The sequence below is a fragment of the Crinia signifera genome, chromosome 6, assembly GCF_055691185.1.
Source record: "Crinia signifera chromosome 6, ASM5569118v1, whole genome shotgun sequence".
In the NCBI taxonomy this organism is placed as follows: domain Eukaryota; kingdom Metazoa; phylum Chordata; class Amphibia; order Anura; family Myobatrachidae; genus Crinia; species Crinia signifera.
In genome coordinates, this window is record NC_139222.1 from 249,537,961 (window position 1) to 249,682,139 (window position 144,179).

The 144,179-nt window shown below is 45.9% G+C and overlaps 1 protein-coding gene across 1 annotated transcript; it reads left to right on the forward strand.

Moving 5' to 3' along the window:
- The first annotated feature begins 9,879 nt into the window (after positions 1 to 9,879).
- Positions 9,880 to 88,715, forward strand: LOC146007263 (gamma-aminobutyric acid receptor subunit pi-like). The gene is made up of 10 exons (XM_083145614.1): positions 9,880 to 10,064; positions 28,481 to 28,572; positions 34,346 to 34,458; positions 58,110 to 58,177; positions 58,500 to 58,717; positions 60,137 to 60,219; positions 62,449 to 62,586; positions 78,703 to 78,855; positions 79,258 to 79,451; positions 88,069 to 88,715. Exons 2-10 carry the CDS (start codon positions 28,523 to 28,525, stop codon positions 88,336 to 88,338), a joined length of 1,287 nt encoding a protein of 428 aa, XP_083001740.1. The 5' UTR covers positions 9,880 to 10,064; positions 28,481 to 28,522; the 3' UTR covers positions 88,339 to 88,715.
- Positions 88,716 to 144,179: the final 55,464 nt, after the last annotated feature.

The following is a 144,179-nucleotide window of genomic DNA, read 5'->3' on the forward strand; positions in this document are numbered from 1 at the left end:
TCACACAGTAGTGCTGATTCTAAGGTTGGTGGCAAGTCTTCTTACTATTCTGGGTACAGTTGCAGCCCCTTATAAGATGATATGTGGGCCTCTGTATGCAAATACTATAGGGGTGATAACAATATAAATTATTACCTTTAAGAGGCGCAGATGTGCAGTGTAATAATCACAACAATTTATACAACTTAATATTTTAATAATAAGACAATAATTCCAATCTCGAAGTGCACTTCATACATACAGTATACTATAAAGACATTACATGACACACAACACATAACATTTTCCATTCGTGTTTTCTGCTTAATGTATGGATGAATTCAGCAGCATGAATGATTGTAAATTTACAGATCAGATAGAACTCTATGGCCATATACAGCTGAGTTCTATTGATGGTGTATTCATTCCTAGAGCTGATTAGAGAAATCTTTGTAACAGGAAGCTATTAACCACACTGCACCAGTATATATCTCTCTACTTATCACAAAATATCTCCCATCTCGGCCGCTCTGCTCTGCACAAGATCTGCGTCTCTCTTCTGCACGGATCACTAGCTCCCATTCACTATTACAAGACTTACATCAGGCTGCTCCCATCCTACGGAATGCCCTTCCACGCACAATAACCCTCTGAGGCACTTATGTATTATATAGCTTCCCTTCTGGACTTGTAACTTGGTGGGACTGCTATGCTATTACTGATGCCTGTCCTTGTGTTTCCCTCCTATATCCCTATAGATTGTAAGCTTGCAGCAGGGCCCTCCTACCTCCAAGTCTGTCTGTTGTTACCCAGTTTGTTTTATCACTGTCTACTATTGTAAAGTGCAACGGAATCTGCTGCGCTTTATAAGAAACTGTAAATAAATAAATAAATAGGTCAAGGAGATGAAGTCTGCATTTTTGACTAAATCTAGATATGAAAGCCCCCACATAAAGTTCCCTAAGTATAGTATATAGTAATTCTTGGCTTGTCTGTGCCCATGCTTTGCCTATTCCCTGTGGTTTCTGAGACCTCACAGCACTGAGATCATGGGTTGGATTCCCACCATGGCCCTAACTGTATATTCTCCCCATACTTTTGTGTATTTCCTTCTGGTACTCCGGTTTCTTCCCACAGTCCACGGATATACTGGTACTATAGATTACTTGATTCCCAATAAAAAAAGGTAACTCTAGTTTGTAAGTTTGTGTATGTACTGTACATGGGCCGACTAGATGGGCCAAGAAGTTCTTATTAGCTGTTAAATCTATGTTTCTATGTCTACGACTAGTCTCTAATTAATCCTCCCTGTGTGTGAACGTTGGGTGCTGGACGCGGTCCCGACAGTTGGGATCCCGACAGTCATTTACCCGAGGTCGGGATCCCAACTGTCAAAACGCTGACAGACGGTGGCCCGACGGCCACCCTCTATTTTCCCTCGTGGGGGTCCACGACCCCCATAGAGGGAAAATAGAGTAGGTGGCGAGTGTAGCGAGCCACCGTGCCCGCAGCGTGGCGTGCGCAGAGAGCCCTCAAGGGGCTTTGTTGCTCTCACCATGCTGCCTGAGTCCGGGCAGTCAGGATCCCGATGTCGGGCTAATGACTGTCGAGATCCCGACTGTCGGAACCCTAAACAAAACCTGTGAATGTTGGCTCTTCCATGACTATTCTCTGCTCTAAGTTATGCTACTATGTTGAACCAAATAAGAATGAAGAAATCTGCTCCCTCAACCTAGAGGTATTGTCTTTGCAAATAAATGGAACAGGAAGCCTATCTACTGCAACAGAAGATCATTCTGATCAAAACCGAATGGATATAGGCAGAAAGATGAACATAGCTAGCACCAGGAGAAGCACAAACAAAACTTTAAGAGCTATGTGTGCAAATGCTAGGAGCTTAGGAAATAAAATCCCAGAACTAATTGCAATAATGACAAGGGATGACCTGGATATTGTGGCTATTACAGAATCATGGTGCAATGAAAATGATGATTGGGACATAGCTATACCAGGATATACTTTATTTAGGAAGGCAGAATGGGAAGAATCGGAGGAGGAGTTGCAATATAGGTGAAAAAAGCATAAACACTACCTTAATACAAATTATTGAAGAAAAAACTAAGGCCCTTAGGGGTCACCATAGAAACAGGGGAGAAGGCGATTCTTCATATAGGGTTGATCTACAGACTACCAGGGTTGATCTACAGACTACCAGGTCAGGAAGAGGAACTTGACAAGAGGTGTCTGTTGCAAGTTCCACCAGAAGTAGAGACATTCTGAATTCCTTGCAAGGAGCATCCCTCCAGCAATTGGTGAGGGAGCCCACTCGAAAGGATGCAATATTAGACTTAATACTTACAAATGGTGACAGAATATCTGACGTAAATGTGGGTGAAAACCTGGGATCCAGTGACCATCAAGCAGTATGGTTCAAAATAAAGACATAGACCGACTCATTGCACACAAAACAAAGGTGTTAGATTTTAGGAAGGCTGATTTTGTAGAGATGAGAAACTCTGTAAGGGATTCTTTGGCAGAGTGGAGGAACTTGGAAGGAGTGCAGAAGAAGTGGGAAAAATTAAAAAGTGCAATACTTAAAGCAACAGAACTTTGTGTCAAAAGAGTTAGGAAAAACACAAGGAAAAGGAAGCCATTGTGGTTTGCAAAAGAAGTAGCAAGTATTGTAAAAGCAAAAAAGTTGGCCTTTAAGAAATTAGAAAGCAGATGCAGAATAATGACAAAGAGGTGTATTTTCTTAGACAGAAAGAGGCTAAGAAGGTAATCAGATGTGCAAAGCATAGGCTGCGGAGAAAATGGCCCAGTCAGTGGGTAAAGGGGGGAATACTTTTTTTTAGGTATATAAGTGAAAGTAGAAAAACAAAAAGTGGAGTAATAATATTAAAGACAGAGAGTCAAAGTCTTCTTGAGGGGGACAATGTAATAGCAGATCATATTAATAATTATTTCTGCTCAGTATTCACTGCGGAAAGGGGAAGGGGCCACAGTTAAGTTGCAAGTATAGTAAGAAAAATGAGGGAGACACAAGTATATTTACAGAGGAGAAAGTCCTTACAGAACTCTCAAAACTGAAAGTGGATAAATCAATGGGGCCAGATGGAATACATCCAAGGATACTAAAAGAGCTTAAAAGGGAGCTGGTTAAACCATTAACAGAATTATTCAACCAGTCATTAGCTACTGGAGTAATCCCAGAGAACTGCAAAACAGCAAATGTAGTTACACTGCACAAAAGTGGAAGCAAAGAAGAGGTAAGCGACTATCGACCAGTGAGCCTTACATCAGTAGTAGGGAAATCTTAAAACAAAGATTTGTAGAATATCTCAAAACCAGCAATTTACAGGATCTGAAACAGCATGGGTTTACTGGGGGAAGATCATGTCAAACAAATGTTAATTGACTTTTTTGACTGGGTGAATAAAGTAATAGATCAAGGTGTGGCTGTAGATGTAGCTTATCTAGACTTTAGTAAGGCTTTTGACACTGTCCCACATCGCAGACTGTTAAATAAACTTGAAAGCTTGGGATTGGATTCTAAGATGGTTGAATGGATAAGATTTTGGTTACAGGACAGAAAACAGAGAGTTGTAGTGAACGGAGTACAGTCAAAGGAGTGAAAGGTTACAAGTGGAGTACCCCAGGGATCTGTACTTGGACCAGTGCTTTTTAATATCTTTATTGGTGGTATTGCAAATGGAATTGAAAGTAAAATGTGCCTTTTTGCAGACACAAAGGTATGCAACAGGGTAGACACACCAGGAGGGGTAAAACCAATGATTGATGATAGGTAGGTAGATTAGAGGAATGGTCAAGAGCATGGCAACTACAGTTTAATGCCAAAAAATGCTAAATCATGCACTTGGGTCTCAAAAATCTATAGACTAAATATAGTATAAATGGCACTATAATGGAAACTACTGAGGAAGAGAGGGATCTAGGTGTCAGTATTTCAGGGGACTTAAAGGCAGTTAGGCAATGTAACAAAGCAATGAAGAAGGCAAGTCAGATGCTTGGTTGCATAGGGAGAGGTATCAGCAGTAGAAAGAAAGAAGTAATAATGCCACTGTATAGGTCATTGGTACGGCCCCATCTGGAATACTGTGTCCAGTTCTGGAGGCCATATCTCCAGGAGGATATAAATACATAAAAAAACTGTACAAAGAAGGGCAACTAAAATGGTGCATGGCCTACATCACAAAATGTACCAGGAAAGACTAAAATATCTTAATATGTATAGTTTAGAGCAGAGAAGGGAAAGGGGGACATGATAGAAACTTTCAAATATATCTATCACTTAGCTCTATCTCTCTGCTCTATCACTGTGTTCTCTCTGCTTTATCACTGAGCTCTATATCTGCTCTAACTCTCTGCTCTTTCTGCTCTATCACTGTGCTCTCTGTGCTCTATCACTATCACTGGGCTCCATCTGTTCTTTCACTGTGCTCTAACTGCTTTATCACTGTGCTCTACCTTATTTATCACTGTACTCTATATGCTGAAACATGATGAAAATATCTCAGTTATCTAAAAAACCATTTTAACTCAAAATCAGCATTAAGACCCTTTGGAGTAAGCATATCTAAATTAAAAATCCATTTAATTCCGCATTTCGCTAGTCTCGTATCAAGATCCCTATTTTTCTAGTTTTATTTGATCTGTTGTATTACAGAAAATCTTTTTAGACCCCTTTCACATTTATCATGTTTTTTGGCAAAGTGTTCTGATAATGGATGTGTTAGTTTGGCCTTTTTTAATGTTGTAAATATGTTCGGCTGTCCTTAATCTAAGATTCAAAGTTGTTTTACCAATATAGAACATACCGCATTTGCACTCCAATAGATAAACCACATTCCTAGATTGGCGAGTCAAAAAAAATCAAAAATGTGTTATTGTTCTTTCATGTGGGATACTGTTTGTTCTTTTGCACATAAGGCATGTCCCGCATCTACTGTATGGAAGCCTTTATTTCTTTCACTTACAACATTTTTCTCGGACGAGGTACTTCTACCTAAAAGATTTTTAAGGTATGGGGCTCTTCTATATATAAATTTAGGTTGTTTTGGCATAGCTTCCCCAAGTTTTGGGTTGTCCCAGGGGATTCTCCAATTCTTTTAAACAATATTTTTTTTTTATGGTAAGCACCATATTGTAAAAAGAAGGCCCACTCTGAAAAATTATTGTTATAATTTTTCTCTTTATTCTTGACTTCTAGACGCTCTGATCAAGTCAAGAATAAAGAGAAAAATGATAACAATAATTTTATCCTAAGCTGTATCCCACTTGAAAGAAAAATAACTAATTTTGAGGTTAATGGGAAATATTTTCATCATGTTTTATCTCTTTTTAATTCTTTTTACTGATTTTTATCTTTTCACATGTAATCCAATGGACCAGAAATCTGCTCAAGAAGAGAATACTCTCCCGGTATATAGGGTATGACAGACTGGTGTTACGAGCCACCTTTGGTGGGTCGGTGTCATTCATTTTCTGTTTGGAGTTATATGTTCTCTCCGGATCAGCACTCCGGGTTTTGCTGATACACCTTGCCTGGTTTTTATGCATACTTTGGTCTTTGGGTGTTACTACCTGCTAGGCCTCTTGGTATATAGGTATCCTGTCTGCACTGAGAACCTGCCGGTTATAGTCTTGTCGGAGTCTTGTTAGAGTCTGGTTAAAGTCCTCAGTATTCCTGTGATACTCATTGTATTCTGCTGGTTCCTGGTTATTTCCATGTTCTTAGACATTCTCAGATTCCTAGCAAACAACTGTCTGTATATACTCCAGAGTTCAGGTTATTCCAGCCTGTGTCTGAGGAGTTATGCAAGCATACCTGCCTTGTGTCTGAAATCCTTCCTGTGTTAGAGAGCCATTATTTTCAGTCCTGTCAGAGTTCAGAGTCTTGGTCCCGGCAGGGCCGGTGCCAGACACTGGAGCACCCCAGGCGGGTGGGGGTGCTCCGGCGCTCACCTGCTCCCCGGGGGTCCTGTTATTGCGGCAGACCAGCCGCTCCACGCGGGGGGGTGCCGGCTCCCTCACCGGCTCCCCCGCTCCCCTGGGGGTTGTGGTGGGGTTCCCCGGGGTCCCGGTGATTTGGTTGCTCCACACAGGGGGGGGGTCCAGGTATTGCGGCAGCAGGCCAGCCGCTCCACACAGGGTGGGTGCCGGGATGCCACTGCGTCCTTCAACGGGGGGTTGTCAGGGGTGGGGGGTGACGGGGGATGCAGAACGCCAGGGGTGGGCAGGGGAACGGGTCCACATAGGGGAAGTTGCGGATGCTGCCGTCACTCATCTCCATCCAGGGGGGGGGACACCTACTTCAAATTGCGCCCTCCAGTGGCCTAAGGCTGCCTAGTGGTGGCGCCGGCCCTGGGTCCCGGCCTAGTAGATCTTCTCGTTCCAGCCATGGAGATAAGTTATCTTTCTGCTATTTCTTGATTCTTCCACGGTCGCATGTGCAGCATCATCTGTGTGGAGTTTTATTGTCTCTTTCATGCAGAATCTTTCCAACAGCACTGTGTGGGTTATTTTTTTATGCTGAATATCTTCATGCATTGCTGCATACATGGGCCTAGCTTAAAGGAATTATTGCTATGCTTACCTGCTTCATGCATTGTTGCATTTACAGTAGTTTGGTAGGAAATTGTATCACTGTTTCCTACTTCACCACCTTTGTAAGTAGACCTGCTTAGGGGTCACCTGTCCAGTGATATTTGTACGTTGGACTACAGAAGGATCTTTTCCCGTGTGGGACAGCTGCACCACATTTTGTTTAGTCTCCCATTTTTATGGGTTTTAGTTAGTCCTCCTCTTGTCTGCTCTGGAGATGTTGGGCACCTTGTCTCCCTGCAAGGCCTGGTGGCACCAGAGTCGGGGCAGACCTAATTTGCCCCTTCAAATGTGGCTATTTTAGGTGAAGTCTTAGCTCTGCAGGTGCCTGTAATCTCTGGAGGGATTAACAGAGTCAGGGTTGGGATTGTGGCCTGTCCTCACCAGTAACCTTTTCTTGGGTTTTATCCAAAAACCATAACAACCGGAATACAAAGTAAGGTACAGGAGGTAATAGAGGAGAGTATTCTTGGAATTGGGCAAAGAAAAGAATGTATTCAGATAATTTTTCCCTTAAACAAAATGGCACCATAAGTATCCGTAAATTAGAAAGGCATAAACATCAGAAAAATCGTGGAGACCGGAACCGGAAGTAGGAGACAGCGGTAATGTCATTTCGCATGTTGGGACGCAACCGGAAGTGGCCCGTGAACTGCACGGCACTTCCGGCATGAGATCAGGAAGCGTCAACATTAGAGAAACCACGGGGACCGGAACCGGAAGTACGGCATGTCGGCACGAAACCGGAAGTCTTCTGTGAACCGCACAGCACTTCCGGCGGAAGTGCCGATGGAAAATGCACTCTTTTTGCTGATCTGCCCCAATTAAGAGGGGTATTTAAATGCCACCATGGGAGATAGAGCCCATCCATACCTTAAGTGATCTATCTGCTCTATCCCTGTGATCTATCTGCTCTATCATTGTGAACTATCTGCTCTATCACTGTTCTTTATCTCTGTGCTTTATCTTCTCTATCACTGTGATCTATCTGCTCTATCACTTTTGTCTGTAACTGTGCTCCACCTGCTCTATCACTGTGCTCCACCTGCTCTATCACTGTGCTCCACCTGCTCTATCACTGTGCTCTATCTTTGTGGCTATAAAAATCTCTCTGTGCCTTACTTTAACTCTCCTCTGCCATTCCCCTGTAACTTCTCTGTGACATCTTGTTTGATATACTTTGACTTGATGACTATTCATTTATCACCACTTCCTGGACTCTATCTGCTGTATCAGTGTGCTCTACCTTCTCTTCCACTCTACCTGCACTAACACTGTTTTCCCTCACTGTGCAACCATCTGCTCTCTCACTGTGCAACCATCTGCTCTCTCACTGTGATCTCTGTGCTACAGTATATCACTGTGCTCTATCTGCTCTATAACTGGTCTACATGATCACTGTTCTCTATCTGTGCTCCATATGCTCTATCACTGTGCTCTACCTGCTCTATCACTGTGCTCTACCTGCTCTATCACTGTGCTCTACCTGCTCTATCACTGTGCTCTATCTGCTTTATCACTGTGCTCTATCTGCTTTATCACTGTTCTTTATCACTGTGATCTATCTGCTCTATCACTGTGTTCTACCTGCTCTATCACTGTTGTCTGTAACTCAGGGTTGCCTACCCTCCCGGAATGGCCGGGAGTCTCCCGAAAATTGGGTCCCCCTCCCGGCCCCCGGAAAGGTGGGCAACCCTCCCGGATTCAGCGGGACCCCCACTGCGCCCCCCCCCTCCGATCGCGGCCATCTTATCCCTACCTTGGCATTTAAATGCAGAAATCCACGGGTCTCAGAGGAGGGGCGGAGCTAAAACGGCACAATCGCGTCATTTTAGCCCCGCCACCTCCACGGAGATCCGTGAATTTGCCTATTTTGCATCATGGGGGCAGGGCTTAATGGTGTCACATCCAAGCCCCGCTCCGTGCTGCTGCTGAATGTCTCCTCTCCGGGCTTCTCCCGGAGAGGAGAATATAAAAGTCGGCAACCCTGCTGTAACTGTGCTCCACCTGCTCTATCACTGTGCTCCACCTGCTCTATCACTGTGCTCTATCTCTGTGGCTATAAAAATCTCTCTGTGCCTTTAACTCTCCTCTGCCATTCCCCTGTGGCTTCTCTGTGACATCTTATTTGATATACTTTGACTTGATGACTACTCATGTATCACCACTTCCTGGACTCTATCTGCTGTATCAGTGTGCTCTACCTTCTCTTCCACTCTACCTATCACTGTTTTCCCTCACTGTGCTCTATCTGCTCTATCACTGTGCAACTATCTGCTCTCTCACTGTGCTCTCTGTGCTTTACCACTGCGCTCTCTCCGCTGTATCACTGTGCTCCTGCTCTCTCACTGTGATCTCTGTGCTATATCACTGTGCTCCCTCTGATCTATCACTTTGCTCCATCTGATCTATCACTGCTCCATCTGATCTATCACTGTGCTCTACGAGCTATATCACTGTGCTCTATCTCTGTGGCTATAAAGATCTCTCTGTGCCTTACTTTAACTCTCCTCTGCCATTCCCCTGTGGCTTCTCTGTGACATCTTGTTTGATATACTTTGACCTGATGACTATTCATTTATCACCACTTTTCTGGACTCAGTGCCTCTGTCTTTGCTTACGCAAACACTAGCTGAAATAGTAAGATTCCTAACTCCTGTGCAGTATGGTGACCCTTTGTAGAAATACTAGATTGTTAGTACCATTGGGGTAAGGGCAGACTGCATGAATAAACATTTTCCATGTATATAGTAAGATTAACAATCATAATCTGACTCATATTTATGAAGATACTGGAATAACAATTTACTGTTGCAGATTTAAAATCTGTGTTTTTTGAACAAAAGAGAAAAAGTGTGTATATATAAATATATATATATGTGTATGTATGTATGTATATATATATATATATATATATATATATATATATATATATATATGTATGTATATCATGACCACTACAGGAAAGTAGGTTAGATCCTGCACTGTACTTCTATGTTTTTATATAAAGTGCGGGTGTGTGTATATAATATATATATATATATATATATATATATATATATATATTATATACACACACCCGCACTTTATATAAAAACATAGAAGTACAGTGCAGGATCTAACCTACTTTCCTGTAGTGGTCATGATACCTATCGGTCACTGTACCACCATAATTGTACAGATCCTCCCCTTCGTTCAACTTCTATTCTCTCAGCTCCTATTGTAGAGCGGACCGTTCTATCTAACATAAGACTTCCCCCTTATCTCGTACAGCTGGAAGCCTCCAGAGCCTGGCTGCTGCACACATCTGACACACTATCAACATGATGTGATCCTGACAATCCCTTACAGACTACAAGAGTGACTATCTCTACAATTTGTTATACCACATAAGCTTCTCAGGATTCTTCATTTCCCTGCGTATCCTCAGAAGAAAAGATATGTGCAAAACCAACTTATAGGTAAGTATATGACTCCAGCTTATTCCCAGCGAGGCATTACTAGCCTTGCTTGAAGTGCAATATAATCCTTAAAGTGCAAACCTGTGTGTCAGATCTTTAAAACGTGTTTTATATGCTGTAAAAAGAAACCAAAATCTTTTTAAAAAAGGGAACTAGGTCAGATTGGGACACTGGGCAGGAGCAGGACAGATTTTAGTAGACTGATTATATACTACTGTTTTTGCTACTGATAAGTATATACATAGTAATCTGTTTAAGAGCTGGCAGATGTTTTCAGAGTGTAATGAAGTACGGAATACAGAGCCTGGCAAGATCATTTTGTCTAATGTAATGTTTGGCAAATCGTCATGAAATGACAGTAGTTTGTAGTAAACAATTTAAATGAAATAAAATTCAACCGACAGAAACTCTCCCAGAAAGTAACGCAGTTGGTTGATTGGATAATTTAAACAAAAACTCGAAAAAATGCCCAAAACCTTCAGATTTCACCGTATGAATCCGTAAAACTGATTTATAACTGTTATGTAACTTAATTTCTGCGTAGACGGCATACATTAATGAATTTATACTTACTTAGGGAATGATTTTAACATCAGATAGTGCTATTCCCAATTATAAATTCTACATTTCCCTCATTGTGAAAATTAGATTGTTAGCTCTTTTGTTCAACATTATAGACATTGCGCAACATTTATGTAGAACGCAGCACTACCTCTGTCTGTAATGGGATCTACTAATACATTAGAATGCAATGGTAAGCGCCAGCCACGTGAAATGCAAAGGGGTGCATGCAAAAAAATGCGAGCCTAAAGAGCGATACGTATCATACTTCATCACAGTCTTTCCCAGTGCGTTTGTGAATGAGCCCTCATATTTAATAATGGACATAGAATAATTCATTTAAAACTGATACGTTAACCTTTACTTGATAACGTTTTATACATATATACATTCCACGCAGTGCACTGTGTCAGAAATGTATGGTGCATTTACTAATACTGTATGCTAACATACTGTACATACCAATGTTCCATTGTCAGTATTAATGGCGAAATTGATGATTATATTTGATGATAAATATAGTTCATTTGATTTCCATATAGTTGTTAATAATTAAATTATTACATTTTTTTACATCATTGTATACTATACAATGTATAGTCAATATAATAACTATATAAATGTATAATAGACCATTACAAATCTCTGTCTCTGGCAGCATCATTTCTTCTGTTTTCTTTCCAACACATCTCATGGACAAATCCATCGAAAAGCGTTTGGGCGAGTGAATGTTTTATGGAAGTTTGTCCCCTACGGTTGACGTTAGTATATGAGCACACCTGCAGTCCCCTGTATCTTTTACTTAGTATATAGCTTTTGCATTTCCTTGTGTGCTTTTCACCTGTGTATGCTTATCATCAGGCAGTGTTGGATAAAGCACCGCTGGGCTACACAGACTGATGGCTGTGTGCCGGTCAGTGGATGTTGCTCTCTTTGAACGCAAGATGCAATATGTTCATTTTGCTTTTCTAGTTTTCTCAGTAAAACTATTAATTTAATTTACTGCATGGAATAAGAAATGTGGCACAAAATAACATTTTATTAGAAAAGAGTCAGCGCAGTGCATGGGTGAGCAGCTGCTGTCTCTGACTGGCTGACTGCCATCCAGATGTGCCCTGTACTCTCGGCATGTTAATTCTCCATCCTAAGTGCTCTTTCATAGACAGTAATGGGAGCAAATTGTACCAAGTAGTCACATATGCTGAATATAAGTAAAATGAATACTAAATGGCACGGAACTCATGTTCTAATGCCATTTAGCATATTACATATTTAGCATATACTATATTAATGTGTTACGCTGTTAAAAAGGCAATGCATCTATAAATGGGCCAGTTTCATCTTCCCTATATGTCATTCCATTTCCAGGAGGATAAATGCCAAAAAAGTATTATAAAATGTAGAAATGTTTTTCAGGGTCAGGGACATGTTTTCCAAACTTAATTACAGATTTAACACTATGTCACTATTTGAGTACTGTGATAACTTTTGCATGTATGTTGATAAAAGTAAACGCATGCACTAAGACATCGGTTTGAGTATCGTCTATGACAGGCATTCCCAAGCTAAGTCCTCAAGTATACTTCCCAACACGACCCAATCCAGGAGGGATAAAATGCTCTGTTCATGGGTTTCCCTCTTCATTTTTGATTACCTTTACCTTTGCTGAAACACCTTTCCCATCAACGAACTACTGTAGTTATACAAAAGTGACTGCAATCATGAATTAAGACGGAAGTCCGTGAACAGAGCATTTTGTCCCTTCTGGGAGGAGTCATGATGGGGGGGGATGGGGGGGTATGCTCAAGTCACACAAACATCTAGGGTTTACATGCTTGAGCACAGGTGACTGAATTAGCACCTAAGGTATTTTGATTTAACTACTTGTGCTTAAGCAAAACCTACACTGCTATTCACCATACAAAATGGCCCGTATTCAGATCTGATCGCGGTACAGATTTGTTCTCTAAATGGGCAAAACCATGTGCACTGCAGGTGGGGCAGATGTAAAATGTGCAGAGAGAGTTAGATTTGTGAGAGTTATTTTGTTTCTGTGCAGGGTAAATACTGACTGCATTACTTTTACCCTGCATTACTTTTACAATGCAATTTAGCCCCAAATCTAACTCTCTCTGCATATGTTACATCTGCCCCACCTGCAGTGCACAAGGTTTTGCCCATTTGAGAACAAATTTGTACTGCGATCAGATCTGAATAAGGGCCAATATCCAATATGTGTAACGTTAACGACAGTGCCGTGAAAACTAGCAACTATCGTTAACAATATAGTTCAGTGACGTCACCTGACCACTGCCTGGCATGCAATCACTGACGATATTGTCAGAATGGGACTGCATGTTCAGTCGATCGGGGTTATCATTAACAATGCGCATCATTATCGATATAGTGGGTACACACTGAACAATATCCCTGATGATATCGTTCATGATATGGTTATCATGCATATCGTTCATTAAAATTAGACAGTGTGTACCCAGCTTAAGTGTGAATTGAGGTCCGAGTTTAGGAATGCATCATATTTGGTCTACGTATTAACCTGTAAGAATAAAAACACCTTGAAAATGAACTCACTTTTATGCTTTTGTGTTAATGAAAGGTTTATAACTGGGTTACAAGTAATCCCAGGGTGCTGATTAGTATAAAAGCACAGAGATTACAGAGTGGCATTGTATGGAATGAACACTGCAAAGATAGATGTAACACAACCAAGGATAAGAGTTTCAACCACAGAACAAGCCAGTGTCAGGAGTTACATACAGTAGCATGTAGTAAAAAATGAAACAGGTAGTTTGCCAGGGAGGGGGTCAAACCGGTCACTAGTTACCAGGAGCTGATGCAAACATAAACACAGCAAAGGATATCACTTAGGGTGTTATTCTGGTTCACTTGCAAAGGCAAATTCCTTCTTAAATGGACAAAACCATGGTCCTTATTCTAGTTGAATCGGACAGATGCGTATTTCGGACAGAAACCGAGTGTTCTTAGCCCTGCCTACCGTACGGATCGCTCACACCATCCGCATGCAGTAAGATGCCAACCGAACGGACCGCAAGTGGATGTTTCATGTGAACACCTCCTCCATCTGTGGGAACCTCTCGCATCCTCCGATGGTCGCCAACCATGGAATGATGGACTGAGTGGTCAGGCAGCACCGAGTGCTCCAGACCACTCGGACATTTTTCTGTATGAAAGCAGGGATATGGGCGGGCAGCTGGCATCTGGCTATGTCAGTTGTGCGCCCCCCAAACGTGCGTCACGGGCGCATAACCATACGTACGCCCAGCTTTTTCATGGGAACGCCCATGAAATAAGGGGCGTATGCATATGGTAATGAGCCCAAACAGCCCTTGACGCCCCTCTCCACCCCCTGCTCGGATGTTCCATACGATCACTTTCTGCACGGAACTCACGCCATGTTCATACGTGTGAGGCGTTCGCACATGCACAGATACGCCTCTGAACATTCGCAAACACCAACCATCGGCCGTCCGTCCGCACTCGGAGCCATCCGACTCAATCAGAATAAGGGCCCATGTGCAGAGAAGGTTAGGCAGATGTAACATGTGCAGAGAGAATTAGATATGGGTGAGTTATTTTGTTTCTGTGCAGGGAAAATACTGACTGCTTTATTTTTACACTGCAATATAGGATCTCACTTTCAAGTAAAACCCCACCCAAATCTAATTCTCTCTGCACATGTTACATCTGCCCCACCTGCAGTGCACATGGTTTTGTCCATTTGAGAAGGAATTTGCCTTTGCGAGTGAACCAGAATAAGGGCCTGAGTTCCCAGTCTCGGTGTGTTCTTGGTTGCCCCTAGTACTTTGATCCCATGAGAAATAGCTTAGCTAATTATAACAAGGGACAGTAGTAACAGTGCATCATAATCAATAGATCATTTTAAGAGGATATACAAAAAGTTAGAATTGACAGGATCAAATAAAACCACTAAGGGCTCTATGCGGAAGACTTGGAGAAAGGTAAAGTAAACAGGGATAAACTACCAGTCAATCATTTCCCAATTGACATTTTTCAAACACAGCCTGTACATGCAGTTAGGAGCTGAGTGGCTGGTATGTTATCTCTGTCCACTTTACATCTCTCCAGGGCTTAGTACATAGACCCCAGAGTGAGACAAGAACAGAATTCAGTACCAGAATGTAGGCTACAACTCCAACTCCAACTTTAACCTACAATGAGAATGCAACAACTTTCACAAAGGAAAAATCCCCTCAGAGATCCACATATGATGTGCATCAACCCATAATGTCCAATAACGGAAAAGGAAATGCTACAGCTGAAGACCACAAATAGCATCACTTTAGCGGTTGGTATATTGTATTACTGGTGGCTATAACATTATAACAGGCCATGTGTTAGATTGTATGGACCAAATTCAAGCCCAGTCCAAAATAATCCATGATCACAGAATTTCAACTCTAGAAAGTGATGTTCATAGCATTGAAACCCAACTGGCTCTAGCTTCTACCCCAAAACTAAGTTTAACTTTCTTGACCAGAACTCTGGTGACATCCAAACATCAAAGAGAGAGGCAGAGGGTCATTGAGCCAAAATTAGTGTTTCAGTTCAAATTTGAATTGCCAGTGTCTTTAATTGGTTCTTTTGTTGAGTCACCACGGAGACTGCCCTATAATGTTTGGCACAGGCTAGAATGTCTGCTGAGGAGTATTTTGCAAAGTTCTTTTGAGCTCAGTTTAATGCTTCTGGATAGTTTCAGGGAACGCCTGAAAGTTTGGAGGCTAGTAGAGTCTTATTATGTACGGATGGGCATTCCATAGGGTAGGAACAGCCCGATGAAAGTCCTGTAATAGTGAATGGGAGCTAGTGATTCGTGCAGAAGAGAGACGCAGATCTTGGGCAGAGCGGAGTGGTCGAGATGGGAGATATTTTGTGATAAGTAAAGAGATATAAGCTGGTGCAGTATGGTTAATAGCTTTATATGCAAGTAGATGTATTTTATATTGAATACAGTAAAATACATTTTGTATGCTGATGAAGACTAGGTATTAAGGAAGACGTGTTTCAGAACTTGGCAAAATATGGGGTGGGGCTAAATTGATGGCAAGGCACTTTAGCATCACTCCCACTATTTTGACCCACAATTCCCAGCTCTATCTGCCTATACTGCCCTCTTCCTTTAGAAGCAGGTGGGATACGGTAGGAGTACCCACGCCTCCAGGGTGCTGGGGAACTACCTGAAAAACCATGAGTCTCCTGCAACTTCTGGGAGGGTAGGTAAAACAGGTATAAAATACCACCCAATCAGCACCTAACTGTCATTTTTCAAACACACCCTATAACATGACATGAGCTTATTGGTTAGTACTTTAATTCTCTTCACTTTAACCCTCTTTATGCTTTCAGAAAACTCCCACTTTATTTAGTTAATGTTTGAGCATACTGTACCTAGACAGTTCCTGCAGGAGCTTCCTACAGTAGGTGACTTTGCCTAAGGCATCGTGATTCTGCCTATTAAATCATACAGTACTTACTTTTGAAAACTCAGGGAGATTATAGTTGGAAATAGAATTTCGCAAAGCCCCCTATTGAGGGGGCGTGTCATGCTCCACCCAAAGGGCGTGTCTACTTCCATATATGGAGAAATTGTGAAAAGAGATTGGGAACGTGGTACCTAGAAGCGTTGGTGTGTACTGCTACATCTGAGAGGAATCTTTTAAAATGACATATCCAAATGTAGATGAGCCCAAAGCAGTTAGTAAGAGATACTATACTTGCATAGGTGAATTTAGGGGGTGGTCCGGGGGTACACATGACCCATTTTGTAGCTGAGGGATGGGGCTTTCCAACGAGCCCAGCCCTGTGTCTCTAGCCCCCTGGGAACCGGAGATACGGCCAGGCAAAGCTGGAACATTTTCCCTATAGGATAACATGGGACCCGCTAATTCCGACCCCCACCCAGTTCAACGGCTGCCAGTTCCCCCTTCGGCATCACTGAAGCTCGAGGTTGATTTCAGTCGAACCCAAATCGCTGGGCCTTCAATCTGATACCAGGCTGGATCCATATGGGTTAATTGGTTCCAGGGATATTGAGGTTAAACCGTTTTTTTTTTCTTAAATGTTATTTCATGAATATTTATGTTCTTTGAGGGCAGATTTCTCCCCCGACATCACGCACAAAAAACAGCGCGCACAATATTTCAAATGTCCATTCGGCTAGAGGGGACACCAGGAGGGGAGTGGGAGCGTGCTCTGCGCTGCGCTCTGCTCCTCTCCCAATAGAAGCAGCTGCACCGCTCTCCATCTCTCCCTGCAGCAGCAGCGAAGGCTCATATAAAAATTTACAGTAAGTGGCACTTTTGGGGGCATTGCTTAAGGGATGCTACAAGTGGCGATATGTGGGGGCATTACGCATAATGTGTGGCTTAATGTGTAAGGGGCATTACGGTGTGCAGCATCATGTGTAAGCGGCATTATGTGTGCAGCATCATGTGTAAGGGACATTATGTGTGCAGCATCATGTGTAATGGGTACTATGGTGCGCGGCATCATGTGTAATGGGTTCTATGGTGTGTGGCATCATGTGTAATGGGTAGAATGGTGTGCCGCATCATGTGTAATGGGTACTATGGTGTGCAGTATCATGTGTAATGGGTTCTATGGTGTGTGGCATCATGTGTAATGGGTACTATGGTGTGCAGCATCATGTGTAATGGGTACTATTGTGCACGGCATCATATGTAATGGGTACTATGGTGTGCGGCATCATGTGTAATGGGTACTATGGTGCCATCAAGCAAGAACCCCCTAGCAATGAGCACATAGGTAAGCAGCACTTATGTGGCAAATATGTAATGGACATTACGGTTTGTTATATAGTATGTAATGGACATCATGATGTGTGGCACAATGTGTAATGGGCATTATGGTGTGTGGCCTTATGTGTAATTGGCATTACGGCGTGTGGCTTTATGTATAATGGGTATTACGGAGTTTGCTAAAATGTGCAATGGGCATTACTGTGTATGGTCTAAAGTGTAATACCACACCCTTTTTGTGATGCCACGCCTCCTTCACACGAGGCCACACCCCCTTTTTGCAGCGCGGCTGGGCCGCGCAAAGGTCCCCCTACTGTTGTGTCTAGATCTGGGACCACCCATTATCATAATTCTAGATTCGCCTATGTATACTTGGTAAAGTGCTGGGAAATGGTGCTGATGATGCAATGTAACTGTATCTATATCTCATTCCTTTTTTCCCCAAATATATACCAGTGTAAAGTGGGCTAGGTGACATGAGGGAGATTGCTCGACTAATGAGGGAGAGAGGGAGATTGCTGCTATTTCAGGGAGTCTCCTGCAGAACGCAGGAGGGTAGGCAACTATGTATTAAAATAATTGCCTTAGATAATAAACCTTTGAAGGACATACAGATTTTGTTGTCAGTCTACTCAAAAAAATAATTCTCATGAATCATTTTCCGACGTGTCATGGTGGCATAAACATAATCTTTTTAATGATTGGCAGTTTCTGAGCTACCCAAATAAGCTTCATATACTATTATATTCAGCATTTTCTAAATTGACATACGTGTGCTGCTTCCCCTATTGCTCAGGGTCTATGATCATGGCATTCAGATGTGCTTTGTATAATAGCCTTTCAGACTGTACTTTAAAATCTTGCTCTCTAATGGAAAGGTTTATGTTTTATCCAAACCTGAAAGTAACAATGTAACGGGAACAATTCTAAAAGGGTTTTATTTGCCTGTGTATTTCTATCACAGTAGGGATTTTTGTGCTGGTTAAAACTGATGGAGTTCTTCACCTTTCTATTGATTGCCAATGTCTGAATAGTCTGTATTTAAGAATAAACATCCCTTCTCCTTTATAACCTTTGTAATATAGTGTAAGGAACTGAATTCTCCACAAATAGCAATTTGTCTTAATATACGTACAGTAGGTATATATTCAATCACTGTCCAAACTGCCGTCTTGTCGAAAAGACAACAGTTATCGACATGAATACATCGGAAGGGGTTCCGATGTATTCAATATTAGCTTTTTTTTCGGCATTTCAAAATCTTTCGACATGCCGAAAAGCAGGTGGATTGACGGAAGAGCCCTCAATTCACCTGCTTTTGACGGAAACCCAGCCAAAACTGCTGTGTTTCAGTCCATTCTCAATCTGGCATAACAAAATGCCAGATTGAGGCAGGGAGGACGGCACTGGGTAAGCAGCAACAGCTTACACAGCGCTGTCCTCCTGTCCACCGCAGACCGCACCCTCACGCCGCTGCCTGCACATACCAGGACCAAAGTTTGGTTTTAATTTAAAAACATTTGACTTAACCGCTTCTAAGATATTGTGCATGCATTAATAAATAAAACAAAACAACATATAAAACTGCACTGAGGACAATCTTTCTCTAAACAGGTTTATTAGCTATATAGGCAGTGGCGTAGCTACAAATTTTTCTCCCCCCTGCCAAATTAAATTCCGCCCCCCACCCCCTCCAAGAAGGGGTGAGGCGATTGACTATGGGCGCCGCTGACTGAGCTGACAGGCAACCCAGGCAGCAGTGAGCACTGAGCTGGTCCTGCTCCGTGCATATCTAATGAGTGGGGACCCAGCGCAGTGTATATTTAATGAGCGGGTCCCCACCCTATGCATATGTAATGAGCGGGACCCGCTCATTCAATATGCACTGCACTGGGTCCACACTCATTAGATATGTACAGGGCGGGACCAGCTCAGCGTACACTCCTACCTCGGTTGTCTGTCAGTTCAGCCAGTGGCGCCCACCAAAGACCCTGCTGGCATCGCTCCCCCAAGCCACCGCAGGGTCTGCCACATATGTAGCTACGCCACTGTATATAGGTATATATCACTGGCCAGTGAACAATTAAAAATTACTATTATTAGTCATACATGGACATACACACAAAAAACAAACAAAATCAATTCATTAATTTGCATCCGTATCAAGGTGCTTTATGTCAGGTGTTAGCAGTCCATTTCTTTTTACTGTACTTCTAGTAAAGAGCATGCATGTTAGTCAGATTAGCATGTTAAGGAAAAAAATATGATAAAAAATAAAAATAGGTTTAAAAGGAATTGAAATGGTATATAACGTTACCAGTTCCGGTGTGTCTGGCCAGACAAAAATAAGGTCCCTCTCTCAGGTTCTGTTAACTGGCCTCCCTTTGCTTGATAGGTTTTAGGTGCAAACTGCATATGACTGCTATTGCAGGATGTGGGTGTAGTGTATATAGCCAGGTGCCAATGTTCCTTTGTATTCCAGAAGGGCATAAGATATAAAAGTTCCACAGTGCAATAATAAATAAAACACAGACAAAATAGCCCTTTAATGCCCCTAGCGGGCCACACTACAGAACGCACTGGGTTGAGAAACTGCAGCTTCCAGGTAATGGGTTCGGGTAATAACTACCCCCTTCCCCACTCTTTTGGTGCAACTGACTGTGATCTTGTTGCTCAGCAAGCATATTTGTAGTTTATGCTGTCATGAGCAGGGGCGCTGGAACGTTTTTAGGTTGGGGGGGGCAAGATATCTCATTTTGGCGCCCCCTAAATTGCTATATGTTACCCCCTGATAGTTAATGAAATATGTTTTCATCAATAGTAATAGAGTAACAGAAAAACACTATAGTTTTATTACCACTCATATGCCCAGAACATCAATTGTTCACACACTCCCCATAACTTAATACATCCCCAATGTACATTAACTCAAATTGTGAGCAAGTTTAGAGATCTCCTCAACTTATTTTTTTTTGTTTTGCTGCCTGGATCCCTCCCATACACAGCAGGGCAGACACGCTGGCCGCAGCAGGATGGGGTTGGAGCACGCTGGGGACCTGGATGCTGGATGCCATGCCCATGCGACGCTCGTCGCTGAAGCAGCAGGGGGCGGGCGGCCGCGGCGTCGGACACTGTACGTGTCAATCAAACACCGCTGGGCAGGGCGGCCGGCAGGGAGGGGACTGAGTCTGACAGGGAGGATGGATGGAGAGACCCGGCGCAGCGGCGCCAGCGCGCATAGCACTGCAGGATATGTGAGTGTAGAAAAGACCTCACACATACATCAAGACACAGACGGGCCCCGGCCGGGCTCTGGGGCCCTTCAGATCGCCGGGGCCCGTCACACATGTCCCCCTTGACCCCCCCTGTTGCCGGCCCTGACAGCGCCCCCAGACAACGGTACTTTAGCGCCTCAGTAATTTTGGGGGGGCAAGCTGCCCCCTCGCCCCCCCCGTTCCGGCGCCTATGGTCATGAGTATGCACAAAGTAATAAAGATTTATGATGTGGATCAGTGAGTGAGGATTTTTAACTTACTAAATTCCTCTGACACCCAAGATCCAATCATCGATATGTAAGCAGCAGATGAGCGACTTTCCCGGCGAAAGTTATCAAGTACTGTGGGCTATACATCAGCCCTTCAATTCTCTTAATATAATCTGCTGGTTGGCAGAGAAAACCACAGAGCAGCGAACATCGATGATTGGATCTTCGGTGTCAGAGGAATTTAGTAGGTTAAAAATCCTCACTCACTGATCCACATCATAAATCGTATGTTGGAATCAGCGAATCAGGAATTCCAATCTGTTGTATTTTTCCCAACGCCAATACTGGCAGAAGAAGAAATTGGGGCAATATATTGCAGATGTATAGACCCCATTCATTTTATGGTATGCAGAAACTTTAATTTCCTGGAGCAGCTTTCTTCGCAGCGATGATTAGCATCATCGCTGTCCATACACACTGGGCATAGTCACCCAGTGTGTATCGACCTTTATTCAGTGAACAACTGCCTAGAGCACAACCTCCAACATTGGATAACAGTAATGTCAGTAGGTTCCACTGTACATATTAGTTATTCGTATACCAGGTGGGTGCCATATATTCATATATCAGAGACAAGACAAGATACAGAGTGTGGTTGGTTGTATGCCAGGTGTGTGCCATATATTCATATATCAGAGACAAGATACAGAGTGTGGTTGGTTGTATGCCAGGTACATCACTCAGAGACAGGATATAGAGAATACTATGCTCATGTTGTGAAAACTAAACTGCTTCTGCTTTTGTCACGTCATGCCACATAGTATAGGACGTGGAATGAGAGACTGGATAGTGCCAACTACAAGCTCAAGGGATAGAGAGTGGAGTTGGGAGTGTATGTCATTTCCCTAACAAGGAGCCCCGTTGCATTGCATTGCAGGGTCTATCCCAGTTAGACCGCAATGCAGGGTCACACCAGGACTTTGAACCAGTTCAGTCCTGGTGCGACCCTGCATGTGCGGTCTGTTAAGATCGCATCAATTGGTAATATTGCCGGTTCGCTGACGTCATGTGGGGGCGTGTCGGAGCATCTTCGGGGGCGGGGGACTAGGCAGCGCTTAGAGCTGGCACTGCTCCAAGTGCTGCCTCTTCCTTAGTGTGAACAGAAACTGGGTTGCTCGACCCAAGTAACCCCTTCACACTGCATAGCAACGAACCGGTAAGAACTAGGGATGTGCACCTTTCGTGTTTTGGGTTCTGATTGCCTTCAGGTTTTGGGTTCTAATGGGTTTTGCCAAAACACCCCCTAAATGTTTTGTGTTTGGATTTTTGGGTTTTGGGTTCTGATTTAAAAAAAAAAAAAGCATAAAAACTGCTAAAATCGCAGAATATTGTTTTTTTTTTTTGCACCTACGCTATTATTAACCTCAATAACATTCATTTCCACTCATTTCCACTCATTTCCAGTCTATTCTGAACACCTTACAATATTGTTTTTAGGGCAAAAGGTTGCACAGAGGTAGCTGGATAACTATGCTAAGCCACACAAGTGTGCTGCACAAACACGTGGCTCATGTAAGAGTGGCACTGCAGCGGCAGACAGGATGGCAGTTTAAAAAACTAGGCCCCAAAAAGACCCCTATCTGGCTTGATCATGCACTGTTTACCATGTTCAGCCAAGGAGCAGTGGGCATTTCGTGCAGCACAGAGTTTGTCTGCAAGTGTGTAACTGTTTTGATCAGTTTAACATCCAACAAGACCCCTATCTGGCTTGATTGTGTGATTATGATTATTATTAATTAATGTAATCTGATTGTTTAATTTTGTGATTATTATTCATTTATTAGCAGTCGTCTCTGCAATCATTGCCTAATGGGTGGAGTGGAGGGGGCTAATCAATTTTAAGGTGGCAGATGGAAGAGTTCCTCCACCTCTCTAGGACCCCTGGGTTGGAGATGTATCGCTTTTCAGCAACCGGTGTCTTACTACCAAACCGTACATGTACGGGTAAGCAGTCAACAAGACCCCTATCTGGTATGTGAGGGCTATCTGGCTGCTACTTCTCTCACTCAAGTGATCGCTAGGGTGGATTCAGCTATCTGGCTCGCTAGGCGGGTGTTTCCTTTCCTCCCTCACCGCTTCACATGCGTCAGGTGCAGTCCCGTTCCTCTGCCTATGTCGTAGGTGGCCATGTAGGCTTCAATGGCCTTTTGCTGCTCCTCCATCCTCTGCAGCATATAGAGGGTGGAGTTCCAGCACGTCACCACCTCTTGTTTAAGCTAATGGCAGGGCAGGTTCAGGAGTTTTTGCTGTTGCTCCAGCCTTCGGCAGGCAGTGACATGCGTCAGTGCACCAGCAGCATGGAATTATTTTTTACAGTTCCACGCAGCACTGCAGGACAGGTATTATTTTTTAATTAAATTATATATAGCAGCCTAGTATGTACTAGGTAAATACACTTTGGCAGTAGCACTGCCAGTGGAAACAGTGGACTGAGTAAATAATACTGGCAGCCTCTATTCAGTGCAGGCAGCACCAGTGGACTATATATAATTAAATTAATTAAATATAAATATAGCAGCATAGTAGGTAGATAAACTACTAGGTAGGTAGGCAGTAGCACTGCCAGTGGCCACCACAAAAGATAGTTACACAGCAGCAGTAGCAGGCTATTATGCACCAGCAGAATTTATAATAATTAATTTTATTATTAGGTACTGCTTGGCAGTGGCACTCAGTGGCACACGTCAGTGCACCAGCAGCATGGAATTATTTTTTACAGTCACACGCAGAACAGGTATTATTTTTTAATTAAGTTATATATAGCAGCCTAGTATGTACTAGGTAAATAATACTGGCAGATTCAGTGCAGGCAGCACCAGTGGACTATATATATATAATATAATTAATTATTAATATAATATATACTAATAATTACAGCACAGCACCAGAGGTAGGCTCCAGCACAGAGGAGACAGTAGTACTACAAGTACACAGTTAGACTGTCCTCCTTGCTAGGGAGATCCCACCCTAAGCAGAGAGGAGAACAGAGTACACAGCAGCACTGAGGGAGACAGCCCCAGCAAATAAAATAATTACAGCACAGCACACCAGAGGTAGACCGCACAGAGGACGGGAGGCAGTAGTACTACAAGTACACAGTTAGACTGTCCTCCTTGCTAGGGTGATCCCACCCTAAGCAGAGAGGAGAACAGAGTACACAGCAGCACTGAGAGAGACAGCCCCAGTGAATAAAATAATTACAGCACAGCACACCAGAGGTAGACCGCACTGAGGAGACAGTAGTACTACAAGTACACAGTTAGACTACACAGCAGCACTGAGAGACAGCCCCAGCGAATAAAATATTGCATTCAAGGTCAAGCTCAAGCTCAAGTTTAAGCCCCAGCACTAGCACCAACACACCCTCTCCCAACCCACTACTAGACTGGAGTGAAGATGGCGGGCGCAGCAGCCGCTATTTTAAAGCCTCGCGAAATCCGGCGCCGGGCCATGACGTTCTGACCACGCGGACGGACCAGAGTCAGGCGGGAATCTCCGAGCGCTGCTCGGAACCAGGCTCGGAATGATGACATCCGTGGGGGCTCGGATCTCCGGAATCCAAGTCTGCACATCTCTAGTAAGAACCCTTCTTTTTACCCGGTTCCTATTGCTGTTTTGCTCCCGGTTAGCTGTAACCGCTAACCCCTTTCACATCGCACCAATTACTGGGTCGAGCCGGGGAGAAACCGCCATGAACCCGGTAATTAGTTGCAATGTGAAAGGGTATTACTTTGAGCAAACAATATACCCCTAAATTTGGAAAGAAGAAAAGCATATGTATTAAAGATCTTATAGTGTCTAATGCACCCAATGTTTCTCTGATGTGCAATCTGAAAACCAGCCTTTAATGATGTTTCCATATCATATAAATAGCATTGCGTTAGGGATACTTCTCCTGTATATTTAGTATTATGTGCTGTAATGCTGAACGATATACAACAGACTGTTTGCTACCTCTTTACAGAAACTCTCATAGTGTATCCACTGAAATACCGTATACTGTATCTAATATTGACACACTGTATTGCAAAGAGGTATATTATCTTTGTTTTGGATACAGTCGTATTGTCGACCCGACTTAGGTCGACAGTCATTAGGTCGATACCGTTAGGTCGACAGGCAACAAGGTCGACAGGGTTCTAGGTCAACATGGATGAAGGTCGACAGGTGTCTAGGTTGACATGGGACAAGGTCGACATGGGTTTAGGTCGGCGAATGTGTTATGTCGACATGGGTTAGGTCGACAGGTCATGAGGTCGACATGGGTTTTTTCACTTTTTTTTGAGCCGACATGTGCCAACAAGCCGTATTTCATGCCCTACCATCCACTAGGCATGGTGGGAGAATAAAATAGTGTGCCCGAAGCATCGGGAGCGAAGGGGCTGTGGTTGACTTCTAACTGTGTCCATGTTGAGTGTGTCGACATTCGGGTCGAACAGTAAAAAAAACCACCATGACGACCTCGCAACCTGTCGCCCTAACCCGTGTCGACCTAACGCATTTGCCAACCTAAACCCATGTCGACCTTGTCCCATGTCGACCTAGACACCTGTCGACCTTCACCCATGTCGACCTAGAACCCTGTCGACCTAGTTGCCTGTCGACCCAACGGTGTCGACCTAATGACTGTCAACCTGTCGGGTCGACAATACAATCCACACCCCCTTTGTTGCTAGTGCCTATACAGTACATACATTGTGGCAAAATATCATGTACAAAGTATCACATTTTTAGCATTTTAGGTTGCCAGCAACAAACAACACACGTGCATCATACTTGCCGACTTTGGCATACTCCTTTCCGGGAGAAGCCCGGAGAGGAGTGAAAGGGGGCAGGTAGAGGCTTCGTTTTGGGGGCGGGGCATGGGTGATGTCATCAAGCCCCGCCCCCATGACGGGCTGAAGCCTCAATTTGCGGGTCCGTGGGTGGGGGGAGGGGCTAAAAATGACGCGAAATGCCGTGAATTGCGTAATTTAGCCCCGGCCCCTCCCCGCGGACCCGCGAAAGTCATAGTTTTTAGACCGCGGGGAGAGGGGGAGCCGGGACTGTAGGGAAATGCGGGAGACTTGCCCCCCTTCCCGGGGGACCGGGAGGGGGACCCGATTTGCAGGACCCTCCCGGCCATTCTGGGAGGGTAGGCAAGTATGACGTGTATCACACACCAACTTTGTTAGTAAGGCTTAATAATTCTGTGTCCCTTTCTTACTAATAAGAACACGTGTGACCGATAAAATAATTAGAAACAAACAGTACACCTATGCTCTTGTAATCCTCTCACTTTGGGCCTTATTCTAATTCATTCTTTCTGACAAAATCCTTCTTAGATGGATAAAATCATGTGCACTACAGGTGGGGCAGATGTAAAATGTGCAGAGAGAATTAGATTTGGGTGGGGTTTTACTTCAAAGTGAGATCTAAATTGCAGTGTAAAAATAAAGCAGCCAGTATTTACCCTGCACAGAAACAAAATAACTCACCCAAATCTAATTCTCTCTGCACATTTTACATCTGCCCCCCTGCAGTGCACATGATTTTGTCCATCTAAGAAGGATTTTGTCAGAAAACGTGAACTAGAATAAGGCCCTGAATCCAGTGTGCGGCTATCGGCCAGGAAGCCAATGTTAGCCGGGAACATGCGTATGGGAGCGATCTTACCGGCTTTGAACATATACCTGCAAGAGTTGGCTTCTGGGAATTTCTTACATTTGCTCCCCAAAATGGGTACAGCCTTGACAGATTTCATGAACTTATCAGCACACTGGTGCAGACATTCTGTACTAGGTAGCAGAGGATACGCTGGTGCTCTATATAACGTTGTTTAAATCCATGTTTCCACACTAATTAAGGAATTTAATGAGAGGAATGTCATAACTAGTATTTTTCTCAGATGGATTTCCCATTTATCTTGACTCTGGAGCTATTTTGAATCAGAATCAGAATCCATGGCCAGTCAGATGTGAAATTAAGTTAATTTGAATAGTTTTTCCTATTTCCATCCACGTGACAGAGTATGGGCTTCTGCCAGCTCATCGAGCCGCACCGAAAGGCCTAAGGCCCAGAATAAATGTTCTTATTTCCTAGTGTGATTTAACAATAATTACTTACAATGGAAGGCACACTGCCACTTTTAATGCATTTGAGAATATTTGACTATGTACACTTGACATGTTCAAGCAATATTTATTTATATGTTCTAAAGATGTGCACTAAATAATGAAAGTACTCAATGGGGGTAAATTTACTAAGATGGGAGTTCTATTGAAGATGGGACGTTGCCCATAGCAACCAATAAGAATCTATTATCTTCTAGAAGGTGCTAAATAAATAAGTAGATTCTGATTGGTTGCCCGTAGCAACATTACATGTGAAACGGAACTCCCATCTTAGAAAATTTCCCACATAATGTGGTTGGTGCTGCTGGAAGTAAGTCCTGCAATTGTGAATGGGATCTAGTAATGAATGTTGATGATAAACTCAGATCTTGTGCAGAGCGGAGAGTATTCATTGTGAAAAAATGCCGGGCAGGTGCCACCGCCGGGCTCCGCATTTACAGGGGGAATGGCCGACAATATGTTGCCAAAAAAAACCAAACACTAATACCCCTTTCACACCGCACAAATAACCGGGGTCCTACCCGGATCACTGTGCATTGTGAAAGGACTTTTTGAAAAATCCCGGGTCCAACAATCCCGAAATCAGACTTGGGTTAAAAGAAGGCTTTTACCTGGGCCGGACCTGGGTTGCTGGGCAGTGTGAAAGGATATCTGGTTGATTCTATAGGGAGGATGCAAGTGCTGCCTCCTCCCCCATCCCCAAGTGACGCGCCACCGCTCCTCCCCGCCCGCCTGATGTCGTCAACAACCAGGTTTATTGCTGGGTCCAAATCCCGAGTGTGACCAGACATTTGTGATGTGAAAGGGGTATACTACGCCTATCACATCGTACTTTGGACCCGGGTTATTGCCAGGTTGGTGATGTTTGGAACCGGGTCGAGGTGCGATGTGAAAGCACCACAGCTTATAACCCGAGTTGACCAACCCGGCAATTTCACCTGAGCTATAAGAAGGGTTAAACCCGGATCACCCTGTGTATAATGGCTGACCCGGGTTTAGTGTGAAAGCATCGGGCCCAGCTTACCGATGTGAAGCTATTAAGCACAGATTCCATGTCTACAGTATATGTCACTGACACAGGCTCCATAATGAACAAATAAGTTATATTTAATTCTTGTTTACATGCTGGCTTTTTGCATGTGCAGGTTAAATCAGTAGGTAACTACTAGCAACATCACAGATATAAAGCTGCGATAAACAACCTTCAATGAAGGTTGCCTGCTAGGAGCAGTTATGGTTACATGTCAGTTATTCCTAGAGGAATTTGTATCTCAGAATAACATTACAGTATAGGAGTTTTGTTTGTTTCACCGAATACAGTACATTGCAATTTTCTAGATACTACATCACTTTGCTGAAGTCTTTCATTTGTCATTGCAGGAACCACTGTTGCTGCTGCTGCTTGAATTTCCATCCCTAAAAATGTATTATTTTCACCTGGGAATCAAAGCACTTCTATCAATCTTGTGCAGGTAAACATGCCCTCTTGAAATTAAGCATTCCTTAACCAAGAAAAGAATAATTCAGATTGTTTTGCAATGTATATATTGTAAGTATGGGGGCGTGGCCTACAACTCTCATCATTCCGTGAGGCCACGTCCCACTTTTGCTGCTATGGGGGCATGGCCAGAGGCTCGGTGAGCTTCTAGCCATGCCCCCAGCCCCTCTGGCTGTGGGAATAGATGCTGTGCGCATGCACACACTACTGCTAAGCGGGCAACAGGGGGGGACTCACAACTGCCCCCCGCCGCAGGACACTGCCGGCCTCGGAGGGAAACGGAAAAATCCCCAGAAAACAGATGTTCCCGAAGAAGACGGTATGCCGTTGTTGCCTATAAATCTGCTGTGATATCTTTGTGCCTGATTCTGATTTGGAAGTAAAGCAAGCATTAAAAAAGTAAGAGTAATTGGGCATCTGGGCAAAACCATGTCGCACTGCAGGGGGGGGGGGGCAGACTTGCCTACTTTTGAGAAAGGGTTTCAGGGAGATTGTGAAGGTGAAACCTAGAAGTGTGGACATCTGAGAGGCGATTCATAAAATGTCTTACATCCAAATGTAGATGAGCCCCAAAGCAGATAGTAAGATGTACTGTACTTAATAAGACACTGATTTATGCTGGGACTTCAAGAATTGTGTTTTACAAGTGGTTCCATATACAGTAATACCCATTTTACACCAAAGCAATAACCTGGGTTAGTTCTCGGTGTAAACGAGGTCCTGTTACCTGGCTATTCAACCCGGGAAATATTCCAGGTTGAAAACTAGTGAGACGCGGGTTAGTGTACACGGGTAAATACAGGTCGTCCGACTCAGGACCCCTTAATACCAATGGGGGAGCCCATACCTCCTGATTGTAGCATCCTGCGGTCAATCTGGAGGTAGAGCAGAGGGCGCATACAGCCTCCGATGCTGTCTGCTGTACTATGCAGACAGCAGCAGAGCCAGGAGGAGATGGATGGATGCCTGTGTGCATGCATGGATAGAGGCTGGGGGCAGCCCAGCAGTGCTTCCGGGTGCTGGGCTTTTCCCCAGCACGTTGGTTGGCATTGCGGGTGTCCTGGCTGGCGGATTTCCAAGCGATTGGAGATGTCATCTCCAAGTAACAGCTCAGGACCCGTCTCCACCGATGTCACCCATCCAGCATTATTTCGGGGTGGGGCCCTGGTGTAAAAGGGGTCAAAGGCCGGGTTGCCACAGAGATGGAGTCAGGGTTCAAAAACCCAGATGTGACCCAGCGTTTTGGTGTAAAAGGCGTATAAGTGGCCACAAGAAATGCACGTAGTCATAGGGATCATTATAGCAAATGCTTATAATATTGCAAATATATTTGATTTCTTTATATTCCCCAAAAATATATAACAGCTGCATAATGTGGGTTAGGTAAAATCAGGGAGGTTGCTAGGCTGTGCAGGAAGTCAGGGAGATTGTTTGTATTTCAGGGAGTCTCCTGCAGATTGGGAGGGGTGTGTACAAACTCACATCTATATTGCAGTATAAAATAAAGATGTCTAACATTTGTTGGCAAACACCAGAAGGGCCGATGGCCTTATGAGCCGGTTTGGCCACATACAGAGGCAGACTTTGGCCCAAATTCATACCTGCTCGCTAGGCTGCGTGTTTTCGGTTACTTACCATCAAATTATTTCTTCTCTGCTCAGCGGTAAATGAGGCAAATTCAGGGATGGTGCCAACGTCATCCGCTTCCCCAGCAGGCAGGGGAATGCCTGTATTCGCTGGGGCATGCCCAGCCTTTTTATGGGTGCGCCCACTATTTTTGTGGGCATGCCTTTGAAATGCTTGGGGTACACTCAGGTACGCCCCCTGCCTGTCACTCAGGCTGTGAGTGCCTTGGTGAAGAAAAACTTAGCCGAAGGCACTCAAAGCCGGGACCTTCACATGCGCATTGGCGACAATAACCCAAACCATCGGCGGAGCGGCCGAATTGCCACTCTGTGTGTCCACCCAGCACAGAGAGTTGGGGGCATTCCTTAGGGCACCACATGAAATTTGTGACATGCCCCCCTGAGACATGTGTAACACGCACCTGGGACAGGGTATGGCAGTATACCCGTGCATTGTCACAGTTGATATACTTTACACTTACTCTGCTCTGATTGGTCGTGTGTTAGGCATAAGTACAAGTGGGTGCCCTGAATGTTTAGAAGTTTATTTACAGAAGCCTTGTGGTAGTGGGTTGCAAATGCCAGTAGTGGCATCAGTCCAGCACTTCTATTCAGTCACATAAACAATAATGATGGGACAGCAGTATATTACATATTTGTGTATACTGGGGACCAGTAGTGTTATAGCCGCAAACTGGGATTCTTTTTTGGTGCATTCGCCTCCTACTCACTGGGTATTCTCTCAGTCTTTCTAAATTAGATTTTCCGTGGACTCCGATGGCAGGGCCTTTGCACTGCGTGTTTTACAACCACTCACCCATATTGTCCTCTCCTGAGACTTACACCTTTGATCATTCTTCTAGGGTACCCCTAAATGTGGTGATCTCTGTATACTTTTGCCCTCACACTGCAAATATAGAGGGCCAGATTCTCTAAGCTTCAAAAGTGATAAAATGGAGAGTGATAAACAGCCAGCCAATCAGCTCCTGTCTGACATTTTTCAGGTAGGAGCTGATTGGCTGGCTGTTTATCACTCTCCATTTTATCACTTTTAAAGCTTAGAGAATCTGGCCCAGAATCTCTCGCTCTTCATGGCGACACACGCACGCTGCTCCCTAATGCCAGGGGACCGTGGAGCCCAATTTTACCTAATCCACGGCCTCAGCATTGGCTCTCTCTCTGGGACACAAGCATGTGCCTCCATTTAGTTCAGCTCACACCCACCAACTGCTTGTTCTTTGTCCTCTGTCCATATACCCCCATACTACTGGTCCTCCTACATGTAGAAGGATCTGGAAGAACTGGTGCAGGCTAGAATCTCCCCCACTCACTGACAAGGCTGAGTGGTTTTTAAAAATTTTCAGTATCAGCTAACCCCTTCCTTTCCAGTATGCAACACATGAACATGCCCCGCACGCATGTCAAAGCAGCCAGTATTCACCCTGCACAGAATAAAGTATAACTGTATTTCCTCCCCTTGCATTGTGACATGGTTTATTCCAAAGTTTCACGCTTTCTTTTACTTTACTTCCAAATCGCAGTCAGGACCTTAGAGAGCGGCTACTGTGCAAAGATATGTAAATTTTGCAGCCGCCTTTTTGTATTGAGACGCCCACAGACTCAGTCACAGCTACATCTATAAATAGACCATTTGAGCAGCCCTGTGGTCACAGTGCATGGCAGAAGTGAGATACAGTAACACAGCCTCTGTCACTGCATACGGGATGACAGATGGAGCCTGGGACCTGCCCTGAAAATAGTCCCTATGCGCCTGCACTTTTTTGGTGCCACTCCCATAACCTCATTCCAATATACCCGTATTGTCAATCACTTAAAATAAATAAATCCTCACCTTGAGCTTCACTGCAAAGGTACCGTGGCACGGGCTCAGTGGAAATCATTCACTCATCTCTGTAGGTATCGGCAGTGCTTTCATCTCTGAATCAGGCCCTGTGCTATGAATAACACCATTGGTTGTTTCATTGCCCAAAATGTTGCTGTTATAACCTTATTTTATACCACAATCGGTCTTTACCGCGTTAATAAGAAAATAATTGACAGAGTATAGGGGGTTTGATTCAATAAGGTGCAAGTGGGGAAACATGCTGAGGCATTGGTGTGCCATGGACAACGGTACTTCATTTTGGTATGCAGCCCCATGGTGGCCACAGACAAAACTCAGCAAACTTGGGAAGCATTTACTCACACTCACTCAAGGAAGGAACCTAATTAATTGGACCTTAACTCATATTAACTGTTTTTTTTTTTTCATACTGGCCCTTTAAGACCAACTGTCAATTAGCTTCACATCGTTTGGCGTTTTTAAAGAATTTGAATTTAGTTCTGCTTGATAAAGTCGTTTTCTACACTTAACACAACAAAGTGTCAAACACTTAACAAAGCATGAAATATTTATCTTCCTTTTTGTCGTCTATACTTTTGTGACTTCTTTCCCATGAGGAATTAAATGGCTTGTTCACTATGATATTCAAGCTACTTCTTTATGCTGACATTAACGAGTGATATCTTAGTTAGACAGTAAAAAGGTTTTATATGATATTAAAGCGAAGTGATGGTCCAGAAATTATGGGCAGAAAGAACGTCTTAGATATGCATTTTTCCTAGAGCTCCCAGAATTTTTAAATGAAAATCTGGGATAGACATGTGATGCGACAGACTCCACTTATCCACTACAGAAAAAGAGACCTTGATCAGCCTGAACCTAAATAACACCCCGTTTTCCTGCACAAGCCATAACTGTTCAGTTGCTCCCCCAATGGCTCCTACATCAGCTGAACACTTTCTGCTTAGTCTTTTTTCAGCTGCAGCGCCTACCTAATTGTAATAGGGAGTTCCCGCTATCCATGAGCCCGGAAAAGAGATAGCTGCATGCCTTGGTCCCATTGCCTGCATATGGATAGGCACCGGCACTGATGTATGTGCAGACTCCATGTGCGACTACGCATGTGCAAAGCCCCAGTTTCTATGGACTGCATCGGCTGCAGCCTATAGAAGCTGGCTGGGGCTGGTGATCAGTTAGGGAGTGGTTTTCTACAGGAAGCCAGCTCTCTGCTAATCGCAGCCCGGTCTGGCAGTCCTAGAGAGAGAAATTGCCTCCCAATGAGAATGCCTGTAGTTTCTGTGAGTGACAAGTAAGATTTCCAATAGGAAGTCACTGCCGGTTACAGTGATGCCAGTGCATCTGACTGCATCTGGTTTCATTAGCACAGAGCTATGGTGGTGGATGTGGATTTTAAAGGGGGGGGGGGGGGATGTAGCTGATCTGTTGTCTGTAGCCTAATTTGTCAATTCTGATGGTTCTAGTACTCCATCCCTATTAGCATCACTTTATTCTTACACAGCAGCCTATAATCGACAGGGTAATCAGGACTGAGAAGATGTGTATGGTATGACTGCTGCTCAATGGGGATCCCAACAGTCAGTATACTGACATCAGAATCTCGACTGCCAGTGCTCCGACTGGGGGGCGAGCACAAAGAAGCCCTTTGCTCACCACAGGTTCTCTTCTCCCTCTAAGGGGGTCATGGACAAGGGAGAATAGCCCCTGTCAGTAGGGATCCCCCCCTGTTGGAGCACTGGCAGTTGGGATTCCGATGTCGGTTGACTGTCTGTCGGGATCCCAATTGTTGGGCAGTTATCCGGCACCCGAGAAGATGCAGTTACAACTGAGTAAAGCACAGGGTGCTGCGCCTCATGCTCCATAACCCCCCATAGCAATGGCACCCTCTTCACACTCTATAGCTACTGTATGTCCATGACTATATTTCCTAAGCTTTTAGGATGTCATTTTAACACAGTACAATACACTTTATTAAAAGTAATTACAACAGCGCCTAGAAAAAGACCAGTCACCACCCCCCTGCAATGCTTGGTCATTCACAATGCGACCGCAGTTTATGACCGTGCGCACACACACTGGCATGCATGCGCAGATCTCCATAAATCGCAATTTGCAATGTTTTCAGAGCTGTAGGCCAAACTGAATACTTTTCTCACATTTATGCACAGATGATACATACTGTACAATGTATTACAAAAAAACATAAAATGTTGCTGGCATATAACAAGTTGTAATCATTCTTTTCACCTTATTTTCACCAGCATCATGTACAGTTCCATTGTTTATGCTGAAGGAAAGGAGGGAGAGATTCTTCCCCCAACAATACAAAAGTTAATGAGAGGATACAACAAATATCTACGGCCCTTCTTTGATAGTGAGTACTGTGATATAATATACAGACATGTAGACAGAGTAACCAGTGAGTACTATGATATAATATACAGATGTGTGACAGTGTAACCAGCGAGTACTGTGATATAATATACAGATGTGTGACAGAGTAACCAGCGAGCACTCTGATATAATATACAGACATGTAGACAGAGTAACCAGTGAGTAGTGTGATATAATATACAGACATGTAGACGAGTAACCAGCGAGTACTGTGATATAATATACAGACGTGTGACAGTGTAACCAGCGAGTAGTGAGATATAATATACAGATGTGTGACAGAGCAACCAGTGAGTACTGTGATATAATATACAGATGTGTGACAGTGTAACCAGCGAGTACTGTGATATAATATACAGATGTGTGACAGAGTAACCAGCGAGTACTGTGATATAATATACAGACATGTAGACAGAGTAACCAGCGAGTACTGTGATATAATATACAGACATGTAGACAGTGTAACCAGTGAGTACTGTGATATAATATACAGATGTGTGACAGTGTAACCAGCGAGTACTGTGATATAATATACAGATGTGTGACAGAGTAACCAGCGAGCACTCTGATATAATATACAGACGTGTGACAGTGTAACCAGCGAGCACTGTGATATAATATACAGATGTATGACAGAGCAACCAGTGAGTACTGTAATATAATCTACAGATGTGTGACAGAGTAACCAGTGAGTATTGTGATATAATATACAGATGTGTGACAGTGTAACCAGCGAGTACTGTGATATAATATACAGATGTGTGACAGTGTAACCAGTGAGTACTGTGATATAATATACAGATGTGTGACAGAGTAACCAGCGAGCACTGTGATATAGGCCCTTATTCTGATCGGTGCGGATATATCCGCGTGCGTTCGGCCCGCCGATGTTTTGTGTCTGCGCATGTGCAGAGGCGTCTCTGCGCATGTGCGAGCGGGGCGTACGGCCAAATTCCGCATGATATGTGAACACTCCGAACAAGGGGTGGAGAGGGGCGTGAAGGGCTATTTGGGCTCATTACCATATGCATATGCCCCGCGTTTCATGGGAGTTCCCATGAAAACGCTGGGCGTACGTATGGTAATGCGGCCGTGACGCACGTGTAGGGGGCGGACATATGACATCGCCGGATGTCAGCTGCCCGCCCAGATCTCTGCTTTTGCACGGAAAAATGTCCGTGTGGTCTGAGGTTGCGGGTGCTGGTGGAGCACTGGGTCCTGCATTCGATGGTCTGCGACCATCGAATGATGGGGAAGGTTCCCTGAGATGGAGGAGGCGTATTCCGTGAAAAATACACCGCATACGGACGGAGTTGGCGATCCGTATGGAAGGCGGGGTTTCGCACGCACGGTCCTGGCCGAAAAATCGGCTCTGGCCGCACCGATCAGAATAAGGGCCATAATGTAACATGTAGACAGAGTAACCAGCGAGTACTGTGATATAATATACAGATGTGTGACAGTGTAACCAGCGAGTACTGTGATATAATATACAGATGTGTGACAGAGTAACCAGCGAGTACTGTGATATAATATACAGATGTGTGACAGTGTAACCAGCGAGTACTGTGATATAATATACAGATGTGTGACAGTGTAACCAGCGAGCACTGTGATATAATATACAGATGTGTAGACAGAGTAACCAGCGAGTACTGTGATATAATATACAGATGTGTGACAGTGTAACCAGCGAGTACTGTAATATAATATACAGACATGTGACAGAGTAACCAGCGAGTACTGTGATATAATATACAGATGTGTAGACAGAGTAACCAGCGAGTACTGTGATATAATATACAGATGTGTGACAGTGTAACCAGCGCGTACTGTGATGTGATACAGATGTGTGACAGAGTAACCAGTGAGTACTGTGATATAATATACAGACATGTGACAGAGTAACCAGCGAGCACTGTGATATAATATACAGACGTGTGACTGTGTAATCAGCGAGTACTGTGATATAATATACAGATGTGTGACAGAGTAACCAGCGTGTACTGTGATATAATATACAGACATGTGACAGAGTAACCAGCGAGTACTGTGATATAATATACAGATGTGTAGACAGAGTAACCAGCGAGTACTGTGATATAATATACAGACGTTTGACAGAGTAACCAGCGAATACTGTGATATGATATACAGATGTGTGACAGAGTAACCAGTGAGTACTGTGATATAATATACAGACATGTGACAGAGTAACCAGCGAGCACTGTGATATAATATACAGACGTGTGACTGTGTAATCAGCGAGTACTGTGATATAATATACAGATGTGTGACAGTGTAACCAGCGAGCACTGTGATATAATATACAGACGTGTGACAGAGTAACCAGCGAGTACTGTGATATAATATACAGATGTGTAGACAGAGTAACCAGCGAGTACTGTGATATAATATACAGATGTGTGATAGTGTAACCAGTGAGTACTGTGATATAATATACAGACATGTGACAGAGTAACCAGTGAGTACTGTGATATAATATACAGACATGTGACAGAGTAACCAGCGAGTACTGTGATATGATATACAGATGTGTGACAGTGTAACCAGCGAATACTGTGATATGATATACAGATGTGTGACAGAGTAACCAGTGAGTACTGTGATATAATATACAGACATGTGACAGAGTAACCAGTGAGTACTGTGATATAGTGTAACATGTAGACAGAGTAACCAGCGAGTACTGTGATATAATATACAGATGTGTGAAAGTGTAACCAGTAAGTACTGTGATATAATATACAGATGTGTGACAGAGTAACCAGCGAGCACTGTGATATAATGTAACATGTAGACAGAGTAACCAGCGAGTACTGTGATATAATATACAGATGTGTGACAGTGTAACCAGCGAGTACTGTGATATAATATGCAGACAGAGTAACCAGCGAGTACTGTGATATAATATACAGATGTGTGACAGAGTAACCAGCGAGTACTGTGATATAATATACAGATGTGTGACAGTGTAACCAGCGAGTACTGTGATATAATATACAGATGTGTGATAGTGTAACCAGCGAGTACTGTGATATAATATAATATACAGATGTGTAGACAGAGTAACCAGCGAGCACTTTGATATACTGTAACATGTAGACAGAGCAACCAGCGAGTACTGTGATATAACAGAAACTTGTCATCTATAGGCTGCAGCCCATAAAACATGGCTGAGACTGGACGGTAATTGAGGGAGCTACTTACTACAGGAAGCCAGTTCTTTGCCTATCGCAGACTGGTCTGGCATTGTTGGAGGAAGTAAATGGAACTTCCAATGGGACTGCTTGTCATGTGGGAGATTGAAAGGCAGGACTTCCAATAGGATGCCAGTCACAGTGATGCCAGTGCATTCTCATAGACTGCATCTGACTTCACAAATGCTGAGCAGGGTGGCAAATTTTACAAAGCTAAAAACTGAGACTGAATATAATACATGTTACTCTCTTCCACATTTGTCACCTAGATTCAACCCTGTACTTACATAGTTAATAAAACCCCCCTTCCAAAATAGTGTGTCCCTCTAGGAATGAAGTAGGACTCTACTAAAATGTAACCTTTCACATTCTCTTTGCAGCATTCTGCAGGATACAAAGTGAATTATTGTTTGACGGTGTTTATGTAATAGAATATAATACACCTAGATATTTTGAGGCCGCAGGGGTTGTTTGTTTTTGCAACCATAAAAGTGGATCTGTCATAACCCCATAAAATCACATAACTATTGTTGTAAGAATTGTCTAGTTAAATGTCTGTTACTAGAAGAACTTGGAATACGGTAGGCTGCTTTTTTACAAACTTTAGGTAATCACGACAGGATGTAGTTGGCTTCCACCAATCAGGATGCCAGAATCACAACACCGCCCAGAATACCAACAGTTGGTATCCCAAACATAAGTAAGCGGGATAGGGTTTAGGGTTAGGCTGTGCAAGAGGAAGGTTAGAGATAGGCTGCGGGAGAGGAAGGTTATGGATAGGCTGCGGGAGGAGAAGGTTATGGATAGGCTGGGGGGGGGGGATTATGGATAGGCTGTGGGAGGGGAAGGTTATGGATAGGCTGGGGGGGGGGATTATGGATAGGCTGTGGGAGGAGAAGGTTATGGATAGGCTGGGGGGGATTATGGATAGGCTGTGGGAGGGGAAGGTTAGGGAAAGGCTATGGGAGGGGAATGTTACGGTTAGGCTGTGTGAAGGGAGGGGTTAGGGTTGGGGTATGGGAGGGGAAGGATAGGGTTAAGCTGTGGGAGGTTAGGGTTAGGCTGTGGGAGAGGGAGGTTAGGGTTAGGCTATGGAAGGGGAATGATAGGGTTAGGCTGTGAGTGGTAAGGTTTAGGCTGTGGGAGGTTTGGGTTAGGCTGTGAAAGAGGGAGGTTAGGGTTAGGTTGTGGGAGGTTAGGGTTAGGCTGTGGGAGTGGGAGGTCAAAGGTTAGGCTGTGGGAGGGGAAGGTTAGGACTAGGCTGTGAGAGGTTAGGGTTAACCTGTGGGAGGGGGAGGTTAGGCAGTTGGATGGATAGGATAGGGTAAGGCTGTGGAAGTGGGAAGTTAGAGCTAGGCTGTGGGAGTGGGAGGTTAAAGGTTAGGCTGTGGGAGGAAAATGTTAGGTTTAGGCTGTGGGAGGGGAAGGTTAGGGTTAAGCTATGGGAGGGGGAGGTTAAAGGTTAGGCTGTGGGAGGGGAGGTTAAAGGTTAGGTGTGGGAGGGGAAGGTTAGGGTTAGGCTGTGGGAGGGGAAGGTTAGGGTTAGGCAGTGGGAGGTTAGGTTTAGGCCGTGTTAAGTGAAGGTTGGGGTTAAACTGGGAGGGGAAGGTTAGGGTTAAGCTATGGGAGGGGGAGGTTAAAGGTTAGGCTGTGGGAGGGGAGGTTAAAGGTTAGGCTGTGGGAGGGGAGGTTAAAGGTTAGGCTGTGGGAGGGGAAGGTTAGGGTTAGGCTGTGGGAGGGGAAGATTAGGGTTAAGCTGTGTGAGGGAAAGGTTAGGGTTAAACTGTGGGAGGGGGAGGTTAGGTTTAAGCTGTGGGAGGGGGAGGTTAGGTATATAGGCTGTTCTCAATGAAATGTACTAGAGACCAATGCTAAACAGAAATAATTCAGTAATAGGCTGAAGTTGTCCAATAGCTCAAAATTTCCATTTGTCTCAAACATCTCTCTAAACTGCACAGTCACTCCATGATTATATAATTATTAGTGACTATTATATTATTTTGCCTTTATTTTTGTAGTATTAACATATTATATCACCCTATCTGTGGAGTCCTGGTGTACTGACATTGGCTTTGGTTGTTTCTCTGCTTGGCATACTCACACATTTTAAAAGATCCACAGGTGGAGCTAATTATTGTAATTGATTCTGTGGGAAGACCTGCAATACATGCACTGTGCGGGGTCCAAGTTTGAGAGCCTGTGCTCTATTGCCTTAATCTGAACAGCCCTTTAGTAGAATACCTGTTGAATCTGACTGTTCCCCTTTTCTTGGAATTTCCCCACCTTCAGCATTGGTGACTTGAGGGGTGATTCTGGTCTGGACGCTCCGTTGTGGATTTGCAACGGGGACCAATGTTGACAGCCTGCGCATATGTGCAGGAGGTGGACGTTCACACGAAAATGCTGGGTACGCCCCAAAAATCCAGGGTGTCCACTTGCGAATGTGGGCGGCCACCTGCCTTTCGGGGGTGGTCAGCTGATGTCATCGAGACTGACTTAGATTTGCGAGCACTACAGAAATCATTCGATAGTCGGTGACCATTGAATGAATTTGGGGCAGCACGCAAGCCTGCGTATGATTGTTTATGCAAAAAATTTGTTGAGTACCGGGGGCGGGGGCGGGGGGGGGGGGGGGGGGGGGCATTCGTACAGGCAGCATGGCATGGCTTGCACAGCAGTGAGTTAATGCCGCTTTCAAAAGACGGATAAAAAAGGAAGATACTGTAACTGCAAAAAGGTTATTGAGTTTTTTCTAAACAAATGTCTAATACAACATGTAGGTAGGGCGTCACGCTCTACTGAGTCGGCGAGCATTTATTTGTGGTGACATTTACACTGTAAACACGTCTGGTTCTTGCACGGAGTTCGTGTACACAAAGTCTGTAAACATTTTCATCCTTTTCATCCTTTATGCTAAATTAAAATGAAATAATTAAATAATAATCGTACTAATTAAAACACATTTTTTTTTTAAATTTTACTAAAATTAAATAATGGAAATGTGTGTTTTTTTTATTTTGTGATGTCATTGCTTATAGGGTCTGATTCAGGGCCCGCTCGCTAAGCAGCCAGTAAACACCAGCTGCCGGGGGAGCGAAGACCCGCCCCCCATTGCCCATCAAACTCCCACACCAGCAATGGATGTTTACGCTGACACTTCCATTGTGGGCGAAATATCATTCGATGATCGCCCACCATCGAATGATTTTTAACATGGGTCGGAGATGGCCTAAAATGGGGCAGGCGCTGATGTCATGTGATGGGCTCAGACACCCACCATTTTTGTGGGCACGCCCAGGAACCACTAGGCATCCCCATGCGACAGCCCCTGCCCGCCAACCAACTGCCATGCTGTGTGCAATGCCTCGGTGACTGTGATAGGCATACGCAAATCGGGTCTGCACATGCATATATTCCAGTAGCGCACGCAGGGGGGGTTCTGAGTACCCAGAAACCCCCAAAGGTGTCTAAGGACCCTAGTCTGAAAGCTGAGGGTCCCCTCTTTCCATGGGTACAATAATTTTAAAAATTGGCCCTTGGGAACCGGAGATATCTGACTTCAAAGTAGTGGACCCCATCCAAGCCTGTTAATTGCAATTCCCAGTCAGATATTTCAGGTTCTGTCTGACTTAGAGTTTTTCTGAGGATTTATTCCAAAAGCTGGGACTTTCCCCCTTTGATGGACACTAGTAGCTTATCTCTACTTTTCCCAGAACCAGAGATATCAGCCTTCAAGCAGCTGGTTAATACGCCAGCTACACACACCTGGTATGTAGTTTTATATACTCGTTGGCAGATTGCTCTGCCTACTGAACTCTGATCCCCTAATCCATAATACCATTTGGTAGGTGGGATTATCTAGTTTTTAATTCCATTAAAATCTAAAAAATCTATTTCCGAGAACTGGAGATATCTGCAGTCAAGCAAGCTGTACTCCCACCAGAAAATTATGAATAATAAGCCCACTCCATTATACACCCCTCCTCTGCGTAATAAACATCCTCTACCACCCTGGAAGTCATGTATCAGGGCCCCTTCATTCAGCCCAATGCCCCCTTCTCCCACCCCATCTCCCACCACCTGTGCAGTAAAGGGGTAATTAGTGGAAATTACTGATCCAGGCCCTACATGCTGAGCGATTGATATAATACCCCTACCACCCACGGGACATCAAAGCTTCCCCCACCCCTACTGCTTGAGGATGGGTAGGGGCCCCAATACATTGCTATGCCCAGGGGTCTACACTGCTGTTGACGCCCCTGTATGTATGTATATATATATATATTTTTTATTATTATTATTATTTTTTATATACATTTGGTCTATCTATAATACTTTAACTGACCCAGCATATACTGGGTCACCTAAGTGTCCATCTCCGTGCTTTGCTCCGCCCCTCTGGAAACCCCCTTCTGAAAATCCTGCGTTTGCCCCTGTATTCGGCGATACACATGCGCAGACCCAAAACATCGCCCCTCCCGCACCAAACTCGCTATTAAGCGAGCAAATTAGAATCAACCCCATTGTATTATGTGTCTTAAATGAAAGTGTTTTTAGTATCCTTCTATCTTCTTGACTGATTGTGACGTGACTCCAACTAGTTTTGTTTGACAAAGTGACATTCAAAACGTTTATCGCCTCCTCTAAGCAATTTTTTTTTATTTTTTTAAATCTTTTGCTTCCTCTTTCTATTGCCACGTGTTACAGTCTGTGTGATATGGTTTATTCCAGCCTCATGGCTGAGTGCACACGATGGAAAATGTAACCGCCGATGGATTTGATAATGTTAAATAATCAGCTATAATAAGGCATTCCAAGATATTGTCCCCTAGAGAGCTCTGCAGAGATAGCACTAAACTACATCAGACAGTTTGCTATTTATTTTATATATTTGTTTATTTACTGTATATTTCCCTCTGGTTATTTGTTCAGATCTCATCAGTCAAAGCAATATATATATAGATTAATGAATTATTAACACACATATTTAAGCAAAAACACAGCAAGAAATTGAGCTTGATATGTATTTTAATATTGGATCTTATTCAGGTTCCATCGCTTCCCCGCACATTCGCTTGGGGGTGAATTGCTTATTTTCCATCCCGTTCGCACCTAGCAGTGTGGACGGGGGGCGGCGGCAACGGGCTGTGCCCATAGGAACGGCTAGTGTTTCATGGGTGTTCCCATGAAAATGATGGGCATTCACACAGAGAACCTGGGTTTTTGCCTCGTGGAAACAAGTCAGCGTCGGTGTAAAAGGGGTAGCTGAAAAAAAAAAAAACATGGGTCCATTTCCCCGTAAATCCTACCCTGGTCCTGACCAGGGTGGAACAGGTGGAGGACCAGGGTGGAACAGGTGGAGGACCCGGGTGTGGGGCATTGTAAACGGGTATGCCGGGTAATCTCCCCCATTTACAGCAATGGGGGAGCCCAACCTCCAGTCCTGCGGTCTGTATGGAGGTTGGTCAGGGGTCACAGACAGCATGCGCTGCTGTCTGCTGCACTGTGCATACTGCAGTGGAGCTTGGGACGAGGTGAATGGATGCCTGTGTGCGGCATCCATTCACCTCATGGATGGGAGGGGGTGCTAGCCATGCACGGCCCTTGGCTGGGTTTGTCCCCAGCATGGCAATCGGCGATCCCAGCAGTGCGATAGGCGATTCCAGTGCTTGAAGATTATGTCATCTCCAAGCGACGCCACTGTTTACACTGCGGGTTGGCAACCGTCTTCCAAATACCGGGTCAGATCAGGGATTTTGGTTTAAAAGGGGTATTACTTGTCAAATCAATGAAAAGGAACACGGTAGTGCAGGCCTATGCAAAGCACAGGAGGAGGGATGGCCAAATAATACCTCTTTTACACCAAAATCCCTGGTCGAACCCTGGTCTTCGAACACAGGAGTTTCCATGGGTGGTCCCAGCTTTATACCCCATTTACGCACCTCTTCGACCTGGGTCGGACCTGGGTCTGGCTGTTTACACTGAACCTGCGTCAGTCCTGCTTTTCCCTATGGATGCCAGGGGTTGCCATTGTTCCATGCTCATTGCCAGGGGGGATTACATGCTCATAGCCAGGGGGCATTACATAGTTTTTGCCAAGGAGATTACATATTCGTTGCCATGGGGGAGTGAAATTGCCCACCTACCCACCACTGTAGTGGGAGGCACATCGCTCATCCTCCTCTAAGCCCCTTGTCCAGTTACTGCCTATCAGCGCTGTATGTGATAGGGATGTGGTGGCAGCTGGGCATCAGAGCAGTGCACACGCGCTGGGGGTAGAGTCTCTGCATCCCATGCTGCTGTCACTCTCTGGTACCCCGGTGCATTGGTGCCGGGGGTTGGGGGCACCACTGCCGCTGCTACCTCTCTCACTGGCAGGATTCAGCCCCATCACCCCCTCTCCCCTCACCGCACTGCCCAGCCACCTCGCTGTGAGTGCGGGGGAGCGGTGGCTGGAGGCTCTGTGCACACTGTCTGCTTGGGTCCCTCCTGGCTGCTGTCTTTTGCCGGAATCCTTCCAGCACTACTTGGATCCTTCCAGCGCTACCCGGGTTAAGATCGTTTACACTGCCCACGACCCAGGTCCTGCCGTGTCCTGGGTAGAATTCCCTTGTAAATGGACCCAGATTGGCCCCTTTACACCACCACTGAACCAGGTCCATGAGGAAAAAACCTGGGTTTTTGCGGCAGTGTAAAATGGGGTATTAGCAATGCTGTCAATATTGCCAGGCACATTAAATACCTATTTGTGCCTTCCAATAATGTGTATGCAGAAATGTGTACTATACTGTATATGTATATACAGTAGTTAGTAGCCAAATGTACATATCTTTATGCAAATGGTGTTAGTCTTTAGCAAAATGGCTAGACAAGATACGGAGCTTTTTCATTAACAATTACTTGCCCTACAGTCCTTCGTGTATGTATCTGTGCTTTATACATATGCTGTCCATGGTGCTGAAACCGTAATATGGAGTGTACTGTATTACGCACTTACTGTCTGTACTGTACACTGTGTGTGTTACCATACCTAAACCCAGGGCCGATGTAAGGCTTCTCAGCACCCTAGGCAAAACTTCAATCTACTCCCCCCCCCTCATACTGCCACCAATACGCACTTTTACCCCTTAACGCATACTTACAAAATTCCAGAATGACAGGGAGGCTTCCAAAACTGAGTGGTCCTCCAAGCCCCCTAGGTAGGTGGGCAAGTCCCTTGCTTTCCCTGGAGGCCTCCCTTTACCTTCCACAGCAGAGTACAAGGAGGGGTACTTATGTAGTATCTGGGCTGCCGATTTTGTGATTGTATGCCTTACCTTAAGGCATACAATCAGATGCGATGCGATGCGATTCGATGCGATTTTGCATAGGATTCAATGTTAAGAAGGTCCTGTTCATTTCCCCACTATCCAAGTGGGCATAGAGTTGATTTTATATAGCGTGGCGAGCGCAGCGAGCCACCAAGCCCGAAGCGTGGCGAGCGAAGCGCGCCCCGCGAGGGGACACATATTTCTTAAAAAGTATTCTGTGTCTCCTCGCGGGGCTCGCTACGCTCGCCACGCTTCGGGCTCGGTGGCTCGCTACGCTCGCCACAGGTTTATATCCAACTCCATGCCCACTTGGATAGTGGGGAAAGGAAAAGGACCCCTTTTTCCCATTGAATTCTATGTTAAAATGGACTCAGACCATTTTAACATTGAATCCTATGGAAAAATCTTGACCATCGCATCGCATACGATTTGGTCGCATGCGATGCAATGCGATCCGATACGATTTCTAAATCGGACGCCCAGATACTACATAAGTACCCAAGGAGGAGATTATGCCTCAAGGGATAGTATGGAGGTGAGTTCCACAGCAGCCACCTGCATTAAGTACAACAAGGATCCTCATAGACATCCTTGATTTTTTCTCCCAAAAAAATTTGACTCCAATTTCAAATACTTTGCTTTAAGTGAAAAATACAAATAATAAATGGAAACAATAATTTGCCAGATAAATTAAAGATACGTAATAGAGTCAGTAGAAAAAGGTGGGTAAAACAAGCCGTAGCAACCAGCAATAGTTAAATAGGAAAATGGATGATCCTTAAAGGAAGATGGATAAATGCGTGGCTAGATTATACTGTACATTTCTGGTTGCAGTATTCTCCAATGGACACACAAGCTGATCACTGTGTAAAAAATTAATAATACCATGTTCTCATTGCCGCCCCTGCAAAAAAAACGTTTTTTTTTTTCTTGCTGGATTTTTAGCGGGGCACACAGCTTCTCAGCACACAGACCCCCTTCATACTGTACCTCAGACCCAGGAATTTCCAGTGTCTGCCCCTTTCACTCTGCTTCCCCTGGTCTGCCTGCCAACAAGTGTGTGGAATGTAATAGCAGCTTTGATTGGCTATTGGAAAATTTGTAAAAATTGCTCTGATTGGCTGGTTTAAAAGCAGCTTTTATTGGCTGACTAAAGAGGATCTCATTAAAGAGGCCTTTTTTCCCCAGCACACTGCATAGATTTTATCATGGCTATTACCCCATTTAATAAAATAATAATAATAATAATAATGACAAGACATTTCTGTTTTTATGTACATATTTTATTCATATGTACAATAAGTGCTTTACACTACAAAACGTACTGTTGTGTGTGAACATATAGATAAACAATTTCTATATAAAAATATCAAAATATATAATATTAAACTTTAGCACTTTTAAATAATGCCTAACATTACATGTGTACCGGCTGGCGGAACAGACATGTAAAGAAAATACTGTAACTAGCTTAAACAGTTTTACAACTCTTGGTAACAGGGGTAGACAAGGCTTTGGGCAATTAAACTAGAATCACCCCCACAGTCCAGCCTGAAAGCTTATGATCCCTTCCCTGCAGTTAGCCCAGGGTTGCCGACTTTTAAAAGCTCCTCTCCGGGAGAAGACCGGAGAGGAGACTTTCAGCAGGAGTTCGGGGTCGGGGATTAAACGTGACGTCATTAAGCCCCACCCCCATGAAGGAACGTTACTCAATTTGCCTATCTCTGTGGAGGGGGCGGGGCTACATTACGTGATTATGACGCTTTAGCCCCGCCCCCTAGATCAGTGCAGATAAGGTTTATTAAACGCCACGGTCAGGGGGGAGGGAAGCCGCAATCAGGGGGAGAGCGGGGGGCCCCAGAATCCGGGAGGGTTGCCCACCTTTCCGGGGGGCCGGGAGGGTGACCCGATTTTCGGGACCCTCCCCGCCATTCCGGGAGGGTTGGCAACACTGAGTTAGCCTAACACCAAAATTTATTGATACCGCCATATATAAATGGTGTTATTTAAAAAATAAATATATCATGATTTAGGCTGTTGTTAAATATCATCAATACTGTACATAAAGTACATTTGCTTAAACTATGCGATAGCCGTAGTTTCCGCATGGTTTAAGTCTTGATAAAAATGGCCCTTAGTATGCAGCGCAGATTTACTATATTAGAATTGTAATGTTGAAAAAAAAATCACATACCCCAGAGCTGTGAATTTGTCCCAGTTTTATTGTCTTCCAGTCATAGTCTGCAAAGTCAGTGGCCTTGGATTGACCTAGGGGGGATTGTAATGGTGTGAGAAGCGGAAAGTGAGAGATTATGTGAGCGTCCTACATTACTTTTTAAAGTGGCAATCATTTACGCTGCAAAACCAGGTTGATTTTTCTGTATAAATGATTGCCGCTTTAAAGAAAATCCAGAGAACTCTCACAAAACCTCTCTCTTTCTGATTCTCACACCCTATTACATTTGCCCCTTGCCTACGTTCATAATTTAGCCATGTCAGCCCCTTTGGTGCTCAGATTGTTAAAGTAATAATACTCATCCAGCCTACAGAAATGATATACACAGTAGGTGTTCTATCCTACTTTGAATGATCTTTTCCGACAGTTATTATTTTAATGCTGTGAACTGCACATCAATGCATGTGCTGCATCTAATCATGTACAGTCATCACAGACAACAGATGTGTCTATCTTGGCATAACATACTCTGACAGTCTAGGTTACAGCGGACGTTACATGGGATAATGAAGAGATTGGACAAATCTACAAAATCTACATTACGGCTAGCAAAACAAAACTTTAGGTATGGAAACAATAGGTCTACAGATTATTCATCTTTCTGTTATGTTACAATAAAATGAAAGTAGATGACATGAATGCATGTGTGGGATACGTGGCACAATATTTTTAAGCTGTTTTGACGATTGAGCAGCCTTTAAAATACGGATCGCAGCAAAGTGGATGTCAGTAAAGACATTTCCTGAACACTTCATATGCCATCACTATAAATGTAATGTACAAAGTTCATGATCCAACAAGAGTGTTATCACGGCTGTAGGGTGGGGGTACAGGTTGAGTATCCCTTATCCAAATTATTCAGAAAACCATACATTCTGGAAAGTTAATTTTTTTTTTTGCTAAAAGCACTACTGGGGACATCTATAACAGCACTACCGGGGAAATCTATAACAGCACTACTGGGGACATGATATGTAACTGGCACTACTGGGGACAGCTATAACAGCACTACTGGGGACATGATATATCACTGGCACTAAATATGTGTAAAAAATGATTGCTTGGCGTTTAAATTCAGTGCCTGAGATTGTACACAAATTTTGTTAAGGTTTTGAAACCTCGTTTTATGCAAAAATAAAATATATTTGTGCGTATTTCATGTGTTTGATGTGTTTGTACAACATAAATTCAAGATACCTCATTCAAATATAAAAATATTCTGAAATACGGAATAATCCATTATCCAAAATTCTTCTGGTCCTGAGCATTTTGGATAAGGGATACTCAACCTGTATTCAGCTGAGGGGGCCCTTGGACTGTGATGACTGGAAGGCTAATAAAACCGCATGGCCATACTGTACTTTTCACATAGACTAGATTTACTGGCTAGCTATCACCACTAATAAGAGATAGAATAAGTAGTGCAATTCTCCACAGATACACGGAACGGGAGTGTTTCGATATGCAATCTGCTGGATCCTTGGAGTAGAAAAGGTTGTAGCAAAACAAAGGTGCTGATTCGCTCCAGGCAGTCTAGATGGAATCCAATATCAGCCTGATTCAGGCCTGTTCACTAGGCTGCGTATACTCGCAGCCCAGCAAACAGATCAACACCGCCCGCCAAACTACACGCTACACTAATTAGGGATCCATGTCAACAGGTGTCGAAATTGACACAAAAACTTAGTGAAAAACTCATTCAAACTTTTCATGTGTCTCTTTTTCCTGTCTACGTTTTGCTTATTATCTTTTGTCAATGTCAGACGCCTTTTCAATGTTGACATAGGCTTCTATGGGATGCCCCCGTCACAGTAACCTGGCATTTTTTTTAGAGAATTCCACAACGCGGTAAAAACCCCGAAAACCAGGTTTTTACCGCATTTTTTCTTAAGAGAATCTCCCCTGGGTTTGAAAAAAGCACACATAAGATCTGATTCGCTGGGTGTTTATCCTTATCCGTTTTATCGCTTTCGAAGCTTAATACATATGGCCTTAAGTCTGCTAAGTGTGTTTAGGTCTATGGTCCAATCATCAGTGTTTCTGAGTGCTCAATCAGGGATAGAAACCGGTATGAGTCTTACCATGACCATTGGGCCTGAATATGCCTGAAGTACTGTATGATATAAACTGCCCTTTGTTTAGGGCAACAATTCCTCTCAAATCAAACATTTGGAAGCCTCCCATTAGTAATCCTGCAGTTGCTTTTTTGCCTTTACTACAATTCTGACTCTCCACTAGCCTCCAAACTTTTAAGCGTTCCCTGAAAACTCACCTCTTCAGGCAAGCCTATCATATTTAAGTTCCATATGCATAACCCTTTGAGGCACTTATGTATTATATAGCTTCCCTTCAGGACTTGTAACTTGGTGGTACTGCTATGCTATTACTGGTGCCTGTCCTTGTGTTTCCCTCCTATGTCCCTATAGATTGTAAGCTTGTAGCAGGGCCCTCCTTCCTCCAAGTCTGTCTGTTGTTACCCAGTTTGTTTTATCACTGTCTACTATTGTAAAGCGCAACGGAATCTGCTGCGCTATATAAGAAACTGTAACGGAATCTGCTGCGCTATATAAGAAACTGTAACTGAATCTGCTGCGCTATATAAGAAACTGTAAATAAATAATAATAAATAAATCTCTGGATTGTAACATCACCAGAAAAGCTTTTGCTTGTGTCGACCTTCAGTTACTGTTGACCTAGATTATGTTGACCTTCATTAGAGGTCAACATCTTGATTGTCGACCTAGACATTTATACCGGAACCATTGGTTGGAGATTGTTTTTTTATTATAATTAAATATGTTATTAGTAAATAAATGTATCCAGCATCAGTTGCTCTGTTAAGTTACAGGCTGGGTTTAAAAAGGGACAGGCAGGAGTTGATTGGCCGATAATAAAGTACCAGGCACTTTATCACTTCTCCTCCCTTATCACTGCTTTATACATCCATCCCAATGAATGGGTACTGTCAGAATAGTTTAGCTTATGCCTGTGAAATTGAATGGGTTGTGTATGGTATATTTTCTCTGTTGCTACGTTCTCAATGACATAGTATACCCCCCCAAACACATTACACAATTCCGTAGTATTGCATTATAAAAGTAATATTATATATAAATAAGATTGACAGGAGGTTCTGGGAGATAAAACAGATTACAGGGGAAGAGAAACAATGACAATTCTAGTGAATGGTGAGCCACATAATAACACCTGTAAGAATATATTATGTTAGACATGTATTTCATTTAGTTTTTTAGGTTAGCGAAAAAGAAGAAAGAAAAATGATAGGATGAGTCATTTTAAACATACTCTGAAAAAAAAAAAATGATTCAAAGCGGTTTATGAGGTGAGACAATGTAAACGATACGATGCAGATAGCTGGGCCGCATCCCTAATGGAGAGTAAATTCTCTGTTCTTATTAAATAAACTTACAATAAACACGCAGGCAATGAAATGTTTACTGCTCTTTATGTAGAGTACACTAAAATACAGACATTAATTTTATTTCAAACTAGTTGTTACTGTTTAGCAATGCAATTACTTTATTGTAGATTGATGCTTTTGTTTTGCTGTAGTGGCTGTAAAATTCATATTAGGCAGCAGCTGCAGTACATTCAGTATTATCTCCTAATGAACAAGAATGTGATACAGTACTTCCATTTCATACAGTACTGTAGCTTTGGAAATAAGGCTTTCACAGGACATTTCCAGTATCAAATATCTGGATTCCATTGCATATACAAATGGAGACGCTCTCGTTCAGCGGGGATCTGGTGGTCGGATCGCCAGCCGCCAGCCCCCACCAGCTGCCGGAAGGGGACGCGCGCACAAGACTCGTGACCCCTTCTGACAGGTGGTTCTGCAATGTCTTTGATACACAGGTAGGAGATGTATACCTGTTCTTCATGGAAACTGGGGGCTTCCTTCCTAATCGTACGTGTTCACTTAAGGAATGTTTGACTCGACATTTCAACATGCCGTCTTCACAAGTTTCATTCCTGACTTACAAGCAAACTTTAATAAAGGATAACCCCAATATATGGCTTGATCGTCCAATGTCTACACATTTGCTGAAAGAATTGGCTCTGGAAGTCTTCCACCACTTGGCTCTGCGCCTAGCAATGTTGGATGCAATGTTAGCTGATTTTACATCATTGGTTGATGGGTATTTAAATACATATAGCCAAGGAGCAGTGGATGATCTGCTCGGAGCTTCCAAAAGAAATTGTTTTCCAGCAAGTTAGGCGAGTGGAAGCAATACACAAATACATTGTTAATGACCAAGGGTTTCTTACATGGGTCGAAAAGAGAAGCCAATGAATGGAATAGCTGCACTGCAGAATTGCAAAGGAGCAAAACCTACTGGCCAAACATACCCCCCCCCTTCCTTATTATATCCCCTTTAGTATATGCACTTGCACTTGAGTCAGGTGCATCCCTGCTCCTTTGCCTATGTCGTTGGTGGCTGTGTAGGCTTGAATGGCCTTTTGCTGTTCCTCCATCCTCTGCAGCATATAGAGGGTGGAGTTCCAGCGCATCACAACCTCTTGTTTGAGGTGATGGCAGGGCAGGTTGAGGAGTTTTTGCTGCCGCTCCAGCATTTGGCAGGCAGTGGCAGAATTCCTCTTCCCGTACAGTGATGGGAAGGTCAGGCTTCGCAACCACCAACACCCTTGGACTCTCCATGAGGATTTGTGATACCGAGGCATTTAGAAGGCTGAGTTGTTTGCTGTCTATTTGTTGACAGCTTAACTCTCTTTACATTTCTAGCGGGAGGGTCGGGGAGGAGGATGATGAGGAGGGCTGTGATCGTCGTGTGAAGCTGGACCACTAGTCATGATACATAGGCCAGGCCCTTAGCCGTTCCTTGCCACTCCGTGTGGTAAATGGCATATTGGCAAGCTTACGTTTCTCCTCCAAGGATTTACATTTTTTTTTTCTTAAACGTACTCAACTTTGCCTTTTTGGATTTCACACGCCCTCGATGATGACATTGGGCATTGGCAGAAGACATTGATGGCATTTCATCATGTTCTATGTCTTGACTAGTGGCAGCAGTTTCAGTTGGAGGAAGTGGTTCTTGTACTATTGGAGCCTCCATATTTTGGTTCTCCATTATCTTTCTGGAGTACAGCCACACAGCAGCAGAGACACAGAAAAATGTAAAATAATTATTATTTACGTCAGTAACCCTTATTGTAAAAAAAAAAATATGATTTATTATTTTGCAGCACCGATGTGCTGTGTGCACACAGGTGAGTTGAGACTTGTACTACCCTGTCCTGTCCCAGATAACAGTCACACAGCAGCAGACACAGAAAAATTTAAAAGGATTTTAAGGAATTTATTTAAGTCAGTAACCCTTATTGTCCAAAAATATTAGAATATTAGAACGCTGGGCGTTCTCATGGTAATCACCCAGTGACGTGGATGCCAGGGGCGGGCAGCGCTGTGTGTGTGACATTACTGCAGCGCTGTGTGTGAACCAGAATAAGGTCCATAATGTATCTATTGCGATTCCAGCAGTTGCTGAGGCTGTATGCAATACCTTGACGTTGTATGAGGGCTTTCAAAGTGGGTTAATGCAGCATTTTACATATGTGGGCAACGCCATGATGGGAAAAGGGAAAATACTGCAGACCAAGAATATGATAGTGGTGGATGACACATAAACACCCCCCCCCCCCCCCCCAACAGCAGAAAGTGATGCGGGAAGGCTCCTGACCAGCTGATGTGGGAAAATGCTACTTATTTTTCTCCATTTGTATACTCTAATTAGTACTTTAACCCTTTCAGTGACAACATCTCTCTGAGAGATGTTCAAAATATCCGCTAAAAATGAAAAGAAAATGAAAGAAAGATGTGTGAAAAAAGATTATATTTCCTATATAATGTAAACATGACAGGTCATTATGATGGGAAAAAAATGGGCAAATGCACTCGGCACTCCAAGGGTTAAGGTTAACCTATTGATGCCAGCATTAAAACCATTCATTACTTGTGCTAAAAAAAAAGGATGATCCAGCTGACAGACGCAGCTGCTCTACTGCTGGCAGGATGGCAAGTGCTAATGTTCTGTGCTGCAGAGGATTCCCTTAGCACACTTGATAAGCACTGTCCGGATAAGAACCTGAAGGGAAGGTCACTCTGATTCTATAGTACTGTATATACAGTAGGATTAGATTTTGTCAGTGGCAGGAGGAGAAGCCACACCCACTGCCACCAACTGCCATTCCAAACTGAAACACAGGCAGTGGGTGTGGCTCTCCTATTTGAATTTTGAACTGTGTTGCAGCCCCAACAGAGCCACATATGGATGACTTTTCCATATCAGCTGCCCCAACCCTGTTGGGGGGGAATTACAGCCACAAAGGATGGTGCACCATGCAGAGCAATCTCAACAGCATTGTAGATTCACAGTAATTCAGCTACCGTATATACTCGAGTATAAGCCGAGTTTTTCAGCCTTCTTTTTAGCTGAAAAAGCCCCCACTCGGCTTATACTCGAGTCAGTGCGTCCAGCCATCTATTTCAATGCCCCGGCTCCACTTTGAACACAGGCGCGGCTACGGCAACATGGCCGCTGGCCTCCTACACTATACATGTCCTCAGTGCAGGAGGCCGGCGGCCATGTTGCCGTAGCCGTGCCTTTGTTCAAAGTGGAGCCGCGCAGCGAAGTGGACGGCAGGGCAATGGCGGCGGCTGTGTACCAGTGGAGCAGTCAGCGGCGCACACCAAACCCCCTGGAATCGGAAGCTGGAGGAGGTAAGGGGCGGTTGCTCCCTCCCCCCTCCGTGTGTGGTGTCCCAGGGGTGAGCAGGGGGATCAGCCTGTGGTGTCCCAGCCTGAGCAGCCTGTGTCGTCCCAGCCTGAGGTGTATTGTGCAGGGGGAGCCACCTGTGGTGTCCTGCTATTAGGCAGGGGGAGCTGCCTGTGGTGTCCCAGCCTGAGCAGCCTGTGTTGTCCCAAGGTGTATTGTGCAGGGGGAGCCACCTGTGGTGTCCTGCTATTAGGCAGGGGGAGCTGCCTGTGGTGTCCTGCTATTAGGCAGGGGGAGCAGCCTGTGGTGTCCTGCTATTAGGCAGGGGGAGCAGCCTGTGGTGTCCTGCTATTAGGCAGGGGGAGCAGCCTGTGGTGTCCTGCTTTTAGGCAGGGGGAGCAGCCTGTGGTGTCCTGCTATTAGGCAGGGGGAGCAGCCTGTGGTGTCCTGCTATTAGGCAGGGGGAGCAGCCTGTGGTGTCCTGCTATTAGGCAGGGGGAGAAGCCTATGGTGTCATGCTATTATTATACAGGGAAATGTACCATTGCTGCATTTCCCACCCTAGGCTTATACTCGGGTCAATAAGTTTTCCCAGCTTTTTGTGGTAAAATTAGGTGCCTCGGCTTATATTCGGGTCGGCTTATACTCGAGTATATACGGTAACTTGGGTCTGTACTGAGCCTTTCACAGCAATAAATAATGAGGTAAAAAGGTAAAGAATGCTGCGTGGCAGCCATTATGAGTGTAATTCAAAAACAGAGCATCCGGGCACCATTCTCTACTTTCACCCAAGAAGCGCAAGCTGAGAGGACAACTGTTTTCCGGCCCAACCTGCACCTTGTCAAACGCCCCTTGTATTATGAGGTCATGGGCAGCTGCCCAGTGGGCCTCTAGGTTAAGACTGCCCTGTCACTATGACATCTTGTGAAATATCACAGAGCAACATGTCAGAGGCCATGAATTGTGGAACAAAATTATTTATCAGAGCTATAAAATAGTTTCTAGTGATTTAAATCCAGTGTGCCAACTGTCCCATCCACTTACTGACAGCTGAGGTCTGACATCCTAAAATGACATTTATAAATGTCAATTTGTGGTGCATTATAAGCAGGTATGACCTTTAGTAGCAACATCTACTTCTGACGGGCTTTAAATTGTGCACCTACAGACTCTACAGTACTGAGAAAGGCTTTTTTGCTACTATCATATTGAAAGTGCATGATGTGATCTTCCAAATATTGGAGTTTATTCTGGTTGACTCGCAAGGCTGCAAAATTGCACAGCCTTGCGAGTCCCCTAGACGCCACCTGCACTGTTGTGTGCGAGTGCCTGGTGAATAATCTATTCACTGTGGCCGCATGCACACAATGGCTGCACATGTGCAAAACTGACTATGCGTATGCGTATGCGCAGTTGCGAAAAATTGATCCACCGTGCAAACACGCGGGGAACCTATTAATCCAGACTCGCCCCCATTATGCACAATGACCATAATATAGATTTCTCCATGTGAAGGTATGTACTGCCATGAGAAACATATAAGGAGGCAGGGCCGCCACTAGTAATGGCATTCCCCCTCACAGCACCCCCCCTTGCGCGCACCGGCACTCCCCTTCACGTGCAGGCACCCCACCCCCCCCCCCCCAATTACTTACCAGCGGTGGTGTCGGTGGCGCAGCAGCATTTTCTCCTGGGACTCAGGGCTCGGAGCACTCACTGCATAGTGCAGCCTGCAGAGCGCCGAGCCCCTCTGTATCCTAGGCTCTGCACTCTGCAGGCTGCACTATTGTGCGAGCCTGGCCGCCGGCGCCTGGTGGGGGCATTTGTGCTGGTGGGGGGTGTTGCCATGCCAATGAGGGCAGCTGCCCGGGCCCCTCCAGAGGCTGGGGCCCGGGACACCCCCCTGTCCCCTGGGGTACCCCTGGCCCCCCTGTCAGCGGCCCTGAAAGGAGGCAATGTGCAGATGGGTCCTTTCATACTGTGACCTTCGAATCGGCTCGCAGAGATTTCCTGTGGGAATTTGCTGCGCTGTGTCTTCACTCAGAGCTTGTGTATTATTCACTTAAATTAACCTGGCAGCAACAGAACAGCATGGCTAGGGTACACTGGGCACTGTGGTGTGCAGCATTTGTACAACTGTGTGTGACTGAGGCCCTTATTCGGATCTGATCACAGTACAAATTTGTTCTCAATATAGGCAAAACCATGTGCACTGCAGGTGGGGCAGATGTAACACGTGCAGAGAGAGTTAGATTTGTGTGGGGTGTGTTGAAACTGAAATCTAAATTGCAGTGTAAAAATAATGCAGCCAGTAGTACTGTATATTATTACAGCATTTAATCAGGGTTGCCGACTTTCTTATTCTCCTCTCCGGGAGTAGCCCGGAGAGGAGAGTTTCAGTAGCCGCTCAGGGGGCGGGGCTTAAGCGTGACATCACTAAGCCCCGCCCCCATGCTGGTAAACCAGCGAATTCAGGGATCTCCGTTAAGGGGGCAGGGCTAAAATGACGCGATTGTGTCATTTTAGCTCCGCCCCCTCCTCTGAGACTCGAGGATTGCGGCATTTTAATGTCTCCAGAAATTCCGGGAGGGTCGGCAACCCTGCATTTAATATGATTCAGTGTTCTATGCTACTGTGTCATACATGTCGTACATACTAGTTGTGGGGAGGGGGGGATGGAGTCTGGGGACGGGTCATCCAGATCTAGCTTCAGTTTATTTCAGTTTAAAGCAGAGATGACGATTGAAAGAGTTTTGAACTGTCTATTTCAGGGGTGGCCAAACAGGTCCTCGAGATCTACCAACGGTCCACGTTTTCCAGGTTACCTAGCTGGTGCACAGCTGTAGTCATTACTAACTGTCACATTCCCCAGACCACCTAGCTCGTGCACAGCTGCAGTCATTACTAACTGTCACATTTTAAAACATGCTGCATTCATTCCTACTATAGATCCACAGGCTGCCTGGAAAACATGCACCGTTGGTAGATCTTGAGGACAGGTTTGGCCACCCCTGGTCTATTTCAATTTATTTAATCAACTTTACCAATGCTCTGTTACTAACCTGTAAGCTTGGAATGGGAGGGATTCATTGTTTGGTACTTATGTAGTATCTGGGCTGCCGATTTTTTGATTGTATGCCTTAAGTTAAGGCATACAATCAGATGCGATGCGATGCGATATCGCATCGCATCGCATCGCATGCGACCATCGGATGCGATGACCCGATTTTTCCATAGGAATCAATGTTAAAATGGACTGAGTCCATTTTAACATGGAATTCAATGGGAAAAAGGGGTCCTTTTCATACCCCTACTATCCAAGTGGGCATGGAGTTGGATATAAACCTGTGGCGAGCGCAGCGAGCCACCGAGCCCGAAGCGTGGCGAGCGAAGCGAGCCCCGCGAGGGGACGGTATTCTGTGTCCCCTCGCGGGGCTCGCTACGCTCGCCACGCTTCGGGCTCGGTGGCTCGCTACGCTCGCCACAGGTTTATATCCAACTCCATGCCCACTTGGATAGTAGGGGTATGAAAAGGACCCCTTTTTCCCATTGAATTCCATGTTAAAATGGACTCAGTCCATTTTAACATTGATTCCTATGGAAAAATCGGGTCATCGCATCGCATCGCATCGCATCCGATGGTCGCATGCGATGCGATGCGATGTACCCGATTTAGAAATCGGCAGCCCAGATACTACATAAGTACCCATTGTTTTAATAATATAGCATAGGTTTTCTGGTGGCATCCCCAGGTAACACCATCCTGAGATAGCATTAACCTTTGGAAGAAATCACTGTCTGTCCATGATAAAAGAATCACAGGAGGCAATAAATGCCAGTGTTCTCCCTGGGAGGGGGACTTTCATTACTTGGCAGGGACCCTAAATCATGAGTTTTGCAGGATTTCAGGGCTATTTTGCCTTTGACACATAAATCCCATAGCGACTTATTGAAGGTCTGTCAATTCACTATGATACAAACAAGAAGAAAACAGTATATTCTCGTACGTGTACCTGTTTATTCCTTATTTAATACTGATGAGATGCAGACAGCTGTTCACCTGCAGGATCCCACGTTTAATTCTCAATGTGATTAAATTCTTACAGATGGACCGGTGACAGTTGGAATGAGTTTGGATATTGCCAGCATTGATACAATATCAGAGATTAACATGGTAAGCCTCTGCACAGTTACGCTACTTCTCACAACAAGATCTGAATGTACTGTAGCTCAGATTTGCAGGATTTGGATATTCCTAGGCTTAAGCTCTTAAACTATCATGGTCAAGCCTCAAAAATACAGACACATGGGGCTAACTCAGATTTGTGCAAAGAATAGCGAAAATCACTATTCAGTAGTTCTTGGTATTCTGCTTTCTAGTTTGAGCGAGGCCTATCGGTACTAATACCAGGTTTGCTGCTATGGGTTGCAGTGCATGGCTCAGTCATTTATATACGGGCTTTTTTAAGGTTTTCATCAGTTTCTGTGTTTTCTAGGATTACACGGCGACCATATTCCTCAGACAGCGCTGGACAGACGAACGGCTTTGCTTTGAAGGCAACAAGAGTTTAAGTTTAGACGGTCGCCTGGTGGAGCTGCTGTGGGTGCCAGACACATTTATAGTTGATTCGAAAAAGTCATTCCTTCATGACATCACTGTAGAGAACCGTCTCATACGGATTTACCCAAATGGAACAGTACTTTATGCTTTAAGGTGTGTGTGTGTGTGTGCGCGAATATTTGTTTTGCTTTGGTCAACATTATTGTAGTAAACGACACGATGATGTGCAGGGATAGTTTTAACAGATTGGAAAGCCCATGTTTAGCAGATGCTATAACCAAGGCAGTAGAGAGCCTGTCTGGGCACAAGAACTTTTTTTAAGGGGCCATGGTCCAATCATGGGAGGTGTGGCCATGCACCCTAAAGGCCCATCCACACTAGGCATACACACCATAGTTGCCTACCCTCCTGCATTCTGCAGGAGACTCCCTGAAATAGCAGCAATCTCCTTCATTAGTCTAGCAATCTCCCTCTTTTCACCTAGCCCACATTACACTGGTACATTTTTTTGGGGGGGGAAAAGGAATGAGAGACAGATACATTTAAATTGAATCATCAGCGCCATTTCCCAGTATTTTACCAAGTATAATACAGATGGAGCGCCTCTGATCCTTGCCCGGGGATCGCCAGCATGCCTGCAAAGAAGGAGCCTGCTCCATTTGTAGCTCTTACTAACTGCTTTGGGGCTCATCTACATTTGTACATAAGTACTTTTACAAGTTTCCTCTCGGATGTAGCAGTGCACACCAACGATTCTAGGTGCCACGTTCACAATCTCTTTTCACAATCTCTCCATATATGGACCTAGACACGTCTTTTGGGTGGAGCATGACACACACCCTCAATGGGACGCTGTGCAAAATTCTACTACCAACTATAATCTTCCTGAAACTAGTTTTCAAAAGTAGGCAGGTATGATACACACTTACAGATGCAGCACACAAGGGGCCGATGGAAAGGGGGGGGGGGGGGGTGTGACTGTCATGCTGCGGCCTGGTCCTGCAAAATTAGCACCCCTTTTCCCATACTCTCTGCACCACTTTCTATAACCCCACCCCTACCCACCACCTACACTGGGAATCTTGATCCTCCTCTGTACACCTGCACCACCTTCCCAATGATATTTGGTAAGACGGAGCATGTGGACTAGAGGGCTAAAGACTTTGGTATAATCCAGTTTCCTGGATCAAGGTAAGTTAACGCAGGAGGGGTGGAGGACCCAGGTTCACCACCAGGCCCCCACAACAAGCCCAGACCACAGGGCCCCCACAAAAATCCCAGGTAATTAGTACCCACTCCCTCTCTCTTTCAGCGCTAGTGCCTGTTGCCTCAGACAAACCCCTTCTTCCAATTAGTGCTCTTCACCGTGACTGTAGGGAGATGTACTCGGGGATAACCTCCGTGTATACGATATCACCGAGCAACCACAATTATCTACTGTACTTTTCTTCCTCTCTGCCTTGCAGAAGTTTCTCGATGACAGGTTTACGATAAGAGTTTGTGCCCATGTGATTATGTGTAATGATTCTAATAATCCCAGTGCAGCTAATTAAGTGTATTCATCTCTTGTAGGATAACTACAACTGTTGCATGCAGCATGGATTTAACAAAGTATCCCATGGATAAGCAGACGTGCACTTTGCAACTGGAAAGCTGTAAGAGTTTATTATTATTATACATTAATTGCCCCAAACTATCATTATCTTTGAATTGTACGGACTCGTGTGTAGCTTTAAAGGTTATAAAATCTGCAATGGGTCTGATTGGTTTCAACATTTCATACATTTTTATGCATGAAGGGCAATTATTTCTATATATAGCTTCAAAGCCTATGTTCATCATTGCTGACCACAGTGCCTGTCACTGACCGTATGTACTGTAGCTTCTCTGGCAGTCAGAGGGAAGCCTACAAGTTTCCCAACAGAGCCTTGTTCATTTTCCATATAGAGTGCAGACTCCTCTACCTAGTGTGACTCATCTGGTAGGAGTGATGCGTCCGGTGATTGAAGAATCCCACAATAAGTCATCAAAGAGGAAAAATAAAGAAATGTCATTTTCAGTTTTTCTTAGTCATTTGTTGGTACTTGGTCATTGATTTTACCTTGTATTGTATGTATATCACCAGGTTCTGTACTATTGGCAGAACGGTTGATGAACAACTGGAAAAATGTTTTGCATCAGCTACTGAATATTGGGCCCGATTCAGACCAGCTCCCTAAGCTGCGTTTAATTGGAAGGGTGTATGCCACCCCGCTGCCTCAACAAAAGTACGACCCCCTTCCCTCTGCTGCCCGAATACCCTCCCTATGCTCTGCACGCACAGAGGAAAACCCTTCGATGGCTACTTACCATCAAACGATTTTTCCTCTGCACGCACCCGAAGGGTAGCACAGGACTTACTGTACTTTGCGGCTGCACGGTCTTCTCCGAATTAGGGGCTGGTGCCTGAGCAGGCACGCCCCTGAAACGCATTGTCCAGTGTCCATCCTGTAACCTACCTGTCAATCAGGCACTGAGTGGCCCGGCTATTGAAAATATTACAAAATGTGCTCACTGCAGTGGGTCTGCAGGGGTACTTGGCCGGGCGCTGGGTTCCTCCTTGCTTTATATACTCTCTTGGATTGCGCACTGCAAACCTCAATGATAAACTTGTTTCACTTAGATTGTTATTGCTCGGCTCCCATATGGGATAGGCTGATGGTTAATATAACTAAACCTCATCGAGAACTGCGCTATATCCCAGTGAAAACTGCACAAAAAATTCATCCATTGGTTTTTGAGATTATCGCATTCAGACAGACAGGCAGACGAACTTCAGAGGGTGGATTTTTTTTGAGTAAACCCTGCCAGTATATTAAGTTTGGATAATGGAGGCAGTGGCGGATTAAGCATGGGGCGACAGGGGCGGTCGCCCCGGGGCCCCCACACATAAGGGGCCCCCACACCTGTCGCCCTGTGCTTGGGCAGTGGGATCAGCGGGCTGGCGCAGCGCAGATGGGCAGGTGGTCCCTGCAGCGGTCTGGGCGGTCAGCGACAGGGTCCCTGCCGCAGATGGGAAGTCAGCGGCGGGTTCCCTGCAGCGGATGGGAACTAGTAGCCAATGCCGCTACTAGTTCCCATCTGCTGCCGGGACCCCGCCGCTAACTTCCCATACACTGCAGGGACCATGGCGCTGACTGCTCAGACCACTGCAGGGATCCCCAGTGCTGCCCAGGTTGTCCAGGGCCCCCACAGATCTTAATCCACCCCTGAGTGGAGGGTAGATAGATAGATAGGAAAGCATCCCTGATGTTGGATTTAATATAAATATACGAGTGTGGACTTTTCTGTATATATATATATATATATATACACAGTATATATAATGTTTGTGGTTCTGAAAATTTAGGTGTCTATTTACTTCCTGACCAAGAGCCAGTTCTCCGGAGAAAATAAGTAATCTTCTCTAAAGAAAGGCTTCTTTCTTCTTAATAAATGAAGTGGTTCTCACTGGAGAATCATAGCTGTATCTGGTAACGTTCTACCATTCCGAGATAGTTGCTTAACGCAATTTATGAAGCATGGAATAGTGATTCATTCTCTCTCTCTCTCTCTCTCTCTCTCTCTCTCTCTCTCTCTCTCTCTCTCTCTCTCTCTCTCTCTCTCTCTCTCTCTCTCTCTCTCAATGATATACAGGCATTGTTATTAAAAAGGTTAACGTGTAATGCACCGTAACTGTGTTGAACTCACTGTAGTGACTCCTTGATTTCTTTTTAAGTTCCCTTTGCACACAGACCAACAGAACTGCAGAGTATTACTAGGCACTTACACAACGAGGACGTGAATATTGGCCTCATCTACAATTCTGTAGATACTGTACTTATGTAATCTTCTTATTCCTGCAGGGGGCTATAACATTAATGATGTCATGTTCTACTGGACCAGAGGAAACGATTCAGTGCGGGGGCTGAATACCCTGCGCCTGGCGCAGTATACAGTAGAGGATCACTACACATCTGTATCTGAAGCCGTGTATGAAACCGGTAGGATCCTCACTGTTTATCACACAGCCATTGTCTGTATGTCTGATATTGTACAGTATTTGTATTTGCCTGGGGAATGTCTAATGCGATGCACCTGTCTCCCAATTATCCTGTAATGCGCAGGCAGGACCAGATGAAAACAGAAGCCTTTTCTATGTTTTTACTTTTACATTCACTACAGTGTGTTCCAGCCTATTATTGTGCTTGAGCCCGGAACACGGGATACTGTGGCTTTAAGTCAGGCTGTGTCAGTTCAGCTAAAGGAAAATAAATGAGATGTAACACATTGACATTAGTGCTAAAGTATATCATGACTTATATAACCTGCATCTGGTTCTCTGCTGTAGCCCCCAGCATGCTAGACAGCATCAAGAGCACTCGGAGGAAATAATACATTTTAATTGGTCTGTCTTGCAGCATAAGACAGGTTCATTACCCAAGCACGGAGCAGATCTCTATGGTACTGTACATCAGAAACAAGGCTTTACGGATCTCTCTAACTGCGTAGACAGATCAGCTAGTCAATAGGGAGGAGAGGTAGTTCTCTGGTAATGGTTATTAAATTTAGGAAATCAGTTCATTAAATTAACTGGCTGGTTCAACAGCCAGGGAGAGAATATCGCTGAGTGTTAATTACAGCTGGATATACAATGATGCCCCATATGCACGGGCGACTGAGCCTCCATGCTGAGCGATACTGCTTAGCACATATCGCTGAGCTGAGAGATGTGTGCGGAGCAATCTTGTGTGGTCAGCGTTCTCTGGTGAGACTAGATTTATTCTGCATGCTGTATAAATCTAGTCTGGCAATGGTGGGACCAATGGTTTCCTACATTTAGGTTGTCCTGGGAGGAAGCAGGGGGTGGGGCCTGCAGGTGTGGCGGGGCCGGGGGCAGAGCTCAACGACTGAGCCTTGTGTAGAGGCGTGGCTATTGCGATCGCATCATCGTGGCCACGTCCCTTGCTGTGAAATTACAGTATTACAGGCATTGCACAGCAGGGGGTGCAATTCACGTCATCAGGTTCCCACCGAAGGGGATTGCAAGAGGCTAGTTAGATTGCGGGGGGACTTGCCCATCTTTCCGGTGGTGGGGGGGGGGGGGGGCGGAAACGGACTTGATTTTCCGGGTGGGTAGCGGGATCGTGCATCGGCATCACTGGAGTGCCTACATATGGAGCAATCCATGCATAATTTCTAAGCGAGCTGGTCAGATTGCTTAGAAATACGGCTAAAAGTGCCCCGTGTGTATGCCGCATAACAGATGATCTAATTCTACTTAATAGACCTTATTCTAGTTCTCTCTGCACATTTTACATCTGCCCCCTGCAGTGCACATGGTTTTGTACATTTGAGAAGGAATTTGCCTTTGAGAGAGAACCAGAATAACCCCCAATGATAGGTGGTGATGATAGTAATGCTGCTGCCTGAGCCTAACAGCTTTGCAGTCTTCTATGAAAAAGGGGTGAAGCACTTAAAAAAATTAATTAATTAATCAATTGAAAATTAAACTTTGTACAACAATGTAGCAAAGTATTTAGTAAAAATGCATATGAGGAAAGAGAAATCTAGGTACTTGTGTACTATCACGGCTCCCATCTCATCCCATCTCATTGCATACCATAAGGCTTAAGATGGTATGCAATGAGATGAGATGTGCTGCGATGGGACCCGATCTTATACAATTTAAAATTGTATACCATTGTATATGGCATACGATGAGATGAGATTTTAAATTGTATAAGCACACTAATGGGTGCTTTCAAAGTCAATTGCCCCCCTATAAGATTTTTAATTGTATAAGCACCCTAATGGGTGCTTACAATGTTAAATGCACCCCCACGCCACCCCCACTATCAACGCCAACCCGAAACGTGGCGAGCGGCGGCGGTACGCGTCCTCCGACCTTTTCATACCCCCACTATCCATGTCGGCGTGGAGTTGATTTTATATAGTGTGGCGAGCGCAGCGAGCCACCGAGCCCGAAGCGTGGCGAGCGGACGCGTAATACATGTAAAGTATTACGCGTCCCCTCGCGGGGCTCGCCACGCTTCGGGCTCGGGCTTCGGGCTCGGTGGCTCACTGCGCTCGCCACACTATATAAAATCAACACCACGCCGACATGGATAGTGGGGGTATCAAAAGGTCAGAGGACGCGTACCGCCGCCGCTCGCCACGCTTCGGCTTGGCGAATTAAAAATCTCATCTCATCTCATCTCATCGTATGCCATTGTATGCCATATACAATGGTATACAATTTTAAATTGTATAAGATCCCATAAGATGGAAATCGTGGGAGCCGTGATAATTAGAGATGTGCGGCGGCCACTTTTTCGGGTTTTGGTTTTGGATCTGGATCTCCCTTCGTGTTTTGGATCTGGATTGGTTTTGGCAAAACCACCCTTGCGGGTTTTGGTTTTGGATCTGGATTTATTTGGAAAAATGCTAAAAATTGCTAAAATAATAGTTTTCGGGCCTGTTTTTGCCCCTAAAGTGTTATTAAGCTCAATAACATTAGTTTCCACTCATTTCTAGACAATTTTGATCACTTCACAGCTCACAAAATTGTTTTCATATACTGTAGTAGGGCCATACGGTTATCCCGAGGTAGCTGGATGACTAAGCTAGGCGACAGCAGTGGGCATCACATACATGTGGACCTTACACTTCCAACCTGGCACATGTTGGAAGCAGAGCAGCACTACAGGGGCAGACAGGGTGGCAGTTTAATTACCCCCCCCCCCCCCTTGTAGCTGCGCTCCTCTTTTAGAACCTCCACACCATTAGCAAGAGAAGAGAACATTTGATTAGTTTAATATCTAACAAGACCCCTATCTGGCGTGAGTTCACGTGGTTTGTGAAGTTACCTCCTTATCAAACTTGATCAGACAGGCTAGGCGTGCGTTCCATTTCCTCCCTCACCACTTCACCACATTACATGTGTTCCTCCCGAAGCCACGCACTTGGTCTAGTACGCTGACCATCAGCAGCTGTTGGGACTACTTCTTCCCAAACATTTATCAATCCATCCATACTATCCCAAAAGGAGGATAAATACTCTGGATGTCACTGATGACATCTATTCTTCCCCAATAGAGAAGGACCGATCTTCGTTTAAAGCTATACTAGTAGCTGCGCTCCTCTGGTAGAAAATCCAATCAAGTACCAAAACCCCTGTTTGGCTTGATTGAGCACTCTTCCTCATGTTCAGCCAAGGAGCAGTGGGCGTTTCGTGCAGCACTTATTTAGTCTGCAAGGTAGTATCTGATTATATCAGTTTAATATCTAACAAGACCCCTATCTGGCGTGAGGTCACGTGGTTTCTGAACGCTGGGAGCATTACCAGTTGCCTCCTCATCCATCACCTAATGGGTGGAGGGGGGTGGGGTAATTGGTGGCAGGGGTGGGGTAATTGGTGGCCTCCACCTCTCTAGGACCCCAGGTTAGGAGATCCCTATATAGGTCTACCCTTATAGACCGCTATCTATGTAGTAGGGTCAATTAGTCTGCGACATCTGTCACCCAATTCACCGCTAAGGTTAATTTGTTTGAGCTGGCTGGCTAGGTGTGTTTTCCCTTACCTCCCTCACCACTTCACCAAATCACGTGTGTTCCTCCCGAAGCCACGCACTCGGTCTAGGAATGAATAAGACCATGGATGTCCCTGAGGACATGTTTTCATCCATTTTGGATGGGGTGGAGAGCGAATCACCCATCTCCCCACCATTCATCCATCAAAGATTTAAAAATTTATGACGCTAAAGAGCCAACAAATGACGCAGAAAGAGGTGCAAGAAAAAGATTTGCTGGGGCCCTGCCACCCAGCCATCCATCCATCCGGGACATCCTATCCAAAAAGTACGATAGGAAGGGATAAGACCATGGATGTCCATGAGGACATATTTTCATCCGTAATGGATGATGTGGAGAGCGAATCACCCATCTCCCCACCATTCATCCATCAAAGATTAAAAAATTTAGGACGCTACAAAGAGCGAACAAATGATGCAGAAAGAGGTGCAAGAAAAAGATTTGCTGGGGCCCTGCCACCCAGCCATCCATCCATCCGGGACATCCTATCCAAAAAGTACGATAGGAAGGGATAAGACCATGGATGTCCATGAGGACATATTTTCATCTGTAATGGATGATGTGAAGAGCGAATCACCCATCTCCCCACCATTCATCCATTAAAGATTAAAAAATTTAGGACGCGACAAAGAGCCAACAACTGACGCAGAAAGAGGTGCAAGAAAAAGATTTGCTGGGGCCCTGCCACCCAGCCATCCATCCATCCGGGACATCCTATCCAAAAAGTACGATAGGAAGGGATAAGACCATGGATGTCCATGAGGACATATTTTCATCCATAATAGATGATGTGGAGAAAGACACCACCCATCTCCCCACCATTCATCCATCAAAGATTAAAAAATTTATGACGCTACAAAGAGCCAACAAATGACGCAGAAAGAGGTGCAAGAAAAAGATTTGCTGGGGCCCTGCCACCCACCCAACCATCCATCCGGGACATCCTATCCAAAAAGTACGATAGGAAGGGATAAGACCATGGATGTCCATGAGGACATATTTTCATTCGTAATGGATGATGTGGAGAGCGAATCACCCATCTCCCCACCATTCATCCATCAAAGATTAAAAAATTTAGGACGCTACAAAGAGCCAACAAATGACGCAGAAAGAGGTGCAAGAAAAAGATTTGCTGGGGCCCTGCCACCCACCCAGCCATCCATCCGGGACATCCTATCCACAAAGTACGATAGGAAGGGATAAGACCATGGATGTCCATGAGGACATATTTTCATCCATAATAGATGATGTGGAGAAAGAAACCACCCGTCTCCCCACCATTCATCCATCAAAGATTAAAAAATTTATGACGCTACAAAGAGCAAACAAATGACGCAGAAAGAGGTGCAAGAAAAAGATTTGCTGGGGCCCTGCCAACCAGCCATCCATCCATCCGGGACATCCCATCCAAAAAGTACGATAGGAATGGATGAGACCATGGATGTCCATGAGGACATATTTTCATCCATAATAGATGATGTGGAGAGAGAAATCACCCATCTCCCCAACATTCATCCATCAAAGAGGTAAAAAAATTAGGACGCTACAACAGCCAACAAAACGATGCAAAAAGAGGTGCAAGATGACATTGTCCTTGGGCCCTCCCACCCTTATGTAGTATACAGGACATGCACAGTTTAACAAACCAATCATTTCAGCGACAGGGACTTCAGCGGCAGGGACTGTCAACTGTGGCTGAAATGATTGGTTTGTTTGGGCCCCCACGAAAAATAAATGGCAATGGCCATTGCACAAACTGGCTTTACAAGATGTCATCCTCAGCATCAGATTCCTCAGCTTCATCCTCTTCTTCACACACAATTAATTCGTCGTCGCTGGAATCAACCAATACAGGAGGACTGTGTGTATTAGGAGGACGTAAGTGCTGGTGAAGGAGGTCAAGTTCGTGGAACTTCTCCACGTTTTGTGGAAGTAACCTCCTACGCCGATCGCTTACAAGGTTCCCAGCTGCGCTGAAGACTCTCTCAGAATATACACTGGAGGGTGGACAACTTAAGTAAAGCAAAGCCAGTTTGTGCAAAGGACGCCACATTGCCTTCTTTTCTTGCCAATAATGGAATGGACAATCTGACACACCTATATCGATGTTATCGGCAAAGTAGTCATCCACCATTCTTTCAATTGTGATAGCATCATAGTCAGTAGCAGTCGACATGTCCATTATGCTAGGAAGCTCCTTCAGTCCGGACCAGATGTCAAATATATTTCCAGACTGAATAGCAGTGGGTCTCCTAGGAAAATTTAGCTTTTTCCTCGCAACCCCAGTGGTAGAAATTGAAGGAGAAGTTGTGTGCCTGCCACTTTCCGCTTCAGCTGACAAATTTTGGAGCAAGAGGTCTTTGCACCTCTACAGATTTGTTCCCATTGGTAACAAAGACACAATGTAAGACTTAAACCTAGGATCCAGTATTGTTGCCAAAATATAATGATCTAATTGTAAGAGATCGACGACCCTTGGATCCTTGCTAAGTGAACTAATAGTGTGATCCACTAGTCCTACATATTTTGCAGATTCACTGTGCTTCAACCCCTCCTTCAATTTCGCCAACTGCTTTTGCAAAAGGCCTATCAAGGGAATGACCTGGCTCAAGCTGGCAGTGTCAGAACTAACTTCGCGTGTAGCAGCCTCAAAGGGCTGCAGGATCTTGCACACCACGGAAATTATTCTCCACTGAGCTTGACTCAGGTGCATTCCCGTTCCTCTCCCTATGTCATAGGTCGAGGTGTAGGTTTGGATGGCCTTTTGCTGCTCCTCCATCCGCTGAAGCATATAGAGGGTGGAATTTCACCTCGTGACCACCTCTTGCTTCAGCTGATGGCAGGGCAAATTTAGCTTTTCTTGCAAGTCTTGCAATCTCCTGCACGCACTTGCAGAATGGCGAAAATGTCCACAAATTTTCCGAACAACGGACAACATCTCTTGAACACCCCTGTCCTTTTTCAAGAAATGGTGCACCACCAAATTTACTGTGTGAGCAAAACATGGGACATGTTGGAATTCGCCCACATGTAATGCACTCACAATATTGGTGGCATTGTCGGATACCACAAATCCCGAGGAGAGTCCAAGTGGGGTAAGCCATTGCGCAATGACTTCCCGTAGTTTTTCTAGGAGGTTTTCCGCTGTGTGCCTTTGACTGAAACCGGTGATACACAGTGTAGCCTGCCTCTGAATAGCAATGGGAGATGATGTTGCTGTTGCTGCTGTTGGTGCTGCTGCTGAAGGCAATACATCCACCCAGTGAGCAGTCACAGACATGTAGTCTTTTGTTTGCCCTGTTCCGCTTGTCCACATATCCGTGGTTAAGTGGACAGTGGGTACAGAGGCATTTTTAAGGACAGTAACAACGCTTTTTTTAATGTCCGTGTACAGCCTCGGTATTGCCTTCCTGGAGAAGTGGAACCTAGATGGAATTTGGTAACAGGGACACAGGATCTCTAGCAACTGGGTAAAACCCACAGAATTAATTGCGGATACTGGACGCACGTCTATTACCAACATAGTTGTTATGGCGACAGTAATACGCTGTGCAACGGGGTGACTGCTGGCATACTTCATCCCCCTTTCAGAGGATTGACTTACAGTCAGTTGCTTGGCTAAGTGATCAGGACTAGCATTACTGGTCCCTTTCCTTGAAGCAGCAGCAGCAGCACCAGCAGCAGCAGAAGCAACAGGTGTACCTGATAAGGATGCTTCTGAGGAATCCAGGATAGGAGAGGATTCAGTCAGGATCATGACATTGGGTGCAGGACTACTTCCCAATCCCATAATCTCTGAGGATGGGGATGATGCAGTTGTTTGAGGAGATTGCAGGACCTTGGATTTAACAGAGAAAGGGGAGCAGGACGGTGACGCTGGGCGGGCTGCTACATGTTTGTTCACAGTTTCTTTTGACAAAAACTTCTGATGGATGCGCTGCAAATGACGTAACAGTGAGGAGGTCCCAAGGTGCTGCACGTCCTTACCTCTACTTACAATAGCTTTGCAAACGCTACACACGGCTTGACAGTTGTTGTCCGGATTTGGGTAGAAATAATTCCATACATACGAGGTGGATTTTTTGGTCTTTTGCCCTGGCATGACAATGGGCTTTTCCACTCCCCGGACAACAACTGTCTCCGTCGGTGCCTTAAAACATCATCCCCAACATCGTCATCATCCGCATCCCTCTGTGTGCCAGCTTCACCAACAGAATCCACATCCAATTCCTCAGAAGCATCCTCAATAACCAGGTCAAAATCTTGACTGGGGATGCTCTTGCAAATGCATGGGCATGCAAATGGTGGAATGAACCTCCTCTTCACAAACAGTATTTGAAAGGTCCGGCTCACATATGGCATCCGCGGACACACTTAGACTCTCCTCTGGGATTTGTGACATTTGTGAACTCGCATTTGTCTTAAAAACTTTCATTCTTTTTTTTGTAGTAGCAGAAGGGCTTCTTCTTCTGAGACGCTGTACCATCAGTCAGAAACAAAGGCCAAGGCCGTAGCCTTTCCTTCCCACTGCGTGTGGTGAACGGCATATTGCCAATTTTATTTTTCTCCGCACGTGACTTAATTTTTTTTTATGGACCATTGTAAAATGAGATTTCTGCTTTGCTTTTACATGGCCTCTAGGCCTTTGACCATCGGCCTTGCCATCATGAATCTGACTGGTGGTAGCAGCTTCAGAAGTTCTATCAGGTTGCTGATCTCCCACTATTTCCTCCTCCTTTTTTTTAATACTTTTATTTATTTTTCTGATTTTTTACACTGGACACAGCCTGTGACACTGGACACTGCCCCTGGTCACTGGACACTGCCCCTGGACACAGCCCGTTTCACTGGATATATGTCGTCACACTGGACACAGGATATATGTCGTCACACTGGACACAGGATATATGTCGTCACACTGGAAAATGGATATATGTCGTCACACTGGACACAGGATATATGTCGTCACACTGGACACAGGATATATGTCGTCACACTGGACACAGGATATATTGTCGTCACACTGGCCACTGGATATATTTCGTCACACTGGACACAGGATATATGTCGTCACAGTGTACACAGGATATATGTCGTCACACTGGACAATGGATATATGTCACGCTGGACACAGGATATATGTCGTCACACTGGACAATGGATATATGTCACGCTGGACACAGGATATATGTCGTCACACTGGACACAGGATATATGTCGTCACACTGGACACAGGATATATGTCGTCACACTGGACACAGGATATATGTCGTCACACTGGACACAGGATATATGTCGTCACACTGGATATATGTCGTCACACTGGACACAGGATATATGTCGTCACACTGGACAATGGATATATGTCACGCTGGACACAGGATATATGTCGTCACACTGGACACAGGATATATGTCGTCACACTGGACACAGGATATATGTCGTCACACTGGACACAGGATATATGTCGTCACACTGGCCACTGGATATATGTCGTCACACTGGACACAGGATATATGTCGTCACACTGGACAATGGATATATGTCACGCTGGACACAGGATATATGTCGTCACACTGGACACAGGATATATGTTGTCACACTGGACACAGGATATATGTCGTCACACTGGACACAGGATATATGTCGTCACACTGGACACAGGATATATGTCGTCACACTGGACACAGGATATATGTCGTCACACTGGATATATGTCGTCACACTGGACACAGGATATATGTCGTCACACTGGACAATGGATATATGTCACGCTGGACACAGGATATATGTCGTCACACTGGACACAGGATATATGTCATCACACTGGACACAGGATATATGTCGTCACACTGGACACAGGATATATGTCGTCACACTGGACACAGGATATATGTCGTCACACTGGACAATGGATATATGTCGTCACACTGGACACAGGATATATGTCGTCACACTGGACACAGGATATATGTCGTCACACTGGACACAGGATATATTGTCGTCACACTGGCCACTGGATATATGTCGTCACACTGGACACAGGATATATGTCGTCACAGTGGACACAGGATATATGTCGTCACACTGGACAATGGATATATGTCACGCTGGACACAGGATATATGTCGTCACACTGGACAATGGATATATGTCACGCTGGACACAGGATATATGTCGTCACACTGGACACAGGATATATGTCGTCACACTGGACACAGGATATATGTCGTCACACTGGATATATGTCGTCACACTGGACACAGGATATATGTCGTCACACTGGACAATGGATATATGTCACGCTGGACACAGGATATATGTCGTCACACTGGACACAGGATATATGTCGTCACACTGGACACAGGAAATATGTCGTCACACTGGATATATGTCGTCACACTGGACACAGGATATATGTCGTCACACTGGACAATGGATATATGTCACACTGGACACAGGATATATGTCGTCACACTGGACACAGGATATATGTCGTCACACTGGACACAGGATATATGTCGTCACACTGGATATATGTCGTCACACTGGACACAGGATATATGTCGTCACACTGGACAATGGATATATGTCACGCTGGACACAGGATATATGTCGTCACACTGGACACAGGATATATGTCGTCACACTGGACACAGGATATATGTCGTCACACTGGCCACTGGATATATGTCGTCACACTGGACACAGGATATATGTCGTCACACTGGACAATGGATATATGTCACGCTGGACACAGGATATATGTCGTCACACTGGACACAGGATATATGTTGTCACACTGGACACAGGATATATGTCGTCACACTGGACACAGGATATATGTCGTCACACTGGACACAGGATATATGTCGTCACACTGGACACAGGATATATGTCGTCACACTGGATATATGTCGTCACACTGGACACAGGATATATGTCGTCACACTGGACAATGGATATATGTCACGCTGGACACAGGATATATGTCGTCACACTGGACACAGGATATATGTCATCACACTGGACACAGGATATATGTCGTCACACTGGACACAGGATATATGTCGTCACACTGGACACAGGATATATGTCGTCACACTGGACAATGGATATATGTCGTCACACTGGACACAGGATATATGTCGTCACACTGGACACAGGATATATGTCGTCACACTGGACACAGGATATATTGTCGTCACACTGGCCACTGGATATATGTCGTCACACTGGACACAGGATATATGTCGTCACAGTGGACACAGGATATATGTCGTCACACTGGACAATGGATATATGTCACGCTGGACACAGGATATATGTCGTCACACTGGACAATGGATATATGTCACGCTGGACACAGGATATATGTCGTCACACTGGACACAGGATATATGTCGTCACACTGGACACAGGATATATGTCGTCACACTGGACACAGGATATATGTCGTCACACTGGATATATGTCGTCACACTGGACACAGGATATATGTCGTCACACTGGACAATGGATATATGTCACGCTGGACACAGGATATATGTCGTCACACTGGACACAGGATATATGTCGTCACACTGGACACAGGATATATGTCGTCACACTGGATATATGTCGTCACACTGGACACAGGATATATGTCGTCACACTGGACAATGGATATATGTCACGCTGGACACAGGATATATGTCGTCACACTGGACACAGGATATATGTCGTCACACTGGACACAGGATATATGTCGTCACACTGGCCACAGGATATATGTCGTCACACTGGACACAGGATATATGTCGTCACACTGGACACAGGATATATGTCGTCACACTGGACACAGGATATATGTCGTCACACTGGACACAGGATATATGTCGTCACACTGGACACAGGATATATGTCGTCACACTGGACACAGGATATATGTCGTCACACTGGACACAGGATATATGTCGTCACACTGGATATATGTCGTCACACTGGACACAGGATATATGTCGTCACACTGGACAATGGATATATGTCACGCTGGACACAGGATATATGTCGTCACACTGGACACAGGATATATGTCGTCACACTGGACACAGGATATATGTCGTCACACTGGACACAGGATATATGTCGTCACACTGGACAATGGATATAGGTCACGCTGGACACAGGATATATGCCGGCACACATTACATGTCACACTGGACACAGGATATATGTTGTGACTTGTGACACTGGACACAGGATATATTGTCGTCACACTGGCCACTGGATATATGTCGTCACACTGGACACAGGATATATGTCGTCACACTGGACACAGGATATATGTCGTCACACTGGACACAGGATATATGTCGTCACACTGGATATAGGATATATGTCGTCACACTGGATATATGTCGTCACACTGGACACAGGATATATGTCGTCACACTGGACAATGGATATATGTCACGCTGGACACAGGATATATGTCGTCACACTGGACACAGGATATATGTCGTCACACTGGACACAGGATATATGTCGTCACACTGGACACAGGATATGTCGTCAGTCGTCACACAGGACAGGACACAGGATATATGTCGTGAGTGACTCGTGACACTGGACAATGGATAAGATATAGGCCGTCACACTGGACACAGCCCCTTGTATTAATGCTGCCCCTGTACACAGTGTACTACTCAGCAGCACTGCAGCCCCTGCGTGTGAGCACTGCAGCACTGAGTTAGTTAGTTAAATCACAAAAAAAAACACAGGGTTCAGGGCTAAATAAAATAAATCACAACACAGGGCTTAGGGCTAAATAAATCACAACAGGGCACGGGCCACAGGACAGCCCCTGGACAGTGGACACTTCAGCCCCTGCGTGTGAGCACTGCAGCACCTAGTTAGTTAAATCACACTACAGGGCTCAGGCCACAAGTCTACAACACAGGGCAGTGAGGGCAGGTCACGGAGCACAGCACGGAGCACATGGCACGGAGCACAGCACAGGGCAGTAAGGGCAGGTCACGGAGCACAGCACAGCACGGAGCACATGGCACGGAGCACAGCACAGGGCAGTGAGGGCACAGGTCAGGTCACGGAGCACATGGCACAGAGCACAGCATGGAGCACACGGAGCTTCCCAACCACCCTCTTCCCTCTCCAAGATTGGAGTGAAGATGGCGGGGCGTGCGTGCGTCTTTTATAAGATCCCGCTCCCGCGAGAATCCGACAGCGCGATGATGACATTCGGCCTCGTTATTGGTCCGGAATTCAGGCGGGAACTCCCGAGCCGGCTCGGATCTGGCCCGGATCCCCGATATTCGGATCTGTCGGATCTCGGGAATCCGGACCCGCTCATCTCTAGTGATAATACACAAGTACCGAAATTCTATTGAGGTGAACCCACTGACAATCTTATGAATATGGGTGAATACGAATGGAGCAAAAATTTATTGAAACAAAAAAACTATTTAAGCAAAATAAAAGCCATAAAAAAAATATATATATATATAGTTGGTTATTGGAGTTGAGAAGGATCCTAGCAGGCCTGACTAATCTCTGGCTGTCTAGCTGTAGTGAAACTACACATCCCAGCATGCACTGCCACAACTTTAGCATGTTCTTAAAGCAAAACTGTGGCAGGGCATGTTGGGATGTGTAGTTTTACAACATCTGAAGAGTCACAGGTTGGCCATGCCTGACCTAAAGGTATTAAGGGCCCGGTTCAGACCTGATCGCAAGGCTGCAAATTCACACAGCAGCCAATTATCGATAGACTGTGTATGTGTACGATTCGCAGTATGCATGCACAAGGCCATGTAAAAATCATTCGATGGTCAGCGTGGTAAGATGGGTTTTGAACATTTTTGCATTGCTGCGAATGGATGTGTAGCAGTACACACCCATCCTGCACAGCAAGCACATGATTGAGTCGAAAGGCGAGATTTCACTCTAGCAAGGCGCTGTCTTAAATAAGCTCTGAATTCGCAGCTGTGCGTTCAGGTCTGAATTGGGCCCATAGTGTAAATAGTGGCTTAAAAAGAAGAGGAGTAAAGAAGCAATTGCATTACTGTATATTTGTCTATAGTTGTTCCTAATCGTCACCCTCCACGCCTTTACTGACCATTGGAATATTGGCCACACCACTCTGGAAATTCAAACATGAAGCTGCTCCACTCACTTCCCTTCTCTGTGCACTGCTGATAGCTGGCCTCTGCACAGGTCATGTTCCGATTCTTAATTTTTTAAAGTATGTTTTTTTTTTATTATGTAGCTCCCTGTTCCTGTCTCTTGCTTTCCCTCTTCTCTGATGCTGCCAGTTTGCTCCCCCCTCACGCTGCATACGCCGCCTGCTACACAGCATATGTCCCCATTTTTTTGTGAGTTTTATTTATGGTGTTTTTAATTAAAATGAGCTCCCTCCTGCTTTCACCTGCAAACTGAAGCATCAAACAGAGAAGAGGGAAAGCAGGAGACAGGAACAGGGAGCTACGAGCTACATACCTCCCCCCCCCCCTCCGATCCCGCCGGCATGCCTCTCCTATCAGCATGCTGGCGCCGCATGCTCGCCCCCCCCCCCCCCCCCCCCTTCTAATTTTTTTTTTTTTTCATTGGGTCCCTGCTGCTTTAATAAAGCTCTCCGGCACGCAATATAGGCAGGTGGATATATTTAATTAATTGAAGTGCTCTGTAGGGACCCCTCAGGGTTCCCAAGAGAGCGGGGACGCTGCGGGAGAGTAGGCAGAAATAAAATGTAAAAGTCCGGGCGGGCATGCTGTGCTGTCTCTACAGCGGAGAGGAGAGCCGGAGACGCGGCGGGAGAGCCGCCCGGTCTTTTGAATATGAATTATCACAACTCTCCCGCTGCGTCCCCGCTATACAAAAGACCAGGCGACCGCTGATTGGCTGAGCTCTCAGCCAATCATCAGCCGCCCGGTCTTTTGATTTCTCACAACTCTCCCGCCGCGTCTCCGGCTCTCCTCTCCGCTGTAGAGACTAGAGACAGCACAGCATGCCCGCCCGGACTTTTACATTTTATTTCTGTCTACTCTCCCGCAGCGTCCCCTCTCTCTTGGGAACCCTGCGGAGCACTTCAATTAATTAAATATATCCACCTGCCTATATTGCGTGCCGGAGAGCTTTATTAAAGCAGCAGGGACCCAACGAAAAAAATAAATTAGAAGTGGGGGGGGATTCGAGCAGGGCAGGCGGCGGCGCCAGCATGCTGATAGGAGAGGCAGGTGTCAGCATGCCGGCGGGATCGGAGGGGGGGGGTAAGGAGTTAAAAAAAAAATAACACCTAACGCCAGCCCGAGGCTGGCGAAGAGAAAAATCTGGCTTAACGTCGGGGAAGGCAATAATACATTGCCTGCGACGTTAAAGCTTATAACTCAAAGCAGGAGGACAGCGCCTGAACGTTAAGTTCAGGGCTGCCTCAGGGGGACGTTAGAAGCCCCCTTCATACATTTCCCCAAAACGTTAAAAAGTACATTTAGTGGCGTTAAGTGCTACTTAAGCACTTAACGCTGCTTCGTACCTCTGCCCCACTTTTTTTATACTTTGGGGCAGATGTATGAACTAGCATTAAGTGCATTTCTGCACTTAGGGCCTTATTCTAGTTCACTCTTAGAGGCAAATTCCTTCTTAGATGGACAAAACCATGTGCACGGCAGGTGGGGCAGATGTAACTTGTGCAGAGAGAGAGTTAGATTTGGGTGGGGTTTTTCTTCAAAGTGAGATCTATATTAAAGTGTAAAAATAAAGCAGTCCGTATTTTCCCTGCAAAGAAACAAAATAACTCACCCAAATCTATTTCTCTCTGCACCTGTTACATCTGCCCCCCTGTAGTGCACATGGTTTTGTCCATCTAAGAAGGAATTTGCCTCTAAGAGTGATCTTAGGCCTTTAATGCTAGTTAACTGGGGGGGATTACATTTTGACATGTATTACTAGTGCACCTAACGTGTTCTAGGGACAGCCCACCGAGTAACGTTCGACGGGGCTATCCCCTGCAATATCAACCAGTAATTAGTGGCAGCATCGCCAGCTCAGGGCGTTGTCCTATCCCCACTGCGGGAGCAATAAAAGCGAGATCTCACGCATGCCCAGACAGCCTGCCGTGGGGAGAGAGGGACTTTTTTGTTAAAATGCGCATGCACAGGCCTGAGGGGGCGGCAATAAGGAGAGACGTTAATGCTGGACATATCGGCTCTCCTTATTGATGCGTGAGGATTACTACATGAGGCAGTAATGGGTGCCCGCTTCTCCACGTTATGCAGTGGGACCCATTATTTATCAAGCGTTAGAGGGAGGTTCATACATCTGCCCCATTATTACACACCTTCTGAAACAACAAATGACACAAATGTTGACTTGGGGAGGGAGCTTACATATTTTATCTCATAGCCTTGAGGAGTCCATCGCTGTAAGCACTCATAGACACCCATATGTACAACATGTGCAATGCTGCACTGAGTCACATTATTTTGGAATTGAAAGTATTCTAATGCTGTTGTTCTCACTTTCCTGCACAGGGCGTTATCCAAAGCTGGTGTTTCACTTTGACCTGAAAAGAAACATTTTGTACTTCATTCTGGAGACATATGTACCATCAATCCTATTGGTTGTACTCTCCTGGGTGTCCTTCTGGATCAGTCAGTCTTCAGTACCTGCAAGAATTTGCATAGGTAACAACACTTTAGTGCTTGCAGTATGTTGGTGATGCTTAGATTGTATTACTTGTTTGATTTTTTTTTTTTACATAAATGGATAGCTATTTAATAATGGATACATTTAATTAGGAACTTCACATTTTATTTCAAATAAAATATCATATTTTCAAACCAATTAAAAAGCACAATTTGTGTCCTTGTTTTTAATGTTATTAATGTTCTTCAAAAGTATTAAATATTTACCATTCTTTAGGTGATACATATTCTGTCATTTACAGTTTTATTTGCATTTACATCTATTTGATTGTAGAAGCTCCATTCAGCCTGAATATTTTGGTGTTTGTGACCATACCTTGATCTTTTACCGCATAATACATGTAAAGGATGAATGTAAGTTGTGCTTTGTGTTTTTTGCAGGTGTCACAACTGTTCTTACTATGACCACACTCATGATGGGCGCCAGAACTTCTCTCCCAAACGCAAACTGCTTTATAAAGGCTATTGATGTCTACCTTGGCATCTGCTTCAGCTTTATATTCGGGGCTCTTCTGGAATACGCCATTGCCCACTTTTGTACTCTTCATCGCCCTGCTCCAAGGAACAACACTATGGTACTGTTTATCTAGTATCACAACAACATACTATAAGTAATGGGGCCTACACACGGGGAGATGTGCTGATGACCATTCTAAGTGATGCTAGCACACTGCGCTGCATGAGCGATCTGCCAGGGTTAGAGGTCTCTGGTGAAAACATTGGCCCAGACACCAGCGATTATAGATTTATCCAGAATGCTGGATATTAATCACCGGGCGATAACAGCACGCTTCGCCATAACAGCACGCATCGCTATGGCCCCATACACACGGAGCGATGTAGGGGCATTTGTTAAGTGATCTAGGGCCAGATTCTTTAAGCTTCAAAAGTGATCAAATCCAGAGTGATAAACAGCCAGCCAATCAGCTCCTACCTGCCATGTCACAGGCTGTGTTTTAAAAATGTCAGACAGGAGCTGATTGGCTGGCTGTTTATCACTCTCTATTTTATCACTTTTGAAGCTTAGAGAATCTGGCCGGCTGAGATCACTTAGCAAATGCCCCTAAATCGCTAAGTGTGTAGGACTCATAACATATACAGGGCAGGATGCACTAAACCTCAAAAGTGATAAAATGGAGAGTAAAAAACAACCAACCAATCAGCTCCTACCTGCCATGTCACAGACTGTGTTTGAAAAAACAGGCAGGACTTGATTGGCTGGCTGTTTATCACTCTCCATTTTATCACTTTTGAGGCTTAGTGCATCTGGCTCACAGTATTCTGTGATGAATATATTCTGTGCCTGACACTGGGATAGCATTCCATTTTTTAACCTAGTTTATTAACTAGTACAAATACTCAATAAAAAAGAATAGTATAAGATACAGTAGTTATTTATTACTTACGTTTTTTTTAAATTGTAAAAACAAAAAAAACACCACTATTCTTGGAAATGAAAGGCATCTGGATTTCCTATAGTGTGTGCTACTAATGTCAAATTGAATATATATATATATATATATATATATATATATATATATATATAAATGTCCAAAACATAACACTTTACTGGTCCCAACACTGCCAGTGTCCTGCAATGCATTAATCTTAGATAGTAGATACATTATTATTTATTAAAGACTCTAGATCATACTTACCTACTCTCCCAGATCCTCCCTGATTTTTGGGGTAGCCCCAACAGTACGGGTGGGCACCAGTGTTCCCTCTAAGCTGTGCGCATGTGCGCGCGCACACAACTCGACGAGCGTGCGCACAGACATTACAGCAGAGCGCACAAAGCAGCAGTGGTCCCTTTTTGCAGTTGTTGACTCAATTAATGTGTGTTTCACCCATTAACTACATTGTGTGCTGTGTTTTAAATGTTTAAATGTTTAATATTATTTTGAAGTAAAGTTAACACAAATGCTGAACGTCATTTTCCAGTTATAAATAAGTGATGCACAAAAAATTTAATTTAGTTCCAGAGTTGCACAGCCAAAATCTTTTGCCGGTACTCTTTACCTAGAAGGGCGCCCACGATTTTGATCTTGGGTATCGCAAGGTAAAAAATTGCGTTGGTCGCATCGCATGCGACCAAAAAATCGCATGCGATGCGACCGACGTGATTACCGCGATTTCCCATAGGAAACAATGTTAAATGTCCCAATTGACCCGATTTTCCATAGGGAACAATGTTAAATGGCCCACAGAGGCCAAATAGGCACCCTGAAGTGTGAAATGGGGCCCCCAATTGTTAACGCCACCGTCCTACGACCTTTTCATACCCCCACTATCCACGTCGGCGTGGAGTTGAGAATAGAAAGCGTGGCGAACGCAGCGAGCCACCGAGTCCGAAGCGTGGCGAGCGCAGCGAGCCCCGCGAGGGGACACGGACACCTGTGAAGCCCGCGAGGGGACGCGGATACCTGTGAAGGTATCCGCGTCCCCTCGCCACGCTTCGGGCTCGGTGGCTCGCTGCGCTCGCCACACTTTCTATTCTCAGCTCCACGCCGACGTGGATAGTGGGGGTATGAAAAGGTCGTAGGACGCGTACCGCCCCCCCTCGCGGGCTCGCTGCGCTCGCCACGCTTCGGGTTGATGTTGATCGTGGGGTGGCGTTAACAATTGGGGGGGCCATTTCACACTTCAGGGTGCCTATTTGGCCTCTGTGGGCCATTTAACATTGTTCACTATGGAAAATCGGGTCAATTGGGACATTTAACATTGTTCCCTATGGGAAATCGCGGTAATCGTGTCGGTCGCATCGCATGCGATTTTTTTGGTCGCATGCGATGCGACCGACGCGATTTACATTTTAACATGTATTTCTATGTAAAATCGCGGGCATCGCATCGGTCGCATCGCATGCCATTATAATGGCATGCGATGTACATGCGATGCCCGCGATGGGTGCCCTTCTAGGTAAAGAGTACCCTTTTGCCACACACAGCCTTCATAAAATTAGAGGGAACATTGGTACTGCTTCCAAATTCTACCCACTACCTAGGGGCTTAATTATATGATTAGCCAGACCCTGCTTCTCCTCTCCGGGCATCTCCTGGAGAGGAAAACTTTAAGGTCGGTAAGTTTGCTCTATATAGGTGTTGAGTTTTGGAAATACTTAGCATCATTTTCCTCGGTACTTGTTTCCTAGCACGGCGCCCCCGATTTCCATCGCAGTGCATCGCATCACATGCAATATAGCGGCATGCGATGCATGCAATGCGATGCAATTTTTAATTGTACAAGCACCCTGATGGGTGCTTACAATGTTAAATGCACCCCCATTGTCAACGCCACCCCCACTATCAACGCCAACCCGAAGCGTGGCGAGTGCAGCGAGCCCGCGAGGGGCGGCGGTACGCTTCCTCCGACCTTTTCATACCCCCACTATCCACGTCAGCGTGGATTTGATTGTAGATAGTGTGGCGAGCACAGCGAGCCCCGCGAGGGGATGCAACGCTTCGGGGCCACGCTTTGGGCTCGGTGGCACGCTGCGCTCGCCACACTATCTAAAATCAATAGTGGAGGAATGAAAAGGTCAGAGGACGTGTTCCGCCACCCCTCGCGTGCTCACTGCGCTCGCCACGCTTCGGGTTGGCATTGATAGTGGGGGTGGCATTGACAATGGGGGTGCATTTAACATTGTAAGCATCTGCCCCACTGCTCCTTATGTAGTGTGTGTGTGTGTGTGTGTGGTGCATGCGAGCCACAGACCCGGTCACTTTGGCCAGCTGGATGCGTCATCCCAGTCACTTGATAGCGACAGGGACCAGTGGGGAATGAGATGCAGTGGTGGCTCCTAAGAGTGTCCATCCCCCCTAATTGTCAAGGAAGTGAATTTGACCACTAACCTTATTAGAATCCACATTTTTCTACTGTGTATTCTTAGTTCCCATCTGCGACAAATGGATGCAGCTTGTTAGGATGGTCTAATCTGATTTTTTTGTAAACAAACTGGTTTGAAAAGAGAACAACGGAAGGTATTAGGGATTCTCATAGACCGTGGAACCTCAAGTGAAAGCAAAAGGGTTTGCTTGCTTGACACACTGAAATGGACTAATATACTGTATATACTGTAGGACCACATTTTTTGGAGGGCTGATAAAGTCTTATATTTGTAGTTGACTGCCACTCCCTATTACCACCATGAACGTATTTTACATTCTGGATGACGCCAGTCTGCAAAAAATATCAGACCAGAATGTACTTTCTTCTGCGCACAATTGATCCGAGACACCGTGTTGTGAACCTCAGGTAGATTAGAAGTTTCAAGGAAAGAGATAAGAATTAGCTCAACGGTGATGACCAGTATTACAAAATAATGGAGACATCTTGGTGGATGAATGGAAGGCATTATTGTAGGCAAATTTGGCCAAGGGCAGATGTTCTGTCTAATTGTTGCAGAGTTTAGAAATGTAACAAAGATAATGTTCCAATGGCTGGCTAATGATTAGTAAGTAACAGACCAGAGAGAATATCTATCTAAATACATAAACATTAGTCAGTCACCCCATATACTGAATGAGTGTGGTATGACACACCGATAGTCATTTCTCCGACGTCGGAATCCGACTGCACAGCGGGGGGAGCGCAATGAAGCCCCTTGGGGATGGGGATCGTGGAGCCCCACGAGGGAGCAGTCGGGATTCCGACGTCGGAGTAATGACTGTCGGAATCCCGACTGTCGGGGAGCCGTCCGGCACCCATTCTGAATTATAATCCACATTTACCAGGTCTTTAAAGTAATTCTAGGTCCATGTATTTTTTGCCACCGTAGGCATGCTATAATATGACACATAATATGTAGTATACTTAGCCAATGTCATGGGCATTCACCGCTGTGCACTGCGTGCCTGCTATTCACCCGTCTCTGGGTGCAGGACAGCAGGGGCAGCCAGCAACAGACTCTGGGGTGGTGAGGTGGAGGGTGTTGGCTGGAGAGGGTTGGTAGACGGCCAGTGACACCAGGGTTAGCTGATTGGTTTGGTTTTTTAGCCATCTTAGCAAGGGTGTAACTATCATAGGTGCAAGGGGTGCGGCTGCTATGGGGCCTAGAGCTGAAGGGGGCCCATCTTTACTGTGTAAGTAATATGTTTTACATACATTTGTCACCATCAGTTGCTAAATAGGGGGCCCTTGCAAACCTTTGCTATGGGGCCTACGAATATCTAGTTACGCCCCTGCATCTTAGATATGGGCAAATGACATCCCTGAGTGGGTTTTATAAACAGAATACAAATCTGTACATTAAGGTGTACAGTGTAATTTTGAGCCTTTTATAACCTCAGTATAGATCCTCTACCACAGTTATCTAATACAGTATTCAGGGAGAAAGAACTGCAAGTCCTAAGGGAGAAAAGTGCTTTAAAACTTCTATTAATATAATAAGCCTATTAAAAGTATGCCATTACTAATATATAATGCGCCATATCATGTACAATTCATTGAACAGTATAAAACATTTTTTCCCTGTCAGTGTCTGACTTTGGCCTAATGTACAATTGCTGTAAGCTTTGTTCCGTTGCAGACCTACGTGACTTCCTAGCTTCATTCCTCTTCTACATATTTTATACATCTAATTAATACAGCCAGGAACAAGTCTATAGGTCAATATTTAGTGGGATTCTGTCAGCTATAACAGCCCAGTTGGTGCTCTCAATAATGTGATCCCATTGGCAAATCACAATTGGCTGTGCAATCTGCTTCCTTCTTCATGTCCATGCAGAATGTGTTTTGTTTTTCCTGTTTTTTAACTTCTGTGGGGGGAATTCAATTATTTTGGGCAGTGTGCTAATTAATGGGTGCCCGACGGAGCAGGTGCTGGATGACTCATCAGCAGTCGTGATTCCGATTGTCGTTTCTCTGACAGCTGAATCCCGACTTACATGGGCTATTTTCACTTATGGGGGTCCATAGAATAGGTGGCGAGTGAAGAGAGCCACCACGCCCGCAAGGGGCTTGAATGCACTTTCCCCCTGTCAGGCTGCTGACAGTCGGGATACCGACTGTACAATACCTGACGGAGCAATTCAATTGTAGCTACAATCGAGCGCAAAAGTTGTGTCTGCCACCTCCTGAGCTGAAATGTGTGTAATATCTGTGGTTTAAGCAGCTACAGTAATCTGAAATTTGGACATTCTTACCAGGATTGTGGATGGGTTTAGCCTCTATATTTGACCTGTTGATAGAAAAATCTATGAAATTAAAATTATGTTGAATATTATTATTATTATTATTATTACAGTCACAAGAAAATGAGTGTGACGTAGTCACACTGAACCCATGGCGCTATAAGTCAATATATGATTAGTAAAATAAAAGCTGCATGTGGCAGCAAGCTAGCCAGCTTGCACAGTTAAATTTTCAAAAATAGAAGTTTCAGCTCTGTGACTTCTGTTTTTGAAAATGATTACAGCCACGCCTAGTTTTTATAATGTCTATTACATATTGTGGATATAATCTCAAGGTCAATCAAGTATCGATAAAATCTCAAGATCATCTTGCCAAAAGGCCCAAAATAAAACATGGGCTGTTATTACTGGAGTGTCAACTGTTTTACCATCACTGGCAGCTGTGTAGGATATTTAAGAAAAAACTGAAAATACAGATGTGTCCTTATAGGGGAAACATATAGATGACCAGCAACCAGGATGCCGCCGCTGGCATCCCAGTAGATGGAATTCCGACAGGGAAATAGCCAGGGCAGTATGCTTACCTTTCCCCCCTCCTTACCGCCCCAACCCCACCCCCTAGCCTAACTGTAACACTGGCCGCACATTCCTAACCCTAACCCTCCTACCCTTGCACCTAAACCTAACTCTCTCGCCCTGCTGCCTGATCCTAAGCCCTCTAGTGCCTAAACATAAAACCCCACCTCGATGGCCTAACAAGAACCGGACCTGCATACTTAAACATGGGACGCCGGCAGTTGGGATGCTGCTGTCGGCATCCTCTTTGATGTGTTCCGGTGCCGACCTTCTGGCCAGCTAGTCAGTATTTCAGCCTTGGTATTTTCACTGCTGGCATCCTAACCACAGGGTTGCTAACTGCTTCCCCTTATACACCTAGAATCTTTACAACATATGGAGCAGGACGCCCATTGCGTCTGAGCAAATCGAAGAGGATTAGAGTGCCATATTCTTCATTACATATTGCATCTTATATGCATGGCAGAATAAGAGAAAAGCACTTAATAGTATACCAGCGACTCTCTAACCCCACAGTAAAAAATGTAAATACATACAAAAATACAGAAGAAACACAACAGATCTTGGCAAGAGAAGAAGATTGCATAATTGCATTGTTGCATTTCCTATACAGATTCAAAATTGGTTGCACACAAAAGCAGAACTGGACGGATGCAAGCTCATCACTGATAGGCTGGGGTGTTTCTATTGCAACTTTGCACCTTTCAGCAGCATTCATAAATAACAATCACTAATGGGAATAGATTTTGCAAAAATCCATTGCCAGCCAATCTGGTATATCCGAAGAAGAGAATGTGCCAGCGCTGGCTAGACCAATAATTGGATTAGACGGTTCTCAAAAAGTATTACAATTTTAATAAAACACAAATGAAACACAATATATAAAATCTCAGGTGAGAAGTATATCATTAGACTATGAGTCCAAAATGTTAACATGTATCGCCGGGATACTTATAGCTTGGTGATGAATCATAAATTGCTGATAAAGGTTATTTATATTACCATCCTGAATGGTCTGGTCGATGTTTGAAAGTGTCCAGACAAGTGACGTAATGGTCCTGGGGTGCCCTATATTTTCAAGGGCTCACGGTTCCCACTTCGTATAGTCCTCCTCTTGTTTTGCTGGATGAAATTAGGGATCATAAAGTTATCCCAAGAAGAATTGGTCCAGATGATATTGAGGGGCATCTGTGGGTGAGTTAGACAGGTCACTGTGTCATCAGAGATGGTGTCAGCAAAACCAATTTAGTTGTGCTCAACGTGTTTCCCCGGAAAGTTGTGCATCCGGCTTCCTCAGGAGCAAGTACTTGCTCCTGAGGAAGCCGGATGCACAACTGCTCCTGAGGAAGCCAGATGCACAACTTTCCGGGGAAACGCGTTGAGCACCACTAAATTGGTTTTGCTGACACCATCTCTGATGACACAGTAACCTGTCCAACTCACCCACAGACGCCCCTCAATATCATCTGGACCAATTCTTCTTGGGATAACTTCATGATCTCTAATTTCATCCAGCAAAGGAGGACTATACTATACTAACTGGTGAGCCCTTGAAAATATAGGGCACCCCAGGACCATTACGTCACCTGTCTGGACACTTTCAAACATCGACCAGACCATTCAGGATGGTAATATAAATAACCTTTATCAGCAATTTATGATTCATCACCAAGCTATAAGTATCCCGGCCATACATGTTAACATTTTGGACTCCTAGTCTAATGATTTACTTCTCACCTGAGATTTTATATATTGTGTTTTATTTGTGTTTTATTAAAATTGTTATACTTTTTTGAGAACCGTCTAATCCAATTATTGGTCTAGCCAGCGCTGGGACATTCTCTTCTTTATTAAACTTCTACTTGGGGTCTGACAACCCCGTGCCAGCTGCTGTTGATTGCGCACCGCGCACACACACTCCCTGCAATCTGGTATATCCGCTCGGCAATGTCTAGGTTGTCACCAAAAAGGTCAAAATTGCATAAGGTCAACACTGGAAAAAGGTTGACACAAGGGAAAGTTTGACATGGAAAATGTTCACACATGAATAGGTTGATATGCGTTATTCACCTTTTTTTGGTGTCAATGTCGACAACGCCTTGCTTCAGGTTGGGTGCCTTGCCGTACATTTTACCATTTCCAATAGGCGTCCACATCAATAGCAAAGTATGAAAAAGTCCCCAAAAATATATATATTTTTTTAAAAACTCATGTTGACCCTTTCCTTTGTTGACCATTGCCATTTTGGCCTATTGCCTTGTTGACCATTTGACCATGTTGACTATATGTACGTCAACCATACAGTATGCTGTCGACCGGTTGACTGTAAACCTAGATATTGTATGTCAGCCATATGGATACCACAAACAATACATTTCGCCTGGAATAATTGACAGCATCCCAAAAATTCTTAATTTCGTTATGGTGATAATCTGCAGTCAATGTAATATAACAATAATGTTTAATGTGTTTATTGTAACAGAATGACCCTGAAGAAGAAGATGAAGACATTGATATGAATGGCACCATCGCTGCCGTTTCCAGTGGGGAAAACAGACCAACGGGAGCGGCCATCAAAAAACAGAAGAGTCGAATCCGAAATATCTCACCGGCCTTGAAGAGACTCCTCTGTATTTTCTATTGCTTCCAGGTTGAGAATCCACATCACATAGACAATTATTCCAGGCTTTCCTTCCCGTTGTGTTTTATAATAGTAAATGTTATTTACTGGGGGTATTATTTGTATTTTTGAAATATTTAGGCCAAATAATACGGTTATCATTTATCTGAAGCCGATAAAACAAGCAAAAAATATACAGTATACAGTATACTCCTGGAAACTTAAAAGGGACTATTTATTTTTCTGAAATGTATTTTCTACATTAAACCAGAATTATTATATCATTAATTCTTTGAGTGACAACGATGCTGCGAGAGAGCCTCAAAATATCCGCTAACATTGCCGGTGTCGCTCACAGCGACTGTTCTTTTTTTCGGGTGCAATATTTAACTAAACCTCATTTAATTGACGGCTGTGTTTGTATTTATTTATACTAGAAGACAGTGGCGTAGCTAGAAATTTTTCTCCCCCTTGCCCAAAAAAAATTCGTGCCCCCCCTCCCCCAAGAAGGGGCAAGGCAATGAACTATGGGCGCCGCTGACTGAGCTGACAGGCGACCCAGGCAGCAGTGAGCGCTGAGCTGGTCCCGCTCGGTGCATATCTAATGAGCAGGGACCCAGTGCAGTGAATATTTAATGAGCGAGTTACCGCCCTGTGCATATGTAATGAGCGGGACCCGCTCATTACATATGCATGGGTGGGGACCCGCTCATTCATTATGCACTGCACTGGGTTCCCGCTCATTGGATATGCACAGAGCAGGACCAGCTCAGCGCTCACTGCTGCCTGGGTCGCCTGTCAGTTCAGCCAGCGGCGCCCACCACATACCCCTCTGGCGCTGCTCCCCCAAGCTGCCGCAGGGTCTGCCACATATGTAGCTACGCCACTGCTAGAAGAAGAGTCGCAGTGAACGGCGTGGGCATTTTTAGCAGCAATTTTGAGGCTCTCCCACAGCAATATTGACGATCAAAGGGTTAAGGCCTTTTTTAAGGTGCATCTGTCACTTACACAGAGAACAGGTACTGGTGACTCATTTTCACTACCTGGCATTACCTGCTGAAACTTACTGCATCCTCATGGTACCTGGTGCAGCTCACAGAATAAATGCTTTCACTGTGTAAATGAGAGGAGCAATTTAAAATAAGTCATATTTATTTATTTATTTATTTATTTATTTATTAAGATGTATTTTCGTGATTTATTAACATGCTCAATTTAACATGTGTTTTCTCTAACAGCTCATTGAATAATACTGTACTCAAGCGCAATGTTTTGCATAGAACCAAAGCAACCTTTCAAATGCTTGCTTTCATTATCTCACTTGCATTGTACAGATAAAAGCTATTTGCCAATTGGTTGATGGGGTTCAGAACCAGATATGCTCTTAAGTGCAGTGTTGGTAAAGTAAGGGAGAATGGATGAGTGTCGAATGATTTTTTCAGTAATTAATGTCTTTCCTGTGATCAATTCGACTCTTTTTGTAGCAATACCCTCAATATAAATTACAATATTAGAATTTTTTTGCCATGTATAAAATGAAAGCTTATTTATAAACGTATAAAGGGGGGTATGCAATCCTCCGCCACTGTTTCCGACGGTAGAGATAGCGGCGGGGACCTATTCTTTACCGGCAGCATTGAAGAGGGATCATGGCAGAACGAGCCCTACTTTAGAAGCTGTCGGGCCCATTCTGCTCATAACAACCGTGGATTGTCGTGATCCCGGCCACAGATCGATAATCCATGGGCGTTTACACGGACACGCCCCCTTTTCACATATCGGCAGGCGGCACATTGAATCCCTCCTGCAATTTGCTGTTGGGCAAACCACAAATGCGTCTGGCTGTCGGGAGGGATCGACAGCCATGGACCTGCATTGCATACCCCCTAAGGACCTTATTCTGGTGCACATACAAAGCTGCAAAATTAGCAGCTTTCCATGTGGATTAAATGCCCCCCCCCCCCCACCTCTGCTCGCCGAGTTCCACCGCATGCGTGTGAATGGATGTTTAGCATAAACATTCTCAGCTTGCATGCAGGGAGGAAATCATTTGATGGTCATCGATCATCGGGGGATTTCTACAGTGCTTGCAGACCTAAGACCCCTCTGTAGTGTCTTAGGCCTGCAGGCACCCAGTGTGGGAAGCAGGCGGGCAGCTGACATCCTCTAACATCAGCTGTCCACCCCCAGCACCTGCGTCATCGAGTAATTACCATGGGAATGCCCAGCATTTTCATGGGAACACCCATCAAACACTCGCCATTCCCATGGGCATAACCCATCGCCGCTGCCCTACGCCCGCACTACTAGGTGCAAACAGGACAGCGAACAGGCACTTCGCCGTGCCTGCTCGCACCAAGTGTCTGCACATGCACAGATGCTAAACATCGTTCCCCCGTGCGTACGACAATGGTCCCGATTCAGCATGACAGCAAATATTCATCGGCCAGCGATCCTGTAGATGCCGCCTCGCTATAGTAATTAGAAGCCAAGCAAATATGTCCAAAACCATCGGTAAGACGCTCACCATCGATTGACTTTTCCATTGGTCACCACTCATCGCAAGCGCCGCGTAGCCCCGGACTTACTTGGCGGCTGCGATGAAATCAGCCTATTCGAGGTCAAAGCTGACGTCACACACCCTCCCCTAAAATGCTTTGGCACGCCTGCTGTTATTCAGCCAAGCCTTTGGTTTTCTGGGTGCCGCCAATAAACGGTCGGTTACCACCCCCAGATGCCGGCTTCCTGTCAATCACCTTGCAAATGGCTAGGGAAGGGCACAAGCAGCAGGGCTTCATCCCTGGAAGGCGTGGCGCACACTCATTGTGGCCCAGGTGCATGCGCAGTGTATCGATAATCGCCCACTGTGCAATATCGCACAGCAGCCATCAGGTCTGAATCGGGCCAATGATTTATAGATCCTATTTATTGCTGAGCAGATTCACCCTGCATTCCATGCCCTGTACGGTTTATGTACAATTTGGCACACTGCAACCCCTGTAATGACCTTACCCAATCTAATTAGGGACGTAAGTATTGCTACTGTAAATGATACAATGAAATTCAATGTCCCTGAACTTTACGAACACACCAGAACTTTCTGGGTCAAGTTGTGCCCCGGTTCCTAAACACTTTGGTGTTCCAAATGGAACCGAATCCCAACTGTTGTCAGTTTAGAATTCGGATTTGAAAACCGAACTCTGACTTTGTATTGTATTTATTTTTATTTCCACAACAATATTTATCGATTTTAAAGAAATGCAAAACTGAACCAGAAACAGAATCTGAACCAAGGCTCTTTGATGAACTGGAGCCATAAGCAAACACAGTGGTCACACACATATGTACTGTCAATTATGCCAGAGATCCCTAGACTGTTTGTCTAGGTTGCTTGAAAACTATACTGTACATTACGTTTAACTATGTACTGTAGGCAAACTTTATATGAAGAGTTCTGTGCGCACAGGACTGATTGGAAGTCTATTCCGTACTTGCCTACTCTTCGCCCAGAAGACTCCTATTATTTTATGACCTCTTCTAGTATGCCGGGAAAGTAGACCATCCTCAACAGTACAGTGATGTGCTCAGTGTGGTCGTGGTCTGCGGTGACTCACATCATCAGCGTAACCACCCCCACAAACCACAGTACTGGACGGGGCAGTGGGGCCACGATGATGAACAAATCAGGGGCGGTTTAGGAGAGGAGGGGCCTGTGTGCAGACTCTGTGCATGCCTCTCCTCTCTGGCAGAACACTAGAGTATGGCATGGGTGAATATATTCACAAGCCAGGTTTCCTATACAGCACTTTGTGAATACACACTGAACTTGTGTTGGAACATTAGCAATTTTTGTATTTGTAATTATATAACATGTATGTGATGTATATACACAGAAAGCGCTCATATAATGTTTTCCTTACTCAATGGCCCTTATTCTGCTTCGTGCGGTACGGCCCGCGTGCGGCCGTACCGCCGATGTTTTTACTCTGCACATGCGCAGAGGTCAATCTGCGCATGTGCAGCCCCCTTCGCCGCAGACGGATTTCGTCCGCCGCAAAGGGGGCGTATAGGGGCGTGAGAGGCTTCATGCCCTCATTTCCCTATGTGTACGCCCCGCGTTTCATGGGCGTTCCCATGCAAACGCGGGGCGTATGCATGGTAATGAGGGCATGACGCAACTCATGGGGGCGGAAAGCTGACGTCGCCGGATGTCAGCTTTCAGCCCCCATACAAGCTACCACACGGACGATTGTCCGTGTGGTCTCAGCTTGCGGGAGCTGCCGGGGCGTGCGGACCTGCCTTCGATGGTCGACGACCATCGAATGCAGGGGGCAGCTCCCACCATGGTGGAGGCGTACGCCTCCACCATTTTTATGCGGATCGCCAGCCGTCCGTGTACGGACGGCCGTGGCGATCCGTAGGGTGGGCGGGGATTGGTTTGTGCGGCCGGAGCCCCGTGTGCGGCTCTGGCCGCACCAACCAGAATAAGGGCCAATGTTCTTTCATTCTAATAACTATACAAGACGAATAACAGGGCATTGTATATAAGGACAGGATCACTGTACCAAGTCTAAACTGCTGTACATTGTATGAGAACTCTGCCTGTATTTAAAGCATCCAGTTATTATTACTAGGGGACCATAAAAGCCACAATAATAATAATAACAACAATATATAAGTATGAAATAAACCTAATTTGTGTACTATAGAGTTCCTGTTGTTATTGGTGTGTAGTAGTGCAATAATTCTCACAGCATGGTGTGTGGCTTATGGAGTTACCGGTGAGTGAAATACCAGTGATCATTCACCATCCACCATTTGTATGCATACAGTATGCTATTTTTATTAATTGATTTGCCTAGGGGACTTGGATGCATACACAAGCCTAATGTGTGGGCACCGTGTGTGGGCACCATCAGTCGTATCTTCACATGTGACTGAGTGGGTGCAACTGGGTGTTTGCACGTAGGATGTACATGGGGTGTAAACTGAATTGATCCAACTTCACTCCACCCGTATCTGGGAGGGTTGCCCACCTTTCCGGGGGGCTGGGAGGGGGACAAGATTTTCGGGAGGGTAAGACATGGAGATCGTCTGTATCTGTGGCACCTTACCCTGCAACTCTGAATCAGACCCAGGGCTGAATGCAATGCGGTGTAAGTCTGGCTGCTGTGGAGGATTCTGGCCAAAACGTTTTAAAGGGACAGACATTTGCAAGTCAAAACCAGGCCCACTAGCCGAACTCTCACCATATTTTAAGGACTGACAGTCTACACCAGGGGTGGCCAACCGGTCAGAGGTAAAGAGCCGAAAAATATCGTCGGTCAAGCCAAAGAGCCAACATCATGCACGAAGACGCGCGCGCCAAAAAGGGGCGTGATCGGGGGAGTGGTCAGGGGCGTGGTCATATGACACAAGGGGAGTGGCCACATGACAAAACTTTATGCCCCCAGTGCCAGATATGCCCCCCACAGTGCCAAACATCATATGCCCCCCCCACAGTGCCAAACATCATATGCCCCCCCACAGTGCCAAACATCATATGCCCCCCACAGTGCCAAACATCATATGCCCCCCACAGTGCCAAACATCATATGCCCCCCACAGTGCCAAACATCATATGCCCCCCACAGTGCCAAACATCATATGCCCGCCACAGTGCCAAACATCATATGCCCCCCACAGTGCCAAACATCATATGCCCCCCACAGTGCCAAACATCATATGCCCCCCCCAGTGCCAAACATCATATGCCCCCACAGTGCCAAACATCATATGCCCCCACAGTTAGGAAGCTGGGCCCTCCAGCACAGGTGTTGCCCACAGTGCAACACCTATGCTGGAGGGCCCAGCTTCCTAACTAAAGGGCCCACCTAGAGGGCCAGGAGGGCCCAACAAACAAATGAGCCACGGGCCAAGAGGGCCCGACTAATGCGCCCACAGGCCGGAAGGGCCTGAATGTGCCCACGGGCCTAGTGCCCGACACCCGGAGGTCTAGGGTGGATGGGGGGTAGGAGGCCAAAGGCCCCTACCTGGTGTTGGGAGAGGCCGCTGGCCTCTTTTGCTTCCCACCCCCGCTGGCCTCTCCGGGAGCCATCTTCTTTCTTCTTGCAGAAGGCACCGGAGATCTTCTGTCTTGATCCCGGCGTCTTCTGGCCTCTTCAGCGGCGCTGGAACTCTTCTCCCCGCCGCCGTCTTCTGCGCCGTCTTCTGCGCCGTCTTCTGCGCCGTTGGGGGCGGGGTGGAAATGGCGCGGCGAGCGCTGATTGGCTCGCCGCGGCCGTTTCCTATTGACCACCGATGAGGCGTTTTGAATTGGCAACCGAATTGGCGCCAAATTCAAAACCCCGCTTTGCCGATAGGACGGGAGCTGCACATTACAGCGTGGCGAGCCGCATGCGGCTCGCGAGCAGCGGGTTGGCCACCGCTGGTCTACACAATACATTTCAAAAGTTTTACATGTTAGATGCAATTATTAGGCATTGTACAGTTGTAGCCAGGCTCCTCCTTGCTGCGCCAATCACCAAGTGCAACTTATGTGGTGATTGGCGCATTCCTGTTGCCACACACTTGCATCTAATTCAATCTGGGGACTCATTAAGTAGCAATGTAGCAGTGCGGCGATTCTGCACCGCAGGTGTGACTTTGGCAGAACAAACGAGCACGAGTGGCCAAATGCCATAATGATGAGCGTGGCAACATCTGCATATTAGGTCGACAATGCCCATGTTGACAATGTCCACGTCCACACCATAAGGTCAACATGCCCAAGGTCGACACTGTAAAAAGGTCTGCACACACAAAATGTCGACAACTGAATACAGTACTGAAGGTTGACATTGTTTATTTATTCATTTATTTTGGTGTCAACAGGTTACTAGAATCAGGTACAGGTGACTAACGCCAGGTGCATCTGACTATTCTCAGGTGCAGGTGGCTAGGGTCAGGTGATTCTGTAGAGTTATATACAGGTGACTAGGGCCAGGTGCAGCTGACTATTCTCAGGGGCAGGAGGCTATGGTCAGGTGAATCCGTAGGGTTATATATAGGTGACTATGGCCAGGTGCAGCTGACTAATCTCAGGTGCAGGTGGCTAGGGTCAGGTGATTCCGTAGAGTTACATACAGGTGACTATCGCCAGGTGCAGCTGACTATTCTCAGGTGCAGGTGGCTAGGGTCAGGTGCAAGTGGCTAGGGTCAGGTGATTCCGTAGGGTTATATACAGGTGACTAGGTCCAGGTGCAGCTGACTATTCTCAGGTGCAGGTGGCTAGGGTCAGGTGATTCCGTAGGGTTATATACAGGTGACTAGCGCCGCACCAGGTGCAGCTGTCTATCCTCAGGTGCAGGTGGCTAGGGTCAGGTGATTCCGTAGGGTTATATACAGGTGACTATGGCCAGGTGCAGGTGGCTACACTTAAATGCTTGATTAAGAGTAATTAAATAATGGTGGCCAAGAAAGAACGGCTATCATGTAACCCACCTATAACTATCCTACCTAAACAACAACAGCCTAACAACAAGCAGCTTCTGCTCGATCTTCTAACTTGACTACCCACCAGTCTGGGTGCTTTTGCTGTCCCCGATCGGGTGATCCAGCAGAGGCCTATAGTCAACGAAGGTGAGCACACCAAAACCAACTATGAACAATCAATCAACCCTTAAATAAGCCCCGAAACCAATTAACCTGCCGTTCTTTCCAGCCAAACAGCCAACGCATAGAAAACTACCCACCACCACTAAAAAAAAGGGGAGAGAGGGTGGGAAGATCAGGAACAAGAGGCAGACTCCTCCTTTTCCTGAATCCTATAACCCAGCTAGCTTTGACATCCCTGCATCTTTATTGGATGCCGAGTCACATGCTTCCCCAAGGCCATCCACAGCCCTAAATGATTAACCCACTGCATTCCTATGTCAGTCATTCTGTTCTTCAAAGACATTTATAATTTTGCTTTACTTCAGAAGAACTGACCCAGTGTCAGAAAGCCACAGCCAGACACTGTAATGGAAGCAGTAATTATGTGACATTCCTATCAGGCTGATTAACGCAGGTTGTGGGGTGACACTCTCATTTCCTCTATACAGTATGTTTAACTAAGCGATATTGTTTTGACATTGAAATATTGATTGTTTTAAGAAGTATTTAATCTGAATTATCCTCACAAAATTTAGCAAATCCAAAAGTCTGATGAATTCTGAAAACTATTTTTCTTCGCTCTAATCACCTTAGACTAAACCATAATTACATTTCTAGCTCATTACAACATTTTAAAACATTTCAAACGCATGGGATGAAACAGCTGAGAAACATCTTACACTGTTAACACTGTCCTCCCATTTGCATTAATGAGTCGGAATTAAAGTAAAAAATACACTGTGGTAAAATCTTCAAAAGTGTTCCATCTTCTAAAAACGCATCATTCCTTGTGTAAGAGAAAGCCTTAGTGGCTGTGGGATCTGAAACACTACAGTACTTCAAAACTCTATACCCATATCTATTAAAAACAAGCTCTTTGCTCAGTCGCCGAGCCAAGGTCAGACGCAGGCAATATAATTCACAATGAGGGAAGGACGGGATTGTTGAACTCAAAGCCTTTTATAAACGGACAATACGTCTTCTGGAAACTCAATTAAATGGTTTACATGTGCAGCTTCCTTCTAGATAAAAGTTACAATGCAAGTACCAGTAATGTCATTTTGTACAGTATATGTTTCTGTGTAGCTTTGTCTAAACCAATGCTTCTTCTTAAATGCACTGCCCTGCCATTTATGTGGGTCTTATGTCATGTGCAATGGATTGTCTGCCTGTTTTTGTTCCTTTTTTTACAAAAGGAAATATGTCCTACACACAGCAGCCTTGCTGTCAGTGATTTCATTGACGGGTACAAGAACCACTTGAATTTGTGGGAAATGTGTAATGCATACATCCCAACTGTCCCAATTGCAGCGGGATAGTCCTGATCATTAGACACTGTCCCCAGTCCCACCTGCAGCCCACAGTGACCCGCGGGAGAAGCCAGTGCTCACTGAATAGACCTATCAGTACAGGTACGGGAGCCATGTGCTGGCCAGCAGCTCGGGGAGTGCTGGGCATGCCTCCAAAATTACGGGAACAGTGGTCGTGATAGCAGGCCATGCCCCTCTACCCATGGCCATGCGCACCCTTTTGTTGCCCCGTTCCTATTTCAAAATGGTCCCACGCAGCATGTCCTGATTTGAAAAACACAAAAGTTGTGACGTATGGGCAATGATTGCTTTAAAAGGATTAAATAAATTTATAATAAAAAAGTATATAAGGCTCTGATGCACAGTCTTCAGTCATTGGGTGACATTTAATGAGATGCAAAAACGTATGCGAAAAATATGTATGAATGATTAAACCCTATCAGGCCGGCGTCCAAAGCCCAGGGACAGCCCTGGGCTTTAGCCCTGGACTGGTGAAGCCCGGGGTGGACCCCTTTATTGGTACGGCCGGGGGACCTTATGTAAAAAGTGTCTAAAAATCGCATCCTAGTATTTTGACATGGTCTTAGGGACCGATTCAGACTTGATTGATCGGGTCCAAATTTGGGCCTGTTCATGATGGTGGTGGTAGTGAGGGGGGCGAATATGTGCATGTGCAAACCCCCTGTGCGAACGCCTTTGGTGAGTATCACACTCGCCAAGGTGTTTGCACTGTGAGGGGTGGGCAGGTGATGGCAACAGCAGCAACAGCAACAACCCAGCATTTTATGAGCGTCCCCATAAAAACACTGGGCATTGTGATGCCCCCAATTCGGTGATCAATGGCCATCTGAGAAGTAAGTATTGACTTTTTAGACCGAAGTCTGCAGAAATCATTCAATCAATCATCGAATGATTTCTCCTCCATCAGGGCGCAGGCGAGGGGACGTGTAAGCGTACAGTACATCCCCTCGCATGCACCACATTGTAGCGCTCTCCTGACTGGTTGTCACTCAAGCAAAGCTCATACACTTCTTTTGGGTAAGCATCGCCATAGAAGTGTATGTGTGGGAACCTGTGGTTTTTAGTAGACCACAAAGGTTAATTAGGTCAAGCTTTTGGTTTGACAGGTGTCACATAGAGGAGCTCCATTTGGGGGTAAAAGAATCCAGCCCAAAATAAGAGGTACTGTACTATAATCTAAAATAGACGCTTAAAAAACAACTGCAGACCTAAAGAATTAAAATGCACCCCACCAGGCTGGGACCTTTAATTCTCCTGTAAGACACAGGCCTTGAGTGTCCCAGAGAGGAGGGACCACTTTTTTTTTGGGGGGGGGGGGGGGGGGACCTCAATTCCCCTGGAATTTCCAACCAGGGCTGACTTGTTAGTGGGAATTAATGCTTTAGCTGGGTCACCCCGTTAAATATGTCCCCTGACTGTGACATTACCCCCTACTAGTAAAGTATGGAAGGATAGGGGGTTAGGGAACCATATAACTCAGGCGCTTGGAGTAAGATGTTGCAAAAGCCACTATCTCAATGGTAGAAATTTATTTAAAAATACATATATAAAAAGATTGAAAAAAGAAGAAAAAATTCTCTCACATAAAAATTCAAGTAGATTGTACTAAGTTAGAGTCGTCCCGTGTGTATGCAGGGAGTGGAGGATGTTTTTAAAACCTCCTTCTATCCGGGCTTATTTGTAATCCAAAGTGTCTGTGTAGACAGAAGGGTTATCAGGCTCCCCGACAATTGCTGCAGCCGTGGGACCGGCTTCCAGTGTGAAGGGGAATCTGTGCGCTGATGTCAATTTGGCAGATAGAGATCTTGCAGCTCCGTCCCGGTCCAGGATTTTTGCGGAGAGGGATTTTTAATGCTGCTGTTATCTGATGTGAATTTCTGTAGCTCCGTCCGAGAGCAAGATTCTGCGGAGATATTTATAACTCCGTCCCGGCAAAATTATAGGTGTTAGTAGAGACCACGTCCACCTGCCGCCAACATGTTTCGATCCGCAGCGGGATCTTTGTCAAGGCTAAGGTGGTAGTGGTCACGTGGTCACTTTTATTTCCGTCTGTTGAATTCATTCATGTTCCTGGACCGGGACGGAGCTGCAAGATCTCTATCTGCCAAATTGACATCAGCGCACAGATTCCCCTTCACACTGGAAGCCGGTCCCACGGCTGCAGCAATTTTCGGGGAGCCTGATAACGCTTCTGTCTACACAGACACTTTGGATTACAAATAAGCCCGGATAGAAGGAGGTTTTAAAAACATCCTCCACTCCCTGCATACACACGGGATGATTCTGACTTGGTACAATCTACTTGAATTTTTATGTGAGTGAATTTTTTTTTTTTTTGCAGTCTTTTTATATATGTATTTTTAAATAAATTTCTACCATTGAGATAGTGGCTTTTGCAACATCTTACTCCAAGCGCCTGAGTTATATGATTCCCTAACCCCCTATCCTTCCATACATGCACTGTGTCGGCTGATTGAACCGACTGGGGACCCTTTTTTGGGCTGCTGGTAGAGGGGCGCACTAGATAAATCACACACCACCTTTTTGCCCCTACTAGTAAAGCCCAGTGCTGGTTCTAAAAATATGGAGGACCTATATTTTGTTCTACGTATTTTTAAGCCATCTCGACAAGCCCATTGCTGCTTTATTAAATAAAGTTATCTTCCTGATCTGTGCAAGCTTCTGTCAACCTCAAACTTGCCCCTTGGAATAATACTCTCATTAATTGAGTGAGTTTATCCATAATTAAATCCACATTGTCTTGCATTTCTTTGAGCCTTGAACTCGCAAACTCGGACATTATTATATAGTGCAAGTTAAAGCTCACATCAGTGTCGGATGATGCAAGTTTGTACTCAAAATGATATGCACAGCATGTTACATCTAGCCCAATAACTCTAAAAGCACCAAAAAAGCAACTGTAAACCAAATGGAACAGAGCAGCTTCGAAAGCATCTGAATCCCCACCACCTACAACACCAATCAACCGAACAGCTGTCAATCCACAGGCTTGCGCAATTCACCATGGGCCTAGCCCCTAAGGATCCTAGAAAGAACAAAAGATTTAATAGGATCTGGTAAACCTCACATCCCATACATAAAGTAAATCCCCGACAGCTCTGCAGACATAGCAGCCTTAAAGCAACCGCTTTGATAACGCCCCCAAATAAATGAAAACTCCAAATGACTAACCTCCTGATTACATGTTGGAGGTAATCCTTTCAGTCCCACCAGGATGCAGGATAAGTCCTCAAAGTTGTTTGGACCAGCAACTAATGTGCCAGACACTCTATGCCAGTCTGATAATCTGCCTGGAGGGTAGGGTAACCTATCTGCAGAGACTGTTGGGAGACAGCACGTGAAACCAAGCAAAATCAAAACACAGGTTTGCTACAGTATCTCGTAGCAAACACACTGCACATGGTAAGCTGGAGAATAATTTTCAACTCCATACAACATAAAACCAAATGTCTCAAGAGCTGCAAAGCCAGAGGAGAAGAAGCCTGCTGATCAATAATAGCATGTACAACCCCTAAATTGTCACACCAGGAAAAGATATGCTGATTAGTCAGATCTGCAGAGCAATGTTCCAACCCTAGAATAATTGGAAACAGTTCCAACAGCAATAAATGATCACTTCTTATACAGTACTTGCCACATAGCAGGTAAAGGGGCCGTAAACTATTCCCCCATGAAATGAGCTGCAAAATCAGGCGACCCCACTGCATCAGCAAAGGACAAATACTTTCACCACTGAATTGTGCCAAGACAAGAAGGTCATCCTTAGGGGCCCATTTATTAAAAGGGTATTTGCACATCATTTTCACATTATTTTAGTTTTACCAGAATGTACTGTATGAAAGACCTTTTATTCACATATTTTTAGTAATCAGATTGCATTTTCCAAACTTACTGTACAATGGGAAATGTGATCTGGGCAAATTTACTAAAAACATTTATGAAATAAAATAGCCCTTGGCCCTTTGATAATAATGCCAGCTTCAACTGGCGAATCACAGAGCTCAGATTGATTGCTTCTGTGCAGCTTTTTCTGCCCCCAGGCAGAGAAAACTGTGCTGGAACTGGGACAGGGTGACCAGCTGTGTGTGTCTGATCAGGACTGATCACAGTGTAAAAAAAAAAATCATACCTCTCCAGGGTATGGGGATCACTGCTTTGGTGAGAGGTGCCGGGCTCCAGGGCTTAATCACAGGCAAAGGAGGCCCGAAGACTGTCAGAGCTGCAGGAGCCGATCCTCGCGGGAGGTGGTGAGTATAAATCAGTGAGGGGCAGATGCAAAACTCTGGGAGGCAATGGAGTCATCTGCCGCCGGGCTCCTGCTCCCAAGGGGGCACCTCTCCTCCCCTGCAAGTTTAAATCAGTTAATTAAAAGCCAGAGTTCTGAGAAATATGTGCATGCTCTCTCTCTTTATATAGATACAGACATATATAGAGAGAGATATTCCTGTTCAATATATATTGAACACATTTATATTTCAGAACAGACATATATTAGGTTGTGGGGGGGGGAATATATATCTTGCCTCTGGGCACCCGGAGTGAACTTACGCCACTGGGGAGGGGGGTGCTGGAGGCAGTAGCAGCGGTGATGCATGCGCAGTACAGCATTGGGATCTTTTTCATGAAAATATGCTGATGGTGCTGCAGAGACCCATCGCAGGGACAAAGCTTTATTGCGTGCATGCGATAATTGCTTCAGCTGTGCAATGTATGCAATTATTGCATTGCAAGTTTGGGTGATATTATCACATCAAATCTGATCCTCAGATTTAGATGGTGATAAATGGACTTCTTAATCTGAGAACAAATTATGATGATGCAGCTGAGTCATTCGGGCAATGGCCAGATCCACCTTTCTACAAAAACACCACACCCCATGAGAATGAAACGACATGCAAAATAAACGGAAACCAATAAAGATTGTACTACATAGAACTGAACCCTACAGGCCTCCTAACAAACACAACAACCTAACAACTTTGCCACTTTGTTGGCCGGCAAACATCTCTAACCCAGCCACCATATCAGTGCACACATAAAATAAGCACTAAAGGTGCCCATACACGTTGCGATTATAGCATGCGTTTTGAACTTTTAAAGTTCAAAACGCATCGCATGTGCTTATAATCGCACCGTGTACCTGCGGGGATGCGATGCGATGTGCGTCCCCACAGGTACAATATTGCATAGCACAAAAAGTATGTGCAGGCAGTACTTTTTGTGCTACATCGCATTGCATCACTTTTGTAGTACATGCGATGCAATGTCCATTAGGTGACTATAAACTTTAAAAAGAAAGGCTAAATTTGCATCGCATCGCACAGTACAAATTACACATTGCATTGCATCGCATGCCAGTGGCAAAATCACACAGCACCATTCTAAAGCACAAAACGCATAGCACTTAAAATCGCTACGTGTATGGGCACCTTAAGAGAAGTCTTCTGTGTTTTTGGCCCTGCACCCAGAACACAGCTCGAGAATATCAGATATCAAATCCTCCTGGGCCTATGAAAAGAAAGTTATCCAGGTAGTGAACAAAGCTAACATGACCAGTGCCAGCATAAATGTACAAATGTAAAAAAAAAACAGGATAGATTAATTAGGCTCGGTGAAGTTATAAAGTGACCGTTAGTTTACCACTGGCCAATTAGCCACTAGCTGTCAAGTTACAGGCTGGGTTTGAAAAATGACAGTTGATGGTAATTTTTTGACAGGACCCCTGTAACAGAGTGGCGTTGTACCTGGCTTTTTAAAGGTGGCTTTGGTTGATTCGGGACACTTCATGGCCTATTCACTAGGCGCTTGTGGCAGGCGACTGGACACCCCAAGGAGGACCCTCACAGATGAGAGACTACCCCAATTAGCAATGACAACACAGATGGGAGACTACCCCAATTAGCAATGACAACGTTTTATTTATCAGGGACTGACTGGTCACTGCTGCAAGTCAAATAGGGTTAATGTTAGACACGGATAATAAACATTAGCAGTATGCTCAGGCACTGGGTAATCTCATGGACTGCAATCATCAGTTATTCCATCAAACGGTACTTCAATTGAAATTGTAGAAACCAATTATACTAGCAAACACTCTATAACATTATGATAGTCAAGTGATAAAGGCTGGGCATGTATGCATACAGTATAATGATTATTGAACTGGTATGATGTCCATACTACCCGCCAAGCGGTGATATACATAATATATTCAGCTTACTCTGAAGTCAAACTGTCCCAAAGGGTAATGTCCTCCAATGAGAATGAATTAAATTAGAACTGTGCACAGTTATTTGTAATCCAATTAGGCAGGTATTATTATGCAGGCTCTTTCAGTTGCATACTGGTAATGGCAAATAGAGGGCGCTGTGGGGCCAACAGTATATATCAAAGCCACCAATAGAGGGCGCTGTATAATATGAGCAGTGTGGCTGAGTCACCAGTAGAGGGTGCTGTGCTTTATGGACAATGTGGCAGTCTCACCAGCAGAGGCCGCTTGTAATAGGGGCAATACCAGAGTCACCAATAGAGTGCGCTTGGAAGATGAGGAATGTCACCCATAGAAGGCGCTTGTAGTATGAGTAGGCAATGTATACCAGCACTTACAAATAGAAGGCACTGTGGAGTATATCCAAGTGGTGTCTGACTAGGATTCCACAAACAGAGGGCGCTTCTGGGCAAGTACTATAACAGTATCCAGTGGGGCACAGAGTAAATAGCTCACTCTCAACACATGTTCTGCAGCAATTGAAGTGTGAAAGGGGAAGGGAGGATTTTATTTGTTGCACCCGGGTTACTGCTGTCTAGCGACTAAGGAGTGGCAGAATGCCAGGGATGACTGATTGATGTGGCCTGTGTCACTGAGGGGCAGATTTATTAAGCTTGGTGAATTGATAAAGTGTCTGGTTTTTATCACCGGCCAATCAGCTCCTGACTTCGCCTTCCCCTCTTTGCGCGTTGGGATGGCCAATCCCCGCACCTTCTGGCTTGCCTTGCTACTGGGACACCAGCCAGGTGCCCTGGGTCCTAGTCCCCCTCAGCTTCTCCTCCCTGGGGTGTGGTTGCTTAGCAACTGAGGAGGGGCATTAACCCCCACAGTTCCTGTAAGGTCAGGGTTCTTCAGGCAGCAATGGCTGCAATTACAGTCTTTGTTTTTGTGTAAACAAGGGGGTACTTCTTGAGTGGGGTACCCCAGTGGTGGGATTCAAATAAATTAACAACAGGTTCTATGTCCTAATGCCCATTGCACATAAAGCCGCACGCCATAATGCCAATAACACATAAGGCCACACACCGTAATGCCCATTACACATTGTGCTACACGCCGTGATGCCTGTTACACATTTTGCAGCACACCATGATGCCCATTACATATTTGAAAAATGTGCCACTTACCTACATGCTCATTGCTAGGGGGGTGTTGCTCGATGCCAGGGGCTTCATGCTGGATACCAAGGGGCTTCATGCTGGATACCAAGGGGCTTCCCGAGGGCTGCAACCGGGGTCCTTAACTCAGGGGGCTTAACTAGGCCAGGTGACTTGGTCTCTGTGAGCCCTGAAGGAAGGGGGTTATAAGTCCCTTAGTGCAGAAGGGGTGGAAATCAGTGGCAGGGTGCCCACAGTGCGGGTGCAGCGGGTACGTGCGGGCATCTGGTGGGCCGGTAGTTGATGGCTGCTCGTGGTGGGCAGGTAACTGGTGGGCAGGAGACGGGGTGCCACATAAGCAGCTGTGACAGCCGGGCAGAGAGCTGCATGCTGCCCAGCTGTATACTGAAAGCAGGTCTGCGCAGCTATTTTGAATTCTCCCGTTGGACCAAGAGACAGTAGGAGCTTGCAGTCGGCAGCCAATAAGAAGCCCCAATTGCCTCTCCTTATTGGCTGCCGGACCGCAAGCTCCTATTGGCTCATGGTCCAGCAGTAGCATTAAGAATAGCCGCGGACGATGGCGGGTACCTGCTTCCAGTATATAGCCGGGCAGCATGCAGCTCTCTGCCCGGCTGTCACAGCTGATTCAAGTACAGTAACTTGTGAGCCTCCGCAGCACTTCTGGACAACCGATCATAAACGGTTCTGCAGAACCGGTGCGAACCGGCTGAATCCCACCACTGGGGTACCCCAGATTAATGTCTTGAAAAAGGTGTTCTAACACTGAAACGCGTTGACAAGCCAGTGTGGAGTGTGAGCAGCCATCAGCTGCTTCAAGTACAGTAACTTGTGAGCCTCCGCAGCACCGGTTCTGCAGAACCGATCATATATTAGCAAACGGTTCTGCAGAACCGGTGCGAACCGGCTGAATCCCACCACTGGGGTACCCCAGATTAATGTCTTGAAAAAGGTGTTCTAACACCAAAACGCGTTGACAAGCCAGTGTGGAGTGTGAGCAGCCATCACCTTCTTTTGGATCTACATTGGATCTTGTATGTACAGATAGCGCAGGGCTTGTCTTTGCTGGGGATGGCGGAGGACTCGCCACCCGCCATCCCCCGCCCCGCGCCATCTGTATGTCGGAAGGGGACGCGCGTGCACGAGGTGCACGCGCGTCCCGTTCCGACGGAGCTTTTGCCCGGGTCCCCGCCGGCTTCCCCGGGTCCCCGCCGGTCCACACCGCCCCCCCGCAGCCCCCCGCAGCCCTGCCCGTCTCCCTGAAGCTGGAGACGGGCAGGACTGCACCCGCCGCGCCGCCTCGCCGCCCGGCTATTGAGACGCTCGTGCGTGGGAGACGCACGAGCGTCTCATTCAGCCAGAGCGCCAGATTGCTGGCGGATCGCCAGGGACACGGTCCTGGCGCTCCGCCAGCAATAATAACCCCTGCTCCATCTGTATTGTACAATTTTTTAAGAATTTTTTTTTATTTTTTTGGTTTTTAAAGGACTCTTTTTCCTTTTTATTGTTTGATTCTGTGGATGATTTTTGATACTTTTGGATATCTTGGGATCCTTCCATTGTTGGGATGGAGGATTTTTAACTCTGTTTTGGACTTTTCTATTGTCAAATAAATATACCTTTTAAGACATTGGATTGGATATTTTGACTAAAAAGATTTCCATATGAAAAGGATGGCTATCTAAAGATAAAGAAACCGCTATATGTGGTGGAAGACTTGCATAACTGTAAGTCGGGTATGCATACCCTCTATATAAAGAAGCTACTCTTGGTACACTTTACAATTCCTGTATACACGTGTGGCACAAAGCTGAGGATTTTCTGATCTTCATAAAGATACATTTACAGGCTTTAATTTGCACAATATAGTGTGAGTTATGGTACGATATCAGTTCTTCATTCACTAATATATACAGCACGGGTAACACCAGACACAGGAGGTCTGATCTTCATAAAGATACCTTTATTGGTATTTATTTACACAATACAGTGTGAGTTGGGGAAAAGAACCTGCTACGGGCATATACCAAGATCCCTTCACAGTGAGTGGGGTACGCCCGTATACCATTTGAAAAACTTATGTGATACACTGAACAAAGAAACCTTTATATGTCTCATTTTTTGGTGAGTAAGTTACGACCAACACTTTTCCAAACCTATTTTTTTCACTCACCTGGGTGTCTGAATAATACCAAGTGAAATAAGTCTACTCATTGATCCATTCTTTTCTTTTATATCCACGCTTATGGAGATGAGATCACCATAAAATATTGTCTGGAGGAGGAGAAAAGATACCGCTACATGCACATACACTGCTATTCTTACCGTGAGTGGGGTACGCCCATCCATCTACTCCTTTTCACCCCCCTCTTCTACCGAGTATGAAATATTTGTAGCAATTTCTAACTGTTGTTTTCTCTGATTCTCTTCATATATTATTGAGAATAATCATTGAAGATTTTGGGAACACACGAAGATTCAGACACCCTGATCCCCCTCTTTCTGATTGATTGCGCCTCAGATTTGGAAATCCCCAATTTATATAATGCTTGGTGTGTTCAAACCAAAATCTAAATTGCAGTGTAAAAATAAAGTATAATATTTACCCTGCACAGAAACAAAATTACTCCCATAAATCTAAAGCTGCATACACATGGGGCGATATATCGCTCAGCGATATATCACTCAGTGTCCCGTTTTCATCAGCGACCAGAGATGGTCACTGATGAAAAATAAACTGCCGGGGGAGCGCCAGCAGGAAATGCATTGTTCCTGTCCCGCTGCTTATTGAGGACTGCCTGTCATCTCCCGCACCCGCCCGTCTCCAGGGCTCCGGCCGCGGCTTGCAAGTGACATCATCCCTGGGCGGACGCCGACAGCACGGAGGAAAGGAAGAAGCGGCTCAGATATCACCGCCGCCAGCACCTCCGACTGCACTGCTGACAGGCAACTTTTACTTTATCTTCTGGGAGAGCCGCACAGGGAATCAGCTGGTCACAGGAGCAAGCCCCTGCAACCAGCGACCATCAGGGGGCTAAAAACTGGATTGCGCACCAGGCGATTTATCGCCGGTGCACACTGCAGTCGTTGGCAATATGGTTGCTCAGCGACCATAATGCCAGCGATATTTGCCTGTGTGTACACAGCTTAACTCTCTCTGCACATGTTACATCTGCCCCATCTGCAGTGCAGCATGGTTTAACCCATTTGTCGAAGATTTTGCATGTACATGTCGACTTACGTTGAAATTTGGGACAAAAAAAGTGAAAAACTCATGTCGATCTTTTGACTGTCGACTATCGACATTCCCATTGGCAAACCATGCTAAGGTTTGGGCCTTTTCCATCTCAGGACTGGGACATTTAGCCTCACTTTCCGATTCAAGATGAGAAGAAATTTTGAGTCAATCTGAGCTTTGAGTGCGATCAGTAAAGCTCCAAACGGTGGATTATTAGAATGCAAAGAACTTGTCTCTAAGTATATAAAGCTAACATCATCAGACCTTAGTAGATAGAAAGACTAATGTACTGTAACTATCAAAGAGCACAGGCACATCAGCAATACCAGAGGGAAATAAGTGGCTCAACAAGAGCAGAAGGTTTCTCTTCAAAGCCGCAAGATTACTCTGAAATATTTACGTGCTGAAATCTGGCTTCAATAGTCATGTGACCATGGCTTTGGGGCTTAACATACTGTATACATGCATGCACGTCAACAATGAGTGGCGCATACAGTCATTGCTCAAGCATAATTACTACAAATACGGGAACAGAAAATAACTAGGATTCCAACAAGCTGCCTACAGATATGTCCCCATACACTGTGGCTTCAGTTGTGTCAGGCAGCCTTTCTAGGTGCACCGAGCTTCTACTTCCCTCAGAATGTGTTATTCCCATAACTAAGAAACTGGAAGTGACAGAACTACTTTGCCAGATTGCACTGATTTGACGTGCGACAGTTGTACTGCCAAGTTATGTTGTGCTTCATTTGCGACTATGGGTTATATAATATTCAATGCTTTATGTGAGCTGTGGCAGCGAGCAGTGCTGCCTGATCGCTATCACAGCTCGCCCAGTCAGTATTCAACTGCCCCCCCTGCACATGCCATTTCCCCCTTTCTAGGTTTTTGGAGCGAGGGGGAATCGGTGTATGCGGCTGCAGAAACAGCAAGACTTGTGGCTTAATGCAGCGGGCTCCCTTCCTTGCTGTTTAGAAGAATCCTTGCTGTCCTGAGATAGCGAGGATTCGCCTGGAATGCTGAATACGGGGAGCGGCTGGTAGGGAAGCCAATCCGGGGCATTTTTTCAATCCCGGGATTGAAAAATGCTCAATCCCGGGATTCCTTTAAAAAAAAATGCCCCACATGGTTACTCACAGGGCAGGGCAGATGTGGCAAGGAGCCCGAGACGTTGCCGGTTGCCGGGAGCTAGGTGGGTGGGCGGGGTCATCGGGAGCCGGGCAGGATGGGTAAGCGAGTTCTCCGGGAGTTGGGTGGGTAGGCGGGGTTTCCGGGAGCCGGGCAGGATGCGACCAGGACAGTGTAGGTCAAGGCGGCTATGGCTGTCTGTGCGCCTGTGTGGCCTGCGCAGCGTGTACTATGACCTTGTCACGCTGCGCAGTGTAGGTCAAGGCGGCTTAGGCTGTCTGTGCGCCTGTGTGGCCTGCGCACTGTGACCTATGACAGGGCCGAAACTAGGGTTTCCGGCGCCCGGGTCAAGGCAGTCTTTTGGTGCCCCCTAGTGATGCTGCTGCGCGCCGAAATTTTCGGGGGCTAATTTGGGGGCGTGGCCTATAATCGCTGCTCTCCCGCGAGGCCACGCCCCCATTTTGCCGCTATGGGGGCATGACCCAGAGGCTCTGTGAGCCTCCAGCCATGCCCCCAGCCCCCTGGCTGCGGGAATAAACGCTGTGCGCATAGCGTTTATTCCCCGCTGCTTAGTTAGCAGCTGACAGGGGGGACCGACCAAATGACGCCTTGTCCCTGGCGCCGGAGACCCCCCCCTCCCCGCACAGTCCTCTCACCGTTGAAGCCGCAGAAGCCGCAGCCGCATCTTACTTTGACTTCGTCCGTCTCCTACTAGCGCTGCGGCGGGAAGCGCTGATGACTTCAAAAAGACTTGCCGGACGCTGATTGGCTGAATTCAGCCAATCAGCGTCCGGCAAGTCTTTTCGAAGTCATCAGCGCTTCCTGCAGCCGCGCTAGTAGGAGATGGACGGAGTCAAAGTAACATGCCGCTACAGCGTCCACATACCTGTCACCGGACCTCACAGCGCCCCTCACCTCCAGCGCCCGGTGCGCGTGACCCCCCAGCCCCCCCTAGTTACGGCCCTGCCTATGACCTCGTCACGCTGTGCAGGGCCGCACTACCGGGTACAGGGAAAGCCGGGTACAGGGGAAGCCGGGCATCGTCTGAGCGATGCACAGACGCTACCCGGCATTAGACTGCGCATGAAACGCCAATCCCGGGATTGAAATCCCGGTGTTTCGGGGGCCAAATCCCGGGATCCCGCCGATCCCGGGATTGGCCACCCTAGCGGCCGGCGATGGGGTTAAACAGCAAGGATCAATTTCTGTGATGCCCGCCGTTTAACCCCCACGCCGGCCGCATTGAATACGGCACATTTTATGTGTTTAAAACAAAGGGGGATATTCAGACCGGATCACTGCTCTGCTAAATTACAGAGCCTTGCGATAAGCTATACGACACCCCGTCGGAGTGAAATCCAGCCATCTGCAAGGCTGTGAATTGCTTAGCATTACTTTGCATATGGATGGGCGACACGATAGCGGATTGCCATATTTTTGCAATTTATTTGCAGATTTACATGGGGGGGCGTAAGTGCGTAATGTGTACACAGTGATGGCTTTCTAGGGCTGTCAGCTGATTATTGTCAGTCGCAGGATCACACCCAGCACTTCCTTCCTCTCATATTTCATTGGTTGTCTATTCAGATACCAGAGCGGTTATCTTATTATATGTGCAACATAATTCAGAGTTACAAGCAGATTTAAAAAAAAAAAAACGATTCAATAAACTTCTGAGACTCCGCTGTCCTATTTTTTTTATTTTTTTTAATGTAATTAGAACTGTGGGAATAAAACATTTACAGTAGTCAATAAAATATATATTAGTTTGCCTCCTAATTGTTTAACAATTCATTAAATGTGTTTCTGCAAATTGTATTGCTTTATTCTATTTAATGTACTTTCGCAATGTTCTTCAGATGACATTTTAGTCTGTTTTAATGTTCAGAAGTACATTACCGAAAAGTGCTTTCTTTACGCATGGATAGTTAAACAGTGAAAACATCAAGCACATTCGTATATCACTTCTCTTTCGGATAATAGAAACACAAATACATTTTAAGGCCACATTTTTCCCCTTAACTCCAGTTTTTGTGCTTTGTTCAGTATAAGGGCCAATCCTCCGAAATCATCCAGCTGTATGTCCCTGTTTTACGCTCCCATTAAATAAAGCCTCCAATCTTGCCTACGGGAATAAAGTTTGGATTGACGAGTGTGTGTCAAAAGATTTCTACTGTGCAGTATTGCAGAAAGATGCTGAATTATGGATGTCATCATCACTTGTTGCAGCCAGGGGGTGCTCAAGAGCTGTAGATTAAAAGAAAAAAAAAAAAATAACCATATACCGATTCAAAGTCTATAAAGGGTAATGTTAAAATTTGTAAGTATTGAGGATGTTAAATCAAGTCTGTCATACAGGAAATGGAAAGAGCAACCTATTGATTGTAGTATCCAAGGACGCTCAGCAGAGGGAACTCATGCACGGTCAATGGGTTTGAAGATCAAAAACAATGAATCAAATCTGCACAGTGACATTCGGAAGTTCTTGGTATAACCTTATAGTGAAAGGAAAGACTCATATTATTTTATTCTACATTATATTAATAGGTAAAAATCATATATATTTTTTATGATCCATATAACCACATATTGGAAAGTATAACTCACATTGTCTTTTTTTTTTTTTAAACTTCTAAAGTAATTAATGAAAACCCTTTTGATGCTATAATAAAAATATAAATAAGTTACTATGGAGAGAAAAAAAAAAGATTTAGACTTTGCTGTCAAATATATTTTAACTGCATAATTATAATTCGTATGTGTGCAATAATGAAAGGAAAACATCTACAGTATGTTAAAATAATGCAGTTATATCCAGGGTGTCTACCCTCCTGGAATGCCAGGGAGGGTCCTGAAAATCCAGCCCAAAGGTGGGCAACCCTCCCAGATTCTGGGGTACCCCCGCTCTGCCCCCTGATCACGGCTTCCTCCCCCTGACTGCAGTGTTTAAATAACCCTATCTGCTGATCTCCAAGGAGGGGGTGGGGCTAAAGTATCATAATCACTTCATTTTAGCCCCCCCCCCCCCCTCCACGGAGATCAGCAGATTGGGTAATTTTCCATCATGGGGGCTGGGCTTAATGACATTAGGCTCAAGCCCCTCCGCAGTCCTTCTGAAAGTCTCCACTCCAGCTTCTCCCGGAGAGGAGACTACAAAAGTCGGCAACCCTGGTTATATCTATAGAAACAAACCCCCTTTTCTTGTCAATGCAGTGCTGGCTGTGCCCCCACAGCAACTACAATGGGGGCGTGGCCTTGTGGAAATGTCCATGGTGATAGGCCCTGCCCCTTAAGCATGAGATGTAGTTGTCCCACATCCCAGTAATGAAAAGTGGTGAAGTATGTGTAGCACCCCACAGGGTTGCTCATCACTATAAACTGATTTTGTGAGTATCTGCCTAAGGTATGGACCACTGAGGGTTAATTGAGTGCAGGTCCCTTTAATGCTCCCAGCAGGGGTGGGATCAACCCAGCAAAATGTCTGACTGCTTTGAAGAAAAGGGAGGTGGATTGGCTAACAGAGTGTGGGGTCAATAGGTGAAGCAGGAAGAAGCATGTGTAGGAGAGAGAGACAAGCAAGCAGCAGCAGCAGCATGGTGTGTGAGCTGAATGGAACTGAAGTGTGAGGAGAGTGATACACAGAGAGTTCAGCTGCTTAATCTTTCCAGCTAATCTGCCAGCTGTCCCTGCTTGCTGTTACGACTCTAGGAGGTAACCACAGAAACCAGAACCCTACACTCTGTTGCAGGGGCGCTGGAACGTTTTTAGGTTGGGGGGGGCAAGATATAATCTCATTTTGGCGCCCCCTAAATTGCTATATGTTACCCCCGGGCACTATACACACTGGCAGCGGCATATACACGTGGGCATTATACACAGGGCAGCGGCATATATGCATGGGCATTATACACAGGGCAGCGGCATATATGCGTGGGCATTATACACAAGGCAGCTGCATTTACGCATGGGCATTATGCACAGGGCAGCGGCATATACACGTGGGCATTATACACCGGGGGGATTGAGGGGACTGTCACTGCTGGAGCTAGAGCAGGAGTGCTGCAATGCTGAGAGCCTGCTGACACATGCATTCAGTTCTAGCAGGGAAAGTACACTTTGTACTTCTACGGAGCGGCAGACGGGCAAATGATGAATGGGGCAAAGAGGGTCTTTTCCGGGAGTCCCTGAGGCTCCAGCCACACATCAGGGTAGGGACAGGGAATTCAACGTGGGCTCCTAGCTTTAGCACAGCGAGACGTTGGTGGCAGGGAGTGGAGCGTGGGACACCAGTCAGGGGCCCTTGTAAGGGAGAGTACCTGTATCCTGGAACAAGGTGCAGGCTCCTGCCCGTCTCGACTGGTCCTCCGGCCATCGGTCAGGCTGGCGCTGGCTTCCTCTCCTGTGCAGGGGCGTTCTAGTGTGGGCGCTGCTATTGCAGCGTTGCCACACTCAGATGCGCCGCTTCTGGGCTGCTTCAAGTGGGGAGGGTCTCTACGCCCGCGTGTCCCTCCTTCCTCTTCGGCTCCCCGCAGCAGTCATCCATGTGGGCGGACGGCTGCGAATAGGAATCGGATTCTTGCTGAGGCGCTAAAGCAGCTGTGCGGGCGGGCGGCTGCGATTAATCAGTAATATAGGCCAGGGGTAGGCAAGTAATTTTTGATGGAGTCCGGAATTTTGAAATGATTTTGGTCGATGTCCAAAAAATGCTGCCAATACGGGGACAATGCTGCCAATACAGGCACAATGTTGGCAATACGGGGACACTGCTGGCAATACGGGCAATACAGGCACAATGCTGGCAATACGGGCACAATGCTGGCAATACGGGCACAATGCTGGCAATACGGGCACAATACAGGCACAATGATGGCAATATAGGGACACTACTGGCAATACGGGCACACTGCTGGCAATACGGGGACACTGCTGGCAATACGGGCACAATGCTGGCAATACGGGCACAATGCTGGCAATACGGGCACAATACAGGCACAATGATGGCAATATGGGGACACTGCTGGCAATACGGGCACACTGCTGGCAATACGGGGACACTGCTGGCAATACGGGCACACTGCTGGCAATACGGGCACACTGCTGGCAATACGGGGACACTGCTGGCAATACGGGGACACTGCTGGCAATAAGGGCACAATGCTGGCAATAAGGGCACAATGCTGGCAATAAGGGCACACTGCTGGCAATACAGGCACACTGCTGGCAATAAGGGCACACTGCTGGCAATAAGGGCACACTGCTGGCAATAAGGGCACACTGCTGGCAATAAGGGCACACTGCTGGCAATACGAGGACACTGCTGGCAATACGGGGACACTGCTGGCAATACGGGGACACTGCTGGCAATAAGGGCACAATGCTGGCAATAAGGGCACAATGCTGGCAATAAGGGCTCAATGCTGGCAATAAGGGCTCAATGCTGGCAATACGGGCACAATACAGGCACAATGCTGGCAATACGGGCACAATACAGGCACAATGCTGGCAATACGGGGACACTGCTGGCAATACAGACAATACAGGCACAATGCTGGCAATATGGGGACAATGCTGGCAATAAGGGCACAATGCTGGCAATACAGGCACAATGCTGGCAATACAGGCACAATGCTGGCAATAAGGGCACACTGCTGGCAATAAGGGCACAATGCTGGCAATAAGGGCACACTGCTGGCAATACGAGGACACTGCTGGCAATACGGGGACACTGCTGGCAATACGGGGACACTGCTGGCAATAAGGGCACAATGCTGGCAATAAGGGCACAATGCTGGCAATAAGGGCTCAATGCTGGCAATACGGGCACAATACAGGCACAATGCTGGCAATACGGGCACAATACAGGCACAATGCTGGCAATACGGGGACACTGCTGGCAATACAGGCAATACAGGCACAATGCTGGCAATATGGGGACAATGCTGGCAATACGGGCACAATGCTGGCAATACGGGGACACTGCTGGCAATACGGGGACACTGCTGGCAATACGGGGACACTGCTGGCAATAAGGGCACACTGCTGGCAATAAGGGCACACTGCTGGCAATACGGGGACACTGCTGGCAATAAGGGCACAATGCTGGCAATAAGGGCACAATGCTGGCAATAAGGGCACACTGCTGGCAATATGGGGACACTGCTGGCAATAAGGGCACAATGCTGGCAATAAGGGCACACTGCTGGCAATAAGGGCACACTGCTTGCAATATGGGGACACTGCTGGCAATTTTGCTCACCTCTTTGGTCCTTGATTCTGCGGGCGGGTGGGCAGCGCCGGGCGGGAGGGAGGGCGGGCGTTCAGCGCCGGGCAGCGCCGGGCGGGAGGGAGGGCGGGCGGCCGGGCAGCGCCGGGCGGCCGGGCAGCGCCGGGTGGGAGGGAGATGGGGCGGCCGGGCAGCAGGGAGGACGGCCGGGCAGCGCCGGGCGGGAGGGAGGGCGGCTGGGCTTGGCGCGCGCTGGCCGCATCTTCAGCCCCCGCCCACATGAGCCGCTCACTAGTCAGGGGAAGGAGACGTCACGTCTCCTTCCCCTGGCTTCCGCATCTGCCTTAGCGCCGCCGCCACAGAAATTTTGGGGGGGGGCAAGCTGCCCCCTCGCCCCCCCCGTTCCGGCGCCACTGCTCTGTTGTCTCTCCTCGTGGTCGGCAGACAAGTGCAGTGCTAGGCTTCACCTTTAGCAGCGGCGTTCGAAGGAGCTGGTTAGGCCTGCTCCAACCCCGATGTCTTAGTGTGAGACAGCGCGTCTACCAAGACAGAGAGATGACAAAAGGTGAAACTAACTATGGCTGAGGATAGAGTGGATTACCCCTAAAGCCTATGGACCTCCGATAGAAATCTGGGAGCAAAGCTCCACAGGACCCCCAGGACAGCAACAATGCTAGAAAGTGGTACCGGTGAATATTAAAATATGTAACAATACACAAGATGGTAAAAGTAAATCAACAGCAATGAATACAACAATGCACAAGACGTTACCGGGAACTATAATAAGACTAAGATGAGTATCTCCTAACTTACCTGAGATGGTACAAAGTAGACTAGTCCAGGAGATGTGCAACGGATTGTCAGACAGGCAGGCAAGCTGGCTGGAACAAGGCACAGGAACACGTTGACTGAGGCACTACAGAGCAGGCACACAGGACACTATAACTGGGGCCCTGAGAATGCAGGAGCTGGTTTAAATAGTGAACTCCCCACCTACAGGCGTGGGAGCCATGCTGCTGCTGCCACTGCCGGATGGAAGTTCGGGGCGTTGCCTAGCAACGACCTGACAGCAGCCCACCATCAATCACAAGCAGGAAGCTCGGGACATTTCCAGGCAATGCCCCCGGGACTTCTCTGCTGCTGGACCAACCACCGATGGCTGCCACCAGACCTTGTCCCTGAGCCTTCTGGAGGGACAGAAGGAGCGCTCAGGGATACCACAGGTAGGCGGCTACGACGCCTAACAGTACCCTCGAGGAGAAGTCTACAGACCTCCACAACCTGGTTCCCCTGGGAACTCCTTAAAGAACTTTATTTTAAAAGAAGGAGCATGGAGATCTTTATCGGACACCCAAGATCTCTCCTCCTGGCCATTCCCCTTCCAGTGCACAAGAAAGAAAAACCCTTTATGGGTAACCTTGGAGTCCAGGATACTATCCACCATGAATGATTTGTGACCCTGGACCAGAATCAGGGCAGGTCTCCGAAACCTAGGCTGCATGGCAGGTTTAAGCAAACTGTCACATGTCCATGTCCTGAGAACGAGAAGGCTATCGTGCAGATACGGTGAAGAACCAACATAATTCAGTGACCCAAATACCATTTATTCAAGGTAAATTGTTATTTATGAAGGGAAAGGGGAAAGGGGAGATGGATCAGTGCACAGGTAGGCGAAGGTCAGTGTAAATGATACAAGTTGATTCGAGCAATCCACAATTCAAAAAGAGTATAGGAGGCCTGTTAAACAGGGTCTCACAAGGTAAGTGGCGTGGAGGTGCACCCTAGAGAGTAAATGTATATGAAAACAGAGGAAGAAAAGACTCTCTCTTTTTTTGGGGCACCCCAAAAAAAAGAGAGAGTCTTTTCTTCCTCTGTTTTCAAGGTAAATTGTGTCTGATCACCAGTGGGTTTCATATGCATCAGTTGCACATATCGTAATACCGACCTTTTAATTTCCGCTGTATTAAAGTTATCAATTCAAGTTGCACCAAATGGGTCTGGCAGAATCAAACACAAGTCAATTTCATATTTTTGTAAGAGGGGTGTCGGCGGTGCGATGTGGTGCCTGCTGCCATGCATGTGTATCCAGACCACTTAGCTGTGCTGCACCCACTCACCTTCAGGCCGTGACAAACCACAGTCCTGGTAAACTCTGACACTCGGACATGATCACCTAGGAGGAAGGAGAGGTGGTGAGTCTGGTTCCTCCTTAGCGCAGGCCGATGCACCCTCCATCCTGTGACGTCTCTACAGCAAAAGGCTTCCGGCTCAGGGGAGCATCATCCTCGGCACGCTGCCTCAGAACCCGAAGCGTTACCTATTGGCACTCACGCACCTAGTTGATGTCTTGACCTTGCACAAGGATGCAAGGTCCATATACGTCCTGATGGGGGGAAGCATAGCTAGTGACAGCCTGCATTCAACAGCATCAGCTCCCTTCTCACCCACGGCATGAGTACTTAAGGCCACCCACATCCACTATCCCCGACTGTAGCGCCAGTAAATCAGATGTCGGCATTGATATGATGGTGGCGCAATGAAAGGCTTTCCCAGTCCTCCCTGCGCTGCCCTCCATTGCCACCTTGCCAGGACTCCAACACAGCCCTGGGCAGCCAGCAAGCTAGCGGAGTCAGAGCAGCAGCCCGTGTGAAGGCGGTCTGGCAGCGGCAGCAGGGAGTTTGACGATCCCTCTGATTGAGGTGAGGAGTCAGACTTGTAACCTGCTGGCTGTCTGGCTGCTACTTTACAGTAATGTGGCATGCTGGGCAGCAGGGCAGGCTTACAGGCTTAGGCACCTGATCATTTTTACATTATATATTTATTTATTTAGATAAACGATAATATTCTTTATATATATATATATATATATATATATATATATATATAAGCATGTATGAATATGCATAAATCGTTTTTACAGAGGCATTTCTGATGCCTGTTACTGCGTTATTTAAATGCAGCACATTTTGTGTGTATACATGATGTATCCCTGCCGTGGAAAGGTGTTATATCCGAAAGTATAGTTAAGGTGTTCTTTGTTTTGTTGTTTTTTTGGGGGGAGTGGGCACCAAATGACTCATCGAGTAAGACGGGGAAACATTCTAAGGGTCCAACTCTGGGGTCAACAAAACCAGGCCAGCCAACAATCCCCAAGGCCATCACACTAGTAGAGCAAGTAAAGTGTTATCGAATGTTAGACAATCATCTTCTACCTCTATAACACTCCTAACACATGCAGTAGCTGCTCGTATCTCTCTAAGGGCCAGATGCACTAAGCTTCAAAAGGGATAAAATGGAGAGTGATAAACAGACAGCCAATCAGCTCCTACCTGTCATTTTTCAAACCCAGTCTGTGACATGACAGTTAGGAACTGGTGGTTTATATCTCTCCATACATCTCAGCCTCACACTCTTTAACACTTCACTTGCTCCACTAGTGTGATGACTTACAGTACCTGTTGAGGTTACCTGAATATGGTGGGTTGGCCCATAACCCTGGCCAAGATTATGCATAAACCTCTAATATTGCAATTTATTGCAAATTTATATCCTAAGTTCCATTGTGCTTCACTTGTGACTTTGTAGGTGTTTAAAACTAATACCTTTTTGGTTAAAAGTCACAGTTCAGCTCATCTTTAGTACCCTGTGAGTAGTTTCACTACGTCTGCAATGGGAATAATACCCCTTTCCCACTGCAGGCTTTACACGGTAAAATGCCGTTTTTTTAGCCTTTTTAAACGGCTAGAGCTGCAGTGGGAAAGCTCCAGGTTGCTTTACACGGTTAACAAATACCGGTATTTGTTAACCGGGTAAAAAGCAGTGTTTTTACCGTGTAAGAGCCGTTTTTTCGGCAGTGGGAAAGGGGTAGCCCTTTACCCGTTAAAAAAAAAACCGGCATGGGGTCCCCCCCCACTGCTGTAACCAGCACCAGGCTGAAGGAGCCGGGGCTGGTATTAAAAAAATCAGGAAACCCGACAAATAGGGGTTCCCTGATTTTTTACAACCAGCCCCAGGCTCCAGGTCCGGGGCTGGTTCCCAAAATACGGGGGACAAAATGACTAGGGGTCCCCCGTATTTTAGGAACCAGCCCCAGGCACAACCAGCCAGCAGGGTAATGCCACAGCCGGGGGACACTTATGATATAAGTTCCCGCGGCCAAAGCATTAACCCTACCGACCAGTCAGCCTGGCAAGGGGCCCTGGGGGAGTGGGGACCCCCCCAATAAAGGGGTCCCCCCCCTCCAGGACTTACCTGACCAGGCTGAAGCCTGGTGCTGTCCTCGATGCCCCTGGGCGGTGGGCATCGAGCTGATGGTATGGTGTAAAAAATAGAATAAAAACCATTGTATTTTACTGGTGAACTATGAGTCCCAGCAAGCCTCCCCCGCAAGCTGGGACTTGGAGAACCACAAGTCCCAGCCTGCGGGGCATTAAAGGGCCCGCTGGGTCTTGTAGTTCCACAGTAAAAGAAAGAGTTAAATAAACACACTGACACACGTGAAAAATAAAAGTTTAATACATACATAACACATACATACTGATACTTACCTATCTTGAGCCCGTAGGTAGCCCTGGTCCTGATGTCCTGGTCCGTGTCGGCGTCTGTATCCATGTCGGCATCCCTGTCGGCGACGGCGTCGGCGGTCCGGAGTCCGAAGAAATCCATTTGGGAAGCTGTGGAAGGAAACCATACTCACCTGTCCCAGCACGACGTAGTCCAGGTAAGGTCTTTGCAAAAAAAACAAACCGAACACCCGAACCAAGCGAACAGGCAGAGAGCCGCACGGTGTGTTTACATCGTGCGGCTCCGCCCCCGAATGCCGCTATTGGCCGCTAGGCCGCAAGGCGGCCAATAGCAGCATTCGGGGGCGGAGCCGCACGATGTAAACACACCGTGCGGCTCTCTGCCTGTTCGCTTGGTTCGGGTGTTCGGTTTGTTTTTTTTGCAAAGACCTTACCTGGACTACGTCGCGCTGGGACAGGTGAGTATGGTTTCCTTCCACAGCTTCCCAAATGGATTTCTTCGGACTCCGGACCGCCGACAGGGATGCCGACATGGATACAGACGCCGACACGGACCAGGACATCAGGACCAGGGCTACCTACGGGCTCAAGATAGGTAAGTATCAGTATGTATGTGTTATGTATGTATTAAACTTTTATTTTTCACGTGTGTCAGTGTGTTTATTTAACCCTTTCTTTTACTGTGGAACTACAAGACCCAGCGGGCCCTTTAATGCCCCGCAGGCTGGGACTTGTGGTTCTCCAAGTCCCAGCTTGCGGGGGAGGCTTGCTGGGACTCATAGTTCACCAGTAAAATACAATGGTTTTTATTCTATTTTTTACACCATACCATCAGCTCGATGCCCACCGCCCAGGGGCATCGAGGACAGCACCAGGCTTCAGCCTGGTCAGGTAAGTCCTGGAGGGGGGGGACCCCTTTATTGGGGGGTCCCCACTCCCCCAGGGCCCCTGGCCAGGCTGACTGGTTGGTAGGGTTAATGCTTTGGCCGCGGGAACTTATATCATAAGTGTCCCCCGGCTGTGGCATTACCCTGCTGGCTGGTTGTGCCTGGGGCTGGTTCTTAAAATACAGGGGACCCCTAGTCATTTTGTCCCCCGTATTTTGGGAACCAGCCCCGGACCTGGAGCCTGGGGCTGGTTGTAAAAAATCAGGGAACCCCTATTTGTCGGGTTTCCTGATTTTTTATTACCAGCCCCGGCTCTTTCAGCCTGGTGCTGGTTATGGCAGTGGGGGGGACCCCACGCCGTTTTTTTTTTTTTAAATTCTCCCCCCCCCTATCTTTACACTGCTTAAACGGGTTTTTAAACGGGTAAGTGTGAATGTGACAAAAACAGCTTTTAAACGGTAATTTACCGTTTAAAAGCTGCAGTGGGAAAGAGTCTTTATGGCTCTTACCCGTTTAAAGACCCGTTTAAAAAAAACGGGTCATTACCCGTGTAGGCAGTGGGAAAGCAGCATAAGATGCAGAAATGGAATACTGTAAGAATACAGAAGACGCCTATTCTTACAGTGGCCTAGTTTCTCTGAGCATCTCATACCATTTGGGGTCTAGGCACTGGCATATCTCCCAACATTGTATAGGGCCATGTCGGGACTCCTGAACGTGCCAAAGGAATGCACACTCGAAAATGGTTGTAGCCTCAGCAAAAGGGGGGGCATGGCGGAAAATTATTGCGGGCCATGCCAATTTTTTTTACATTGTGGTGGCATGCCTAGTGCTCTGTAAGAATAGCAAGTGATAGGGAGCCTCAAAGCTTCTTCAACCACCGCAGGACACTGCAGCCCACAGGTAGGACAGTGGGACAGTCCCCTTAAATAATGGGACAGTTTTGGGGGATGCGCTAGGTGTGTGAGAACATACCTGTAGTATTTATCAAGAATGTTCTATAAAATGATAGTTCGAAACTGGTTGGTTTTCATTGTTTGGCTTCTCCACTGTTCACTTTGCTTGATACATCTCCCCCCCCCCCCCCCATTTCTGGGCATGCAGCAGAAGTATAATCGTGGCCAATTTGCATATACCTCTGGATCAGTCCCAATATATCTATAGATAATCTAGATACTTTCCATAAAGTAAATTCAATTTAAGTCTTGGTAGCAATCCATTATTATCCGACTGAAGCTGTTTCCAGGATGCGGGACCACCTGCTGTTTTAATTATTATTTTTGTATAGTGTATTGTGTTGTAGCTCACTGCATTGTTTAGTTCTTGTTATTTACCCTTCCTCATTCATGTATCACAAAGCGGGATTACAAATATAGTTTTATTAACAAACAATTTCAAATTAGATGTTTCAAAGTGTCTAAATTAGAGGTTTCTAATAGGGATGTACACCGGCCCCTTTTAGTGTTTCGTGAAACGTGTTTTGGATCTGTATCTCCGGCACTGTTTTGGATCTGGATTTGTTCCAAAACACCAACCTTCAGTGTTTCGTGTTTTGTGTATTGGATCTGTATTTTCTTTTTTTTATATAGTGCTCCTACACTATTATTAACCACAATAACATTAATTTCCAGTCTATTCTGAATACCCTTTTAGGCCAAAAGGTTGCCCAAGTTAGCTGGATGACTATGCTAAGCGACACAAGTGTGTGGCACAATTATGTGGCCCATATAGGAGTGGCACTGCAGTTGCAGACAGGATGACAGATTGAAAAACGAGGTCCCAAAGAGCACATAAGGCAAAAAAAAGAGTTACAAAATGGAATTGTCCCACCCACCCTTATGCTGTATAGTAAACAAGACGTGCACACTGTGTTTAACAAACCAATCATTTCAGCAACAGGGTCTGCCACACAACTGTTGCTGAAATAATTGGTTTGTTCGGGCCCCCACAACAAAGCAAATCATCTCTCCCTATGGGCTTCATACCACATCCCACGCCGCCCCACATGGACCCCCGCTGCCTGCACCAACCCCGTCGACCCCCCCTCACCCGTGTTCAGGCAGCCTCCTGCTGTGCTGCCCAGTTCAGCGACCAGCTCCTCCGTAGCCCCTATTTCCCCTTCTGGATGCAGACAGGAGTAGGCGGAGCCCAGCAGCCAGGCAAGAGGAGGGGGGAGAGCTGCCAGGGACCTGCGCCCCCCCCCCCCCCTTCCTTTGTTGGTTGCTTATCACAAGAGCTGCCCTTTGTCATACTATTCGCATATGTTAGAGCATATTTGTATTGCTGAGGTAGCCGGTGGAAGGGGGCGGTAAGGGGCAGCGGATTGTAGTGCATCCCGCTCATAAATCTAAGACATAACTAACATTGCAGAAAAATCATCCTTTACCTGCATCCGAGTAAGCAAGAGTGGAAATACGCTATTTTTTAACCTGTGTTGTTTTAGCTTTTGTGTCCAGACCACCTCTTATTTTAAATGTAAGTCCATAGAAATATAGTTAAGATTATTACACAGTTAAAGGTTACGAGCAAATAGCTGTATAATTCTCACATTTTCTCTTGCAGCTGTGTCTTGTATAATAATTGCTATTTTTTATGAGTCAAGTTTTCTGGAAAATGTAATGAAGGTCAAATCTTCCTTTCTGTATTCGCAATATACATAAATGCTAGCCAAGCTGAACTGAAATGTAAAAATCTGCTGCATCAAGCGTTTACAAACACTAGTATATATATATATATACGGGGAGAAATTGGAAATGGACAAAGTCTGTTTGGCAAGCAGGAATCATACAGTATACTTTAGACAAGATTCCGCTAGGAAGGAGCAATGACAAGTATCTGCAGAATGCTAATGTAAGACAGTAACTGGTTCAGTGTGCAGTAAATAGAGATTATGCTGTAATAATGCAACTCGTACTAAATATTAACTAGATAACCCGGGATCTTGGCTGCTCTGGATTTTGTTGCAGTAACATGCTAATTCCTGCCTTCCTCTACCCAATCCCTTTGGAGCGGTGTTTTATTGTGAGTCTCTGCTTGCTGCAGTCAGGCTAGGTGAATTTGTATGTACAGTGCAGCATTCCAACAGGAGTCTGCATGGTACGTGAGCATCCGCTGTATCGTACGGAGATTGCCAGCAGTCTCTGTGATTACATTTCCCTCTTAAATAAAGTAAACAAATTAATTTCTATTTACCGGAGCCTTATGTTACCACTAGACTCAGAATGAGAATTACAATATTTTCATTATTCAGATTATTTTAGTTGGGAAGCTTTCCGCTGCTTTCCATTCATTCTAAAGCTCCATTACAAAATTACATTTTGTTACATTACACACAAATCTTTGCACAAATGTTCCCGCTTTTAGGAAGAGGACAGTTAAATGTGTTAAAATAGTGGTGTTTGTCTACACGTAGGGCCCCGATTCTGGTTCACTCGCAAAGGCAAACTCCTTCTTTAATGGACGAAACTATGTGCACTGCAGGTGGGGCAGATGTAACATGTGCAGAGAGATTTAGATTTGCGTGAGTTATTTTGTTTCTGTGCAGGGTAAATACTGACTGCTTTATTTTTACACTGCAATATAGATCTCACTTTTAAATAAAACCCCGCCCAAATTTAATTCTCTCTGCACATGTTACATCTGCCCTCCCTGAAGTGTAGATGGTTTTGTCCATTAAAGAAAGAGTTTGCCTTTGCGAGTGAACCAGAATAAGGCCCATACATATCTACTGTTATGGAAGCATAGCAAACAATGCATTTAGGTCCCAGTTATCCCAGAATTCCAGTTATAATCACATAATCCTGCCCTCTTCACTAGAAAATGGGTTGAATGGAGGAGACTTGGCCACTCTTCTGCGGGAAGGGGGAATGCTCGAAAAATCATGAGTCAATATGGCCAACTTCTATATTTGTCCATGCCTCTCTAGTTTTAAGATTAGCAGGACCAGATATTTTGCGTAAAACCCAAAAAATGACATGGCCTCATGACAAGCTGTGTGACGTCGCTGGAAATGCCATAGCCACGAGTCATGCCAACCATTCTCAACATGCAGGATACAGGCGCAGTGCTCCAAGGCATTCCCCAGCCCCTCTCTCCTGTCAATGGACACAATTTGGGTGTGCATGGCATCTATCTACTGCTTGCTCTGATAATCAGGGCTTCAAGTTCAAGGATGTCTCCCAGCCCCCCTCCCTCTATCCTTCACCATGAGACACTGTGGCCCCTGGGTGGGACCGTGCCTGAAAAGAAGGATAGTCTTGGCAAATTAAGATGCTTGTGAGGTATGTCTTGTTGTCTTTTCCACTAAAGTTTGATTCATCTCCTACTTATGTACACACCAGCAGATGCACTACAACAGCCAGGTTACTTAACAAGTGGAGTTGTTTTTTGGAAGATAAAGCAGGTATTATTATTATCATTATTATTACAGCTGTACTCACTGTTATACACACTGGTAGATGTAGTGGGGCTTGAGTGGAGCATCATACAGATCACCAGCTGGTGAAGGTAGGTAGGTATCGGGTAGAGGTAGTGGATGCTGGGGAAAAGTTTAAAACATTAGGTAATTGTAGGTCTTTCTGGAGCTAAGTGGAAGATTGCTCTGAGGCATATACTGTAATTGATTGGAGATGATGCTGTGGGGGCTTATAAATTAATTTGGGTCAATTCTGTTTGGCATATATATTTCTAGTGGGCACTTGTTTTTGGCAAGAGCCAGTTGCTGCAATGTGACACCAGGCTCCTGTCATAGAGGTGTCACCAAACTCTGTGATTGTGGGCACTGTTGTGTGGCATATACTGTATACATTCATTGTGGGTACTTCTGTGTGGCATATATATTCATTGGGGGCACTACTGACACATATATTCATTGGGGGCACTACTGAGTGGTATATATCTTCACTTGGGGCACTACTGTCCGACAGCATTGAAGGCAGATTCTGACAAGACAGATCTGACTATTCTGATTTGTCTTGTCGGAAACGGCCACGGATTGTCGATTTCTGAATTTGACATTCCGCAGCCGTTTTCATCAAAACGTCCACTTTTCGACACTCGACTGGCAGAACCTTGAGTTCGGCCTGTTGAGTGGAGCAAAAACGGACCGGGATTCAAACTTTTGGGACGTTCAGACAATCGGCATCCCGGATTAAATACCGCCCGTAGTATGTATGAGACAGTTTGGGAGACTCTCCACATTGGGTAATAACAGTTTGTGCATGGGTTTAAAACACACAGCAACAACATGTGCAACAAAAACTGTGGGGGTCCCCTCCTCTCATACCCCCCCTCCCCTCCGCAGCACTAACCGGAGCAGTTCTTCTTGCTGTCCATCAGAGTCGAGCTGCTGCATGGGCACGGCCTCTTCATGGCGCCTGGGACACGGGGTGATCAGGCGGGGAAAACGGGGTAGGTCCCCCCGGAGACAGTGTGACAAGAGAGTAGGGCAGTGGGGAGATTCGGGGCTGGCAGATGAGTGGGAGAACACGGCATCTATCACTGCTACAATGCTTCACATGCTGCGGCAGATGGGCAGTGGCGGGTCCCTGCGGCAGATGGGAACTAGTTCCCATCCGCCGCAGGGACCCCGCCGCTGACTGTCCAGCCACCGCAGGGACCTCCTGCCCACCCCACGCTGCCCGGACATCAGAGATGCGCTGCCCGGACCCCACTGCCTGCTACCCACCTGGAGTGTGGGGGCCCCTAATGTGATCCACCACTGGACTGTCTTATTAGACTCTGTAGATCTATCAACCGGAACCAAAATCTACTAATGTACAGTATTATGCAAAAGAATATTGCTCTATACCGCAAGTAAAGTTACTAGTCCTATGTCTGGATCTAAACACAGTGGCTTTATCAGCGGTCCGTCACAATGTTAGGGAAGCAGAGAACAAATGTGAAATGGAGAAAAGTCAAGATAATTTAGGAGACACACAGTAGATAACTATTGTTTCCCAGATCCCGAGCACCGCTAGATGCTTTACGTCAAACTCCTGCTAGATAAAGATACACTCACGTCTGTCCCAGAAATTCAGGTTATATCCTCCAAATGATACACAAGCAAACTGGTATATTAATATTTGATTGGAAGTACAAGAATTACCTTTCTGTTGTAGGCAAAGTGGTTATACTGTATATGTCCCAGAATCTAAATGCTACTTTTGCTAAAACACTTTGGTTCCTTAGGAGTTTAGACAAATTAGGTTAAACCACCCCCCACCCCAGGTGTGTGTGTCTGATCTAGGCACCAAGACCCTGAATCATGTTTGTTTTGTAAGTAAAGGAAACAAGCAAATAATTGGGCAAAACAATGTTGCACTGCAGATGGGGCAGATGTAAATGCAGAGAGATTTAGATTTAGGTGGGTAATATCTTTTCTGTGCAGGATCAAAAATGGCTGCCCTTGAATGTAGCCCATAAATACTGGCTGCTTTATTTTTATACTGCAATTTAGATTTCAGTTTGAACTCACCCACCCAAATCTAACTCTCTCTGCACATCTTTAATCTAACTCTCTCTGCACATGTTATATCTGGTTAGTATAAAATAGATATAAGCTACAGTATAACTGATACTATCAAACTCAGATAGTTAAGCAACAATTTATACCCATCAGTGTCCCCCCCCCCCCCCTGAATCTACCTATTTGCATGTCTACGGGGCAATGGCCCTGATTCTAATTGACTTGGTCCCCAGTGTGTTCGGTGGGGGACCGATGTTTAAGTTTCGCGCATATGCTCATATTCTCATTTGCAGGGCTTATGTGCGGCCACCTTCGTTGACTTGCATAGCTTGCACATGGGGATGGAGGTGGGCACGCCCTGTATTTTCTGGGCATACCCACGAAAACACTGACAGGCACCTTCCTGCTGGGGGCTGACATCACAGGACTGACTTAGACTTGCGAGCAGGGTAGAAATCATTTGACGGTCACGGACCATCGAATGATATCGGTGCCTCATGCTACTCTGGGATGTTTATGCAAAGCGGCTAGGATTTTCACATTGTGGCGTAGGGGGGCATTTGCAATCTTGGCGGGCGGAGTTAGAAGGCTTGCTTAGCCGCGAATTACTGATGCTTAGTGAGCCAACCAGAATGACCCCCAATGTGTGTGTGTGCAGGGACGCTGAGAAGTATGCCGGGCCCCGTTAAATTTTTTGGGGTGTGGCCTAATCACGGGAGGTGTATCCACCTCCCGCTAGTAGGCCACGCCCCAAACATTTTTTACAGTAAAAGAGTGAAAAACCCTCTAAAGAAGTTGAGGGAGGGAGTGTTATTATCCCCCCTACCCCCTCAGCAGCATGTGCTGTACTGACATGAGGTCTCACACTTTCAGTGAGACGCTCATGCTGAGCCTGCTGTCTGCGCAACTCATGCTGTAGGCGTGTGCTGCTGCCCTGGAGGGACAGAGGGGGGGGGGACGGACCAGGGCCCATGCCGGGCCACTCCTGCAAGCCGGATTAATTAGTACCTGCCCCCTTCTCAGCAGCCCTGTGTGTGTGTGTGTGTGCCTTTCCAGCGTGGTTTGCTGTAAGGTTACAGCTTTTTCACACCTGGTATAAGCTGTAACACTACAGCAAAACGCGTTGGTTGGAAAGACGTTTTATCACCCTTACCACTAAAGACCCTTTACTTACATCAATACTCCGGTACCGCTGCAGAGAACACTCTCCAGTAGCCACCTCTTTTCTATGACTGGCACCAAGAGAAGGAGATTCCTAAAAAGCCTGCTGACACCATACAGCTCATCTCATCTCTAGAGAGTAAAGCCATCTCGCCAGCATCTGCTGAGGAAACTGGACTTATTATACCCCCAGAAGGGAACTCTGTGGGTGAATATATTTTTCTGATTTTTATTGCACCTATTTAGTCATATATTTGACATGTATTTCTTTATTATCTTGTCATTTTTATTGCTTGAATCAAGTATATTAATTGTTTTAGCGCAGCCTATCCTTTTCTTCTTTTACAGTGGTTATGGGCCCGATTCAGACCTGATTGCTCAGTTGCGAATCTTCAAAACCCAGCAATCCGATAAATGCTGCCCCGCCAGAGTCCACTCCCCCTCTCTCTCCCCTGTGCGTGGCTGTCAATATGTTTTAAGCTGTGCACACAGGGGAAAAACCACTCGTAATCGCTCACCAACGAACGGTTTTCCCCGTTTACGGTGTCCAGTAAGTGTAGACTTACTTGGCGTTATGATCACCATGGGGAGATCCCGCCCACTTGGATTTTCAGGTGGCACTCCTAAAAAACACTGGGGTACCGCCTATAAATGCCCCCCGGCTGTCAATCACCTTGTAAACAGCCATCGCTGACTTCATTTGCAAGGGACCCCCGCGCACAGTGTACCGTGCGCATGCACGATCATTTGATAATCAGGCTTTAGAATCAGAATCAACTTTATTGGCCATGTGTGCTTGCGCACACTAGGAATTTTTTGTGGAATTACAGTGCAGCATCAAGCGGGGATGAAGGGGGGGAGACATTATATACATTCCATTGAGACATTATACACATTACATTGAGAGCATTTAGACATCACTTGTGGGGATCACATGCCTGCCGAGCTGCGCCACTGGTCGTTGCAGCAGCCAGGTAGGTGACAATATAAGCAGGAACAGTACAGTTATCACACCGGGAACACGTGCCCGCCGAGCTGCACAGCGCCTAGGCAACCATCAGCGGCGCCACTGGTCATTGCAGCAGCCGGGTAGGTAATAATATAAGCAGAGACAGTACACTTATCACACAGGGAACACACACCCGCCAAGCTGCACAGCGCCTAGGCAGCCATCCGCGGCGCCACTGGTCATTGCAGCAGCCAGGCAGGTGACAGCATGAGCAAAGACAGCACAGATTAAATCAGGGACAGTACAGTTATCACACAGGAGACACGGGATACATATTGCTGGGTGCACAGTTCCTAGGCAGCCATTTGCGGCGCCAACTTAAAGGCCTCACCAGGCCATCCTCCTGTATGGAGAGCCAGCGCGGGCAGCGTGGACAGCACAGGCAGCGGCCGGGGGGGGGGGGGGGGGGGGAGAGAGTCAACGAGGCTTGGAGTCCATGAGGCTGGGGGGCTTGTTCAGTCAGTAAGGTCATGGGCCTGTGATAGATAGTGAGGCCTATGGCTAGGCCCTCTCTGGCCCAATCTCTGGAGCCATACCTTCTCCCGGGCACCACGTTCATCCAGAGATCCGAGGGGGCGGTCGGGTTTCCCAGGGCTCCCAGACAGGGCCTGCCTGGAGTCTCCTCCACAAGTGCCGGGATCATCTGCTGCAGGCCAGGGTTCTCCTCAGTAGGCCCGGATCCTCCACTGGGGCCGGGGCTCCATCTCTGCTGCGGCGGCCGGGAGTCCCGTTGGCACTACTAGGGACAGCAGCGGGTCCTCACTGCAGCATCATCTGGGCGCCATCTGTCTCCCCCTTCCTGCTTCCCAGTCTGTCTGTCTCCCCCTCCATGTTCTCCGCGCCGGGCGAACACAGCGCCGGGTGGACACAGCGCCACAGCACCGGGGGGACACAGCGCCGGGGGGGGGGGGCACAGCGCTCTGACTCCTCCGTTCCCCCGCCGCCACCCGCACCTTCTCCATGGGCCGGGGATGGGAGCTCCGTGGATGGAACACCGGAGCTCTCCTGCACGCGACCATCCCCGGCCCCACCGGAAGTCTGAATTTATGTGGCTGTGCGTGCATTGGTGGGGGCAGGCCTAGTTTGTTAGACCTGAGCCCCATTATTTCAGATGGCAGCACAGGGCCCAGCGTTCAGTCAACCTATAAATCTGTTTACTTTGCACAGGTGGCCGGGTGGAACCTGTAGGGCATGTTGCCCTTCTGCCATGCTATCTGCTTTGCAGAGTCTTTGTCTCCAACTAAAGCCATTTCTACCTTACAACGAATGGAGTTAAAGGAATTGCAGTGTCATGCTGATCATGGTGCAAATGGCCACATACAGTCCTTGCTGTGCAAATTCAAACAGTGGCCGATTATCGATGGGCTATGCATGAAGGTCGACATGACTGAAGGTCGACATGCAGGAAGGTCAACAGGGTCATTACTTCGACATGCATTAGATCGACATGGCGAAGGTCAACAGTCAAGAGGTCGACATGGGGATTTCCCCTTTTTTTTTTGAGCCGACATGGGCCGACAGGTGGTATTTCATGACCTACCATACACTAGGGCGTGGTGGAAGAATAAAATAGTGTGCCGAACGTAGCGAGGAACTGTGCCCGAAGCATGGCGAGTGCAACGTGGGGACGCGGTGCTATGTTTCAGTGTCCATGTCGACTGTGGCGACATTCGGGACAAAAAGAGCGAAAAACCCCACGTTGAGCTTTCCCATGTCGACCTAACCCATGTCGACCTTCAGTCATGTCGACCTAGTTGCTGTCTACCCAATGATCCATACCCTTATTGATAGACTGGGCATGCATATGGGCTACAAAAAGAAGGTATGTCCAAGTGGTTTAGGGGAGGGTGCGTGACATCAGCTCCAGGCCGATTGTGCCTTTATTCAACGCAACTGCCGAGTAAGTCCAGGGCTACGTGACGCTTGCAATGAGTGGTGACCAGTGGAAAAATCATTCGTTAGCGAGCCCCTAGCAAAGGATTTTGGTCATATTCGCCGTACACATCTATTCGCAAAGCATGCACTTTAATTTACAAGGCGATGGCTACCTGAACAATGGCCGCTGCAGATTCGCAGTATTGCAATCAGGTCTGAATTAGGCCCAACATGTCTATTGCACCATGGCTGATTTAAATAGCTGCCCCTCTTCACCAATTACCGTTACCCAATTAAAGTCAATGGACAGAGGAGGAAAAAGAAATCTTTCCCATTGTGGATGCTATAGAGGTCGACATGCCATGTAATTAGCGGGACATGACTCACAAGTAATCATGCGTTGTCCTGATTAGCAGTAAATACCGCCTCCTCGTTCAGTTCTGAACCTGCTGCCAAAATCCGTCAAAGTGAGTAAGCACAACAGAAGGTGCACAACCCCCTAATGCGTGTTTGCCATATCTTCAGTGTTTTTAGTCTATTAAACTCCTTGGAGAGTCCACAGACACCATATTTTACTGTCTCCGGCTCATCGACTGCATTCGGCGCTCTCAGGCCCTGCGACATTTTTTGTTAAGAAATGACTTTTCACTTGATTAATTTAGGTCCCTGAGGTCTGTTCTGTACCAGCACAATCTGATATTTTGACATTCATGCTGGCAGGAAATTGGAGAGTGTTTTCGTGGTTCCAGCAAATGTTTAGTGATAGGTGCAGTATATATTATTAGAGCCTTGTCTATTTATAGCCCTGACAACTTGAAATGTGTTAAATTCATACAATAGATGACTAATTAGCAGGAATATTATTCTGCCTTTATAACCAGACCCAGACGCAATTTAATTTTTTCACGGGACAGACCATAAATACAGTCCATAAGGGCAGACTAATTCAAGCGATGCAAAATATAAATGTTAAACATGTATTATATAAATACATATTTAATGCATCAAATAGTCAGTAGAGTTTCCATCAAGGGTTCAGGGTGGACGGGTGCCGGATGACTCATCGACAGTCGGGATTCTGGCAGTCGTTTCTGTATTCCTATTCACCCCATTGTTAATTCACTCCTGCAGTCTGTGCTTCTATTTAAAATTGCAATCCCAGAAGTACCTCCTGGAGATATTATGGCCCCCATACACTACTGCGATCTGTGCTGATTTCACCCGATTACGATCGGGCCACATCGCATGTGTTTGACATCCCATCCAGTCCAATTTGAGGTCCGGTGTGCATGGGATGGGATCCGGAGGTCAGATCTGCAAGTAGGTTCAGAAAAAAGAACCAGTGGGCGCCTTATGTACACAAATAGACAATTTAATTAAATAACATAAAAACAATAAATTGCATGCATGCAACAAATAAAGAAGGGGGTATTTAGCAATTAAAATAACCACATCAATGCAAATGTAAAAAGTATGCGTTAGAATAACCGATAATTTCCAAGTCCTGATTTAAACGATCAGAATATCACAGAGTTGGCCAGATTGCTGTCAGTCCCACAGCGGAGGGTAGGTTTCCAAACACTTGATAGGGATAAATTGTATGTCCTCCCAATTGGCAAGTAGATAGGTTGGTAGATTTTTACTCACTCCCGGGTCTCAAGTGCCGATATTCTGTAGATGGTGGTAGCACTTAGCGATCCACTTTTGGCAATAGTGCCCCAAGTAGTTCAGGAGCATAGGCGAATCTAAGGGGTGGTTCGGAGGTGCACCGGACCACCCATTAGACTGCCCGGCGCCTGTACCTTTAAGTCTTAAATTAACACCGCCGCTGCCCGGATTTCGCATATTTTTGTCCGCAGGACCCAGGAGGGCTGCGCGCATGCCCTACTGCACGCAGCTCCTCCCATGGTCCTTTGCGGAGCGTGAGTGCCGTGACGTCAGGCGGCGCCGGCTCCCACCCTCACTTCCTTCTCGTCCGTCTCCCTCCTCCTGCATCTGCTGCGGCTGGGCTAGCGCTCACACGTGTGTTTGTGTGGCGCAGCAGCCCAGCGCACAGCCATAACACTGCTCCCCGGATCAGCTCCTGCCCCTGGTGGTCTCTGACAGTGCTGGTAAGTGCAGCATTGAGAGTGACAGACTCACTGCTGCAGACAGTGCTGATTTATACTGTATTGTTCTTGCCCAGCGCCCTGCCCAGACCAGTACCAGCCCAATGGCTTTTATTTTTTTTTAAATGGCTGTAATCTTTCCCAGTGCCCTGCCCAGTGCCCTACAGGCCCTGTACTATAGGGCCTGTAGGGCACTGGGCAGGGCACTGGGAAAGATTACAGCATTTTTTTTTTTTTTTTTTATAAAAGCCATTGCTGGGCACTAGGCAGGGCACTGGGAAAGATTACAGCCTTTTTTTTATTTTGTATAAATAAAAGCCATTGCTGGGCACGGCCCCTGCCCAGTGCCAGGCCAGCCCAGCAATGGCTTTTATTAAAAAAAATGCTGTAATCTTTCCCGGTGCCCTGCCCATTGCCCAGCAATGCCTTTTATTTAAAAAAAAAAAGGCTGTAATCTTTCCCGGTGCTCTGCGGTGTCGATGCGGTCTTGCCACCCGGGAAGGTCCCGGATGGCTCAAGAGGGATCAGATGGCAATACACCATACTTGCCTACTTTTGAAAAGCAAAATGAGGGAGATTTTAGATGCTAGCAAAATGCACCAAGCGCAGCGTCGCGCACCATTAAAGGGGTGTGTCAAATTTCAACCAAAGGGCGTGTCCAGTGACACATATGGGCGTATCTATTTCCACCCAGGGGTGTGTCCTGCAGTGGCTGGTGAAAAAAAATATGAAGAGCCGCATACCACCAGAGCAAGTTTGTATATGGCAACCTACAAACAGAAGCTGTACAATTGAAACCAGCAATCATGTGTGGTTGCCATGTGTTCAATGGTCATGAAATATTCTCATATAAATAAGTTCATGTTTTCAGTCAGGCTGAAAAATTATAATAGAAAAGCATATGGGCACAGAAAGACATAGCAGCATACCTTCCTAGTTTGGCATTACATAAGTCGTAATCTGCCGCGCCGAAGGCGCGGCCAACTTGAAAAGGAGTGTGGCTCTGATTAAAGGGGCGTGGTCTAAGGACAGGGTGGGGCCTAGCAGCACAACCCTGTTTTGTCACTTTAGGGGCTTGCCAAGCGCTCCCTAAGCAGCCCCTGGCTTTCTCCCTGCACTGGAGATGCCAGCTGAGATCTCCAGCTCCCACAACTGCCCCCAGCCCGCTGGACACTGCCACCCACAGGAGGAACTGCAGGACAGTCTCCAATTAGTGGGAATGCCCCGCAGTAATTAGGACAGTTGGGAGGTATGTAGCACTATTACTACATATTTATTAGCCCAGGACACACGACCTGACCCACCATACACTGAGAAGTTGTGTAATTATGGCCGCCAGGGCTTAGAAGGGCAGGACTGTCAGTGCAGCTAGGGAGACTGCAGGCAGGGCTGCCATCAGAAATTGTGGGGTCCGGGACAGACACAATAGGCAGGGCCCCCAGCTCCCCACCATAATACTCATTACATATTATACCACACGCTTTAATGCCTATGACACAGTATGCTACATGCTGTAAATGGCAATTACACATTATACCGCACACCGTTAAGCCCACAACACATTATGCCACACACCGTAATGCACATCACATATTATACCACACGCTGTGAGGTAAGGAGACAAATCAGCAGAAAGTGAGACCCCAGATTTTTCTTTTTAAGTGTGCATTTTAAAAAAAAAACAGCAGGATCTCTGCACATTTCCATAATTTACTGGAATTCAATTGTACACAGTGTTCTGTTGCAAAACACCATATCAATGCCAGTATTGTAGCATTGTTTAAAATATCGCCCAGCATGTACAGTACAAACGATATACGTTCCCGCTGGTTTTACCGACCACCCGTTGTCATCTGTACATGCAGCTCAAATGACAAGTCATCAATGACTACATGCACATAGCGGAGACCCGATGACATTCGTGCATATGCACTACATGGTTGGCCCAGCAGATTAGAGGGAAACGATGATATCGCACAGGAGCGAATAGTAAAGTGTATGCACCTTTATAGGTGACTGAAATCTTGCAAAGTCTGCACTACAATAACCAGTCAGTCTGTGCACAAAAAGATGTGTACACTACACACAGCACTGACTTAGCAATAAACGCATTAGTTGTAGGAAATGCAGATCTACTCCAATGCAATGATCTCGGGAGAGGTACTGTATATCCTACACCTGATCCAATGGAAATGCCCTCCATTTACCACTGCACCAAGTATGCTGCTCATGGACCAAGCCTTGTAAAGATGAAAGGTTGTGCACAGCTTCTAGCTGTACACAAACTTCATTCTATAAAATGAAAATACAGAAGCCAACTGTTGTGTACGGCTAAGCTTGCCAGCTCCCCTCCGCCATGAATTGTAAACACAGCCACACAAGTGCTGCTTATCCGCACATACAGTAAGCTGTGGGAACATCTGTACATGCTAGCAACAAGCCTAGCCGTGCATGTGCACGTCACCTGTATACACACACATGCTGCTACCCGCTGTCCCTCCGCAGATATAACTAGTGAACACAGCGGCACTATCTGCGTTCCCAGCTGCAGCCACCCCAGGACAATGCACATACCAAGAGCAACAGCCCCAAAACGCACCACCCTATCAGCAACTCTGAATCTGCCATCTTCGCGCTTCCTGCTTCTACCGACAGCTGACAGACCCTGTGAGGGGTGCGGGTAACAGTCAATAGAGGATATGAGGGGGAGGAGGTGATGTGATGGGGGACGAGAGGGGCTAAGGTGACATGGGGGGAGGCAGTGAGGTGAAGGGGCAATGGGTTGAGGTGACAGGGGCGAGAGGAGGCTGGTCTAGTTCTTACCAGTATTGTTGGGCCTCCTGTTCACTGGCGCTGCGGCAGTGTATATATAACAAACATGTGAATGGTGCAGGGGGTAGCTTGCTGGGCCCACCCCCGGCTCCCCCCCCCCCCCCCCCCCAGCAGCCGGGCACCTGGGTCTGGGCAGCGCGGGTGGGCAGTGGTGTCCAGACAGGAAGGAGGTCCCTGCGGCGCATGGAGAATTAGTGGCGGATGGGAACTAGTTCCCATCCACCGCAGGGACCCCGCCGCTGATTGCCCATACGCCGCAGGGACCTCTGCCCACCCGCACTGCTTGGACCCCACTGCCCAGGTACCACCTTCCTTCCAGGGCCCCCACAGACCTTAATTTATCAGAGTCTGCTATTTACTGTGCAGGACGGCAAAAAACGGGCAGGGCAGAATTTGTCGGCTTTTAAAGGGGCGCCCTGTGAAATAAGCCTAGCGGGAACACTACATATATGTGTGTGTGACGTCATAGATGATGTACAGTCTCATCTCTAAAGTGATCATAATATATAGCTATGGTCAGAACAAAAGTATAAACATAATATTGATATAACATTCAAAATAAGAAGAAATATAGCACTGGTATCACAACTTTAATAATCCGCATTGAGAAGGTCAGTGTTGCTGTAATGCAAATAATGTTACCTGTTTTATGGCTGGCTGTGAATGTTGTGTTGCCTGTAACAATAAAGATAACCAGTAAATCGTTATCAATAGTGTCACCTAATTGCTTAAAATGTATACAAAGAGGATTTGGATACTAATTGTGCAGACCTAGTCTATACACGGCCGTAATGCACTAAATCCAAAATGGCCGATTAACCCTTGTTATGCTGTACAAAAAAACTTTTTTTGGGAAGCAGGAATTTTATTATACAGACCTCGTCTATCCATGACCATTCTATACTTAATATGTGTACTAATTAAAGATGGCCGATTAACCCTTGTGCTGGAAAGAATTTTACTGATATTAAACAAAACATCAAAAGGAAGGAGTTCAAGCTTAATAAATGAGAGTATTTATATAATTAATTAGGTACAGCTCCTGGTGGCTGGAGTAGTCAGTTTCATCTAGATTATACAGGACAATCAAGGTTTTATTTATTTAAGAAGAGAAACCATAACGACCTGACTATGCTGTGACCTTACTACATACAGGTATAACCAAAAAAGTGTAGTGCTTAGGATGGACATATCAATTTGTGGCTAGGACAATTATTTATTTTAAATAGAAACTAGTGAAAGATAAATATATATATATTTCTCTATTTATAGTGAGGTGCAGTGTGCATGGGCTGGGTTTAAGCACAATGACACACTGTAGGAAGCAGTTGTGTACGTTCATATGTATGTATGAGACAGTAGAGTGAGACACAGCAGGGAGAAGGAGGAGGGACGGAGAGAACAGCCCAGCAGCTTGCGGAGCAGCAATGAGGCTCAGGAGCCAGAGAGGAGATGCGGACAGGAGCCGGACAGTGTGAAACGCCCTTATACTTACTGCAGCTGCCGCTCCTGACACTCGCGCTCCAGGCTCACATGCCACAGTCCTCCTCTGCCGCTTCAAAGCTCCCGCCCACAGTCCTGCTGCCGCACCACACAGATTCACTGTTCTTCCTTCCCACGGCCAGCACTACCCACACAGCCCCGCGTGGCTGTCATAATGTGTCATAACGTCGCGCACTCAGGCCCCGCCCCCGCAACATCCCGTTCGCGCATGCGCAGTTGCGCACTCAGGGTTTTTTTTTACAAAGGGGCCAAAAAACCGGGAGAAACCAAGGGATTTGCGGGGGAGCGGGAGAAGGATTGAAAAAACGGGAGACTCCCGCTAAATGCGGGAGGGTAGGCAAGTATGCAATACACTGCTGTAAAACATCGCAGTAGTGTATGGCCAGCTTTATTGTGACTTGTAGAATCTCTGGCATCCATCTCCTTCTACTTGGCCATTTTGGAGGGTTATCTTCAGAAGATTCCATGCTGACATCCAGACCTCATGGAAGCTGCATAGAACATAGGTTGCTGCAGCATTGCTATGCCACTGCGGGTGGATCATTGCAAATGTGTTCAGGGCTGCTCAGAGTGGGGCAGGCAGCGGCACAGGCTAACAGGGATTGACCTTCTATGCTCCATGCTGGTGTGGCCCACTTTCTACATACTGTATTCATGATCAAGTGTGACCATGTTCACCCTGCATGCCTCAGTCATGCCCCTTTTAGGTACGAAAGCTCCATATTTTTTGGGCAGGCACACTCCGGGCAGTGCTGCAGTTGCCTGGAGCGACCTGGCCCTCTTTGCGATGTCACCAACTCAGCTACCCATGTTATTCGTGCTGGTAGCCTTTGGCAACGTCCCACTTCTCCACTGTTTAGAAAATCCGAAAGTTTGATATATTTCCCCCTTTGTGAGCAGTTCCCAGCACCCGGAAGTGTGCTTGGGAGAAAGATAGGAGCAGTAATAAATAACCCATCTGCAGGAAAACCTCCGATAAGTAGCCTATGAACACAGTCCTGCCAGCAGGTAAAAGCTTGATGATGAATTATCTAGCAAGTCAATCAACACATGCTTCACACTCCAGCTTGTCAATTACCCACACGTCTATGTGTAATGTGAATCTGACAGCATATTTCAAAACAGTAAATAGGCTTGGCAGATCCAAAAATGGAACATTGATGAACTATTTGATGTATGCACTCTAGGAAATAAGGTAATGAATTGAGGAACTATGGGAAATTTGCCCAAATCTGCAGATTACACATTTTCTCAAGTGTAGTCACAAAATTAACTTTTAAAAATGTAAAACCAAACGGTCTCAAGTGGCACCCTATAAATCATTTATGTTGTATTGATTTCACAACTTCTTGACTAAATCTGTATGCAGTGGATGCAGAGAGTGAATGGGGAATCTTTTCCTATACAGAGACAAACACATCCTCGGTGATAACTGCTAATTAGTCAAAATACCTCCTGTTACTTACAGTCATACTGCTATTGTTTCTATAATGGGCCAGTACAAGGTTTCTTGGCACTCTGGGCAAAACTTCTGCCAATTGCCCACTTTCTCGGTCAGTCACTCAATACCCAGCACATTGAGCTCAACACTTCACCACATACTGCGGAAAAGTACAAGTCATTAGCATCTGGATGGGCTAGAGAGATGCAGGGTGGTAGGGAGGGTATAATGAGAGGGAATGGGATCATTCGTCAGACTGCATTTAGGTCTACAGTCATTAGGTCGACCCCACTAGGTCGACTGGCAGGAAGGTCGACCTGACTTAAGGTCGACATGGGCCAAGGTCGACATGACTTAAGGTCGAATTTGCATAAAGGTCGACATGAGGAAGGTCGACTGGTCATAAGGTCGACATGGGTTTTTCACTGTTTTTTGATCCGAATGTCGACACAGTCGACATGGACACAGTTGGCAATGAGAATCGGACCCTCGCATCGCTCGCTTCGCTCACAATGCTTCGGGCACGGTGCCTCGCTGCGCTCGGCACACTATTTTATTCTCCCACCACGCCCTAGTGGATGGTAGGGCATGAAATACCGCCTGTCGGCACATGTCGGCTCAAAAAACAGTGAAAAACCCATGTCGACCTTATGACCAGTCGACCTTCCTCATGTCGACCTTTATGCAAATTCGACCTTAAGTCATGTCGACCTTGGCCCATGTCGACCTTAAGTCAGGTCGACCTTCCTGCCAGTCGACCTAGTGGGGTCGACCTAATGACTGTAGACCTAAATGCAGTCTGACGAATGACCGCATCCCAATGAGAGGCGGGATGTAGGGAGGGAATAAAGAGGCACAGAACAGTAAGTAGAGAATAATGAGATGCAGACCGGGGTAAGTCATAGGGGGTAGGGAGGTAAACGAGAGATGCAGTTCGGTAGGAAATGGATAGAGAGATGCAGTTTGGTAGGAAGAGGAGAGAGAGGAGCATGGCGATAGGGAGAGGATAGAGAGGAGCAGGGTGGTAGGGATGGGATAGAGAGAATCGGGGCAGTAGGGATGGGATAGCGAAAAGCGGGTCATAGGGAGGGGATAGAGAGATGCAGGGTGGTATTGATGGGATAGGGAGAAGCAGAGCAGTAGGGAGGGGATAAAGAGAAGTGGGCGGTAGGGAGAGGATAGAGAGAAACAGGGTGGTAGCGAGAGAGTAGAGTGGTGCAGACGGTAGGATGGTGATAGAGAGAAGTGGGGTGATAGGGAGGGGATAGACATTTGCAGGGCAGTAGGGAGGAAATAGAGAGAAGTAGGTAGTTTGGGAGGGGATAAAGTGAGACGCATGGCGGTAGGGAGGGGATAGAGAGAAGTGGGGTGGTAGGGAGGGAATAGAGAGATGCAGGGTGGTATTGAGGGGATAGGGAGAAGCAGAGCAGTAGGGAGGGGATAGAGAGAAGTGGGCGGTAGGGAGGGGATAGAGAGAAACAGGGTGGTAGCGAGGGAGTAAAGTGGTGCAGACGGTAGGATGGTGATAGAGGGAAGTGGGGTGGTAGGGGGGGGATAGAGAGGTGCAGGGCAGTAGGGAGGAAATAGAGAAGTAGGTAGTTTGGGAGGGGATAAAGAGAGATGCAGGGTGGTAGGGAGGGGATAGAGAGAAGTGGGGTGGTAGGGAGGGGATAGAGTGGTGTGCGGTGATAGGGGATAGAGTGGTGCAGCGCAGTATGGAAGGGATAGAGAGAAGTGGGGTGGCAGGGAGGGGATAGAGTGACACATGGTGGTAGTAAAGTGATAGAGAGATGCGGGTGGTAGTGAGGGGATAGAGAAGAAATAAAATGTATTCTTCTATCCAGCACTACACTTGTATCTGTTACATCAGTTTGATACTGTCCAGTACTTTGGGTATAAACAATGATGGGACAGCAGTACATTTCATATCAGTGTATTCTAGGAACCAGTAGTGCGGCACGTGCAAATTGTAATTATTTTTGGTGCATTCTCCTCCTACTCAATGGGGATTCTCTCAGACTTTCTAAATTGGATTTCTCGTGGACTCTTCCATGGCCTTCCAGGGCCTTTCGCTAGTAGCGTGGTTTACAACCACTCACCCAATCGTCCTCTATAGAGAGTTACACCTCTCACCATTTTTCTAGGGTTATCCTAAAGGTGGGGATCCCCCTTGTTCTTTCCACTGATCTCTGCATCCTGCTGCCCTCACAATGTGAATATAGAATCTCTCACTCTTCATAGCGACACCCACATGCTGCTCAATAGCACTAGGGACTGTGGAAACCACTTTCACCTGTCCACAGTGCCAGGACTGGCTTCTCTGTGGATACACTTAGCATGAGCTCTCTATCTAGTTCAGCTCACACAGCTTTACTGTATGTCCTTTATCCTCTGTCCTTAGCCCTCCCTCACTTCCTGTCCTCCCCCATACATATAGAAGAAACTGTAAGAAGTAGTATAGTCTACAATATCCCCTACTCACTGAAAAGGCTGAGGATTTTTTATAACTTTTTAGTATCAGTTAACCCCTGCCTTTCCAGTATGCTACATGCACCCCTGCTAAAACCTTGCGTGTCCTCACGCAATACATAGCCTTGCAAAATGTCTAGCAAGGAACAGTCTCTTGTACTCTACAGCAAGGTCAAAACAAAACATACCAGTAAACCCGGTTGAAGCAAATGCTTCGAAATCTAGTCTGCTACCTTATGATTGCCTCTGTGTTTGTACATGTGTGAGAGAGAAAGAGATGTTGTTTCATTCGCTGCCAATAGACGCAGTGTTTCAGAGACACACAATAAGACAATAGACACACACACACACACACACACACACACACACATATATATATATATATATATATATATATATATATATATATATATATATACGGGATACCAATCCGTGCAAAGTTTTGGGTATATGGATCCGTCCAAAGTTATATATTGTGGGCAGCTCAACTCCAATAGAGATTTGCTCGTGCCTCAAACAATGGAAGACATGAAAAACAGAACAGAAGGAGCGCATCAATGAGTATAAAGGATCAAACTTTACTAAAAAGGGGTAATAAAAGCAAATACATCATAATAAAGGAATATCAGCATAAACACCGTATCTTCTTACACACACCACGTCTGGAAATGTGTAATAGAGTTCCAAGCAGGGCGACGCAGTCACAGTGTGTCCCACAGATGGAATCAACCCAGCGGTGAAGCGGTGGCAGCATTTCAGAACACGGGATGGAGACCCGGACGGAACAGCAGGTGAATGGGTAAGCACGTCGGGAAACCACGTCTGGAAACCATTTACCTGCTGTTCCGTCCGGGTCTCCATCCCGCGTTCTGACACGCTGCCACCGCTTCACCGCTGGGTTGATTCCATCTGTATATCCACCGTATCTTCTTACACACACCACGTCTGGTGTGTGTATCTAGACTCCAGATCCCTTTTGCACGTGCGTCCACAGGTCCACTCCAGGCAGCAGGCAAAGGCAGTGTCCCTGACTCCCCCTTCCGGAGTCTCTCCCTAGCGCAGCCAGGCCGGGACTAACAGCAGAGCATGCAGCAGCAGCATAACATGCATGGGAGAGTCTCTGTCTCTCCCTCAGGCTCACAAGCAGGACAAGTGGCCGAGCCCGGGGCTAATACTAGCAGCAGCAGCAGGGATAATGACGCTACATCTCGCGGGTTAAAGTGCACAGCGGCGGCGTCCTCCCCTCTGCCTGGCTTCTCAAGTTCTCCCCTGGCCAGCCCAGCACTGAGTACACTGCACTGCGCCGGGTCCCATAGCAGCTGCACCCCCTGCACCCACGGTAGTTCCGCCACTGGTTAAGGGATTTTGTATTCCTATATTCAGGGCGTAAAGTGGTCATGCAGAAGTGGGGGAACTAATTTCTCTATGTCACCTAATTACACCAGCTCCCCTTGCCCCATAAGGCAGGGCCAGTGGTATGGTTTTTGGCATCCCCCTGCAAACTACTGTAGAATGCTTTTTTCTGTGAGAATTACTGTGCAGGGCCAATGTGGAGGTTAAAATGTTCCACCTCACCATTAGAGGTGGTGGAACTCAGTTCCACCCCGTTCCCCCTCACTTTAACCCCTGCCTATATTTGAATTATGGCAGACACTCAAACGTGTATAATAATGTCCATCACTAATATAAAGCTAAAGCTTAACAGTAAAAACAAACAATGGAAAGTAGCGAGGATTTGCATCCTCATATAGCAGTGATCAAAAAAGTAAGAACTAACTAATATGACCAATGCTTGTACTATAAAATATATACAGTGGGTGAGATTTAATGGGATGCGATTTAATTTTTTTTTTTTTTCCGTCAAATATTCCAAGTGTGGTCTCACCAATGTCTTGTAAAGGCCAAGTACTCGGTTTGCCCCGTGATTTTATGAAACCAAGACCAGGGAGACCCCACTCCGTTTTTTTAAAAACACTTTTTATAAGCGATTTTGCATCTCATTAAATAGTCGAATTCAGGCAAAAAAAAAAATGTGATTTTAAAAAATGTGATAAGGTGCGCTTTCGGAAACTTAATAAAAATCACATCTCATTAATCTCGCTCAGTATGTCAAGGAATAAAAAAAACAGCAACACCGACTTCTTTTTGCATATGTTAATACATATGTTATTAATGTCATTGCGATGCAAGGCCGGATCTATTTCACACTGTTAATACTGGACATCCGGCCCTCAGTGAGGCCCTTGATATTTTTGGTACAGTAAGGGATTCTATTACCAACTACTTACTCCGCTTGCCCTGAACTGTTAAAATTGTAAGGGAAAAAGTTTGCAATAACAAATAATATAATAAAACACACAATACCTTTGTCTATTTCTCAATAAAGCAGCTGGATGTACTGTAGAGCATTCAAAGGAGAAAGAAAGAACTTAGAAAACTAGGAAAAAAATGAAATCTGAAATGGGTTTTAGATCAATAAAAAAACATTAAAAAAACATAAAAACAAATCAGCAGCTTTTACTTTTTGAAACATTAGAAACACAAAATTGTCACATATTGTAGCATTTTCAACACGTTATTTTCTTTTAATACAATTCGCTGATTAGGTCTACACTAAGGGGTTATTATGGTTGACTCGCAAGGCTGCAAATTTGTAAATCCATTGCCATTGCCACCAGCCCCCCCTTGAATGATGGTGAAGGCCCACGCATATGTAAGGTTGCTCTGAGCAACCTTACAT

Coding starts and splice junctions, on each gene's coding strand:
- LOC146007263 (XM_083145614.1), top strand. CDS start 28,523: ATGTATTATTTTCACCTGGGAATCAAAGCACTTCTATCAATCTTGTGC. Junction 58,718..60,136: donor ACAGTACTTTATGCTTTAAG/GTGTGTGTGTGT, acceptor CATCTCTTGTAG/GATAACTACAACTGTTGCAT. Junction 60,220..62,448: donor CACTTTGCAACTGGAAAGCT/GTAAGAGTTTAT, acceptor TTATTCCTGCAG/GGGGCTATAACATTAATGAT.